This window comes from Cavia porcellus, unplaced genomic scaffold (genome assembly GCF_034190915.1).
Source record: "Cavia porcellus strain 051 isolate PalLab524CR breed Dunkin Hartley unplaced genomic scaffold, mCavPor4.1 scaffold_23, whole genome shotgun sequence".
Classification (NCBI taxonomy): Eukaryota; Metazoa; Chordata; class Mammalia; order Rodentia; family Caviidae; genus Cavia; species Cavia porcellus.
Genome location: NW_026947506.1, coordinates 39,759,793 through 39,864,139, shown reverse-complemented (window position 1 = coordinate 39,864,139; position 104,347 = coordinate 39,759,793). Strand labels below are relative to the sequence as shown.

Here is a 104,347-nt window from a genome sequence, read left to right as displayed (position 1 = left end):
CTGAGGGAGCCAGACTGCTGGTTCTCTGTCCAGTTCAGGGAGAGCCAGTCCCTGAAATCCTCATGGGTGAAGAGTGGGCTTGTGTTGTAGAAAAATTCCCCATAGAAGTGGTACCGTCTCCAGGACAGTTTCACTTGGGGATTCCTGGCCAAGGTCCAGGGGTGGTAGAAGGAGAAGGGGATTTCAAGGGAGCCACCGATGGCAGCAGAGAGGTTTTTTGGCTGAGTAACCCCATAGGAGAGTTCTCTGCTGGATCTGGCTGAGTTAGCTGGAAGAGGCGGGAGGAGAGAGGTCGAAGGCACTGAGGACGCAGAGGGCACCTCAGGCCCTCAGCACCTGCATCCACAGGCAGTCATGCAGCAGATGGCAGGACTGTCCCTCTGGCCTGACGTCCTTCTCCAGGCTCGGGGAGGACAGCAGGCATGGGGGGGAGTACAGCGCCCTGTGCAGCAGCCCTGTGGGGAGGGGAGGGACCTGGCTCCCCCCACAGACCCTCTGCCAGTGCCCACTGGGCCACTCCTCTTCCCGTTGGCCCCTCCTGGGTGTGCTCAGAGCCCCTGGCAGGGCTGTCTCTTCACTCACCAGCTTGCAGGGACACTGCAGGCAGCCAGAGCAGCAGCAGGACCCAGCCCATGGCCTGCTCTCCTCCAGGGTGTGAGCCAGCAGAGCCACCAAGGCAGACAGCAGGGCTCTGGGGACTCAGGAGAGGGGAGAGCTGGGTAGGGAAGTCTGGAGAGCCAGGGCCAGCTCCTGCTGAGGACTGAGGGAGGGCGTGGTCAGCCCATCTCCACCCTGTGGCCAGCACTTCCCCTGTCCATCAGACTTCTTCTTTCCCTGCATTGCTGAAGGCGTCCCCTGTGCACAGTGTCAAGGTAGCCTGCCCTCTGTCCCCAGGCTCCTCTTCCACTGAGAGACATGGAGCAGAGCTGGGCCTCCTGGGCCTCCTCACTCACCTGACTCCCCCGGGCCACTTGTTGGGTGGGTGCTGCGCAGCTGCCTCTCTGGGTCTCTTAACTCTTTCGTGTGGCTCTGTTTCCTTTCTTCATGCCCTCCCACCTCATCCTGGGTCCCTCTGTCTCTTTTCCCTTAGGTTCTCTGAGTGTCTCCCAGTCTGCCTGTCTGTAGAGGCAGGAAAGGGGCTGCCACCCACCTGGGCCCTGTCGGGGGCAGGAGAGATGCTGTGAGTATTTTCCTGGCTGTGTGCAGGACTCAGCTTCACAGAGGATGAGGACAGTGATGGTGGGGCTCACCCGTCCTCAGTCCCCAACCTTGCACCAGGCCCCAGGGCTGTTCTTTATCCCCTCCGGGCCTAACAGGGGCTCTGCACTCCACAGGCAGTACCAAGCCGTGGTGACCCTCCTTGCCCCCAGATGTTTTCTTAGCTGTAAATCCCTATCATCTCTGATGTTCTGATGTGACTGATCTAGTCACCCAGGGAGTGACTCTCAAAAAATATATACCTCCCTGCATGAGGTCCCCTCTGTCCCTGGAGAGATGGAAACCAAGTCTCACAGCAGCTTTGGTCCAGGAAACATAACTGTTGTCATGTGTGGTTTCTAGGTCTGCACCTCCTTTCCTGCTGAATCCTCAATTGTGTCACAGCCCTGGTGGTGGTGGGTCCTCCAAAGCTGGATTTTTGTAAATCTCCTTAGACGGACCTCTGAAAGCTGTGAGTCCTCTGACCAATCCAAAGCCTTCTTGGTCGGGCAGGTGACACGGGCTCAGAGAAACCATGAGTCCCCGTTACTCAGGCCCTGGGTCCTCTCCAAAAGGGGTCACTTCCGGCCTGTGAGCAGTGCAGGATGGTGACTGATTGGAGACAGAGGCGTTGGGGGCCCTCGGGGCTGTTCTTTGGAGAGCTCTGCCCGTCCCTCCTCAGGAGGCTTTAGGCGCCTGTTGCTGAGGGACCGTGGGGGCAGGGAGGGAGGCAGGACTGCACCAGAAGAATCTGCATCAGCCTCCTCGAGGTGGCGCTAGTGGGACCGTTTCCGTTTCTTCAGCTTGTGTCTCACTGTCATGGAAGCAGCCTCTTCCTCACTTCCCCCAGACCTTCGGGGCAGCACCTGGCCCCTCTGCCTCTACCTCCTCACTTATGTGTTCATGGGTCCTGTGACCTGAGCCTGGCTCCAAACGTCCATTGGTTCATTCTCAGCTTCACACTATTTTCTGTGCACCCTGGCAGCTCCATCCTACCCTCGGGGACACTGAGACAGGGAGTCTTGGGGTTGCTTTGTCCCACATGTCGAGGTGGAATGGTGTGACCATGTGAGGTCCGTGGGCTGCTCCTGCTGTTTCCCCAGCAGAGTTAAAGGGCACGGACATCAGCCTGGCCCCTCCCGGGGAGGAGGAAGAACTGCAGTCTTGCCGGGACCGCAGAAGTGCACCATCGCACCCCACTTGTTTTACTTCTGCGTTCTTATTTCCTGCATCCTTGAAGTCCTGTATCTGTGAACACTTTTAACTTTGCAAAAGCACATCCCTCCCAAGGCAAGACAGTTTACAAAGTTTTAAGTCACTGGGCAGCTTCCACTGGGACATCCCTGGCGTTGGGTGAAGGGTGCCATGAGCCTGGGGGCTCCCCTTTCCAGCCTGTGAGCCTGAGATCGGCCCCCTCACAGGGAGCCTGGCTCTGTGAGTCTCCGAGATGCCTCATTTGATTTCCAGCTTTGCCTTCTTTCTGGAGCATCTCCCGTGGAGGTGCTGTGTTTCCCTTCTGACACTCTCTGGGCCCTCCATGGGAGGCTCAGGCTTCTCAGTGGAAACTCTGATTGGCACCTTGTCACCCATTCCCTGGGATATGCTCCTGCCCCAGTCTTCCAGCTCAGGGAATGGCACCTGCCCCACCTTAGACTGGAAAATGGGGGGAAACCTTGAGTGCTCACCCTGTCTCCCTTCAGCCAGGGAGAGCTCTGCTTCTAAAACATATTTTGGATCCATCCACTTCTTTCCCTCCGTATTCCACCATCCTCTGCATACTCCCCCTTAGCTGTAAATCCATCCAGGACACCCTGGAGTCTTGCAGGACTCCCTGCTTTTATCCACACTCCCACCCCAACTCACATAGCCTACTTTGCCCCACAGCCAGTATGGTCTTTTAACAAAGTAGATCTGTTCACTTTACTGCTCTGCATAAAACCTGCAAAGGGTGACACTGTGCCTGTAATGAAATCCTCACCTGTCCATGGCCCTTCCATCCCTCTCACCCACTGCATCCCCCTGCTTTGCTCACCTTCCTTCACACACACTGACTTTTCTGAGACCATGGCAATGCATACTCTTTCAAGCCCCAGGGCCTTTGCACAGCCCTTTCCCTGCCTGCAATTCTCTCCTCACTGTATTTGCCTGGAGTCCTCTCTCTCATCCCAAGGCCTGTGTGGAGCTCCATCAGCTCAGCATCACTCCTTCCCAATACATCCAGGTTTTTCCCCAGGAACATTTCTCAAACTGTTCATCTTTTTATTCACCTTCTCCGTCTAACGCAGAAGGTAAAGGTCCTGATTTGTTCACCTTTGTAGTTCCAGGAAGCCAGAGATTCTTTCTGAAGGAATGAAATGAGGAAATGAAAGAATGGAGGCTGGGTTTGGAGATGCACGCCTGTAATCCCACCACTTGGGAGGCTCAGGGAGGAGGATCTCTGTGAGTTCAAGGCCAGCCTGGGCTACAAAGTGAGTTGAAGGCCAGCCTGCCCTGCACTGTGAAATCCTGTCAGAAAAAAAGAGAAAAAGAAAAAGAAAAGGGAAGGGGGGAGGAGAGGAGAAAGTGTGGGAACGAGGAAGTGGTGGGAAGGAGGCGACAGGTCCCAAAGGCCAGGGTGGCGGGCGCTTACTCCTTTCCCTTTGGTGCCTGTGTGCAGAGTACCCTTCCTGCCGATTGTCTAAGGATATGGGACAGGTTGGTGGCTTCTTTCTGTCCTCACCCCATGCTTCTTCCTCCCTGGCCTGACACACCCTGGCTGTAGCTCTCTCCAGTCCCATCAGTTTCATGTCAGAGACAGAGAGCACCTCGCACTGGACCTCACGGTCAGGAGCAGTTCTGCCTGCTGGGACCCCGGGGCGCAGGGAGGGAGGCCACGGAGGGCGGAGGAGCAAGGCCGAGGTCTCCAGGCCCTGGATCTCCTGCCGCCCAGCCTGTCCTCAGTGGGACTGCTTCATCGGAGGCTCAGGCCTGTGGCTCCGTCCTTCCGGATGGAGGTGGAGCTCAGGCCTTCCGGATGGAGGTGGAGCCTTCAGAGTTCCCACAGGTCCCCACCACTTCTCCAGTCAGCCCCTCTTTCTGGGCGAGGTGGTCCATTTCTGCGACTGAAGTCATGCTCTTTCTACAGGAATGCCTCATGTCGCTGCGCCCCATTCTGCAGAGCTTGGCTGGAGCCTGAGGTTTGGCAGCCTCCCATCCCAGGCCTAGGCTAAGTAACTTAATTCCAAATGGGTTTGTCTGTGTTCTGGGGACAGGGCCACATCCCATGGTTTCTTTCTGGGAGAGTGAGGCAGAGGCTCCCATCTCCACTGGCCCTCCTTGCCCCGCCCGCCTGGTCATGGCCTCCCTGGTCCTGCTGGCTGAGCACATGCCCTGGGTGGATTTGGGTTTTGCATGTCCCAGCCTGTCACACCCTGTCAGCACTGTGACATCTCCTGGCCACCTTGTGAGTTGGGGGTAGGGCACAGGGCTGAAGTTGAGGCCTGGAGGACAGTGCACTGGGCAATGGTGGGGACCCCCAGAGTGACTGTCTATCCACCAGCCTCTGAATCCAAGAGTGTGTTCCTGCCACTGGCCTCCTGGAGACACCTGTGGTTGGAGGCAGGAAGTTGAGGGGACTGGCACAGGCTATCGGCAGCTGAGGGGCTATAGCTGTGCATGTGATAGGGATTGACCATTGTGACTCAGAGGGTAGGATGGGGCTGGGCTGTGGCCCATCCTCTCAGAATGGGTGGGAAAGGAGGGTGGGTGACTGAGCCAGAGGTCACCCGGGCTGGGTGCCAGTGGCTGGGGACAGGGAGCAGACAGTGATTGGGGAGCAGGCCTGAGTAGTATGGGGACTGGGGACATCTCTGGAGCAGGGTCAGGGGAGTGAGGAAGAAGAGCTGGGGCTGCTAGGGGCAGCAGGCAGGCGAGCCAGTTCTCCATCGTGCCTTGGAGAAGAGCAGCTGGCTGTCAAGGAACAGTCCTTGGTGATGGCCAGGGGAGATCTAGGGGCCAACTTGGTCCTGGTCTCCAGAAAGGCCCTAGGCCAGCCCAGTGGCGAGGGTAGGCAGGCGCTTTGCAGCCCAGGTTGCAGATGCAGGGGGTCACTCTGTCTATTCCCACTCTCAGCATCTCCACCTCCAGAGCTGTCCCTGCCACAGCCAGCTCCTTGGGCTCACACACTCTGGCCCTCCAGGGACAGTCTGGGGCCTCTTCACTGGTGTCAGCTACCACAGCTGACTAGAGCCTCTGCCCACTGTAAGACCCTGTCTCAAAAAAAAAAAAAAATCACTAAGTTGCCCAACTGGGCTCAAACTTGAGATCCTCCTGCCTCAAGCTTTCCAGACTGCTGAGTTTACAGGCCTGAGCCACCACTCCTGGCTTAAGCCTCACTGTGAGCCTTGTCTGGTCTTGAGTTCAGTCTCCTGCCCTTCCCCTAAGGCCCTTTTGTTTCCCTGCTCTGTGACCCTCTGTGGGTTCCCCTCTCCTTCCCAGGCAGGGGCTGCTCCTAAATAAGCCAGTCCAAGCAGCGGTGCCCAGTACCCTTCCAGGGAGCCTTCCTGCTCCTGAGACCTGTCACCTGTGTGTACCCAGGGGGTGAAGAAAGCCTCTGAGGTTAGCCAGGTCACACAACTACGATTGACCCAGGGGGCTAGGCCTAGGTCTTGTCATCTGAAACCTTCTGGATATCGTGGGTCCACCCTGGATGCTGGGCAGCTAGAGGGAGAGGAAACAGATCTGAGGGATCAGTTCTGTCTTCTTGGTAAGCTCTTTGTCTCAGGCCTCAAATTTCCGCACATGCTGAACAGACAGTCCTAAAAAAGAGGCTTGTAGCTAGGAGTGGTGGTACAGGCCTATAAACTCAGCACTCTGGAAAGCTGAGGCAGGAGGATCTCAAGTTGGATCCCAGTCTGGGCAACTTAGTGACTTTTTTTTTTTTGAGTTGGGATCTCACTATGTAGTGCAGGCTGGCCTTGAACTCAGTCTGTAGTCCAGGCTGGCCTTGAGCTCATGGTGCTCTTCCTGCGTCAGCCTCCCAAGTGCTGGGACTACAAGTGTGTACCACTATACCCAGTTAGTGACTTAGCAATTTGACAAGGCCCTGCCTCAAAAGAAAAAATGAAAAAGGAGCTGGAGATGTAGCTCAGTGCAAACTCCCTGGGTTCATTCCTCAGTACTGAAACAAACAAACAAAAAACCTTAGAGGGTTGCAGAATCAGGCCTGTGGCCCAGCTGCACCTCAGAGCACTGGGCAGCCCAGCTCTGCTCTGGGCACCCTTCTGTCTGCTGCTGGTTCTGGCACTCAGGCTGGGCAGTAGGGAGCCAATGGCTAAAGGAGACTTTCTGGGTCCCTGTGTTAGATTTGCTGTATCACAGGCAGCGGCTGGCTGTGTCCTCCTAAATGAGTGGGAGCATGATCAGGAGATGGGATGTTTCTCTATTCTATGATGGCCCAGGGACATACAGAGAAGCAAAGGTTTCTGGGGGTCTCTCAGCCTTCACCAGAGACACTGCAAGTTCATTGCCCCACACTCCTGTGCTGGGTTCAGACGAGACCCTGAAGAGCTGAGTCCCAGTCTGCTCTCTCCTGCCCTGGCCTGCTTCCCTGGACTTCCTCAGGGGGCTTGTAGCATCCTCCTCTTCCCTCCCTTGAGCCTCTATCCCTGGAGGGAGGGCTGACCAGGCTTGGGCTGAGGGCATCTCGAAGGTGGAGGTGAGTACTGGCTAAGCCAGGCAGCCCCAAGCATCCCTGAAGACCCCTCTGCTTGGGTGCAGTGTGGAGCCAGAAGCTGTGTGGGCTGGTCCTGGGAAGGCCCCCTGAGAGCAGGTCTGAGTGGGAGGAGAGTGCTGGGTAGTTCCGTGTTGGACTCAGCCTCTAGCTAGGTTCTCCTGAGCCGGGCAGAGGAGGCTAGCAGTGCCACTGTCCAGAGGCTCCCTGCAGTCTCACAAAGCCCAAGGGACACTCTGCTAGTGTCACTCACTCCATGAACCTATTATTTTCCCAAAGAGTCTCAAACTCACAGGGCCCTCACTATTGTCCCCTGTGGCAAAGTCTGAGGAACCTGAGGGTGCCTGACTCAAGCACAGAGCAGTCTGGCACTTGGATGGGATAGCTGGCAGTCGACACCTGCAAGGACCTCTCTGTCTGCCCCTGGTAGCCCACAGGGAGCAGCGCCTAGTGCCTTAGTAGTGGAGAGGAGCCAAGGGGAGCAGCTGTGAGATTTGAGGAGGGTCTCATTGTCACTCTGAATCCCAAGTCTGTGGGAGAGGACAGTAGAGCCCCATTTCAGGCCATCCTGCCCAGCCCACAGGGACCTCTCTTTTCGGGGGAGCCCCAGCTGCCCCTGCTGCTGTCCCAGGAGAGCAGCCATGCAGCGCAACTTGAGTAGAACCATCAAACCTCCAACCCCATCTTCTCACCTCCGGCATCTCTCAGCAAGGCCTGCAGGGCTGGGAAATCCCCTGGCCAGTGCTGCCTCTCCAGTCCCAAAGGCCCAGGAACCCCCCAGGAGGTGCAGAGGGAGACCGGAGACTGGGTTCTTGACCCAGGGCCAAGCTGAGGGCCTCAGGTTCTAAGCAGCCTTCTGCCCCCCAGGGGTTGGATCTGTCTCTCAATGCTTAATCTCTCAAAGTAGAAAATTCCCAGCCCAGACCCAAGACCAAGACCAAGGAACTGATTTATTGACTTAGTTATTGGCATCGCCTGGCAGGTTGGGGATGCGTGCAAAACAACTAGTCACACAGGATGAGGCTTCGTTCGTCACTGTGTGCGCTCACACCGGTGTCCACACTGACCACATCCCCACGTGCTTGGGCACACTTACTGGCGGCCTTGGGCCAAAACAAGACAGAGGGTGCCAGCACAGGAAGTCTCAGAGACCTGAGATGGGAAACAGCCGAGTGGACGTCCGTCCGGTAGTCTGCACTGTCAGACTTCCAAGTACACATCTGTGGCCTCAGAGAGCGGAGAAGGGGTGAGGCTGGCATCTGTGTGGGGAGGCTCTGCTCCTGCCCCAGCATAGAGTCCGTTCTCAACATACACAAAGCTGCTGAGTTCAGGGAGCAGTGAGGAGGCCTGGGGGGCATGCACTTGGGATTGGCGTGCAGGAAGGTCAGGGACTGGTGCCCACTGGGATAGTCGCTGGTGGAGATGGGCCGAGTCCAGAGCTGCTGGGCAGAAGGTGGGGGTGGGGTAGGAGAGGTGGAGAGCAGCCTTTGGAGGAAGGGAGGAGGGAGAAAAAGAGGCCACATGAGACTTCTCTGCTGGCCCGGTTCCACCCACACCCCTACCCTGCCACCTATCCTTATCACCTGGGCCTGGTTGCTGGCAAGGGAGTGGCGCTGAAGCTTAGAAATGGACCTGAGAGAGACAGAAGCAGTCAGAGGCAGCGCACAGGTACCCCTGGCCTGGGCACTTTGACGGGGTCCAGTCTTACCAATGCCTCCTCCGGCGCAGGTGGTGCAGGACAAAGATGAAACCAAACAGAAGGACCCCTGTGGGCCCCAAGATCCCAGCCAGGTCTGCCTGCAGAATGCGGGCTGGGGTTGGGGCAGGAAGCCCTGGAGACAGACGGAGGTGTCAGACCCAAGTAGCCAGGCTCAAGACCCTCCCTGATCCCTTCCCCTCTCTCCAGCCCCACCTTGGTCTGAGCTGGCTGGAGGGTCCCCGCAGGTCTCATGGGAGCCTTCGGGGAAGGAAACAAACTGGCAGCAGAAGGTGGTGTTGGCCTGGGGGCTTTGCCCCTCAGCCCCCTCCAGGATGAGGGAGACACTGCTTTTGTTTAACCAGCGGGCCTGGCTGGCGGGAGCCCACTGACGAACCCCAAGTTCTGGGTGCAGCACAGCCAGCGTGGTTCTTCTGGTAACATTTGACCCCCACCAGCTCACGGTCACCAGGGAGATGAAGCCAGACCCTTGGAAGCCACAGTGGACAGTGAAGGACAGGAGCTTGGTGGCCACCATCTGCACTTGCACCCACACGGCGGGGGTTCCTGAGGAACAGGGCAGGAAGGCTGAGGGGCAGCGTCTGTCCCCACACTCCCTGCCCCACAGCCTCTGCCTCTCTCTGCCTCCTCACTCACCTGCACAGATGCAGAGGGTCAGCAGCGACCAGAGCAGGGCTGGGGCCATCACTCCAGCAAGGCCCAGGCGCTGGTGGCCGCAGGCAAGATCCTCTGTGTGCCGTTGTTGTCCCCGCAGGAAGTGTTGGTGTTAGCAGCAGGCTCCCCACAGCCCACCTCTACTTCCTTCTCTCTGACCTACAGGTAGAAACACAGGCGGACAGAGCTCCCCCTTAAAGTGGCAGTGATAGGTCTCGCTTTGTTCCCAAGGGCTGTGCTTCTTGGGGTGACGGCTCCACCAGAGCACCGGGTGCCAGCTGAAAAACAGCTCCTTTCTGGGGAGGGAGGACACCTGGCTGCTCAGGAGGAAGGAGCCCTGACCCTTCCGCCCACCCCTGCCTGCTCAGGAGGAGGGAACATGAGTGGACTCAGGAACAGGAAGACCCTGTAAGCAACAAAGCCAGCAGGAGGCCGTGGAGAGCAGGCCCAGCGTGATCCAGCACACATCTGAGGTGGCCTCTGACACTATTCCAGTCAGCCGTTCCACGTTTAAATCTGTCACTTGGCCCGTATCTGTGGCGTGTGGCACGGGCATAGCTCCTGAATGCCCACACTAAGCTCCCCGCCCTTGTCCTCTAGGCCCATTGTACCCACTGCCAGCTGCTCAGGCCGAAAGCAGACGCCTGTGGTCTTTTGTCACCTCTACCCATCAGGATGTTCTGCTGGCTTCCTGTGCCGACCAACTGACATCTATTATACTCCCATCGCCACCACCATCTTCTTCACATCATTTGTCTGGAAGCAGCAGATACTAAAGAACTCGCCTCACATTCCCCACACGCCTTGGTTTAGTGCAGCTGTCACCTCTGGGAAGCTCAGTCACACGGGCATTGCCCCCTCCCCACCCACAGCCCCAGGGCCCTCACATCAAGGCCCTCCTCGGCCTGGCCCCGCCTCCCTGCCTGGCGTCCCTCCTCTTCTTGCCTCTTTGCTGAGTTTGGAGGTGACACGGAGGAACAGGCTGATCTTGGCCTGGAAAGATGTGGAAAGAGACCCCTTGAGGCCGTTAAGGCCTCTACCACAAGTTCTGCCTTTTCTTCCCACAGAGGTTGGCTCCAAGTCATGTCCTGTGGATGTCCCTCCACAGAGCGCCACTGCTACCCATGTAGTGACGGGTATCAGAGCCCTGCCATCACCCTAAGGACTATTTGCATGCAGGGGTGGTGGGAACTGAAGAGCTGGCCCAGTCCTGGGTTGTCTGTTAAGTTCTGACTTGCTGTGTCAAAAATGAGCGTTGGAGGACAGAGGATGTGGCTTAGCGCCCCGCACTTGCCTAGCATGCGTGAGGCTCTGGGTTCCTTCCTCAGTCCTGAAAGGAAAAAAAAAAAATGAAATTAAAGAAGCATTCATCGCGTCCAAATCTGCGGTGTTCACTAAGTCAATTTGGCTCTCAGGCAACTGTCACCTCATGCGTTCCCAGGCCTGCTGAGCCAGCCTTCATAGCACCTAACCAACAGGGCCTCTGAGCATCTGCCCCACGGGGCCTTGTCTGTCTGTCCCTCTGTCCTTCTCAGGGCCCACAGCCTCTGCCTGCACATGTGTCACCTTGTGCGCTCCTGTGTCCACTGGGCAGGTGTGAGACCTGAGCAGAGCTGACTCACTTCAGAGTGGCCCAGCCTGGCCAAGTGGGCACCGGTCTCCTAGAGCACTTGGGGCTGCTGGCCATAGCCTGTCCAGTCGGGAAGACTCTGCCTCTCACCTATGCAGCTCCTACTTCCTCCGCAACCCCACCACCTCCAGCAAGCTGTCTCAGCATGAGCACTTCCTTCCCGGACAACCTAGTGCCCCAGGAGGGCAGGGCTGCCACAGCCAGACTCTCCGCAAATGTGGGCAGGGGCCGGGCCTGGGCGCCTGCACAGGGTGATGCTAAGCCCGGCAGGAAGAGTCTCCATTTTTGATTAATAGCTGCACAAAGTACAGACAGGGAGCTTAGAATTTATTCATGAAATTAAAAGTCATGGCACAAAGGTCTCGCCAAGATTCTCAGTGTTTCTTCAATTTTGTAAACCACCATTGTTCCCTTAGTAAGCTTCCATTAGTAAAATCCAAACAGTGTAGACTGAGAAAGAATCACCATTTTAGTTTTTAGATACAAGCCGTCAATTTTGCACTTTACCATTTTGGATTTTGTATGTCTAGGAAAGCTAAGATTATAAGGATATTTTTAGTGCTTTGTATTTATGGTTAACTCTATGGAGAATTTATTCTTAGCAAATGAATATTTTTTGTGGTGCTGGGGTATAAACCTAGGGGCACTTTGCCACCGGGCTACATCTTAATTTCCTTTTTTTTTGGTTATTTATTTTGAGACAAGGTCTTAGTTCCTCAGGCTGGCCTCAAACTTGCAATCCTCCTGCCTCAACTTCCTGAGCATCTGGGATTACAAGATTATGGCCTTTTAAGTGAAATAAATCAGACACACATGTGTAAATACCACATTGTTTCTGTGGTGTGAGAAACTGAAAGTATAAAATAAGGACCAAAAGATGTAATAGATATTGTGAAATAGGAAGAAACTGTTCAAATGGGGAGGGAAAAAAGGGAAGAGGAAGCGAGAAAAGAAAAAAGGGGAAAGTTAAAAAAAATTCCACAGGACTGTAATCCCAATATTCGGGAGGCTGAGGCAGGAGAACTGCTGTGAGTTTGAGACCAGCCTGGGAGACAAGGTGAGTGCAAGGCCAACCTGAACTGCACAGTGAAACTTTGTCTCAAAAAGATAAAAAGCAAATAAATAACTCACAAGAAAAGAAGAAAAATGGAAACAAACTTTTGTAAATAGGGAAGGGCTGAAGGGAGAATAGAGAAATGGGAAGAAAAAGAAATCAAGTTTTACATGTACAGGTTAGAGTCAGGTACACATTCTCTGTGGTGGATGTGACCATTATGTATATCTAAAATGTCCCAATAAAATCTGATTGAAAAACGAGTATGGCACCATACCCAAATCAATAAACACTCTTCATCTAGAAGCGGTGTAAAACATCTGTGTTCCACTTTAAGTGGAGAGCCAGATGGCTGCAGGCTATTTATTGATCAGGCTGTTTCTTTAACTATTTCAAAATGATCAGGAAATGGTGTCATACAATTCTTATAAATAAGTCTACTCCTTGCTTCTGTTTTTTGATGTCTCCACTGGTTTATGTTATTTTTCTTTCAACACCACATGGTCTTCCATAGATCGTTTGCTGTTTTGGTGTTTGTGAGGCCCATGTCGTTTCTTAGAACTTGTTGTCTATTCCTGAATTTTAGCTCCAGATACCCAAGAGGCCAGTCAGCCTAGCGAATAGAAGCCCTGTGTCAGGAGGCCCGCATTGCTGCTCACTGGCCGGAGGGTAGAGGCAGGATGATGCATGTCTGGTCACTTCTTTTTTTTTTTTTGTCTTTTTCCTTATCGGTACTGGGGATCGAACTCACGACTGCCTGCTTGCAAGGCAGGCGCTTATGCCGCTGAGCTAAATCCCCAGCCCCAGTGGTCACTTCTTACTGGGCAGTTCTTGGTGAAGTCCCTGCTGCCTATGAGCTCAGAAACAGCTGCAATTGCAGCGCTTGGCAAACTTACATGGAACAACTTCACCTCCCACACAGATAAACCCCAGCAGCGATGATGCTGTCTGCTTCCCAGGGTGACTGGAAGGATGCAGTCTGGCACTGCAGGTGGATGTTCTGCCCGGCCTGGCTCAGGCCCCAGTGAAGGCTGGGAACCATCCTTTTGTATGAGTGTCTTGTGTGTTTAGCCCATTCTCTGCAGGACACTGCGATCAGTTTTCTTCGGAGCTTGTGTGGAAGATCTGACAACACACAACGTCACGACCTTCACTGGTACCTTCCCGGTGGGCTGAGTGACTGTCCACCTCCCCACCTGTGGTACAGCAGACTCAGTTCAGGAGCTGTTTCTGCCAGAGGCCTCAGTCAGGGAAGCAACCACCTCCACCTTGGACAGCCCTGTTCCTCCCCCTGGGTCAGATACAGACAGAAATCCTCATAGACAATTTGACAAACCTCAGGGTCCTGGAGGGCCTCATCTCAGAGCAAATTGCATGGCTATAAATATTCAGGAATTTTTTGAGGTCATAAATCCCAGCATTTCTTCTCTGCCTTCCTTTCCAGCAGAGCTGTCTCTGAGAAAAACATGTGACCTTGGCAGGGTCGTGCCTGGGGCTGGGAGAAAAGCAGACAGCATTGGCGCCTCTCTGGATTTTAGGTTCAAACACCAGCCTCCTTATGGAATCCGAGGGAACTCGTGGTTCAGATAAAATGTTTGCAAGAAGCCAGGGAAGAGAGGAGAGCTTATCCCATGAGCCAGAAGAGGCCCCATCCTGTGGGGAACGGGGCAGAGTCTGGGAAGTGTGAGGGGGGCGGCGCTGGTGGTGAGGCAGGGCAGATTCCTATGGCCACATCTGGCACAGCAGCCGTGGGGCTCATGCTGCGTGGGCAGAGGACCAGAGGCTGCCTCCCGCCCTCATGTGCCCGGCACTTGACACCTGAGACAACCTCAGGGAAAATGGAGGAAGCTGCAAGAGTCAGGAGTTAAATTTTCCACCAGCAGGCCTGGAGAATAGCTTGAAATTATAGAGGAAAATGAAGCGTGGTCCTGGCCGTCTGAGCTTCATCATTGCTGCATTTATTTTTACACATTTGAGATGTTGTGGAAAAGGCTTGTAATCACACTTATCTTTTATCACAGTAATGTAACTAGAGGGGACAGTGTATATACTATATGCTAAATTCAAGTGATTCACATAGTAGCTCTACATTTAACAAACACTTTATGAAGGAAATAACATGCCAGGGTAAAAAAAAAAAAAAAAAAAAAAAAAAAAGCCACTATAGTGAAGTTGGATTTAAGCCCTGACAAATTTTAGCATCAGAAGCCACAATATTATCCAGATTGCTGAGCTGCTTCTCCCACACAGTTAAAAAATAAGAATTGAATTACAAGGTGGTATCAACAAACAGCAGTCCTCTGCCCCAGCCATGGAAGGGCTGGGCGTGGACTGGGTCTCTCCGTCTCCAGGCCAGGCCGCCTCCCTTGTTCGCAGGACTCAGAGGGGTTACTGCAACAGTGCAGGACAGTGTTTTGGTGTCAACCTGTTCCATCTGATCGCTATCAAGTTAAATGCTTGCCTCCCAGTTTCCGCGGAGCATGGGCTTCCGTGCACACTGATATCTACTGTAGTTTCCCTGCTTTTATCTCGGGGGAGATTTCTACTCTTGTTTCTCTGTTCCTTCCTGACCACAGATCTTCGGTTCTGTTTCTCCATGTTGTCCAGATGCAGCATACACTCAGGGATTCAGTAAATCTGCAGTAAATCGAGTGACCTGTACCATGAATTGTTCAGAGATTGTGATACAGATATTCCCTATTTCATGACCTACATGTTTAGCGACTGTTCAGACCTATGACCAAAGTGTGTTGTTCCTTTCTTTTTTTTAATGAGGGGCTTGTTTGTAAAGCCTGTTTTGTTTTGTTTTTATGTAGTGCACCTTGTTTATACAGTAATTTTTGTTGACTGTATGGTACAATACTAGTTTTATGTTCATTACAGTAATGTGTGCAAGAGTTGTGCAAATAAATGCAAGGTTATCAAGCTGGAGATTTCTTTGGCCATTTCTTTTTTCTGAATGTTGTATATATCATATACAATTCCTCATGTAGGGACAAATTCATTTAAAGGCCTAGTCCCTGGGACTGCACTCTGTCACTGAATAAGGAAAGTCTGTATTTCATCTTGGTCTAGGGAAGGGTCTGGAGCTCAAGGAAGACTTCCGAATGCTTACCTGTGCAAAGGAACTTTCCCCCTCCTGCCACTGTCTCCTGTCACATCGAAGTGCGTGTTCTTCTTTCCTGCTGTGACCTCTGGGTTAAGAATCCAGGGGTTCAAAGATAGGGTGCTAAAGATTTTCTTAAAAATATGGCAAGAAATTTTTCCACCTTGTTAATTTAACAGATGACATCAACTACTACCTCTGGAAGAACTCAGGACAACTATAGGCACAGTTGTAGTCAGGATTGAGAGGGCATGATTAGAATCAGGACTCAGAATGTATAATATTATTTTATGATGATCACCCAGAGTAAAACACAAGAAAATGCAGGAAATCTGTCCACAATACTAAAGACTCAGAATATTCAGCCAAGGGCCTGAAACCCACAGCAGTGTCCTGCATGAGTCCAGATGAAAACCTAGAGCCCATGACAATGCCTCCCATGAGTCCAACTGGAGGTCTAGAGTTCACAAGAAGGGTTCACACCAGTCTGTTTTACGGATCCGTGCTGGGAAGGCCCAAAGGTCAGCGGTGAAAGCTAGAAAGTCTATGCCAGCGGGGTGAAGGAGCTGTGCTGGTAGGTTGAGGGTTCTACACTGAAGCCAAAAGTCACACTCATAATAAAGATCAGTGCTGAAAAACATCACAGCCATCTTCAGCGACATGGAGGTCCCAAGCTCCACTGACAATAACAACAGTCAAGTACATGCCAGAAAGCCAGAATGACAAGTTTATCCTGATTAAGGACATTAATTAAGGAGATTAAACAGCACATATCTTCCCCTTCAGAGCCAGGAAGCTATGCTCGATATAAGGACCAGAACTCCCCCAAAGTGAACCACGGCCACTCTCACCAACAAGGTCCCGAGCTCTTCCAATGACAATGGTTGAACTCACACTGGGGAGCTAGTCATGACGAGCTCCTCCAGGAGAACCAGTGACTCTAACAGCAACATGTAGGAGAAGCCACACCTTGCTTCTCCTTCTCCATGTCTCTATTCATGCTGGCAACTTTCCTCAGGTGGAACATCTATGCTCAGCACCATGCTGATTTAAATCAGCTGGTGTTAAGTTGACCACCCGTTCTTAACCCATAACAGGTGTTAAAGAACATAAAGCCTTATTGAAAAGTATTGTAAACAAAATAATTATTGAGTGGAGCTAACAGTACTGGCACAGAAGTACCAGCCTCTTGAAAGGCATTGATTGTCAATATTACGTTGGCCAGAGGTCTTCGTGGATTCACCTGAACTGAGCTGGGCTGCAGTCCATCCTGGCCTGCTCCTGTGTCAGCCAACAGAGGCAGAGCTGAGCTCACAGTGTGGCAGGAGACCTTGGGTGATAACACATCTACGGCCATGTGAAAGAATGGTCATTTCCAACTTTTTTTTTCTTGTCTTTTTCCTTTTTATCGGTACCGGGGAGCCAACTCACGACTGCCTGCTTGCAAGGCAGGAGCTTATGCCGCTGAGCTAAATCCCCAGCCCCATTTCCAACTTTTAAAGACAAAAATAAAGCTAGGTTTTGTTAAGTGTCACTGGTAGGTATTTGTTTTGTGTCCCAAGTGTCATGGTTCCTTTAATATGATCGGTAGCTTGGGGGCACAGAGGCAAACACATAGGTCATGAATGCAACTGAAGCTTACATACTTAGGATGTGCTGGCTTTGGGGGCCCGGTGCATGTCCCTTATCAGAATGCTGCCATCTGTCCCTGGAAATAATTCTCTGACCCACTTCCAAGTTTTCTGAATGAAGAAGTCCAGTGGATTCTGAATGCAAAGTACTAAATGCCAAGTACTTTACGGATTCCCATGTTCTGCAAGTTACCTAAATTGGTAAAAGTATGTATCAAAACAACTGTCACCTAGAACTTCAGAAAGTGCTAACACATGATTTAAATATGTTTCTGGCTTTAAAACCTTGTAGAGCAAAAAAGTATTTTGGACTATCATTAATTAGTAAATATTTTAAAGCTTACTAACTCACCATTACATTTCAGAGGAGCTACTTAAATAATTTAACAGATAAAGATGTATAAACTTTGGAGTCACATTAATCTTACATTCTGTTTCAGTTATCATGGCAAGACAACAATCCCCTCTAGACTTGGTGGTGTAAACCACCACCATCTTGTACTCATGGATTCTGTGGTTAGAATTTGCAAAGAACACAGAAAAGATGGTTCTGCTTCCCTGTACCTGGGTCTTAGCTGGTGAAACTTAAGCGCTGGGGGCTGGAGTCACCAGCTCCACGACTGGAAGACATTTAGCAGTTGGCACTGGGTGTTGGCTGGAATCTTAGTGAGGGCTGTTGGCTGAAGTACCTGCTCATGGCCTTGCCAAGTGGCTGCTCAGGCCTTTTCATGGCATGCTGGCTAGGCTCCAAGCCTTACCAACTTGTGACATAGAAGTGGAAACTGCAGGCACCATTAAAATCTGAATCTGAAAACTGGCACAGCATCATTTCCACCACTTTCTATTAGTTAAGCAATCACAACCCATATTCAAGGGAGAGGGCCTAGACCCAACCCCTCTTGAAGGGTATTAAAAATTTGGAGAACATGCTATAAAATTCTGCATTCTGAAGCTGGGGCTCAACCTACCATACTGGGATGTTTGGCTACATGAGTGTTCATATTTACAAAGCCTCCACATCTCACTTCCCAACTTTAAAGTACCTTAGTGCCAGGCAAGGTGGTACATGCCTGAAATCTCAGCACTTGGGAGGCAGAGGCAGGAGAATCCCTGAGTTCAAGGCCCACCTGGACTACATAGTGAGTTCAAGGCCTGTCTGAGGGCCAGGGATTTAGCTCAGTGGTGTAAGAATCTCCCTGGCAAGCACAAGGTTGAGAGTTCAATCCCAGTACAAAAAAAAAAAAAAAAAAAAAAAAAGGCCAGTCTGAACTACACAGTGAGAGCTTGTCTCAAAAACCCAAAAAAGTAGCTTGGCTGGTATTTAAATGCCTCAAGAATCTTTCCCTTCCTGGATTGTTAATGACTTTCCCATCTACAGATCAGTTTTTCCACTGATTCCAGCTCATGGAACTATTCTATTAAACACAGCCTAGTCTCTGAGTGGGTTAGCTACCCTGAGGGCACCATCAGGCTTCCCTTCAAACAGGAAACTCACACTTCAACTACTAGCTTTTACCTGGGAGTAGGATTGGGGAAAAGGATAGAAACACTATTGGAGAAGATAGGAGCAGTGGGAGGTAGGAAGAAAAGGTTCTGGTAGAGCAAGTGGTCTGATCACTAAAGTCGTTGTTCTTTTTGCACAACCAGGCTGGACAGCTGTTTTGGCCTGGAAGACCACAGTGAGAACCTGTAACTAAAGGGGTACCCAGGATGGGGACAAATTGGAAATCGTATCCAAAAAGAGAAGCTGAAGGGCTCCCTAGAGCTAAAGCAAGCAGGCTGCTTGTCAGAGGAAAAGGGCAGAGAGGTCCTTTACTGCTGCAAAAGGCAAAACAAGAACTGCATGGCAGGTCCCAGTTACAAGGCGACAAGTCTCCTGAGGCAATTCTGTGGCAATCTAAGCGAGGGAGAGCAATGGCAATGGAACATCCAGAGATATGCTCTGAAGAACGGGTTAGGCAAGGCAAGGCCGAAGGCAGGGGCTAGGACTGGGTCTGGCTTTGACATGTAGCGTCACCTCTGTTTCATCTTAGTTCTCAGCTATTGTGAATCCAGAGTGCTCTAAAATTATGACAAATGTCTTTGGGGTAAGACGGTAAAACTGGCCAGGGAACAAATAGCTGAAGCCTGCCAACACATGTGGGCTGGTGTGGCCTCAGCAGGTGTGACAGGCAGTTTTACAAGGTTTCTGCTCCACCTGCCAGCTTATCAGTACCACTTAATTCACCCCAATTCAAACCACCATCACTCCTTTGACTGACGAGAGGCTAAACTCTCCTTTACACCTCTGCCCCACCCATTTCTTACTTAGCAGCATATCCTTGAGAATCAACAGGCAAAGCCCACGAGGGAAGTTGAACACTGCATACTGTACGCAGGGCTACGGCTAGGTGTCAGGCAGCCAAAGAGCCTGACCTTCATCAGCATGACAATCTCACACCACCCAGGTGAAAAGGCTGATTCAAACATGTTTATTGAGCTACCACTTGGACTTGGGAGACTGAGGAAGAAGTCTCAAACAGGAAACCAGGGGTTCATTTAACCCAAGAAGCCAGTGCCCTTCTCCAGTGTGGAGGCAAATCCCTGGCACACTCCAAACAGTGGAAACAGAGGGTCAGCACCATGGTGCAGCAGGGAGACAGGGACTCTTGGCTTCACAACACCACTGGAGAGGAAGGCAGGTTAGAAAGGCAAAGCCACCTCTTCCCCTCCAAGGTGAGAGCTGAGGCCTCATGAAACTCTTCATTTTGCTTCTTCCTTTCTTTATTTTTTCCAAGTGGTCACATTCTTGAAGTGAGAAATGGAGAAGGGAGCGGCACAAAGTCCTGTCAGAAATCCTGCAATGAGAAGGATGAAAAGATGACAGTCATTGCAACAGACCACAGAGCAAACAGAACACTGCGTGCCCTCAGATGACTCTAACTTCCCTGCTAAAGCTCCAGAGACCACCAGACGCTGTCCAAGGGTTTTGGCCTTCCTGTCCACTTGACAGGCTGCCCAGCAGCATCTCTAAGACATATAACCTGCTTCCACACTCACCTCAATATTCAGTTCTGTAGTATCCAACAGGTCCAGGCCATTTTCACCGAGGGAAGAGTGGCTACCAGACTGCTAGAAGAAATGGGGTCAAATCAACAAGGTCTCCCTTTACTCCCGTGCCAGCAAATCTGCAGCACTGCTCCCAGAGTAGTTACACAGGAACAAGCTCCAGGGGTTTCCCATCAGCCATTGCCTAAGTATCTCCTCTCAGCCTGCCAACTACACTCAAATACACTCAGTTTTAGAGCCAGAGAATGGGATTCTCCAAGGACTGTAGGATAGACTCAGTAGAGGTCTTGTTTGCTGGTCTATGCTATGAGGATGTCATTGTTTGAATTTTCCTCTAAGCACAAGGCCTCCATTATCCTATTCCGATCTTTCGCCTCCCCACAGCAGAGAAGACAGCAGGACAGCAGAAACATACATAGCTTGATTTGGACTGAAATATGTACTCCCCCTTGAAGCCAGATGTTGAAATCCTGACCATCAAAATGAAGACAGTATTGGGACATGGAACCTTTGGGAAGTAATTATATCAGACAGTGGATCCCTCATGAATGTGATCATCCCCAAGAAGCCAGAGAGCTAGCATCATCTTTTCTCTGTGAGCACAGGGAAGATATCAGATTGTGCAACTCATAGAGGGCTCTCACCAGAACTTGACCATGCTTACTCTGCCCTTTACTTTGGGGCTCCCTGAATTTCCTTAGACTTCCAGCAAGTATCTGTTGCTTATAAGACACCAACTTATGGTGCTATGTTACGGCAGCAGTTTATAAGGTGTTTGTAGTTGTGTAAAAGCGCCGTTGTAAAGATGAGTGATTATACAATGAGGAGTAATGAATTAATGTGATGTGGACCTGAGGATTCACACTCAGAACATCTCATTCAAAGCTCTGTACCCTTGCTCTACTACACTGGAACATTCCTAGGGGGGTGGAGAAAACAAGAAGCCAATGAGTAGAGGGGCAGGGACAGACAGCCCTCTTAGGAGAGAGAAGGGAAGGAGAGAAGGGAAGGAAGGGGTGTTGGGGGAACTGTATGAATGCCCTGAGAAGGGGGGACTCAGGACATTCCATGCCTGGCTCCAGGGCTCCTTCCAATTTAAATGAGGCTCAGAGACACCAACACTTACTTGATTGGAAAGGGTATTTTTTTTCGGGTATTTTTAATTTGTTTATTTTTCTAATAAATGTAAAGTCCAAGTAAAGTCCACAGCAACTTATGACTTTTCCTCTTTTATTCCGTGATTCTTTCAAAAGACCTTCAGTAATGTTGAAAGCCAAAGGCAGCATCAGAGCTAAGAGAATTTTGTCCTCCTCCCACCTACCAGCTGCCAGCTCCAGAGTGAAAAAAGGTATCTTGGATCCACACACCTTCTTTGTGTCCTGCCATTCTTCACCTGATTCATTCAGACTTTCTAGCTCTTCTTCATCCTCTTCCATAAGGCTGAGTCTACAGATAATGGCAAAGAGTAGATATTTTCAAACTGCTCCTTAAGAATTCCTGAAAGTTTCCCAGAGACACCCAGAAAGAGGGGGGTAGAAAGTAGTTCTAGGCTTCCACGCCTTCCTCTGTAGGAGCACCTCTCTGCATTGCACGGCTTATACACTGGAAGGAAGGGTTCTAGGGCTCAGAACAATCCAAAAAGCAGGCTAGCAGTGAAGCACTGGGTGAGGTGAAAATCATTTCAGGATGAGTGACAGACAGGAAGTGAAGACAGAAGAAGATTAGAAAAGGCTCACCGGGTCAGCTTGTTGTCCAGATCAGGCCCTGAAGAACTGTACGGAGTCTGGAAATGCTGTGCACTTGACAACCTTGGTCTCTGGGTACCTGAGAACAGCTGGCTGTTGAGAAAGAAGCAGGATCAGTGACAGGGAATAAAAAAAAACACAGGATAAAAAGAAGCATTAAGAAAAGCTCAGAGCATGAAGAGAAAGAAACATCACAAAGCCAAAAAAAAAAAAAAAAAGAAAAAGAAAAAGGATAAGCATTAAAGAAGAAAACAGACAAGCATTAAAGCAGCAGCACTAGAGAAAGGGAGTGTGCTCCAGGAAGACTGAAGAGAACTACCAAACCTAGGACCAGTCTCCCCCAGCCTTACCTGTGGGTGAACTCTGACTCTAAGCCATTTTCTTCTTCGGCCTCTCCCAGCACACCCAGAGGCTGTTTATTCTTCACAGCAGTGGAGGTGAGGGTGGGTGTGGGTGGGACACTGCTGAGCTGCAAGCTTTCTTCCTGGTCCCCTCCCTGATGCTTGCTGGGGCCTAAAAGGAAGTAGATATATATGGCAGACCAACCAGGGACCTGCCAACTTTATTATATTTTTAAGACCTGGCCAGGATTTAGTAAGGGAAAGTTAAGCAAAAGAATGGAAAATCTGTACACCCTCATTCTGTTCTTCAAAAATGAACAGAGTTCTACTGAATGCACAGCCCCATCCACTACAGTGCAAGGATCTTCTCTGGACCTTGTCCAAGAACAACACTATGTGGCTTAGAAAAGCAGAGATACTGAAGCATCCATTTCACAGAAAAACAGTAACAATTAAAGAATGTGGACAGAGTTGCATTCACTAAGATGTAAAAGTCTGAATCAAGCAAAGAGGACATCTAAAATCCTATCAATTCTAGAGTTCTGTGGTTAGAAAAAAGCTTTAGAATATCAACAGTTTGGGAACTAGAGGTTACAGTGGATCCATGGGGGTTAGAGAGACAGAAAAATGGAAGGCAGAATTTTCTAAAAGCCAAAAAAAAAAAAAAAAAAAAAAAAAAGACTTGCAATGTCATTGTAGTTCTGGTGGGAAGGCTGAGCAGAGGACCTGCTGCAATTCCAAAGGTTATTACCTGAAGTTCTGTTCCCCTGAGAAAGTCCGTATCACGCTATTTTAATGTAAAGTCAAATGGGTTAATACTTATCAATGTTAAATATGCATGCCCCCATCACTTTCCTTTTCCCAGGTATGTTTATGAAATAAGTAAATAATCCAAAAGTAAGTCACCACTGATCCATGCAAAGGGCTACAGTAAATGGGGGAGCTGCACTCACGAGCTTATGCATAGAAAGGTCAGTTTTGGCCCTCTCCTGGATCCCCTTAATCTCCTGCATTTGTTAGTGATGTAAGAGACCTGTCCTCCACCTTTGTTGGCTTCTTGACCTTCAGGTTCATGCCTGTACATATGACCAGTGTTCTGCCAACTCCTAGCTTTCAGCTTTTCTCTGAAGTCTGGCTTCTGATTCTCAGTTGTCAGCCCAATGTTTGCATCTGGAAAAATGTGGGTAATAGCAGAGCCCTGGCCTTACCCCATGACCTACTCCACTCACAGCCTCCCAAGTCCAGGCAATATCAATTTCATTCACCCAAATTCAAATTCTTGGAGTCAGCCTCCTCTACCTTATACCCAGTCTCCAATTTGTCAAGGAATTCTATTAGAGACACCTGAGAAATGTCTAAAACCCAGCTAGCTACTCCCTCACCACCTCACCATCATCCCTGGATGTACACTCTCATCTTGTGTCAGGGCTCTCCCACCAGCATCCTCACTAGCCTCCTGGTTCCTGTCCTTGCCTTTCTGTCAGCTCTTGGCATAGCAGTCAGCAGGGTCCTTGTGGACATAGGTAGATCCTGTGACTTCTCTGCTCAAGATCTTCTGATAGTTTTCTGCTGCACTAAGAAAAGCCTGGATATTTACACTGCCTGAAATCTTCTGGACTCTTGTAACCTCTGGTCTTACATCCTATATACTCTATATGCTAGCCATAATGATTTCCTCTTATGGCCTTTTGAATGGCTGCTCCCTTCTATTCCAATCTGCACCAGGCACCCTCCATCAGAACTGTGTTTTACAATGAGTTGGGAGGCTTTTAGACTCAGGAACTTTGGGTTCCTTGTTAAGTAAACCAGTATACCCGATTAAGTAAACCCCATTCAGAGTGAATGTGCCTAGTTTACAAGAAAGTTAAGCTTAACCACTCAGAAACCACTAACTGACCTCTGAATAGACTTTCCATTTAACCAATCAAATATCCTCTTTGGCTTACTTCTGCAAACACCTTATAAAGTTTTCCCCTCAAGCCCCTTGGTGAAGACCCTAAACTGTATTCTTTCTGGTGCTACCTAATGGAGAAGTCACTGACTGCTCAAATAAACAAATCTTAATGTGCCTAAATTCACCTTTTGACACCTCCTTCAGATTTTAACATTCAGGCTCTCTGTAAGGCCTTTGATATCCCCTATCACACTTCATAAGACTGCAACCCTCTCCCCTGGAATTCTTTTTCTCCTCCCTGCTTTTCTGCTATAGTATTTATCACTATCTGACACTCTAAGGAAGATGTTTTGTCCTTCTCAGTATCTGCTGAATGAACAATAGAACCACTGTTTTCAGTTTAATTTCACTTCTATAAATCCTCTGCCTTAGGCAAACCAATCCACACAGCTATGGTTTGGCCAAACACATACCTTTTTATTTTGCATGTGCTAATTCTGTTGGTTCTTGATACTCATTCTTTCTCCATCCATCTTACATAAATAAATCCCACTCATTTTTAAAGCTCCAGTTTAAATTCCTTCTTTAGCTTCTTGGTAAAGCCTTCACAAATAAACTGAACTTAAAAGTGACACTTTCCTCCTCTGAATTCTACAGCATTCATTTGTACAAATCTTTGGGTAATAATTTACTGACCAATATTCACAATTTAAATTTTCTCTAAATGTATTTTCCCTCTATTAGATGGAAAGCTGCTTAACATGTTCCTGCAGTCTGAACCACTGAGGCACATGCATGACTGTCCCATTAGGCTGCTTACTCCACTGGTGGTGCAAATGGATCAAATCATTTTTACTGTTTTTTTTTCCTAACAAATTAATTAGAAGTTTCCCAATACAGTCATGCATATACCACTGATGATTCGATCGCTTAGCAGGGAGACACAAACTATGGTCTGTCATGGTCTGTCATGAATGTGTTAAGAAGCCTCCATGACCCCTCACACACTAATTACAACAACTTATACTTGTTGTAGTCTAAGAAAATAGCTTCGTTATATGTGTATTATAGCAAACCTGCAACGTGGCTTACTAAATGTGTTTTTTTTATCCTTTTTCCCTAACTGATATGTTAAGTGACCTAATTGAGCAATACTCTCCTCTGTAAAGAATTGCAAGTATCTCACCTAATTGATATGTTAACCACTGTTGCCCTGTACAAACTACAGAAGTTGTGCTAAAAGAAGCTAACAAGGGTTGTTAATCACTATTACGTGCCTCTATTCTTCGCCAAAGAGCTAAAGAAAACTAGAATGGCCCACTAATTTACACTTATTTGAAGTAACTTGCTTGTGTGCAGAGATATTTGCGTATGAGTTTAACCCTTTACCTGACCTTGACACATAACCACCGTTCTCTGTTCTGTATGGCGCCTTATTGCCTCCCTCTCCCCTCACCTATCTATCTAGGCCATAAAGAATTTGGGTTTCTGGTGACCTCTTCCCGACCCGGTGATGATCTGTCATAAAATGAGCCTGCCCCAATTTTAAGAACTGTTTAGCTTCAAAGAAATTACTGGGAAATACTATGGCCCAAACCCCAATCGGTGCTTTCCTTTTGTTCTGTATGCATCAAATGAGTTAGATATCAGATCTTTGTAAAACTTAAGTTTCAGCTTCTTGTAACTCTTGACCCCTTCGCACCCACTAGCGAAAACGAGCTGTCCTGGGATAATTAACTGTCCACTTTCTTCTCCAAATATTGCTGCAGATGTGCCACTCTGAGATAATGTCAGTCTGTAGGATGGGAGTAATTTGAGAAACACCAGGAACTCTCGAGATTGTCAGAGCTAAGTGGACAGCAATATAGTTTCCAGACTTGGGTCAACAAGTTTGATGGCTCTGCAGGTTTCTTTGTTTCTCCCCCCATCCTTTTCCTCCAGCCTCTTTTTAAAGTCCTCCCTTCAGTCTCTGGGACACAGTCTCCAAATTGGCTCCTGGAGACTTGTCACCAGACCTGGAAATAAAGCCTTTGCTACCTAAATTTTTGGTCTCTTGTTTCCTTGGATTTTATACCGGGGCACGAGTTATAACATACTTAGTAGCTTCTTAATAAGTATTTATCTGTTACTTCACTAATGCAGTTTCCTTGTGATAGTAGATATAATTGCAGATGGTATATTCAAGACATTTAAAATAAATCACACCCTATACCAAAATTAACTGAACTGATTCACAGTCTTCCATTTAAGACCCAAAACTATAAAGAAGACCTTTAAGAAGAAAACAAAGGATGAGCTCTTTGGATAGGGCAAAGTCTCCTTAAGGAAGGACAATAAAAGCACAAGCAACAAAGAAAAAGTAGGTTAGTTGGGTTGCATCAAAATTAAGATCTTTGTGCTTCAAAAGATACCATCAACATGAAAATCCACAAAATACAAGAAAAATTTTACATATGCTTCAACATGAAAAGAATACCATTAGATGTGAGAAAAATGAAAATTTAAACTACAATGATGTAACACTTTTGGTCACTAGAAGATGGATAAAATTTTAAAAGGCAGACAGTAACAAGTATTGCTAAGGAAGTTCTGGCCTGAAGTAGAGAATCTGGAACCCACCAAACAATCCTACTGAGACACCTAAGTGGTACAAGCACATTGGAAAAGTTTGGCAGTTCATCAAAAAGCTAAAGAGTTGCTACCATAAGACCCATCAATTTCTCTCCTATGTATTTATCAGAAGAACTAAAATAGATGTTCACCGTAAAACTCGTGTGTGAACCTTAACATCACCATGTTTAACTGTCAAGAAATGGAAGTAATTTGAATGTCAATCAGTTGATAAATGGATAAAGGTACAGTACAGCCTTACAATGGAATACATTCTGCTATAAAAATGAGGCACTGTTACTAAAACATGGATAAACCCTGAAAACATGCGAAGTAAAAGAAATCAGATACACAAAGCCACAATTACGTGGTTCCATTTAGATAATGTGTCTAAAACAGGCAAATTCAAAGATAGGAAGATTAGTAGTACCCACCAAGGCTGGGAGGATGAGAGAATGAGGAATGACTGCTAACAGGTAGTACATCGTTTTTGCAGTGATAAAACATATTCTAAAAGTAGATGGAAGTAATGGCTGTGCAACTTAGTGAATATACTAAAAACCATCGAGGTATATACTTCAAAAGAATGACTTTTATGGTATGTGAATTACATCTCAACTTGTAGCATTAAAAAAGTTACATTTTAAAATATATACTAGAAAACAATATATCAAACTTATTTCTAGGATATTATCACTTAACACAGCACTACATTTAAAAATTCAAAGAAAAACTATGCTAATTAAAAGGGAGGTGGTGATCAGAAGGTTAAAAAAAGATCACAAGGGGCTGGGGTTTAGCTAAGCGGCATAAGTGCCTGCTTTGCAAGTGCACAGTTGTGAGTTCGATTCCTGGTAGCGATAAAAAAATTACAAAAGTTGTGCAAACAAATCTTGAAAACAATGAAATATAAGGTGTGGGGAGAATCCCACTAAGTAATCCCAGATTATTTAGTTCAATTTTTTTATTATATAATCTATTTCATTTTTCATATAGGTTTGCTATTTTTATTAGCTAAACCTTGAAGCAAAATATCAATTCTAGTAAATGATTAGTGAACTATAAGAAGTTGGATGCAGGTCAAAGACCATTTCCTGCTTATCTAAGCAGTTGCAGCCAGGCCTACCATGCCAAGCATGCTGAGGCCCGCCCCTAGCCATCTACCTTCGATGCGCCTCTTCTTGGAGCGGGAGTGGCCCTGAGGACTAGTCTCTGCTGTGGTCTCCACAGGGCTGAGGGAGCGGCAGTAGGTAGTGACTGGACCCCAGGGATGGCCAGGTGTTCGGGGGATACGCTGTATACACTTTTCCAGGTAGGACAGTCTAAGGGAGGCATGGAGAAGAGAGGTGACCACCAGATCCCTCCCCAGGCCCTTTTGTAATTCACACTACTAATGGTCCACAAACTTACAGCAGCTGCTTGTCTTGATGGAAAAGGCGGGGAGAGAACTCTGAAAGGAGCTCCAAGAATGCCAGATTTGGGGGCGCATCAGAGGAGCCAGCTGGAGAAAGCTCGGACAAGGAGAACTTGATGCCTTCCCTTAGTTGGGCAGAATCATTTTAGGAAGCCAGTTCCTTCTCCCTTTCCCCTTCCCTTCCAGGACTGGAATATCCTGTCCATGCATATCCTCCTGTCTCGTCCTCCTAACAGCATACCCTCTCCACCAACTTAACTGTCGCTTCTTTCCATATCACCCTCCCTTCATGAGCCCATACCCAGCCCTCCCTGAACCCAGTCACCAAACACTCTTCCTCACTTGTGCAGCTTGACCACAATGTCACGGTTCTGTAGTTGCTGGGGTCCAAAACTCAGGGCAAACCTCCGGGCCAGGTCCCTCATCTCCATGAAGGCTGGCAATTCACTTAGACCCTGGGGTCCCTGCTCCTGAAGCAGTTCTGTGTATAGCTGTGTCCAGAATATGTGGCAAGTTTGGGGAAGAGAGGATCAGGCAGCAGTAGTGAAGCACACCATCCCCTTTCTCTATTCAGAAATTCCAGAGGCCTTGGAATGCTATCTATTTTGTATGCTTCTTCCCAGGACACTGCCCTAATTCCTGACCACTTGCAGCACAGGCAGCCTTTAGTTCTGCTCTATAAAAATAAACATATCTGTAGTAACGAAACAGCCTGAGAGGCAATTCACTGTCACTTCCTTTTCTTAACCCAGAGCTGATTTCTATAGGATAAGGCAAAAACCTTCCCTTTTAGATACAAGACAAAAGGGGTTTTCTAGATATGAAGAAGTCTGTCATACAAAGTAAGAGTCAAAATAGTTTCTGCTGTTAAGGATTTCATATCCTAAGAGCTGAGGGCAAAAATGTGGGGATAATCAGGAAGTTCCTGAGAGACTCAAGGCCCTCTGGGCAAAACTGAGTACCTGCTTGAGACTCAGCAGCAGGATTCCGGAACAATGCCTTCGGTCAATCTGCCTTGCTCTAGTCAATGTTTCTTTGATAATGTCACCATAGTCATTATAGAACTGAGGGAGGGAAATGGAGAAAGTACTGGTTAACTATAGGAAAATATTTTGGTTTTTCTCTTATATCCCTAATCATGCCTCCTTCCCAATGAGGCATAGGCAGAAAAATATAATCTAAGCATTAAATAACTCAGACCAGACCTCATCTTTAACCAACAGGTACAGAACCCCAAATAAATCAGTTTAGGTTAAAAATACATAAAAGAAACACTTCCTGACTCTAATTCTTGGAGAAGAGAAGTGCTAGTGCCTACTGTTAGCCAGCACAGAAATTTGTGCAGCTTTCTTCACCAGAAGGAAGTTCCATGGAGCAGGGCTTGTGTTCTGTTCACTATGTCCACTGTGCCTGGAATTCTGGGTCACAGGAGGAGCTCAGTAATAGAAGTGAGTCCAGTGATGAGTTAAGACTGAGCTACCCTCTATGCATCTTGTGAAGACTGGGCCCTCCTTCTACTCTTTTTTTCTTCCTCTTACATTATTCCAATCTGTTGACTGGGTTTGAAGAAAAACTAGTTTTCAGGCAGAAAGAATAATCTACTTTCTCTCCAATGAATGCCAATTTCTTAGTAGCTTTTTCTTTCTATATTTACTATAAAGTCCCTTTATTTTAAATGTCTACAGCCATTCTCTCTTCTTTCTCCTTTAAGCCTGATATTGTAAGACCAACTCCCTCCCACACCTGTTTCTATTCTAAGATGCTGTGTTTGAGTTCAAGGCTTTGCTCTTCTTGGCACCCTCTCCTTTCTGTCTGCAGGGTCTCACAGTACCTTGTTATAGTGTTTGAAAACATCTGAGGCTGCATCAAGCTCCAGTACCCCATAGAGCAATAACTTGCAGAACCCAGCCAGAAGGCGGCGCCGCTGGTGCAGCTGCTCTATCTGTATGTGATCATCTAGGGTCTGACCTGGGCCATAAATGCAAAACACAAACACAGCCTTAGGCCTCTGCCCCCAATTCTTGAGCCAGGCCCAGTCCCAAGCCCTTCCTATGCCATTGGCTTAAGAGTCTCAATACCACTTCCCAGGTCTCCAGACTGAAGGAAGACGTGGTCCATGAGGAAGCTGGCTAACTCAGACTGGAGGGTAGCTTCCGGAAAAAAGATGAGGGGTCTAAGAAACTCTCGTCCGCCTGCTATCATCTGAGGGCTGAAGATGAGAAGCAGATCACTCAATAAAACAAAAGCCTGTTGGGGTTAGGGAGGGAAACAAGATGATTAAAACAAAATAGAGTATTTGCTGAGACTAGAATTGCACAGCTAATTTCTCTGTGGAACAGGGTCTCCTCAGATCAAGAGGGACCTTCCCCTTCTTGATCCTGCTGGTCACAGTGCTCACCTGCTCCTGGATCTCGAGATCCACATCAGAGAGACAGTTCTGACAAAGTTCACAGACGGCCACCATCCTGCCCTTCAGACTCAACAACTGCTTCTGCGGAAACAGCATCTTGCAGGCGGAATGAAAACACTGACTCCTTCATTCCCCTCCTCAGACCCATACTCACCTGGGAACCACCTGACCCTGAAACGTGGTTTAGTGTCCAGAGAATGGAAAAATAGATAAGAGTCAAGGCTGGCAGGATCACCTGTAAGCATAAAATGTCAGAAAAAAACAAGATTTGAGTCAGTAGAATGAGGGGCAAGCAGTGAGAGTGAAAGAGCAAGGCACAGAGGAGTGAAGAGAAAGAAAAAAGCTGACACACACATCCACAGCTGCATCTGTCCCTACCACAGTGAAGAAAAGAGAAAATGACACTTGGGGAACCAATTCCTTTTCTGGCCAAAAAGAGCTGACATTTTGGACAATCTTCAGAGGCTTCTATCGCACAGAAAAATATCCCTAATGCACTCAGTCTCCTAGAATCGCTCAATATCTTTTTGGTCTCCAAGGAAACCCAAGAATGATGCTTTTAAGCACTGAAACACGGTCTGCCTCCCAAGAGAGGAGTGGAAGGAGTGACCCCACCTAATTGTCATTGGTACATCTTCACACCCAGAGGCCTGGGCCTGCCTAGGAGATGGGCATCTAGGATTCTGGCCCTTAAGAACACGTCTGCCTCCACATTGCCATCCAGCCTGTCTACCTGCCTGGTGAGGAACCTGTCCTGTGTCCACGGCCTTCCGGAGGAGACGGTAGCATGGGTCATAGAGCTCCCAACGAGTCAGATCATGGGCACTATGAAAGGAAAGGGAAAATTTATATTGGAACAGAACAGAGGAAATCAATTCGACAGACAGTAGAGGAAAAAGGCAAACAAGCAGGAGGGAGATGCTCACTTGTAAAGGGCAGACAGACGCTTCAGAGTAGCTGCCAGACTGTATGCTTCATCCTCATCTATGAAGGATGACTGAGGAAGAAAGAAGGCCCACAGCAGGATTGCCGGAGAATGTACTAACTCATGCTTCCCATAGCCCTCTCTCACTCTTGTTTGTGGTGCCCGACCACGTGCCCCTGCACCTACCTGCAGCAGTTCCTCAAGCTCCTGCTGGAAGCGGTCAGTCAGCAGGTCCACTAGTTGGCTGCGGGCAAAGTCCACCCGGCTGAAGAAAGTGAACTCAGGCTTACAGAGCAGATAGAGGGCTTGTGCACCAGCCTCAAGCACCGGGGGCTCTGTGTGCTTCACTACCACTTCTTGGAGTTGCTGCAATAGCAACTCCAGGTGCTGAGAGGGAAAGAGGTGACAGAACAGTGGGTAGGTGAGAAACAAGAGTTGAAAGCAGTAAACTTCAAGGATAAGATGCCTATGAGAGGGAGAGCTTTTCAATTCTTCTGGAACTAGCTTCTAGTAAAGAAGATGATACTGGAAGAACCCTTGGCCTTCACGGGGAAGCAGTGAGATATAAAGAATAGATCTTCCTTCCTCACCTTCTCCAAGCGCCTAGTGCAGTAGATGCTGAGGTCAAAGTATTTGAGGAGCTGGAGCAGGGGAGCAACCTTCTCTGGATCAGCTGAGAACTGTGGTGATTAAGAGGAAGCCCTACTTATTAGAGAACAGGCAAATTCTCATCATTAGGGGCCATTTCCTTTTACCTACTCATGCTCTAGAACCCACTCTTGCTCTACCTTGGCCACGAGTTGGGGCAGCAGAGGGATGAGGTGATCAGTTAGCTTCACCTTGTCATCAGCTTGGACCTTGCGTTCTTTAGCAGACAGACTCTGAAATTAGTCACTTGGGAGTCAGGGTAGTGTGGAGAAACACTGGGCCCAACAGTTATAAAGTGTATCCCTCCTCCCCATGATCTGTGCCATGGAAGGAAATAGAATTCAGCAGTTCCTTTCATGTTTCTTTCTTCTAGAGAAGGAATTCTCTAAGAAGCAGACAGTCTGCCCTAATCCCAGACGTAAGGATAAGAATGGACATTATGTGGCTTCAGTACTGCTACCCTACAGAACCTTCCCTTCATGCCATACCTTCCTCCCACTGACTCGCCCCACAGGCGGGTGACCCTCCACAGCTTGCCGGGCACTGGACACAAGGATTTCTATCAGCGTGTTCTCCTGCATGTCACTCAAGTCTAGATTAGCAAGAGGAATAAAGACAGAGTCACAAGTCACTCTCCAAGTCCCTTTCTGCCTCAGGCCACCTCTACTGCTTTTCACAAGTCTCCTAGTTTCACACTAGGAGGTGCAAGAACACCATCCCTGGCTACCACGTGGCACGCACTCTGGTTCTTCTCCAGAAGCAGGCTTGTGAGACTCTCCCAGTCTTTTAGATGACGTCCTGCACAGTCCCACAGGCTGTCTACTAAGTAAGCAGCATGGTCATGGAGCTGTGGAGAAGGCACTGGGTGAGTTAATGATGCCACATAAAACTTCCAGAACTGGAAAGCTGATGCAGGAGGATCAGAAGTTTGAGCCCAGCCTGGACAACTCAGCAAATTAAGGAGACCCTTTCTCAGAAAAAGGACTGGGAATGTAGCTCAGTGCAAAGGCCCTGGGTTCAACCCCAGTACCACCAAAAGGAAACCCCCACAAAGTAAAACCTCTTCTAGGAGGAAGCCATTGCTGATAAATATCACTTTCTTTCCACAGTGCCCACCCATCCTTCTCTACACAAAGGTTTTATGCACAACAATTAGATATCCCCTGCACATGTCACCTCACTCTCCAAAAAGAAGTCCAGCAGAAGGTGGAAGAAAGTCCTCTGGGCATGTAGACTCCGGTGTCGCTCTCTGCTACCCATTGCTCTCATCTCAAACTCAGGGTAGAAGAGCCTGATAGGATTGACACAAGGAAAAGGCACAGCACAGGAGGCAGTGGGAAAGGCCAAATACCATGCAGGGAAGCAAGAGTTCAAGGAGCACAGAAAGGAAAAAAATTGCAGAACAGAGGAAAGTCCAATGGGCTGAAAGGAAAGAGGATACCAAGAGGGACTTTAAAGGGTTTTGGGAGTCCTAGGCAGAGGAGCAGTGAATCAGACAGAAAAAAAACAAGAAAAGAGGATATAAAAGAGATGCACAAGAAGCCCCACTCACTTCCAATACAGAAACTCTCCTGCAGCAGCAGCCAAGGCACGATTAGAAGCATACACAACAGGGTAGATGCTCTCACAGTCTGTACTGGTCAACACACCTTCCATGTTCCTGCCAAGAAAAAAGGAGAGAGACCAAGTGAGTGTGCATGCTGTCCTCCAGAACAACTGGGGTTTGAAGCAAAAGCAAGGATATGACTCACAGAGAACTTTTAATTGAAGAGTGGAAGACAGAGAAGTGTGGAGAGTTAGAGAAGACAAGAAAGCTTCCCCCTTGAGTTCCCGTAACTTGGGTGCAAACTCTTTCAACCTGCACATGAGAAAGAGTCAATCCATGATAGCTGGGGATAGGACTCTGAAAAATCCTACCTATTGTTGCTAAGTCTGAGGTGCTTCCTCCCCACTTGCCAGAACTTACTTCAAGATCAGGATCAGCAACTTGACAGCCTCCACTGCTACATCGTACTCTCTGTCCATTACCATGGAAACCATTCGGTCCTGTTAGGAGGACAGTATTATTCCATATCTCACTGAAACCATTACAAAACATCACATTCTCTTATTATTTGAGAGTCTAAAGAGAGACGCAGGAACAAAGCAATAAAAAATGATATGTAGTAGGGAAAAGGGAACCATAAAGCAAGGAGTCAAGTGCAGGAGCGCTGTCCCCATACCTTGAAGCGGCTGGTGAACAGCTCTAGGCGAGCAGTCAGTTCCTTGTTGCTGTACAGTCCTTGCAGCGCTTTCAGGCATGTCAGACGGACATCCCGGTTCTGTCAAGGAGGGACAAACACGAGAAGGGAACGTGACCCACCACTCACTTCACTGAGTCTCTCTATATCTCTTACAGATTCCTCATTGTAGGCCCAGATGCTTGAAACACAGAAGACTTTTGAGATGAAGAGACCATAAACAGCTGCTCTCTTACTCAAAACGCAAATGAAATCACAGAAGTCTTGAGCAAGCATGAGAAAAAGTATCTCTAGCTATCAGTCTAGAATTTGTTATCACCAATTTGGCAATGATGTTCTTGTGTTTTCACAGGCTAAGTTTCCTCTCTGTTACTCAACTTGGAAGGCATTTCATTTTCTGGACATGTCTTTGTCTCTTCTACCTTATCCTAGTGGTATAGATTAAAAACTGGAGGTCAATTTAATACCAAAGGAATTAAATAACCATGGTGCTGTGTATAGTTATTCCACTGAGGAAAGTTGCCAGCATAAAAAGAGATGTGGAGAAGAGAGGTGTTGAGGCATTGTGATTTCTCTTATGTGTTGCTGCTTGAGCTGTTGGTTCTCCTGGAGAAGCTCTGGTCCTTACATCGAGCACTGCTTCCTGGCTCTGGAGGAAAAGATGTGCGTCGCTTAATCTCCAGGATGAACTCTTCATGCTAGCTTTTTGGCATGTACTTGACTGTGCTTATTGTTGGAGGTGCTCAGGGCCTCTGTGTCACTGAGGATGGCTGTGGTGCTTTTTTGGGCAGCCCTGGTCTTTGTTGTGTGACTTCTCAGCTCCAGCGTAGAGCCCTCAACTTACCAGCATAGCTCCTTCACCCTGGTGGCATAGACTTTCTAGCTTCCACTGCTGACCTTTGGGCCTTCCTAACATGGATCCATAAAAGAGACTGGCATAAGTCTTTCTTGTGGGCTCTAGACCTCCAGTTGAACTCGTGGGAGGCACTGTTATGAGCTCTGGGTCTTCATTTGGATTCGTGCAGGACATTGCTGTGGGATTCAGGCCCTTGGTTGAATATTCTGTGTCTTTGGTGTTGTAGATAGATTTCCTGCAGTTTCTTGTGTTAACTCTCAGTGACCATCATAAAATAGTATTATAAATTCCATGTCCTGATTCTAATTGTTCTCCTCGCAACCCCTTACTACAACACCTACCATCCCCAGTTTGGGAGTTTCAAGGTTCATGCCTTGATGACTTGACCACTGCTATGTGAAATGTCTAAGTGGCAGGGCAGAAAAAGCTGAAGTAACCTGGAGCAGAGACCATGAGGGAACTGGGAACGGGAGACTGACTTGGTTCTCACCTTATCATGCAGGGTCCAGCCAATATACTTCAAATAGCTGTCAGTGAGGAAAGAGGAACTGTAGCTTTGCATCCAACATCCAATCTCCCCAATGCAGATAGCACGGATTTCAGGAAGGATGTCCCTAAATAGAGACATAAACTATCAGTTTCTCTCCAAATTCATTTCCATCTTACTAAGCAGTCCTCTTTCCCTAAAGAATTTTTTCTGTGTACCTTTTTGTTAACATATTAAATGTACACAATAATGGAATTCAGGGTGAAAATGCATATAATGTGCACTGAAGAACTTTTTAATGTGATTTTGTGTATTAAACGCAGGACCTCCACTAAACCACAACTTCCAGTACTTTTTTATTTTTCATTTCAAGACAGGATTTCACTAAGTTGCTAAGCCTGTTTATATACCACCACTCTGCCTTAGAACTTCTTTTTTTGTGTGTGCCAGGAATCAAACTCACAATCTCACGTTTACCAGGCAGACACTGTGCTGCTGAGCTGTATCCCCAGCTCCTAGAACTGATTTCTTAATGGACACCAGCTGTCATGACTTTCATTTCCTCTTTCAAGTGCAAACATTGTATACATACATACATATATATATACTTTGAGTTGAACCAGTCCTGTATAATCTTGTCTTTCATACCCCTTATAAAAACTGATTTTGAAAGTTCATTTAACTGTTGACTATAGTATGTATTTTAATTTCACTTCAAGAAAAGATTAAATCAGTCACAAGATTCCAAAAGGTGTAAATTGAAATCTAGATAAAAGTGAAAAACTACTACAAATTCATTCTGTTAAGTGAATTCTACTTTTTTTTTTGAGACAGAATCTCACTATATAGCCCTGGCTGACCTTGAAATCACAGTGATCTTCCTACAGGCCTTCAGAGGGCTGAGATTATAGATGTGCACCACCCTGCCAAACCTAATTCTATTAGTTTTTTAAACAGTATAAAACTCTTTTGCCCGTAGCACAGTGAACTAAGGAATCTGGGTTAGGAAAAGATTTTCTGAGGCACACAAACATCTAAGAAAAGCTACCCTGTTCTTGTCCTTTTAACTCTCCAACCCTAGAAAAATGAGGGGACAGAGTCAGCTAGCTCCTGGGCAAAATTGGAGCAGAGTAATACTAACAATGCCTTAAACTCTTGTTTTCTCTCCCAGAAGAGCTTATAAGATCCTTTCAAGTGGGGATAAATTAAACCTTAATGTGCATCATTCATAGTTTTTACTCTAACTGTATTAGTTCTAGGCCTAACCAAATAAATAAGGATTACAGGAGGGGCCCATCACGTCTACAGATCCCACAACCAAGGAGAAGCTGCTTCAGTGAGACAAGCCTATTAACTTACCTGTACCGATGGACAAAGACACCCCTGAAGATGGCATTCATCATCCCCTCAATCTCCTCTTGATGCTCCTGGAGCTGAAGGACGGGAAGAACATATCAATCTCTTTTGTACCATCAGCCTGAAGTCACAAAATATATAAAATAGTACTACTTTCATTTTTATTTTGTTACAGGATATAGTGTGCACCCCCAAATCCTATGTCCCCTTTTAAATTTTATTCTGGAAGTGGTACAGTCAACTAATGTCTCATATTTATTTTAGTCTGGTAAAAATAATATTCTCTTGTGTGTATAATTATTTTCATCATTCAGAAGCCCTAAATGATACTATAAATGTTTTTGACTAATAGTAATAGAAGAACTGAATTTTTTAAAAATGTGGTTTGATACAAGTGGAAGAACTAGCCAAAAAAAAAAAAAAAAAAGCAGCAATAGCAGCAGCAACAGCAGCAAGAGTTTATATATATGTAGTTTTCATCTGGGTCATCCCCAGAGCATATTTTGCAATACCTGAAAATATTTCTGACTGTCACAATTGGAGTTGGTAGCAGGGTACCCTGACTCCTACAGAGACAACAAATGCTGCCAAACACTCTATAAGAGCAGCTATGTCAACAGTGCCACTGCTAGGAAACCCTGGATTAGATGAATGATACCAAGGACAAAAAGAACTTCAAGACAACAGGCCCAATATCTTCAATAAATAATCATTATAAAGCATTTAATGTTTTATAGACAAGCATTAAAGATAAGCAATGAAATACCAGTTGTTAAAAATAAGACATTTATATGGTGATCAGTATACCAATTGTCTTTGCTTTTCTAAATGTCTGAAAGTTTCACAATAAAGAAAAAGGAAGGAAAGGAGGAAGCTAGATAACCAGTACCAAATTCTACAGAAGTCTAAAAAAGGGAGACAGCAGGAAAGAAAGTACTTAGAAAGTTACTGGCTTGAAAAGAAAAGCCTTAAAGAAACAAGGATAGAAGCTAGGTAACAAAAGGATTCATCTAGCCTCTAAGGAAATATTACCCTAAAAGATTTAGGAGTAGAACACAGAAAAGCAGAATGAAAGAAGATTCAAGACCTTGTATATATATCTATTAGTGGAAAGGGAAAAAATAGTGTGTGGGGGAAAGTAGTTATGAAAGATAAAAGGGAGAATGATTATTAAGCATTCAAAAGCCCAGAGAAGACAACAAAGAACTATATTCGTGTACACTAGTCCCTCTTGATCCAAAGAAGATAATATTCCAACATATTCCCACACCTTTAGACGCACAGTGGATGACTAAAACTGCACATAATACCAAAGCTTATACACACACACACACACACACAAGATCGGCATTCCTCATCTAAAATGTTTAGGAGCGGAAACACTTCAGAATTTTTCCAATTTTGGAACATACTTTACTGATTGATCAGACAAAATCTGGAAGTCCAAAATCTGAATAACTTCAAAATGCAAAAAATTTTGAATGTCATATTGGTGCTCAAAAAGTTGGATTTCAGAGCACTTCTGAACTCTTGAGTTTTGGATTAGCAACCTGTCCTATGCTATAAATTAGGTGCAATAAAGCTTAACAATACAGAACAATTATAACAAAATACTTATGTTAATATTTTCTCTCAAAACATCTTACTAACTGTACATATTTTTGGACCCTTGCTGACCACAATTAACTGAAACTACAGAAAGCAAGCTCAAAGATAACAGTGAATTAATACAAAAAACTTTGAATTAATATACACAAGTCTCTTTTAAGATCAACCTGAGAGTGAAAAATACTAAAAGAAAAGGAAAGAATACAAAGTTTCCTTCTGTAATGGTGTAGGATAAAAAGATCTTTCATGAAGGCTGGAAAACAGCCCATTAGCATAGTTAAACATTGTGCACCCTGGAAACTTCATGGCAAATGAGTCTCAGATACTAACAGAGGAAAGAGAACTTCAGAGTTCCATTCATAATAGACACAGCTGTTTAATCAGTATATTTAACAATAAATATTTATTTAAAAAACTAAAGTTTAGTAAGTATAAAAGGTTATCTTAAGGACTATGTCTTCCAGGATCTTTAAAGAGAACAAACTGGGGATTTAGCTCAGTGGCATACATGTCTGCCTCGAAAGTGCAAGGTACCAGGTTTGATACCTGGTACTAACAACAGAGAGAGAGACAGACAGAGAGACAGACAGAGAGAGAGAGAGAGAGAGAGAGAGAGAGAGAGAGAGAGAAAATACCTACTATGTGCTAGACTAAGCAATTCCTTAACATCTCATTTAAACTCATAAAAGGTAGAATTATGCTTTTTAAAGAAAACTGAAGCTTTGAGATGTTGCTTTAAGGTCATGGAGCTAGCTGGTGGCTAACTGGAATAGAACTCATACCAAGGAGTAAAAGTTAGGCCTATGTTTTTCCCATTCTTTGACACCTGGCTTCCCTGGTCTGCAGTGCCAGGCTTTCACTATTCCTGTGGTAACCTGTGCACTGTACACTTCACATGAAGGTAAAAACTCCTTGCATGACACACAAGTACAGTACTTCAGCACTTTTGAAAAGGAATGCAGACAACTGAAACTGAATAAGAGTAGAAATACACAGAACCCTAAATTCACTCTAAACTAGGTGAGCACAAAATAACCCAACAGGATGGGTCTGGCAAGTCATGTAAGTCCCTTTATTACTCCTGACATGAAAAGCTACTGGGGCCCAGGCTTATGGAGAGAAGGGTCACAGCCTGATGAGGTGGTCTGCAGGCAACTGGGCATTGGAAGCTGAGAGAGAGGAAAGCTGCAGGGAGCACTCCTGACCTCTTTCCGTTTCTCCAGGAGGCTCTCCAGCCGCTCTGGTGCTCTCTGTTCTGGTCCTTTGTTTCTTTCAGATTCATACTGACGCTGATTGTTGTCTTTGTGCAGACTCAACTGGAGGGCAACTCTTACCAGGGAAGTCATCAGCTTCATGGCTTTGCGTCAGAAAAACCACAAGGAAATCATTACTTAAATCAGGGAAGGGTCCAGAAGTTCAAAAGAGAAGAAAAAAAGGGCAGAGAAAATGAAAAGTTAAGGGTGACCATAAAGTCCTAAGACTTTATGTCCTGGAGTGGATTTTCCACCCCCTCCCTTTTTTGGCCTTCTTTTAACCCTCAGTGTGTTCCCAGGGGTAAGTTATGAAAAAGATATTAAGGCTGAAAATTGTTGTTGCAATCCATTCCCTTTAACCCTAGTGGAAAACTAGATAAAAAACAGTAAGGCACTGAAATAAAGAGCCAAAATGCAGGTGGAAATGGAGATGCAGAACCAGAGAAGACAGGACAGTCCTCTCTTCCAATCCCCAAGAAAGCCTGCAAAGCAAAAAATATTTACCAGCAAGGGTGCTAGTGTGACGGAAGGCACGGACTTGGGAATCCGAAAGGCCAGTAAGCAGAGAGATGAGGTTATCCATAGGAAAGCCATCATAAAGGAGGCTGTACTGGCATTGATAGACCAACGTCCTCACAAACTCACAAAAGCTGCCCTGGAATTTCTTCCATGATGGACCTGATGCTGTAAGGGGATAGTCCCCTGAGTCCTGTGAAAAGGATGAAAAGTTATTATCCAATCCAAAAAGCCACAGTGATTTGTATATAACATGTATTTCAGATATACTTCATTTCCTACGTCGAGAGACATAATATCTCTGGCTCCTTTCAGTTACAAGAAATTGAACTCTTTCTTCTAAAAGCTACAGTATTACTCAGACTCATAGAAAAGAGTGTAATGGGCCTTGAGTTTTTTTTTTTTTTTTTTTTTTTTTGTCTTTTTTGTTTTTATCGGTACCAGGGATCGAACTCATGACTGCCTGCTTACAAGGCAGGCGCTTATGCCGCTGAGCTAAATCCCCAGCCCCGGGCCTTGAGTTTTGAAATGAAAGGAGTAAGAATATTCTGGTCATCTTTATCCACCTCATTAAACTGTTCTGTCAGGTGCCGGATGATCTTTGAGTTGGACATCTTCTTAAACATCTCAGGGGTCACAGTGCCTAAAGAATGAAAAAGATTAAGTACTTAAAAAGAAAGTAACAGGGCATTGTGTTCATTCACAGATACATCTGAAAGACAAACAGGGAACACACTGAAAAGCACTTGAGGAATCAAAAGACCTGATCCAGTCATAAGATTTCTACCAACCAAACGTGTATCTGATATACACTAACTTCTCTGGAAAACTCAAAAGAAGAAAGTGGTGAAAACCTATGGCTTTAAAAAGACTCCCAACTACCAATAAATAAAGAAAATAAACTAAGCCAGCTGCTGGATTCTTATAATACAACCTGAATGACACTAATGATCCATGTCCTAAGCCATGGTATGTGGAGACCTACGAGCTCCTTAGCTTCAGAGCAAAAGTATATATGAAGAAGATAGTAATAAATAAAATTAGGGGTACCTCATTTACAAAATACTAATGGGCATTTGACAGCTCATTTTCAAGTTTGTGAATATTATATCATTACATAAAGTATGATTATTTTTCCCCAAGATTCTTGCCTCAATATCAACATAGTCTACTAGATCATTTTCCTTATTTATTAATCAAAGCGTATTTAAGGGTCAGGGATATAACTCAGTGGCACAAGCGCCTGTCTCACAAGCCCAATGTCCTGAGTTCAATTCTTGGTACAAAAAAATGTAGTTAAGTGAGATTCTTATGCTTCACCTTTCTACTTTATTTGGAAAATGTCTATAATCCTACTAGTCTAAATAACATTTCATAACATAGGAATAAAAAGTTAGGGAAGAGAAAGGGGTAGTGTTTCTTTACCTTTACATCCACAAGATCGAATAAAAAAGTTAACAAGCTCAAGGAATCCTGTATCCTCATCTTGCTTGTAGCTTTCTAGCCACTCATCCACCAAAGTCTAGAGGAAAATGTGGCTAATTAAAAATTATTCTGGAGGGTCCCCAGACAACTATTTGAAGCAAATGCAGATTTTTCTCTTAAAGGCCCACTTCTGACTCCCCAAATTACAACACATACAGCTCCAGGAAAAATGAGTGGCTCACAGTAAAAGCTAGAGTAACATATAATTAAACAAGGCAATGAAAGAATTAGAGAAATAGCAGAATTACATTCAAAAATACTTCAGATGCTAAAATTATCATAGATTATAGTTAATTTAGCATGATTAAGGAAATAAGAAAAGCCCTAAAGTAGAAACAAAAAAGCAATGAAATTTGAAAATGGCCCAAATGTTGTACTTACACAAAAAAATGAAATCTAAAACCTCAACGGATGAAGTAAAAGCAGACTAGATAAAGTGGAGCAGATGAATTCACTGAAAACTGAGTAAAAGTAAGTATCCAAAACACAGATCAGAAAGACTAACAAGTAGAACTAATGAAACATGTTAAGAGACATGCTGATGAGACAGAGAAGTTCTAATGATGTCTCACTGAATTCCAGAAGATAACAGAATGAAAGGTCAGTATTTGAAAAAAATTTACTACACATATCGAAAGGCAGCCATCGTTGTAGCTATAAGGTATAACTTGTTGGGGAAGGAAAATGGACAGAAGACACACATCTGCATATAAAATTAGAAAGGATAACTGGAGTTAAAATGTACTCAGATCCTTTTAAAGACAAGCAAAGTAAAAAAAAAACACTATAAAGGTAAGATAAAGTGGAAACACAATAGTATAAATTTAGTAGTTATAAATGTAAATGGATTAAATTCTCTAGTTAAAGTACAAATAACCAAAACAGAGAATGTAATCTAGATATATATTATACGGACAAGACATACCCAAATATAAATTAAAATTAAAAAAAGAGTGAAAAGATAGAAAAATATACTAGGCCAGTGGTGATGAACCTATGACACGTATGCTGTTTTTCTCTTAACACAAAAGATATTAACGTATGAGGTGTTCTTTATAAAACAGTTTATTTGTAGTTTAAGCACTTTGTGATAAATAAATGGGGGTTTTGTTGTTGTTATTGTTTGTTTGTTGATACCAGGGATCAAATTCTTGACCTTGTGCTTGCCAGGCAGGCACTTATCCCCGGCCCAAATAAGTGGGTTTGGGTGCAGTTTGGCACTCATCTTTAAAAGGTTCATCATCACCATACCAGGCAAATGCTAACAAAAAATAAAGCTAGTGTTAAGATATATTAGCATCAAAACATTTTTTGGAAGTGTCAGTATATCATTTACTGGATAACTGTAACAATTTTGAACCTAAATGTAAACTTTAGAATCCCAAAATACCTAAGGTAAAGACGGGCATGAATAAAAAATGCGTAACTGAAAAATGAATGTACAAGATTTTAACACATTTTTCCTTGTAACTTGATTCATCACACAGACCAAAACGAAACAGTAAAATATAAAAGTAACATCAAACTTACTCAGTCTCACTCAAAAGAACACTATATCCAACAACTAGAGAACACATATCTTCTGCCAAGTACCTGAACAATGGTTTTAGTAACTGACTACTGGATCATAAACCTAAATCTCCGTAAGTTTTATAGTGCACATTCTCTGACTATAATGCAATAAAGTTAAAAATCACAAAAATCTAGGTAGCAAAGTTCCATGCTTAGAAATTTAAAGTATTTCCCTAAAACAATAAAAATCTATATACTCTATATATTTCACATCAATATGGATGAATCTCTCATAATGCTAACTGAAACAAGCCACAGATAACCAAAGAAAAGTTTCATTTAATAAATTAAGGACAGTCACTGGTGGTTAACACTATAATGAAATACAACAGAACAATTAACAATTTCAGTCTAAAGGTTATTGCTGGGCAGCCAGGTGACTAGGGCGGAAAGAAGATACACAAGGAGACTCAATGGCTCTATTACTGTTTCATTTCTTCAGCTAGGGGCTAGAGATATAGATGATTTTTTTTTATTTTTTAAACTATGCACAAGTTTTAAATCATTTTAGATAATAAACATACAATTAAAAACAAAAAAACAAGAGGGAAAAATAACTAGATGTAACTGTCACAGAAAAGTTAAAAAGTGAAGGAATGAACAAGCTGCCACCCGTCATTAATATCACTACTTGCCTCCTCGACCAACCAATAAAGGAATCACTCCCCGTGAGTGATTTGAACATTTTTGTCTATGATCTCCCTTATACATTCTCCAAAGATTCAATCTATGATGTCATCTTTCTTGACATTATGCTCACTCCATTTACAAGCGATTTTTATAAACTCTTGTTCTTATCTCCCTACCTTACAAAAAGATAGCATCAAGAAACAGAGGTGAAACACTATGCTTTACCTGCATATCACTTTTGGCAGCTTTTACAGCATCAAAGAGATCACAAGCTGGTATATCTGGCTTTTTCTGGCCATTATGACATACAATTTGGGACCGCTTCTTTGGATGTTTTGCCACCTAGCAAGTGGAAAAAGATCAGGCATATTAAAAAAGGAAAGTGATGTTATACTTATTTTCCTCATTATCACTTATGTAGGTTCAAGCTGCTAATTCCACAGAAGAGTTTACCTATCTCATATCTGATTTTGTATAAATTACTTTTACACTGTAGAAACTTTTCTCTTCTAAAAAGCTCAGACAACATTCCCTTTACTTCTATATCTCAATGTTCTATTATTTTCTCTTCAAAATTTACCTTCCTAATTTTGACCCTTGAAACTTTTTAAGTCTTATTTTTGATTAATCATGTAACCTGAGCCTCTTACGAGTTTCCTTTTGCTGCTTCCCATACCAGGTTCAGAAATAAAAAAAAACTTTGACTCACTGGGGCTGTTCTGTGTGGTCGTTTTGCTCTTCTCTTCTTCACACTGCGTCTCAGGCTGTTTTCAAAGTCACTGCCTTCATCAGCAGACAAAGAGGGACTACCCCTATGAGGGAGTATGGTTCTACTTAAATATAACCACCCTATTTCCTCTATATAAAGATTAACCAATTATAATCCTGTTTTTCTCTAATTGTACCCTACCTCCACGAAAAACATCTAGATTTTAAGAGAGATGAATCTGTAGCAGTAGTTACAGGAAATTAGGGGCAAGTATTAAAGCAAAACTTTCACTTTCTTGAAAGCTATAGAGATGAGTGAAGAACAACACTGTCCTAATAGTCTCCCCAAATAACAGATTCGAATCAATATTCACCAACGGAGAGACTGTTTTCTGTGTGGAGAAAAGTCAGCATCATTCATTCATATGTCACTCATACATAAACAGATCAATATGTACGTGGAATTATAATTCATTCCTTTAAAAACAACCACATTTTAATGATTAAGGTTTATAACACGGATATAATCTGATCCTAAATAGCATTGACAGCAGCAGAAATGATAAGGGAAGCCCAATTAAAAATAAAGAGGTAAAATAAATCTTATAGGAGATTTGGGTGTTTTTTCTGGAAAAAATGAAAACAAAGATATACTACTTTATCTAAAGGATATAACTGCATGTATGTTTAAGTGTGTAGGATTGATAACTATATTACTAAGTTTTTGTTGGATAGTTGAAAAGAACCGTTTGGAGTCTCGCGGTTTGAATGTTCACTTTGTATGCTTTCCTTTTTTTTTTTTTTTTTGTCTTTTTCGTTTTTATCGGTACCAGGGATCGAACTCATGACCACACACTTGCAAGGAAGGCGCTTATGCTGCTGAGCTAAATCCCCAGCCCCTGTATGCTTTACCTTTATAACTTGAACAATTATTTCTAAAAATAAGGCAATATGTAATTTATCAACTAGTGATTTCTGTTTATTTTTTGAAATTATGTATTTTTCTACCCTTTTTGTTTTTTAAGTAAAATTTTAAAAGATACATTATTTTAACTTTCACATAATAAAGTCATAAACCCTAATAGAGACGGATAGATGGACTGTTTTACAAAATTCCAAAAAGCAGAACTACAGGACACCAACTAAAGCGAATATACAATTTGTCAGGTTACACATAAAACATTCTAATTTATTTGTAAATCTTCCACTCTCCAATCACCAACAGCATTTATATATGCTGAACACAGAAACGTGTTCAAGATAGGTTTAGACTTCAAGTTGGATAATGAAAATCACAATGTGCTATTCTTGATATCCACAAGGTGGAGGGAAGTTAAGAAACACTTAGCAGAGCTGGAGCACATTACTATTTTGAACCTTCATAGCCTTTCTGATGTTTTCATACAGTCCAACACATATTGCAACCAGTTAAGTAAAGTGATATAGTGGAAAGCTACTGAAGATACATAAAGCAGCAGCAAAATACAACTTCTCACCAACTTCACTTACCCCTCGGAAGCCAGGTCTGAGTCCTTATCTTCACAAGACATATTGATAGAAGAACTAGAAGACGCTGATAAGGCCCTCTGGGTACCTCCTACAGTTCTTTGTTGTGAAGAGGACACATTACTTGGGGAGGAGGAGCTATGCAGCTGGGAGGAAGACCTTAAAGTAGGCATGCTGATCCAGCTGTGGGAAGAAAATGAGGAGAAGACGCCTGCCCCACTCCTCCCCTCTATCCTTGGTTCCAACCAATCCCTTTATCTTTAAAGGAACTGCTATAGAACTGTTGGGAAGAGAGTAACCAAAAATAAGACAGTTGCCCTAACCTAACCACATCAAAGGATTAAAGACACCATGATTCCCAAGCTTAAGCACAGCCTGTGCAACTCAAGTCTCTTAGAAAGATCCATTCCCAAAACAAACAAAAAAAATTTCCAAGGGGTGAGGATGCAGCTCAGGTGAGAGGCCCTAGGTTCAACCCCAGGAACTGCAAAATAGAACAAATAAAAAAGAAGACGCCACCATCTCAAGGGCTGGAGATACAACTAAATGACAGAGCCGCTTGCCTGGCATGTGTGACGCCCTGGTTTCTACCCCCCTTACCGCTATAATTAAATAAACAAACAGGAAAACACAACATCCCCACCCTCCTCGCAAAGTGGCTAGAAGGTATAGGGCTGCTCCCCAAGCACCCTAAGTAGAGACAGACACAACCCTCTTACAGATTTCAGAAACTGAAGAGAAGCAAGGAGAAAAACACTCGGATGGGAAGCACTTAAGATTTGGGGATGGAGACACCATGTGGCGCGCCCTCGGTATTTCCTGAAGGTAACATATACAGGGAACACTAACTTATTCAATTGTTTACCCATCAGTGTTTCGGGAATACGGTTCTTAGCCTATGTGGCGCAGGCCTCTGAATTACAGACATGGCTGCGGCGGCGGAAGTGGGCGACGGAGGTGGGGGAATGGAGAGGGCGCCTCTACCCCTCTGGGGCCCGAGGGTGAGGGAGAATACAATTCTTCAGTCAAAGGGGAATCTCACTGAGCCCTGAACAGTCTGTTCTAGCTAAGCAACGTTGAGCAAAAGTCACTGCCTGAGGTCTCTCGGGTCCCTGTAATCACCCACCTCCTGCACAGGTGCCTACAGCTTCCGTTTCTGCGGCGGAACAGTCTGGAAAAAGACGGGAAGGCACGAGGTACATTGTGCGCAAGCGCGAGACTATCAGTCGCTCAATTTACATATTCTCGCGAGGCTTGGAAGTGTGCGAGCTCGTGCTCACCACGTTCTTGTCATGAGTCTCCAGATGCCTAGGGCAGCAGCCGCCTAGAGCTGCAGCCAGTCCTCAGGCATGTGGTCTTGTCACTTGAGTGTAGATGCTGGAGCTCCCTGCTTTAATCCTGTGCTACCCTGTCCCTGCTTCTTGTCCCCTAAATTTCCCACTCCTGTGGCCTGGCTTCGACTAGACTAGTAAAAACTTTTAACCTAACTTCTCAACTGCAATAGGCTGGTTTCACCCAGGCCACGCCCTTTGAGCAGAATCGCCACGCCCCTAAGAAAGACCACGCCTCCACTTGGCCACGTCCCGCCCCCCTGCGGAACTTCCCCGCAGCATTGGCTTAATTTTTCCTGTGGTCCCGCCCGTGAGGCCGCTTCTTATTATCATTGGCGGGGCTCCGCCTCAGGCCCAGCCCCCTGTCCTGCTCCGAGCTCCCATTGTTTCCGCAGATGCCGCCTGGTCCAGCAATCGTGCTTGGTGCGGTTTTCTGAGGTCGAGCTCTTTCTTTGGCCGGTACAAGGATCCCGCGGCCAAGAATCAGATACTGGAGTTTGGTCGCCTCTTTTTACTTTTTCGGACCCACTTTGCTGCCCCAGAGAGATTGCAGCTATGTCTGCGCTGCGACCTCTTCTGCTTCTGCTGCTGCCTCTGTATCCCGGTCTTGGACTGGGACCTGGGAGCGAGGCAAAGGTCACCAGGAGTTGTGCAGAGACCCGGCAGGTGCTGGGGGCCCGGGGATATAGTTTAAACCTAATCCCTCCCGCCCTGATCTCAGGTGAGAAGAAAGGAAGACTAGAGAATCTGGGCGGGTGGGGGGGGGCGGTCCTCTGTATCTCACAATAACTCTCTTCCCTTTTACAGTGACCGTTATAATTTTTCATCCCGTAGTATTTCCTCCTGTAACTTCCTTACTGGGATCACAATAAGCCTACTGCTCTCATAATAGCTTTTACTCCACTCCTACTCCAGGAATCCCTTTCTAGTAATTAGCACCCCTACTAAGTGTCTTTCTTCGCAGCCAGATTCTCAGTGCTCTTTGGGGCCCCTGCCATAATAATACTTTCTTGCTAACCAAGTAACCCCATCCTTTCAAACCCCATTCTTCGTTTCACTGGAAGCTGTCCTGCAAATCTCTAGGAGGTATTGGGTGTATGATGTTGGTGAGGGTCACCTGAGGACACCCTGATCACTAATTTGCCCCCGGGGGCAGCCCTCAAATAAGTGATCCCATGACTAATGAGAGTGGACTTGGGATGGGTTGAGGAAACAATAAGGAGGGGGCAGGTGACTATAAGGGTTGCAGACAATAGAGAAAGAGACTAGACAGGTGGGAGAAACAGGCCAGTCCCTAGAAATAGGTGGGAGATGGACAATATTTCTCAATACCCCTTGCCACCATTTCTCCCTGTCTCCCTGTCCAGGCGAGCACCTCCAGATCTGTCCCCAGGAGTACACCTGCTGTTCCAGTGAGACGGAGCAGAAGCTGATCAGGGAGACTGAGGCCACCTTCCGAGGCCTGGTGGAGGACAGTGGCTCCTTCCTGGTTCACACACTGGCTGCCCGGCACAGAAAGTTTAATGGTGAGGACTCAGAGTCGCCAAAGACACTTCACACTTCCTTTCTGTGCTGAAAACCCTAGCAATCTTCTTGTCTCTTTTTCTTCCTCCAATCCTAAGACATTCCACTCCTGCCTAGCCCTGCTTCTCTCCAATCCCCTACCCAGACTCTTTCCAGAATCCTGTACCCCTAATTGCCTATCTGTTAGGTCTCTGAGAGTTGCCCAGTTTCTAATTCACTTGTTTCTTCTCTTCTCATCCCCAACCTCTCCTGCCTCTGCCCTTTCACTGTTGTTCCTTTCTCTGACCTCACCACCTACCCCCACTCCCTGCTTTTGCTAGAATTTTTTCGGGAGATGCTTTCTGTATCCCAGCAATCCTTGGCCCAGCTCTTCTCGCACTCCTATGGTCGCCTGTATTCCCAGCACGCCCTCATCTTCAATGGCCTGTTCTCTCGACTGCGGGACTACTATGAGAAGTCTGGTGAGGGGCTAGATGACACCTTGTCGGATTTCTGGGCACAGCTCCTGGAGAGAGCTTTCCCTCTGCTCCACCCACAGTACAGCTTCCCCCCTGACTTCCTGCTCTGCCTCACGCGCCTCACTTCAACCACTGATGGCTCTCTGCAACCCTTTGGGGACTCACCCCGTCGTCTCCGCCTACAGGTGAGGAGGGCTCACAAGGCCTGAGCTTCAGCCAGTCTGAACTAGTGACCTCTGAACTATGCACCACTCACTTCTAAACCGATGACTATCTTTTGTGCCCCGGTCACCGGCCTACACCTCAGCCATCTCTAACCTGTCTCAAGCATTGGTCACCTGTATGTGACCTAGTGTTCCTTGATGTCCTTTGGCTGGATAACCCCCTTTTCTTTGCCCTAGTTTTATACAAACACGTATCTGCCCTCCCTAGCTGAGCCACTTTTCTATCAACTCCTACCTAATTCTAACATCTTGACATCCTCTGAACAAATAAACATGAATTAGCCATGATAGCTGAAAAACATTTTCACTTGTAGCATCTCATTTGTCTTTAAGATACATGACAGTATTCTTTTATACAGATGAGAAAACTGGGTCTTCCAAAGGTTCAGCTCTTACTGCCAGTACGTGGTAGAGCTGTGCCTCACTCCAGCTCTTCTGGCTTCAAGTTCAGGGTTCTGACCCACAATCTCTCTGTCGCCATGCCCTGTGCAATACAATCCCTACATCAATTCCCAAATCCCAGTCCCCTTGATCCTTCTAGACTATAATTCCTTTGAACCCCTGAACCTGCCTCTTAATCCCACGTGACACTCTGTCCACCCCAAGGTAACCCCACAGCCCTAACCCCCACTATTCATCCCTTAGGTGCAGTCCCTTGGCGCCAGTCTTGACTGACCTATGATAACTTGTGTTTTCTTTTTTCTTTCTTTTTTTCCCCTTCCCCCAGATAACCCGGGCTCTGGTGGCTGCCAAGGCTTTTGTCCAGGGCCTGGAGACTGGAAGAAGTGTGGTCAGTGAAACGCTTAAGGTTAGAAGGGGTCCAGGTGTGGGCAGAGTCCAGGGAGGGAGAGGCAGAAGTGGGAGAAACTTCTTGAGGAAAGACAGGCATCAGCTGGCAGGAGAGACCTGGAGTCTCCCCCATCAGCCTCCAGGCTCAGGCCCCCCAGGGTAAATCAGACAGGAAGGAGGCTGGTGTGAGGTCTCCACTGACCAAGATTTTCCATGATCTCCTGTAACCCCTGACCCTGTCCTGCCCTCTGACTCATACCTCCTCCAGCCTCTGATGGCCTGTTCATCTCCATAGCAGTCTGAGGGAGTGCTGACCTCACTGGGTCCCCTAGGACCTCTCAATGACTCCCACCTTGCTGCTGAAGGCCTGTCTCCACCACTGAACCTTTCCCTGACCTCCCAGCTTTACCTCCTGCCTCCTTACCATCCCTTCCTTCCCTTCCCAACCAGGATGGGCTTTCTTGTCCGTAACCTCTCTTCAGACACCTCCCCCAGTAATACCCCTCCTGTGAAGCAATGTCTGTGACCAGACCCCTAGGAATTTTGCCTATCCACTTCTGGCAGTCAGCAATCCTCCATGCTCACATGGGCCTGGGTACTGTATCTGGTTCTCTTTGTGCCTACCAGCAGGCTTGACCAAGAACAGCCAAGGTGTTTGTGGATGAAACAAACAGCCCAGTTCTCTGCCCCCAGGTGCCTGTGTCTCAAGGCTGCCGGCAGGCTCTGATGCGTCTGACTGGCTGCCCCCTTTGCCGGGGAGTTCCCTCACTTATGCCCTGCCGGGGCTTCTGCCTCAATGTGGCCCATGGCTGTCTCAGCAACAAGGGACTGGAGCCTGACTGGGGCAGCTATCTGGGTGAGGGGGTTCAAGAAAACCTGGGATGAAGGAGGGCCCTCAGCAAGGCTGACGGCTGTGTGGGGAGGGGCCCTGGAGACGGGTCTAGAGCCCAATGGAGAGGTGCATACAGTGTGGGAGGGGGCGTTCCCCCCAACACTGCTGCTTCCTTCTAAATCCCTGGTGAGGATTTGTGGGGACATCCTAGTTCAGTGTAGAACCTCAATCCCTGTTTCTTCTTCCTCCTCCTTCAAGATGGTCTCTTGCTCCTCGCGGAGAAACTCCAGGGGCCCTTTTCCTTTGAGCTGGCTGCCGAGTCCATTGGGGTGAAGATCTCAGAGGGTTTGATGTATTTACAGGAAAACAGTGTAAAGGTGTCAGCCAAGGTATGGGAGAGAAGGGATGTCAGCCTAGCAGAGGGGAGGGAAGGGTGATGAGGCCTGGGCTGGAGGACACTGTGCCGTGTGAGCCCAGGTGTAGGGAGGAACCATAAAGGTGAGGCCCCGGGTGGGGGACAGTTTGGGCATCTGAGGAGAATGTAGGGTGGGAGTGGGTACATTGTGGGTGGCCTGAGCATGACTCTCATGCACTGCTCTCTGCACAGGCGTTTCAGGAATGTGGGACTCCCCACCCGGTGCCAGCCCGCCACCGCCGAGCACCGGCGCCCCGGGAAGAGGCAGCCCGGCCTTGGAGGGCGGCGGCCGAGGAGGAGCGGCCCACGACAGCGGCAGGCACCAACCTGCACCGGCTAGTGTGTAGTGGGCGGGGCGAGGAATGCAGGAGGGTCTGGGTCTGGAGGTCCAGTTGTAGCTCAGCCTGCTGTCTGGCTGTCTGCCGCACAGGTTTGGGAGCTTCGTGAGCGGCTGGGCCGGGTGCGAGGCTTCTGGGCCGGGCTGCCCCTGACTGTGTGTGGGGACTCCCGTATGGCAGCGGACATCTCGCAGGAGGCGGCACCCTGCTGGACTGGCGTTGGGCGAGGCCGGTGAGTGGGTTGGCAGCGGCTGCGGGCAGGGGAGACCTGGCAGGTGGCCGGAGGCTTTGGAATGTTGTGCTCGCAGGTATTTGTCACCAGTTGTCGGGGCCTCCCCGACTGAGCAGCTCCACAACCCCGAGCTGGATGTGGATGCCTCGGGCCCCGACGTCCTCACGCGCCGCCGTCGGCTGCAGCTCCGCGCTGCCACTGCCAGGATGAGGGCTGCTGCGCTGGGCCAGGACCTGGACATGCGGGATGCAGGTGAGCCCCGCCCACTGCAGCGTGAGCCCCGCCCATCCCCATCCCCAGAGAGCTCCGCCCACTGCCGCGAGAGTCCCGCCCACTACTCCCCCTTCCTTTGAGGGCTCCGCCCACTGCCCAATAAGCGCCACCTACTGCCCCACGAGGTTTCCCCTGTATCCATGAGCCCCACCTTCTGTTCTGTGAGCCCCACCTCCCACTACGTGGTCCCACCTTCCCGCTCCCCTCCCAGGTTTCTTAGATTTATTCATTCTCCTCCATTTAAGCCTTTGCTCTGCCCCTGACTCAAAGGTAGAAGTAAATGACCAACAAATGAGTGGATCTGTATCCTAGTGTGCGTGGTGCAGCGGGAAACAGACACAGAAAAGTGGAGAACCTTCTTATAAAGAGCAAAGTGTGGCAGAAGTGGGGGGGGGAGTTGGGAAAGCTGGTGGGGTGACAATGGGGTGGAATTCTCTACGCCTTTGTCTCTTCTCCCCTCCCTTCCTGTCTGCTCTGGCTTCTGTGTACTTGTTTTCTTTCGTGTTTATCCTCTCTCCCCATCTGTCTCTTCTTACTTCTAATTGTCTCTTTTCCTGTCTCCCAAGCCTTTTCTCATCCCATCTGCTGTCTGATTTTGCTTTCTCTCTCCCTGCCTATCTCTTCTTCTTTTACCTGTGTCTCCCTGCCCCTTCTTTCTGTTTCTAACACTCTCTCCTTCTCTCTGTTTCTCCCCACTCCCCACTTTTTCACCCTGTCTCTATTCTTCCTTGCAGATGAGGATGGCAGTGGTTCTGGAGCGGGACAGCAGTACGCAGACGACTGGAAGGCCGGGACTGCACCGGTGGCCCCCCCAGTCCGCCCTGCAAGGCCCCCTCGCCCTCCACGCAGGGAAGGTTCTGGCGGCAAAGGAGGAGGTGGCAGTGCTCGCTACAACCAGGGCAGGAGCAGGAGTGGGGTGACATCTGTTGCCCTTCACACCCCGCCTATCTTCATTCTCTTCTCTTCAGCCCTCTCTGTGCTTGGACCTCGATAACATGGGAAGGGAGCCCTAGCATCAGAAGGAGTGACAGCCCTTCACTGCCTCCCGCTCCAGCTGGGCCTGGGGCCGGAGGAGTTGAAGGGGCTGGAGAGCAGGTGGAAAAGGGACTTTGCAGGTGAATGGCTGGGGCCCCAAATCCAGGAGATTCCCATCCGTGGGTTGGTGGGGGGTGTTCACAATATTTATTTTTTCATTTGGTAACGGGGTTGGGAGGTACTGGGGTATTTATTTTAGGAAGGAAGGAAGTGTGGTTTTAGTCCTCCAGGGTTGAGCACTGTTCATCAGCTCCAATAAGGGGAAAGTGGGGGGGGGGGACTTTAGAGTTGCCATCTAGAAATGGGCTGAAGTAAGTTGGAATTGGGGAGGGGTAGAACTCTAATGGGGTGGGGCACCCCGTCTCAGAAATGGACAGAGCTAGGTGCTAATGGGGTACAGGGCAGGGGCTGGGAGTGTGTGAGTAGGCTGTGTGACCCAATGGGCCTGGGTTCTGTTGAGTTTTTTCATAATCAATTTTTAAAAAGGGGGCTTAGCTTATGACCTCTGCCATCCACATCCTTCACAAGCTGCCATCCATGTGTCAGTGTTTGAGTCAGTGTTTATTCATAAATAAATGTTAATTTATTGGACCCTGTGTATGGTTTTCTGTGTCTTCATCATCCCTCCTAAGTCCTGGCCCTTAGTAGAGGCCCCAGGGCATCTGTGATTGGCTCAGTTTCTGCCTGCTTCTTCCCTTTTCTGGACCTTTTCTCCCTGGAAACAGGCCAGAAGGAGTGACCTCTGGTCTCCAGGTTACCCACAAGGGCTGAACAAGTTCCTCCATAAAATACAGAGCATTGTGGAAATGGAACAGGAACTGCATGAAGAAGCACCTTGTCACCTGCAAAATTCTCTTTAAACACAAGGCAGGCGTTTTCCATGTCATCAGGGCACTGTGCCTGCCTTCAGGGTGGCAGTTCTTGTCCTCTGGGTGTCGACCCCTGGCTACCCTGACAATGTTTGCTTTCAGCCTCTCTCTCTCCCCTTTTCCTTTTCCTTTGCTTTCTTCCTTGCTCTGAATGACTCTTTTGTTCTGTAGAAAGCTGAGAGGAAAAGGTATAATTCATTCCTAAGTGAAAGGAGAGTGGAAATGGGGTCCTCCAAGGGCAGGCCAGACACCCCAATGAGAATGAAAGATGCAGGAGGGAGAGACCCAGAGATGCGATCAAAGCCGAAGCAGCTGCTTGGACTGGAGGGACAAAGGGAGGGGAGGGGAGGAGCCTGGGTGCTGAGAAAGTTTGTGGAGAAAGTTGAGCTGAGCTGAGCTGAGCTGAGCTGAGGGTGGTGGCTGAGAAAGGCGGAGGGCCTGACCTGATTTTCCTGCTGTGCTCCCCTTGTGGCCTGGTGAGTGGGTAAGGACAGATGAAACTGGGCTGGTGGAGGGACCCTTGAATTTATGGGAGGAGCCTTGAGGGATTCACAGGACCCCAGAGGAGGTCAACAAAGGGCTGGCGACAGACTGAGCAGTCTCCAAAGCTGAAGTGAACAGAGGGGTTATAGAAAGAGATAAAGATGAATGAGAGGAGATGAAGAATTCAGGAGAGTTGCAGCTGGATCCTGGGGGCTGTGCTGTGGGAAGAAATTGGGGGCGATGCCAGCGGGGTGAGTCCCTGGGTAGCCAGTGTGACTTCTGGCTGCCTGGGGTCAGCCCTGACTCATTCAAGAAGAGGGCTGTCCAGGCTTGTTGGAGGGGCAGCAGTCCTTGATTGCTGGTTGTATTCTGAAGAGGTGGAGCCAGACTCCAAGCTCATTAAGGGTATCAGGCCTAGGAAAGAACGCCAAATCTTGGTGTCCATGGGTTTTTCCATATCTGTTCCCTGGGACTCAGTCCCTGCTCTCCCTGGGCTGTGTCACCCTCCCTCTCCTTGCCCCCCTGCAGCGCCACCCTCTGAATCCCCTCCACTGCACTGATGGTCTTGGGAAGTGGGACGGGGCTGTGTCCAGGGAACTGGCTCCATCTCCCTCATCTCCTCCAGCCCCTCTCACACTGAGGTTTAGACATGCAGCCGCTTGTGCTCATTACAAAGTCACTCCTATAAGTTCCGATCTCCCTTCCTCCTGCCTGCTTCCCCAACCTCTTCCTGTCTGACCCTCATTCCATGCTTGTAGCTTCCCCCTGGTCACAGAAGGGGATTCTTGAACTCCATTTGTGGCAGACAGTGGGGCTCAGGAGGAAGCCAGTGAGCTGGCAGTGTCCTGACCTGATTGTCATCAGCCCACGGGTCTGGTCTCTCTCGGTGGCTGTTTCATTCACAGTAGGGTGGGGACTGAACATCAGAGAGAATTGAAGGGAGCTGGAGATCAGCCCGATACTGATAGCAGGAGGAGTAGTCGTGGGGCCACCTACAAGGGCCGGGTGTGGAGAGCACCCTTTAGGGCTCCCCCTTCCCGAATTAGGTCTCAGCTATAACAGGAGAAAAGGTTCTACCTCTCTCCTTAGACTCCCCTCCTTCCCCCTCATTTCCCTTCTAGACGCTGACAGAGGCAAAAATCTGCTAACTCAGGGGCAGACTCAACCAGGGCTCCGAAGAGGCCTGGGGAATGACCCCCCATCTCCAAACGCGCCTTCCACGGCTGTGCGGCTGTCTCAAGCTGTCTCTGCCTCTGTTCTTGGCCCTGGCTCTGTCTCTGTCTAGTGTCCCCCTTCCCTGTGCCACATGGGCCCTCTGTCTCCTGCCAGAACCAAGCGGCTGTGGGGGCCTCGGAGCCTAGGGGTGGCTCTGGGAGTCTTCATGACCATCGGATTTGGCCTCCAGCTCTGGGGGGGGCCCTTCCAGAGGAGGTGAGTTCCATCTTGTCCCATCTCCTGATAGATGCTTCTCCAGTGGCTTCTCCTTATCCCTCCCGGGGCTGTTACTCTTGGGGACTCAGAGGAGCTGGTATGCCCGTTGTCCTTTCTTCATTAAGAAGCCACTTGCTCCCCTTGCTGCTGAGGGACAGGCCTCCTCCCCTCTGTCTCTTCCTAGGCTCCAGAGGCTGCAGCTCCGACAACCCTGGGTTTCATCCCTGGGACCAGCGGCTTCGTCTTGCCTACCCCAGCAGCGACTCGTGTTCCTGAAGACGCATAAATCTGGGAGCAGCTCTGTGCTGAACCTGCTTCATCGCTACGGGGACCGGCACGGGCTGCGCTTTGCTCTCCCTGCCCGCTACCAGTTTGGCTACCCAAGGCTTTTCCAGGCTTCTCGAGTCAAAGGCTACCGTCCCCAGGGTGGGGGCACCCAGCCCCCCTTCCACATCCTCTGTCACCATATGAGATTCAACCTGAAAGAGGTGAGACACTGGCATAGGGTGGGGCTGGAAAGAGATGGGCTCAGGCTTGTGGCTCAGACCACCGAAGGAGTGTTCCCCCACACCACGTCACCCACGAATTGCTCATGGAGGCCACAAAGGTGGGGTATTTTTATTGCTGTCTCTATAGGTGTCCCTTCCCCCAGGGTTGCCTGGGAGCCTCCTAACTGAGGTTTCTGGGGACCTCTTTTCTGTTTAGGGTTTCTGGGGCTCCTCCTTCTTCCATCTAGGGTTTACCCTAAACTACATTTTTTTTCAATACTAGGGAATGAATCTAGGGTTCTCTACTGAGCTACATCCATGACCCTTTTCTATTTTGAGGCAAGGACTCCCTAAGTTTTTAAATTGCCTAGCTGGCTTGAACTTGTGCGCCTACTCTGTCACCCCTCAGATTTCTAGGGTTACAGGTGTTCACCTCCACACCTGGCAGATGCCACATCCTGAGACTTCCTGTCAGCTCTGTGTCAAGCCTAGGCAGAGTACAGTGGAGCAGTCAGTTGAAGGCCCACTTCTGGCCCTCAGGAGCCTCGGTAATTAAGAGAGAGACAAGCACACATGCTCAAGTGTTCAAATGGATACACCAGGCACCTGAGAGTTCGTGTAGGAAGGCAATCAATGAGCAAATAAAAATTTACAGGACAACACAACTTTTTTGCATAATTACCATCCCTTTGCCAGGAAAGCAGTGTCAATGTGTCCATTATACAGATGTGGAGATGAAGTCTCAGGGAAGCTAGATGACTGGCTTCTTCAGTTTGGTGTAATGGTACACAATCTATAATCTCAGCACTCTGGGAGGCTGAGGCAGGAGGATCACAGGTTCAAGCCAGGGCAAGTTAGCAATTTAGAGAGACAGTCTCAAAATGAAAAATAAAAATTAAAATAAATAAAAATTAAAAAGGGGCTGAGAATATTCCTCAGTGTGAAAGCCCTGGGTCCAATCCCAAGTACTGTCAAAACAAAAGCAGAAAATTGGCAAGGCTAGGCTATGAACTCAGGTCCATTTACTCCAAACTCAGGACTTCTTCTGTGCACATGTATATGTTTTTGCATTTGGAACTGTGGAGAAAGTAGTCATCTACTCTCTCTACTGGGGAGAAAGTAGGGCTTTGCAGTAAGTGCAGAATCCGGTATTTTTAAAGGGAACAAAGCATCAGCAAAGACCAGTGGTGCGTGTTCGTGCATGCACACATCTGTGTGTCAGAAGGGGAGTGTGCAGCATAGGTAGCTGACAGAGCTTCAGCGGGGGTGGCAAAGACACTTGTTGGAGCTGGAGCTGGAGCTGATGAGGCTTCTGAGGGTGATCTATGGCAGCAGGGTCACTGTTAGGAGAGAGGTGATGACAGGGGTCTTGAGGTCAGCTTCTTCTGCGGGCTTGGATGATGACTTTCCTGCTTGCCACCATTGGCTGAACTCCTGTCATGTTCCAGGCTCTTCCACATTCGTTCAGATAAGGGTTTAACCAGATTTACGGGTGGGTAAATTAAGATTCTGAGAGCTTCAATAATCTGCCCAGTCACATAACAAAATGTTTACATTTTAAGAAATTATTACAGTAAAACATACATTGCCATGAATCTTGCTCAGAATCCTTCCCCTCCCTTCAAACACACTGGTGCTTTCCTTCTTGCCACCCTGTGAAATACTAGAAGTCCTCTTTTTGTGTCCTTATGAGGTATAATAAAAAATGTGGTTTCCAGCACTTGGGAGGCTGAAGAAGGAGGAATGCTGTGAGTTTGAGACCAGCCTGGGCTACAACGTGAGCCCAAAGGCAGCCTGAACTGTGTAGCAAGATCTTGTCTCAAAAAGGCAATTAATTAAATAATTAATTAAAAATGTGGTGAACTCTGTGGCCAAGCGCCATCCAATGGAAAGGCAGGCTCATAAAAATGTTAAGGTGTGGCTTCATCTACCTGATTTGCCGGAGCTGGCACCACGCAATCCTAGCTCTTTCCCAAAGTCGAAATGACCATAAAAAGGTAGATGTTTTGAATCAATTCAGCACCTTGAGTAGCCATGACAGCACAGCTAAAACATTCACAAAAGAAGACTTCCAGAGCTGCTTCAGCAAGAATGATGGGATAAGTGTGTCCAAAGCAACAGGGTGTATTTGGGAGAGGAGGATACACGGCAATATACATCTTACTGTAATAAATTTTCTTGAATTTGAAGAGTCACTGTATTTTTAATCATATCTCATAAATAGGATTAGGCTTTTATTCCAGGTCCATCTGATGCCAAAAGCTATTCTCTTCACAGTTTCCTTTGAAAGAGAATTCAAAGGCTCTGCCCTTCAAGCATGTCCATATTAGTGGAGCAGATTGGAGAATGTAGTGAGGGGAGAGAGGTCAGACTCAGTAATGGAAGCTAATTTCCCAGGCAGAAACCCTCAGCGCGTCTAGGAGCTATAGTTTCTTGTGGATAGGCCTGCAAGGGTGTGTTAGGGAATGGCTCAGCCTGATTCTCACCATTGTGGTTGATGGTTAGCTCCTGGCCCTAAGGGCAGCACTCTGTCAAGTGCCCAGTGATCCCTGACGCCCTAATCCGGGGGTATCTTTTGCTCCCCAAAGCTTCAGGAAAGCCTTACCCCGTGGCCATCCTTGGCTGGCCTTGGATAGCACTATTGTTGCCCCTTCTCTCTCTCTCTCTCTCTCTCTCTCTCTCTCTCTCTCTCTCTCTCTCTCTCCTACCAAAGACCACGCCCTTCTCCTACCCTGGAGAGGCCCACGGCCAATTCCTTTTTTGGAGCTGTGACTAAGACTTCCAGAGTATGTATTCAAAGGTTTTTGTTGGAGACATTTGTGTAAGATTTGGTTCTTAGCTGTTTTACTGACCAGGAGGGACAGAAAGGTACAAGGAAATTAAGTTCACCACAAGCTTCACCACGAGTTATCCTGGTTTTTTTTTTACATCATCTATTGTATCCTTCATAAACACCTCAGAACTTTCTCATTCTCCAAATGAGAAAAATGAGTCTAGAAGATGTGGCCCCAGCCAACTGGTGTAGGAGGCTGGGTCCCCAGCAGAGCTTCGAGGAGGCTGGCTGGGGTCAGCAGATACCTGGCTTGTGCTCACTTGCTCCCTTCTTCCCTGTGGTCCACTTCTTTATCCCTGTGTCTGTCTTTTCTCTTCTCAGGTACTTCAGGTTATGCCTTCTGACAGCTTCTTCTTTTCTATTGTCCGAGACCCTGCAGCTCTGGCCCGCTCTGCTTTCTCCTACTATAAATCCACATCGTCAGCCTTCCGCAAGGCACCGTCCTTGGCTGCCTTCCTGGCCAATCCTCGAGCCTTCTATCGACCCAGGGCCCGTGGGGACCACTATGCCCGAAACTTACTGTGGTTTGACTTTGGCCTACCCTTCCCTCCAGAGATGAGGACTAACAGAGGGGATCCTCATCTCCCCAAAGACCCCAGCCCCCTCCAGCCGCATGTCTTGCCTTCTGGGGCTGACTCTCAAGCCCAAATCCTGGATCCCAAGGCCCTCTTCCAGCCCGTTTTCACCGTCGCTGATGGCCACAGGCAGACAGCCAGCCCTGGATCGTTAGATTTGGGGTCCTCGCCCTTCATCAAGTGGGCTCTGGCATGGCTGGACTCCGTCTTTGACCTGGTCATGGTGGCTGAGTACTTTGATGAGTCACTGATTCTGCTGGCAGATGCCCTGTGCTGGGGTCTGGATGACGTGGTGGGCTTCATGCACAACGCCCAGGCTGGAGGTGAGCGGGGCCTCAACGCAGATAGCAACAGTAGACTGAGTGCTGAAGATCGGCAGCTGACCGAAAGGGCCCGAGCCTGGAACAATCTGGATTGGGCTCTCTATGTGCACTTCAACCACAGTCTGTGGGCACGGATAGAGCAATACGGCCAGAGACGGCTGGAGCGTGCTGTGGCGGAGCTCCGGGCTCGCAGAGAGGCTTTGGCTAATCATTGCCTAGTCGGGGGTGAGGCTCTGGACCCCAAATATATCACCAACCGGAAGCTCCGCCCCTTCCAGTTTGGGACAGCCAAGGTTTTGGGTTACGTACTTCAGAGCGGACTGAGCCCCCAAGACCAGGAAGAGTGTGAACGCCTGGCTACCCCTGAGCTACAGTACAAGGACAAGCTGGATGCCAAGCAGTTTCCCCCTACAGTTTCGCTGCCCCTTAAGACTTCAAGACTGCTCTCCCCATAGGCATCAGACTACAGATTGGGACGCAAGTGGGGGGCTGCCAGAAGCAATTTCTGCTTCCCTCCCAAGGGATGGACGTTTACCCTGATTCAGACCCCAAGTGTTTCTGGCCTTTGCCCGGGAATTCCAGCTGGTCTCCCTTCCTTACCTACGTTGCCCTCTTCTGCCCTTTTCTTGTCCCGAGGCAGGTCTGTGTGTGGCTCTCTCTAAACTCCGCTGGAGGGACAAAAGATGAAGTAAGACGAGAAAGTTTGGGGCACGGTGAACTGGAATGATAAGTACATTTTCTATGAAATAGTTGTTATTGGGCTATCATTGGTTCACCATAACGTGTTTGTTGAATGAATAAATGACAGAAAATTTCACTTGATCTACGCAAGGCAGAAAGGGGAGGGATGGAGAGGCTTCCAGGCAGAAGCGGGGAAGATGGGGTTCTTTTAATAATTCTTCCCTGCGAAGCCTCTCAATCTGTCATCTCCAGCCTGACAGCAGCCTACACGCTCGGGCCCCGCCCTCTCCGGCTCAGTTCCACCATACAGATTCCGGGGTCCCCGCAGCCACGCCCCTTCCGCTTCCGGTTTCTGGCCAGTCAATCGTCCCGCACCGCGATTCCAGAGCCGCCGGGTCTGGGTTCCGGGTTCGTTGCCTCGGTTTCCGGACCCGGCTGGTCTTCTGGGCCGCCCGGCCGCGCGCAGCACCTGTCCTGCGCCGGGGCTCACCGGGCCAGCCCCGCGGGCTCCGTCGCTCCCCGCCGGGGCTGGTCTCCGGTCCCGGTCCCGGTCCCGGCCCGCTCGCCCCAGACCCGACCCGAACCGCCGGGTTCCTCGCCATCCCATGGAGTCCCAGTGCGACTACTCGATGTACTTCCCGGCGGTGCCGCTGCCGCCGCGCGCGGAGCTGGCGGGGGACCCGGGCCGGTACCGGGCGCTTCCCCGGCGCAATCATCTGTACTTGGGGGAGACGGTCCGCTTTCTGCTCGTGCTGCGCTGCCGGGGCGGCGCGGGGTCCGGCGCGGGGGGCGGCCAGGGCTTGGGCTCCCGAGGGGCCTGGGCGGAGCTGGCCACCGCCTTGGCCGCGCTGGCCTCTGTCAGCGCCGGAGGTGGGCTGCCGGCGGGCGGTGGCGCGAGCGACCAGGACCCCGAGCCCCCGGGCGGAGTGGACCCGGGGGGCGGGGGCTTGTTCCGCGGCTGCAGCCCTCTTCTTACCCACGGCCCTGGCCCTGCTACCTCAGGGGGAGCGACCACGGTGAGGAGTTGGGGGTCAGCGGCACAGAACTCAGGGGCGGCTTGCTGGGCGCCGGGCGGGGGCACTTTCTGGAGATGAACGCTGGGGGGCCGGGAAGGCAGGAGGCTGATGATGAGAGTTCAGGGCACGAAGGACTATGTATTGCAGACCTTAAAGAGAAGCATGCAAGAGCCGCTCTGTGACACTTTCCTGACCTCTTCACCCTTTCCATAACCTCAGCTGCCTGTGGAAGAACCGATCGTGTCCACAGATGAGGTCATCTTCCCACTCACCGTTTCACTGGACAGACTGCCCCCAGGGACGCCCAAGGCCAAGGTAAGATAGCAAGGGGTGGAGCTCCTGACCTAGTTCAGACACCCTCTGGAGGCCCTGCGGTCTATCTCTACTCTTGATTGTGGTTCCGTGTCTCTTGTACTCAGATTGTAGTGACCGTGTGGAAGCGGGAGGTTGAGGCACCAGAGGTCAGAGATCAAGGCTATCTGCGCTTGCTGCAGACCCGATCTCCTGGGGAAACCTTCCGGGGCGAGCAGAGCGCCTTCAAGGCCCAAGGTGGGGAGGTGCTGCAGAGGGGAAAGGCTAGGGTCGGATTTGGAGGGGCAGAGTGGAGGGGTGATCCTGGGAGAAGAGGACAGTCGGAACCGTGGGCTGGAGGTGAGGTCTGGACCTGCCCAGCCATCCTGCTTCACCCTCCTGCAGTGAGTACCCTGCTGACGCTGCTGCCTCCTCCTGTTCTGAAATGCCGGCAGTTCACTGTGGCTGGAAAACACTTGACTGTTCTTAAGGGTGAGCAGACCTGCGGACGCAGGGCTTGGGTAGCAGCTGGGGAACTGACTGGATGGCAGTGGTTCTGGGCAAGCTGGTGGGGATGGGCAGGACAGAGGTCCGGCTACCCTGAGCTGGGCTGGTTGCCTTCCCCAGTGCTGAACAGCTCCTCCCAGGAGGAGATCTCCATCTGGGATATCCGAATCCTCCCCAACTTCAATGCCAGTTATCTACCTGTCATGCCCGATGGTTCTGTGCTGCTGGTGGACAATGTCTGGTGAGGGCCTGGGGAATGGCAGGGCTGTGAAGTTGTGGACAAGGACAAGGGCGGGGGCAAGGGCTGACTTCTGGCATGGGGTAATCATGCCCTGTCTTGCTCTCTTCTGAACTAGTCACCAGTCGGGTGAAGTCTCCATGGGCTCCTTCTGTCGGCTCCCTAGTACCTCTGGCTGCTTCCCCTGCCCACTTAATGCCCTGGAGGAACACAACTTCTTGTTTCAGCTGAGAGGGGGGGAGCAGCCCCCCCCAGGGGCCAAAGAGGTAAGCACAAAGGGTTGGTGTATTCCAGAATAAGGGGATGAAAAGGAAGTGGGTGGGCTAGGCCAAGAGCCTGACTGAGGATGGCAGGGGAGCTCCAATGCATGTCAAATCTCCCTTTGTCTCACTTGCAGGGCCTCGAAGTTCCCCTGATTGCTGTGGTTCAGTGGTCCACCCCAAAACTGCCCTTCACCCAGAGCATCTACACCCACTACCGGTGAGTGTGTGGGCGCGCCTGCCAGGATCATCCTGCTCACCTCTGTGACCTGAAACACACATTGAGCTTCCTTCTCTCACTGTTCCTAGTCTGCCCAGTGTCCGCCTGGACCGCCCCTGCTTTGTGATGACTGCTTCTTGTGAGTCCCCTGTCCGGACCTATGAGCGGTTCACTGTCACCTACACGCTGCTCAACAATCTCCAAGACTTCCTTGCTGTGAGGCTTGTGTGGACCCCGGAGCATGCACAGGCTGGTGGGTCAGCTGCTAGGCTGAGACCCTGTCCCCCGGGAGGGGTGGGGAACGGGATAAGTAACAAGGTGGGACAGTGATAGCAGTTCAGATCTGGTACCAGCCCCACCACAGTGGGTGACATGTGGCATCTGGCTCTGGCTTTATACCTGGGTGATACCCCCAGAGACACATCCAGAGTTTTGTGATACAGTGGGGCTGAGTGACTTGAAGGGCATAGATACCAGAGCTGCTTCTCATTTATGAGCTCTGAGACCTTGGGTAAGCTAGTTAACCTCTCTGGGCCTTGATCTCTGTCTTAAAAATAATAATACTTCATGAGTTCGCAGATGAATGAGTTAAGACAGGCAATGTGGTTAGAAGAGACCTCAGCACACAGAATAGTTTCCCATAACCCTCCACAAATCATCACGTTTACTCAGTTTACTCTGTGGCATGGCTTTGTGACCCAAATGTGCCCATGCTGGTTATAGCTCTGAGGACTGAGGAAGGCTGTCCACGGCTCATCGGTGCCTGTTTCTGCCCCCAGGAAAGCAGCTGTGTGAGGAGGAGCGCCGGGCCATGCAGGCAGCCCTGGACTCCATCGTCTGCCACACGCCCCTCAACAATCTTGGCTTTTCACGGAAGGGCAGTGCACTTACCTTCAGCGTGGCCTTCCAGGCTCTGAGGTCGGGGCTTTTTGAGGTGGGCCAGTGCTGCAGGACATGGGGTGAAGTGTTAGGGCTTCCCATGGAGGGAAGATGTGTAATGGGTGGTGCCGGAAAGCTGGGCAGAGGAAAGATAATGCTCTTGAAGGTCTGGCCGGAATTGCTGATGCGCGTCTCCTGCTGCAGCTGAGCCAGCACATGAAGCTGAAGCTGCAGTTCACTGCCAGTGTGTCCCACCCTCCGCCCGAGGCCCGGCCCCTCTCTCGAAAGAGCAGCCCTAGCAGCCCTGCTGTCCGGGACCTGGTGGAGAGGCATCAGGCCAGCCTGGGCCGCTCTCAGTCCTTCTCCCACCAACAGCCTTCCCGCAGCCACCTCATGAGGTAGGAGCCTGGGCAGGCATCCCCCTGGCCGGGCAGAAGCTGGAGCCAGGAGTGGGGAGAGGGGCCGTGTCTGAGTGGAGCCCACAGCCTCTGCCCTCCCCCAGGTCTGGCAGTGTGATGGAGCGCAGGGCCATCACGCCCCCCGTAGCCTCTCCTGTCGGCCGGCCCCTCTATCTGCCTCCAGACAAGGCTGTGCTGTCTCTGGACAAGATTGCCAAGCGCGAGTGCAAAGTCCTGGTGGTGGAGCCCGTCAAGTAGCACTGTGCTGCTCTGCTCCCCATTCGCTCCAGGAACCCGAAGCCCCTGGTGGGCTTCTTGCTCCCAGGCTGTGCCTCTCCCGCGACACCCCCTGCTGTGGGTGAAGAGGCCCAGTAGGGCCGCCTGTCTGTGTTTGCTGATGAGGGACAAGGGTACAAACTGTGAAATGGGTGGTACGGCTGCAGTGCTAGGCCAACAGTATTTCCGAGTTCCTTTGGGGGGGCTGGCCCCACCCCAGGCAAGGCAAGGGCTCCAAGAGCTCCCTCGCCCCCACCCTGTCCCTTGTAAGTTTACAGAGTATTTTCCTCTTTCTTGTTATGTTCTGTCTGCCTCTGATATTCCCTCCCACCTGCCCGCAGTGCTGAGATTAGAGGGTGGGGATGTAAAGGGACCTTGACAATGACACTCCTGTCTCAGGGGTTGGGAGATAGCTAAGTGGCCTCCTTCTGCCCCTCATGTTTACGTTGGTGGCCTGAAGCACTTTAAGTTGTGTCTTTTTTTGGGGGGGGGGTGCCTCTGTTCCTGTAACTTATTCTTCAACTACAGCTTCCAACTGAAATAAGACTATTAAATGCCTATTCAGGAGGGAGACGGATGGCTGTTGTTTGTGTTGATGGAAGGACCTAACCACAGCAGCTCAGAAGTTCACCTCTGCATGCACACGAACAGCTCCCTTCCTGGCCCTGTTTTTCCCCTTTCCCTGTTTTATAATTGTGGTGGCCCTGCACCACACATCCTGTGTTAAAGTATACACTTTCCATAGAGATTGGAACAGGAAATGTGCTCCCTCCCAGCACAGCCCTTCCTCTGTACAAAAATCCCTGAGCCTGGGTCACATGAGATTTTTGTTTATTGAGGGGAGGAGGAAGAAAAGAAGGGAACTGCCTTGTTCACGTTTCTCTTAATATAGCGCAAAATCCCCGAGTCTCTACCCTTCAGGTATAGGTGGACAATGGGAAGGCCCTGGTTCCAGCAGCTGGCCAAGCAAAGGTGGGGGACACGTGCTCTTCCTCATCACAGAGACCCAGGGACTGCTCCAGCCTGGCCTTCTGGCATGCTCAGACGTCAATGGGTTCCCGGCCTCGGTTCTGCCTCTTCACCACAAACACCCTCTGTCCTGACACAGTCACCAGCAGCGTGTGTTCTCCAAAGACCACTGGAAGGGAGACGCACCTTCCCCCACCAAGGAAAGGGAAGGGAGCACACAGTTAGGGGGTTTGAGAGCCTCTACAGGGTCGAGCAAATTGGCTGGATCAACAGCCAAAACTGTCCAAGGCTGAGAGAGCAGAAGAGGCCACTGTGAAATCCCCTTACTCAGTTCTGACACAAATGGAGGACAGTGGCTGAAGCGAGATACTTGGTGAAGAAGGCAGGTATTTGTTTCTTCCCTAAAAAGAGAAGCCTCTGGAAGCACCCCCACCACCATGGGCACGGACGGGGGCTCACCAGACAGGCGCTTGAAGGGGACATTCATGCCATGGTGCAGCCGGAAGCCACACGCTGTGCTGACCAGCTCAGAGATGGCACTGGCTGCCTGCTCATCATTCTCGAGATCCCCAGAGGACTGTGGGCACATGGAGGAGGGAAGGTGCAGAAATAAGGGCACAGAACTGGGAAGGAACTCCAGGCATAGGCCCTCTGGTTCACACTTGTAACATGTCCCTCTCCATTTTTCTACTCCTGGGGCACCCAGTTTTGGAAAAACATCTAAAACTTCTCTGTGATGTTTTCACCCTTTCTGCTATCCTGATTCTCATCCTTAAATGTGGGGCTTACCTTACCGAGTTATCTGACTCTGCTGGCTTTTTTTTAATGCCTTGAAACTGGATTTCTTGCCTTGTCCCCTATTAGAAACAAGCAAACGTTCTCCCAAGACCAATGCCTGCCCACCACTGACTCACTAAAGGCTCTGTCCTGTTCTGTCTTCCCACTTGTGCTCCCATTTGTAGAATCTGAACATCTCTGTCCTCAAACCCCTCCCTCTACCTGTCCCTTGGGTAATGATAAGCCAGAGGTCTGCACTTCCTCTTTTCTGGTGACTGTCTCAATTTCCTCTCTCTGATCTCTTCAATGTGGGCCTCTGTACTATGTTAACATTGGTTCCTTTTGCTCTTGGATATTCTGTACTTCAATTTCTTCATTTTGGGTACATCGGTACCTATTCTATGGGCTTGTTGTGATGGTTATTTGAGACAACTGTGGGAAGATACTGAAAACAACGCCTAGCAATTAACTACTGTTTTTCTACTTTAGAGTCATTGTCAAGAGGTGCACTGTCCCACATTCAGATCCCCCTTACCCACCTCCTCTGCAGTCCCTTTTTAAGTTTCCTATTTGTTTATCATTCTTCTAGGCTTCTCAGTTAAAAGTCCTACTGAGGGGAAAATATCCCTATAGAACAGTGGTGACAAACCTATGGCACACATTGTGTTTTTCTTTTAAGATAAAACATATTAACATCAGTTGTTCTTTCTTAAAGACCTCAGTATTCAGTTTTCATTGCAATGTTAGGACTTTCCGATACGTAAGTGGGTTCTGGGTTACAGTGTGGCAGTTTGTATCTAAAAGGTTTACCATTATTGCTATAAAAGATATAAGTACTTATCTCTAGCTATTATCAGGATGTGTATCCTTAAGATCTCTCTCCTTGCTACCAACCCATTCTCATACCTGGAATCCCCTTTCCAGTCTATTTACATCTCAACCATTTCATTGGGTCATGTATGTGTTGACAAACACCTTCAAAGTTCCTGCAACCCTCAAAATGAAATCCACATGTGTCAGCCTGGCCTAGGAAGTGCCCTACAATCAGATCCATTCTTTACCATACCCTCATTCCCAGACTTTTTCAATTTTTTCTATGTGAACTCACCATCAATTCAGACAGGCTCTGTCACTCTCCTGCAAATATATCCACCTCCCAGCCACTCATTTAAACCGGTCATATTTTAAGCTTAGAACTCTGGCCTCCAAGAAAGCTCTCTTGCCAAAAAATAAGTTACAACACTAAGGTTTGAGACTTTCATTTCCTTGACTCCTTTCCCACTTGCACTGCTTTATTTTAAAACAAAATTCTAATTTATTTGTATGTTTATTTATTGAGACAGGTTCACTTTGTAATGCAGACTTGTCTCGTGGCAGTCCCCCTGCCTCAGCCTTCCGAATGGTAGGATTCCTGGCATGCACCCCCAGGTGGCGCACTTGCACTGCTTTAAATCTGCAACCTTAAAGTCCTTCCAGCTGGAGCAAAAACTTATAGAAAGCTACACTGTATAGTACTATGGAACAAAACAAAATCGCTTCGAGAAATATCAAATTCAGACATACTAGAGAAAAACGTGGATATAGGTTATTAACAAAGTCATAACTGATTTTTGTAAAGGTGGTAAATCTCTCATCATATAAGACTAAGATCCCAGAGATTACTGAAAGCTTACTATATGCCTGAAGGATATCAGGTAGAAAGGACAGAGAGATAAGTTGGATAAAACTGACCATATATACACTAAGGGGACCCCTGCCCTTTCCCAGAACGCACCGCCAGGACTGCACCTTCACTCAGCACCAGGTAGCCCAGCTGGTCTGGGATTCGCTCCAGCCCCTGGGTCAGTGCAGAAGTCTAGTGGATAAAGACGCAAGCAGTGAGAAGCAAACTAGAGACAGTCCGCGATATCCTTCACCGGCCAACCCAAGTCTCATGACAGCGGTCCCTTCCAGATCCTCTTCCCCCTACACGACCTTTAATATTGATACTCCAAGGTCTCCTTCTGCCCTAATGTTCGGCTCCCAGCCTCCCGATTCTGCTACCCGGGACACCCTGTTCTCCGATCTCTCGTCCCACCCTAGCCCCCAACACCTCCCAGATTCCTCCTCAGTCCGCTAGGTTGCCGTCCCTCCCATCTCCATTCCTATGCCATCCCGGGGTGGACTGGAACTGAGGCTGGAGCGCAGGCCCAGGAGGTGCCAACCAAAGATCACCGAACAGGGGACTCTGAACCCCCGGAGCGTCCTCCCGCGCATGCGTTCTCACTTACCATCACGGCTTTAGAATCCAGGGGAGCGCCGCACCAAACAGCTAGTTTCCGGCGCCGTGCTCCAGGCTTCCGCGAGCTATCGGCTCCGTTTAACCACGCCCCTAGCATGGCGTTGTGTGATTGGTTACTGTCTTAGTCATTTAATTTAATCAACCAGTGGGAAGCACCACTTCCTGGAGACACGCGCGGATTGGCAGTGTATTCTGTGCCTTAGCGTCAGAGCGGGAGTGGGCGGAGAGGGAGGTCCTGGGTGTGCGGGACTGTGGATGTGTGCCTTCGCCAGCAGGCAGCCTGAGAGTTCCGTGGGAGCTGCCTTGTCCATAGTGAGATCTAAAGCGAGTTCGTTCTTGCATTTTGGATATTCTGAAATGAAACGCCAAGTTTCCATTGCTACTGTTATGTCTACCCAAGGCAGAGCTCTAGTAAGACAAAGATTTGTTTCCAAGTAGTTTTTGTCCTTGGATTTTTGTGATGAACTGTTAAACGACGGTGAATCCGAGCTCCTGGACAGGCTACTTAGCAGCAATACTAATATTCCCTACCAAGAAAAATTAGAAATAATACCTTGGTGTATGTACAATGTCTATACACACACACACACACACACACACACACACACACACACACATATATATAGTTTTAATTTATACAGTCTCTAGACCTATTGCAATATGAATAATTTATGAAGCTGCAGCGGCATTGCTGAAGTAAAGTGAAAAATGATGCTAGAAATTGTTGGTGAAGATGTGGAAAAATGATCCTCATGGGCTGCCAAACAGTGTAGCATTCCTCAATAAATTCAACTTAGTGTTGTCATAGGACTAAGCAGTTTCACTCCTAGGCATAAATTGAAACATGTTCACAGAAAAACATGTATGTGAATGTTTACAGCAGCATTGTTTACAATTGTCAAAAAAGTGAAGCAACTCACACATTAATCAATTGAATGAATAGATAGTATGGTATAGCCACACGGTATAATATTTTTTAGCCTAGGAAAGAATGAAGTACTGACTAAAGCTGCAACAGAGATAAATCCTGAAAACATGGTACTGACTGAATAAGGTCGAATGCATGTGGTCACACACTGTAATTTCATTTAAACAAAATGTCTAGGCAAATTCATAAACAAACTAAACGAGTTAGTGGTTGACAGGGGATTAGGGAGTAAGACATGGGGAGTGACTGTTACACGGGGTTCTTCTGGGGATGTGATGAAACTGTGGGGTTAGTTGGTGATGATTTCACAACCTTGTAAATGTAGCGAAGCCAATGAATTATACAATTTAAAATGGAGAATTTTAAGGTTTGTGAATTATATTTTAATTTAAAAACACGAAGTCCTGTTGCTTGAGGAGAAACAATTAGAAAGTTGGTGCCTTTTAAAACAGAGGTTAGGGTAGGGGATGTACTTACAAAGTGCCTTGTGTTCAGTGCACCGCACCATATGTTTATAATGGAAAATTTAGAGGATATGGAGACAGAAGAGATTGTATAGAGATAATAATGAATGTTTCTGGAATAGAGGGAAGATGGGATCAGAAAGAAAATCAAAGAGCTTAAAATATTTGGTAAACTATTTCTTAAATTCTAAATCTTCCTCTTTTTCTGCATGTGTGTGTCTGTGTGTGTATGCAGGCATGTGCACACATGTGCATACATACAATGTTTTTTTTGTGTGTGGTACTGGGGCTTGAACCCAGGGCCTTCCCACTGATCTACATTCCTAACCCTTTCTTATTTTTTTTTATTTTGAGACAGCATCTCATTAAGTCACTAAATAGCCCAGGCTGAGTTCAGACTTGCCATCCTCCTGCCTCAATCTCCTAGAGTGCTGGAATTATCAATATACACCACTATACCTGACATTAGGCACTGTTTTTAAAACAATAAAGACTTGACCACTTTTAAATCTTAAAAAAGTAGGTGCTATAACCAATCAATTTCACGCCAGCAGAAATATGTACATATATTTGTCTAAAGATATGTCCTGGAATATTCATAGAAGCTTTACTCCTACTAATACAAAGTTAGAAACTACCCAAATTTCCCACCAATGCTTTAATAAATAAATTGTATCATATTCACATCCTGGGACTCTTAGGTCAATGAGAATAAGTGAGATAAGACTACAAAATAGAATGAATGAATCTCGCAAACTTGATGTTGAGGGAAAGAGGTCAGTCACAAGAATACATATTCCAGTCATATAAACTATAAAAGCAGGCAAAATGAATCAAGGAGGTTGGACGTCAGGGTAGTGGTATCCATGGGTAAAGGGTGGGCTGGATAAGAGAGCACTGCTGCGGGTAGGAGCTGATAATACTCCATTTCTTGATTTGGAAGCTGGAGTTATGCTTGTATTTAGATGTGAAAATTTAGTGAGCAGCACACTTACACGAATTCATTATATATATTTGAGTAAAGTTTTTTAAAAAACAAATTGAGGAGAATGTAGATGAGCTGGACGTGGTAGCACGTGCTTGGAAGGTTGAGGCAGGAGGATCACCTCAAGTTTGAGGCCTGCCTGGGCTACCTAGTAATCTCAAGGCCATCCTGAATTACATAATGAGACTATCAAAAAAACAAAAGAGGAAGAGCAGGACGGGAGGAGGAAGAGGACGACGATGACGAATATGAATGATCAAAGGTGTGGTGAGAGGTGTGCTCTTTGATATCAGGTGAGCAGACTCAGCTTTTCTGAGGAGTTGACAGCTAAGCAGAGACAGCAAGTGAGCCAGCCAGATTATTTCAGCGAGCAAGAGGTCTTTGTGGGTGTTCCTTTGTCTTAGACTATGAGTTCCCTAAGGATAAAGGCCTGCTCTACCTCTGGAACTCCATGTCCACCTAGCATATTGCTCACCTACAAGTGGAATAATTATTTTTCTCTTTTTCATACTCCCGTGATTCCCAGGAATTTTTTCAGGTTTTTGGAGAATGTTTCTTTAGCATTTTGTTCTTTAATTTTCCTATTACCCTCTCATCATACTTTCTCATTTTGAAAAGAAGTAAAATATCAGGGAAAATTATAATACCCTGAAAAAGAAATAGAAGAGGATCTCAGAAAATGGAAATACATCCCTTGTTCATAGATAGGAAGGACAAACATTGTGAAAATGGCCATTCTCCCAAAACTGTTATACAGATTCAATGCAATCCCAATCAAAATACCATCAACATACCTCATAGACCTAGAGAAATCACTCCTAAAATTCATCTGGAACCAGAAGAGACCTAGAATAGCAAAGGCAATTCTAAGCAGCAAAGACAAAGCAGGAGGCATCACAATCCCTGACTTGAAGTTATACTACAAAGCTACTATAATAAAATCAACATGGTACTGGAATAAAAACAGATCTGAAGATCAGTGGAATAGGTTAGAAGATACAACCACAACTACAAACACACTCACTCACCTTATCTTTGATAAAGGGGCCAAACATGTTCACTGGAAGAACAACAGTTTCTTTAATAAATGGTGCTGGAAAACTAGCAAAATTTGCTGGCTCTCCATATGCCAAAAACTAAAACTAGATGTTGGGAGCCGCAGCCCCGAGCCCGGTCGCCTCACTTGGCGGACGTGAGGCCTGTGGTAAAGAGTAAAGCCTGAGGTAGATTACCCCTCCCATCGAGCACGTTAGTTTCCTGCTTACCGCGTAAGCAACCCGCTCAACAATATAGTCTGCCTGGCAACTGATGATGTTAGCCAATCAGCTTGCCTTGCTTACTTTAACATGATTGGACACTGTATCCGTATATATACTGGTGCCACCCCTGGGGGGGAAGAAGAAGCCCAGAAGTAAAAGCCCAAAAGGAGCCGCGGAGAGCGGACCGGTAGAGGCTTCGGAGCGAAGCCCGAAAGGAGCCGCGGAGAGCGGACCAGAGGAGGCTTCGGCTGGGAGCGATCCCAGGGCAGGCTGTACGGAGAAGGAAAATAAAAGAAAAGGTTGTCCACTGCCAGACTTTGTCGTGTGTCCTTCCTGCCGGCCGGGAGCGGACATCGACATTTGGTGGCCCGTACGGGGACTGATCACCCCCGAGACGTGACAGCGGACAACGCTCCAGTACAGAGCTGCGAGGCAGGTGAGTAGGGGATAAGCCTGGGCTCTGGGTGGCGCGCACCTACAGGGCTTTTAGACTCCCCTCAGGCTCACGCGTAAGTGGCGGATTCCTTGGGCCTCACGCGGTGAGTAACATATTAAAAGATGGGAAACATGCTAGGTAGCAACACTAAGAGCGAGGGTGGTTGTGGAGAAAGCTCTCAAGAGCTTACAAAGGTACGCAGGGTATTTGAGCAGGCCCAGTCAGGGAGCTCCCGAGAGGGGCCCGTTATATGTAGAGAGATAGGGGGGCCGCTCTCCAACTCGGGAGTGGCTGCTCTCCTGGCCGCGGCTGTACAGCAGAGGGGACCTCGCGGGTTAGAAGGGGAATGTAAGGCTAAAGGGTGTTTTGCCTGCGGGGAGCCAGGACACATTAAACGTCATTGCCCAAACAATGCAGATGCTAGGCCTCGCCCTAGGAATGAAGAACCATATGTTTGTGGGCGATGCAAGAGGGGATCACACAAAGCTGAGGAGTGTAGGTCGGTCTTTGATGCTCAGGGCAACCGTATTTGTGGACGAGATGCTAGAGGGCCAAAAAACGGCCAGAGGGGGCCCCCTTCACAGGCGGGCCCCCGCCCCAGAGACAGGACAGCTCAGGATGGCAGCCTTCAACAAGGGCCACCCCTGGGTCAGCAGGTGTGGACCTCAGTGTCGCCTCCAGACTTATATTAGTGCCTGATATGGGTGTTCAAGTGGTTGAAACCACCTTTAAGGGACCGTTACCCGAAAATTCCGTGGGTCTGGTGATCGGGAGATCCTCCACGGCCCTTCGGGGTCTCATAGTAGTCCCGGGGGTCATAGACTCAGACTACACAGGACACATTAAAATTATGGTTCAATCTCTTGTGGGTACTATGGTAATCAATAAAGGAGACAAGATAGCGCAGCTCTTGCTGCTCCCCAGTCTCCACAAGAGATTCCCCTCAAAGCAGAAAATTAAAAAAAGTCAAGGTTTCGGTTCCTCAGGGGAAGTCTTCGAGGGACTCCATATGACACTTGATAAAAGGCCCATGCTCTCACTTAAGGTCAATGGCAAGAATATAACAGGGCTCCTAGACACAGGAGCTGACCGTTCCATTATCTCTAGAAAGGATTGGCCTTCCAACTGGCCCATCAACACTGCAGATAACACACTGCAGGGCCTGGGGATGGTGTCAGCTCCTCAGGTTAGTGCTTCAACCCTGCTCTGGTGTGATGAGGAGGGTCATCAGGGCCATTTCCAACCATTTGTGTTGCAGTTGCCAGTGTCTCTATGGGGAAGGGACATCCTCACTCAGATGGATGTCACGCTTACGTCAAACTGCTCCCCCCAGGCTAAGGATATACTCAGGAACCAGGGATATACCCCCGGCAAAGGCTTGGGCAATGCCCTACAGGGTCGGACATCCCCAATACCAGTAGAGAACAAAAAAGGTAGGCAAGGGCTGGGTTTTTCTTAGGGGCCGCTAAAGAAGCTCTCCTACCCACTTCGATCAAAATCACCTGGAGGTCAAATGATCCGGTTTGGGTACCTCAGTGGCCCCTGCCTAAGGAGAAGCTATTAGCCTTGTCAGAAATAGTCAGTGCACAACTTAGATTAGGACACATTAAGCCGTCAACCTCCCCATGGAACACCCCCATTTTTATAATTAAGAAAAAGTCTGGCAAGTGGAGGCTGCTCCATGATCTAAGGGCGGTCAACGCACAGATGCAGTCCCTGGGGGCGGTCCAGAGGGGGCTGCCAGCTCTCTCAGCCATCCCTCAGTCCTGGCCAGTTTATGTTATAGATCTTAGAGACTGTTTCTTCTCAATTCCCCTGCACCCAGAGGACACTCATAGGTTCGCCTTTACTTTACCCACCATTAACCAAGAAAGCCCTGATCTCAGATACGAGTGGGTAACGTTGCCCCAAGGTATGGCCAACAGTCCCACTATGTGTCAGATTTACCTTGATTCCCTACTGGCCCCCCTACGAAAATCCTTTCCCAAGATAAGATGTGTACATTACATGGACGACCTTTTGCTCAGCGGCAGGGACCCAGACATGCTAAATAATATGCTCGGCCAGTTGGTCGAGGCCCTGAGACAAGCTAATCTGCATGTTGCCCCCGACAAGATTCAGGGAGGAGAAATGGTGACCTACTTAGGCGCGAGAATCTCCCCTATGCTAGTCTCTCCGCAGAAGGTCACCATTAGGATGGATGGCGTTAGGACCCTAAATGACATACAAAAGCTATTGGGAGACATTAATTGGATTAGGCCATATTTACATATACCAAATTCAGATCTCAAACCCCTGTTCGACCTTCTAAAGGGAGACCCAGATATAGCCTCCCACAGGAGGCTCACTCCTGAGGCAAGAGCTGCCTTACAGAGAGTGGAAAAAGCCTTAGGTGGGGCTACCTTACACAGAATTAAACCAGGGCGACCCTTTGATGTCTGTTTGCTACAGACTAGTCTACAGCCCACAGCGGTGATTTGGCAGAAAGGACCATTACTGTGGATACACCCTAAGGTCTCACCTGCAAAAGTCATAGAGCATTACCCGGAGGCAGTCGCTTCATTGGCCCTTGAAGCGCATGATAGAGCTGTCCAACATTTTGGCTCAGGACCACAAGCCATCCGAGTACCCTATACCGCCAGCCAGATCAAGACCCTGGCTGCCTGCATAGATACGTGGGCCATTTTGAGATGTGTTTTCCATGGGGATATAAACAATCAATACCCTAAAGACCCTATCTTGTCATTTGTCACTCAGCACCCTATAATTTTTCCAAAGGTTACTGCCTCTGAGCCATTAGTCCCAGCAACTACAATATACACAGATGGCTCCAAGACGGGGATAGGCGCCTATGTGATCCTAGGCAAGCCCCCGGTTACCATACAATTTAAACCTGATCAGCCTCAGGTGGTGGAACTGCAGATCGTTAAAATGATTCTTGAACGGTTCTCAGAAGCCATTAATATTGTCTCCGATTCTAGGTATGTGGTCAATGCTATGCAAGTGCTTGAGACTGCCGGTTTAATTAGATCCACTTCCACAGTGGCTGGGCTGTTCCTGTCTATCCAGACATTGCTTCAAAACAGACACCATAAGGTCTTCACCACCCACATAAGAGCACATACATCCCTGCCAGGGCCTATGGCACAGGGGAATGCGGCTGCTGATATTGCCACTCGCCCGTTATGGATTTTTACCTTACTAACACCAATCGAGCGAGCCCGTGCCTTCCATGATAAGTTTCATGTCAATGCCAGGACACTAGCAAACCATTTCCATGTTTCCAGAGCAGATGCACGAGATATCGTGCGACTATGTGACTCCTGTGCCACATACAAACCTGCCATACCGATGGGAGTAAACCCTCGAGGTTTGATCCCTGGTGATGTTTGGCAGATGGACATCACACATATACAGGAGTTTGGGAGTCTTAAATATGTTCATGTTTCCACAGACACCTGTTCTCATGTCATATTCGCAACAGCAGAAACAGGTAAAAAAGTGTCTAATGTGATCAATCATTGCCTGGCGGCTTGGGCCGCATGGGGCAAACCAAAAATATTAAAAACTGATAATGGACCAGCCTATATAGGCAAAGCCTTCAATGAGTTCTGCAAAATGATGGAGGCCCTATCCCATACAATCCCCAAAGTCAAGAAATCATTAAAAGGGCTCATAGAAGCCTCAAAAAAATTTTACAAAAACAAAAAGGGGGAGTAGGCCAAGGCCTGGCCCCAAAGGCACGATTATCCATGGCACTATTCACACACAATTTTTTAAATTTAAATAATGATAATTGCTCCCCAGCCGTGGAGCACTGCAACCCTTCCCCCAACCATAAAGGGTGGGTGAAGTGGAAAGATGTCCTGACAGGACAATGGATGGGCCCGGATCCAGTGGTCAGCTGGAACCGAGGCGCGGTTTGTGTTTTCCCACAGGAACCGGGACGAGAACCACTGTGGATACCGGAGAGACTGACACGGGCAACAAAGCCCTCGACTGAAGATCAGACCTGCCCTACCGGAGATCCATCACAGACCAACCAACAAGATGAATAGAAATAGCGATAGCCCAAAATGGACAAGAAGATCCTCAGGCATATGCATGGCTCGCTCGCCTAGCCTATGACCGAGTCTAGGGGTGGTGAGCTTCCCACACTCCTCCTCTAAAAAAATTATGACATAGCTGGGTAGATGAGTCAATGACGGGTAAGAGCGTACTCCCCCGGTGCGACTCAACCTAAGCCAGGCCCTACCCCATCCTGCACGTAAGCCGCTGGACTGTTAGATGCTGCCCAGGTCTAAATTTCTCTCCGAGGGGATTTCTTTACGGAGAGGAAATGAGTGCAAGCTTGTGTGCATCCAGGTTCCGTCCAGTTTGTGCCTGGCCCTAGAAAAAGGACGAGGGCCTCAGGGCCTTGGCGGACCATGGGACGGCCGACCAGGGTCTAAGCCAAGGACCTACGGTGGGCCTACGCATAGGGCATAAGCCTCTGCACCCAGTCCAGGAAGGGCTACGATGCGCACATTCATAAAAAATAAAAAAGGGGGAGATGTTGGGAGCCGCAGCCCCGAGCCCGGTCGCCTCACTTGGCGGACGTGAGGCCTGTGGTAAAGAGTAAAGCCTGAGGTAGATTACCCCTCCCATCGAGCACGTTAGTTTCCTGCTTACCGCGTAAGCAACCCGCTCAACAATATAGTCTGCCTGGCAACTGATGATGTTAGCCAATCAGCTTGCCTTGCTTACTTTAACATGATTGGACACTGTATCCGTATATATACTGGTGCCACCCCTGGGGGGGAAGAAGAAGCCCGGAAGTAAAAGCCCAAAAGGAGCCGCGGAGAGCGGACCGGTAGAGGCTTCGGAGCGAAGCCCGAAAGGAGCCGCGGAGAGCGGACCAGAGGAGGCTTCGGCTGGGAGCGATCCCAGGGCAGGCTGTACGGAGAAGGAAAATAAAAGAAAAGGTTGTCCACTGCCAGACTTTGTCGTGTGTCCTTCCTGCCGGCCGGGAGCGGACATCGACAACTAGACCCATGCCTCTCACCATGTACTAAACTAAAATTTAAATGGATCAAAGATCTGAATATTAAAACAGAAACACTAAATCTGTTGGAAGACAAATTGGGTAAAAATCTTGAAGACATAGGGGTAGGTAGAGAATTCATGAACAGGAATCAAACCACATGGGAAACACTTCCCAGAATCAATAACTGGGATCATGTCTTATTAAAAAGTTTCTGCATGTCAAAAGAAATCTCCAGCATAGTGAAAAGAAAACCCACAAACTGTCAAAAAATTTTAGTGAACTGTCCCTCAGACAAAGGAGTTCTGTCTAAAACATATAAAGAATTTTAAAAATCAGACCCCGAAAATTCAAAGACCCTATTCAAAAATGGGCATTTGAGATGAATATACAGTTCTTAGATCAAGAAATACAAATAGCAAATAAATATATGAAAAAATGTTCATCATCATTACTCATTAGGGAAATGCAAATTAAAACCACAATGAGATTCCATCCTCCTCCAGAAAGAATAGCCAGAATCAAGAAAACTACCAACAGCAAATGCTGGAGAGGCTGTGGGGGAAAAAGGAACTCTCCTGCACTGTTGCTGGGAGTGTAGACCGGTGCAACCACTGTGGAGGTCAGTCTGGTGATTTCTCAAAAAGCTGGGATTGGAAATCCCATTTGACCTAGCTGTTCCACTTCTGGGCATATTACTAGAAGAACTGAAAACATCATACCACAGTGATATATGTGCACCCATGTTTATAGCGGCATAATTTGTAATCGCCAGATCTTGGAAACAACCTAAGTGTCCATCAACTGAGGAATGGATAAAAAAGATGTATTTTTATACAATGGAGTACTACTTAGCTTAAAGAATGATCACATTGAGATATTTATAAATAAATGGACGCAACTTGAGACTGTACTCATAAGTGAAATAAATCAAACTCACATGTAGAAATACCATATAGTTTCCCTAGTGTAAGCAATGGTAAGAGTACATAAGATTTTATGGTAATCATGATTCCTCATTACATTGCTTTGAAGCCTTATATTGTTTTCATTCATTAGTTGGAATGGTTTTATTCTGTTTTGTCTGATTTTATTATCAGTGATGGTATGAACAGCTATTTTGAAGAAAACAAAACATTGTGACAGCCATTGCTGATTTAATATCATCTTGCTTTGAAGTCCTACCATGCTTTTGTCCTTCGGTTTCCATTGGTTCTATCATGTTGTATTTTATTGGATTTTAATGTGTAATAGTATAAACAAATTTTTGACAGAAAATGAGACAATATAGTAGCCATTGTTCATTTTTGGTTATTTGGTTCTGAATGCCCTGTAATACTTTCATTCTCTTGAATGGTTTTATACTATTTTGTTATGTTTGACACTATTACATATGAAAGTATGCTCAACTATTTCAAATAAAGAGACATTATGGTAGCTACTGTTAATATTGGGTTGTCTTGTGGTGAAGTACTGTGTTGCTTACATTGTTCTGTTCTGATCTGCTTTGTTCTGTCCTCTTTTGTCTTAATCTCTTTAAAATAAAAAATAATGAAATTAGTTTTATAAATGAGAACAGAAAAGGAGAGACTAACTAGTAAGATGTGAGACTTGCTAGTATCTATTCAAGCAGCAGTGGTGATTTCCTCTTTCCTGTCCAACCTGTTTCCTCTCGTATTTCAATACCTCATATTTCATTCACACTGGGAACTGCACATTCATTTATTTTTCACTCTCTCTCAGCGCAAATAATCTTTGCCCCACAAATGGGCTTGTATATCTAGTGTAGCGCTCACTCTACCTCATTGTAAAATGTCGGTTGGCTGCCTGTCTCACTTAAAAGTCAAGCAGCAAAACACAGCAAAGTGCTTTAGCTAACAGTACTATACTATACTATACTATACTATACTATACTATACTATACTATAGAGTACTTAAAATTTGCTAAGAGGGTAGGTCGTATATCAAATGTAATTGCCAAAGAAATAATAAGAGAGATAATGGGAAACTTTGGCAGGTGATGGATATCTTTACAGACTTGATGGTGGTGATAATTCAGAGGTATATAAATATATATGTTCATTCCCAAATCCACTGGGTTGGGTATACTGAATATGTATAGAAGTTTTTGTTTTTGGTACTGGGAATTGAACTCAGGACCTTGCACTGGCCAGACAGGTGCTTGTACTCCTGAGCATCTCAACATATGTATAGTTTTTTTAAAAGAGCAATCATAACTCAACAAAGTGGTTTAAAATTTTTATCATGCTATTAAATTGTTCCTCTATTTCTAGTTTTCTAGAACTTTTTTGTTAAAATAAAGATTGAATATTTTGAGCTGGCCATGGTGACACAGCCTGGTAATCCCAGCACTTGGGAGGCTGAGGCAGGAGAATCACTGTGAGTTTGAGGCCAGCAGAGTTACATAGTGAGTTCAAGGCCAGTCTGAATGATATAGCAAGACCCAGTCTCAAAAAATGAACAAACAAAAAGATTGACTATTTTGTTTCACAAAATACTGCTTTTGTATCTATTTGAACTATTTGAATAGTTTTCGTCATTCAAAGAACTACTTATTAAAAATAAAGTACAGCAGTAACTTTCCTAATATTTTACTAGTTACACTTAATTAAAATTGATCACAAGGTAATTATGACCCCTTTAAAATGTGCAATTGTATTAGCTTATATTTTATTTATGATCATTATGTTTATATTTCTACATGAGATTAGTATAAAATTTTTTCTGTTCTGTTTATCTTTTTAAAATTTTATTTTAGAGAAAATAAAACCAAGCAAAATAAAACAGAATAAAGCCAATCAAAACAAGTTAGTGACACCGGATTTCAAAACAAAATATGTGGATTAGATATGTGGACAATATGTGGACTAGAAATCAACAATGAGTATCATAATGCTTCTCGTTGTCTTCAAAATAGCTGTCAATACCTTCAGATACAGTAAAATCAAACAAACAGAAACATAATAGAACCAGTAAAAACAAAACAATGATGTAATACAGGACTTCAAAACAAGATAATAGTGAATCCAAAATGGCTACCATAATATATCTTATTATCTTAAAAATAACTGCCCATGCCATCAAGATACAACAAAATCTAACAAGATAAAACAGAATAAAATCCAACCAAATAAAACAATGAGAATACTACAGGATTTCAAAACAAGATAATAGGGAATTAAGAATGGCCACCACCTTCAGAAGGAGATCCCCATGGATGCTACATTGCGTATTGTTATCTTCTGAATAGATGATCAGACTACCAGCTTTAGGCCTGCAAAGTCAGTGAAACAGTAAACACTCCAAGGCTTAAGTTGTATTTTACCTCATTAGCTATCATCAGAGCCTGTGTTTCTCTAGATCAGCTGGTCACTTGTGGCGTAGGGTCGGGATGTGGGCTCTTCTAATCTCTCTGCCCACATGCTGGAAGGGGCTGGCATCTGGCTCTCCCCCAGTCAGCCCGAGCATGGTGCTGACTCACACGAGGTCTTAGCTTCTTGCTGACTTCTTGTTCTCCTCCCTTGTGTACTGTTTTTCTTGACCAAGGATTAGTGTTCAGTTTTTGCTAGCCTCATAAAATGGCTTGTGAAGTAATTCCACTTTTTCCAATGTTCTGAAGCAATGCATTCAGTTGGGAGATGATTTAAACATTGCAAAAAATTTATTCTCAAAATCAGTTAGGCTTGACATCTTTCTTACTAGTGTAACTTTAATAACTTTAAAAATATATATCATTTTCAGAATATCAGTTTAGATTTTTAACTTTATAAATTAGTTTTGAAATTTCCTAGAGGATGACCCATGTGTCCATAATTTTCAAATATTTCAATCTATGCTATATACATATCAGGTCTGCTATAACAACACATCTGCAATTTTTAAAATCACCATCATTTAGAGAGCTTCAGGGAGAATTTCATATAATATTTAAAGCTGCTTTGAAAAGCTGCTAATAACAGCACATTTTACATGTCCTACATGCTAATAAAATACAAAAATACTACAATAAACATGGCACTTCACATGGAAAAAGACCTGAATTTTGCCCTTGGAGATGGGCACTGAAAAATTGGGGCTTATTGTTACAAGGTGAAAGGAAGGTTATTTGAACTGAGGAGAGAGTTCTAACATCATATTTAATTGCTATTCTTACAAAGAGTACTATTCCTATAGACAATGACATCTAGAATATTTCTTAATATCTAATTCCTATTTGCTCCAATATCCTGCTATTGTTATCAATTATTAATATTAGATATTTCTGTTCAATTTATGTGGAGTTTATATGTCTTGATTGGACCCACACTAACATTAGCTAAAAAACAGAAAAACAGTTAATGGTAAGATAAGTAAGAGACATAAACAAGAAACTTGTAAAGGAGAAAGGCTTCATCATGTGAGAAAACACAAAGAATCTCCTTAAGAATCAAAGAAAGGCAAATAGAAACTACAGTGGAATTCATTGAGTTGGAAAGACAGCAAGTTTGATAATGTTGGTAAAGTTGTGGGACACAAGAACTAACCATAATTAGTAAGTATAAAAATAGTACAATTAAACAAGATTAAAGGAGCACCAAAGATATATGGGCCTTATGAAACTCAGCAATTTTCTCCCTTGTATAAATTGTACATATTTTTTTTTTGTTTCTTTGCAGTGCTGGAGATTAAACCCAAGACTTTACACACGGTAGGTTAGCTCTGTTATATTACCACAGCAGAGTGTGGATGGTAGGGGGAAAGGTAATCCATTTCACTTTAACTAGGTAGAATATGTGGACTAGATTATTTTTTGCACTTTTAAACTTTATTGGTACATCTTATATTTACATAATGATAACATTTATAGTGGAAAATTTGTACCAGTACATCATATATCTTGCTGTTATTTTCTCATTCCTCTCGCTTTCATCCCTCCACCCCTCTTACAATTATATTCTCTTTTTTCTTGTCCTTGGTTTTCTTTATGCTCTCTCCCATCACTTGTTTCCCATCACATTTGAACATTTTCTTCCCAATTCCCAATATCTATTATATATTTCAGTCCTTATTTATACTTTTGGTTTCTCATAACAGAAAAACAATGCAGTATTTAAATATGTGTGTCCAAATTATTTCACTTACGTGTATAGTCTTAAAGTGCATTCATTTAGCTACAAAAGGCTCAAGCTTATCCTTCTTTATGGCAGAGTAGTGCTCCACAATATAAAAAACACATCTTCTTTATCCACTCATCAGTGGATGGGCATTTAGGCTGTTCCCTAGATTTAGTTACTACAAATTGTGCTGCTATAAACATGAGTATGTATATATTGCTATATCATGATGCTTTTAATTCTTTCAAAAAAAAAGAAAGAGCTGAGTTGAATGGAACTCTATTTATTTGAAGAATGATTACACTGATTTCCACAATGTTTACACCAGTCAACACTCCCACCAATAGTGGATAAGTAATCCTTTTCTTTCACAACATGCCCAGAATTTGTTATTGGTTGACTTCTTGATGATAGCCATTCTTTCTAGCGTGAGATGAAATCTCAGTGTTGTTTTCATTTGCATCTCTTAAATGATGCTGAACATTTTTTCATGTATTTATTTGTTGTATCTGCTTGTTCATCTGATAAGTGTCTATTCATTTCATATGCCCATTTTTGGATTGAGGTCTTTAAATTAGAGATTCTGATTATTTTTGAGTTCCTTGTATAGTCTAGATATTGGTTCTTTGAGGAACAACTGGAAAAAAATTTTTCCCACACTTTGAGTTATCTGCTCACTGTGTTGGAGTTTCTTTTGATCTGCAAAAGCTTTTTAAGAAAATGAGATCTCAGCTTTTGCGTCTTTGTGACACTTCTTATGTGACTGGGGTTTTGTACATAAAGTCATTGCCTACCCCGATGCCTTCAAGTGGCATGGCCAGCCCAGCTCTCAAATTTCCCAGAGTAAGGACCATGAAGAGCAATGAGAAGGTGAGGAAATGAAAACAAGATACAGAAAGCTGGGATCAGCTGGAGCCCTCTCTCTGGATGAGAGGAAAGGATCTTCTCAACCACAGCATGTGTTTATTTATTCATTGAGGAAATTGATGTCATGTGGCACCACTTTGCCTAGCAACCTGTCTGCATGGTAATCTAAGGGCTTGGTGTTCTCTGAGCTGGAGCAGCTTGTTTATGTGGCTCACTTTGAGTGCTTAGGATTGGCCTTGTTCCAGCCCTGCATGTGTGATTGATCTCCAAAGTTAGCGTATCTCCCTCTCTTTCTGTTTTATAGTTGCAAGTGATGGGGTCGTCAGTTGAAATCAGAGGTTCTGTGTTTGGAGGAATCTCTATGTACAATTTATACAAGGGAGAAAATTGCTGAATTTCATAAGGCCCATATATCTTTGGTGCTCCTTTAATCTTGTTTAATTGTACTATTTTTATACTTACTAATTATGGTTAGTTCTTGTGTCCCACAACTTTACCAACATTATCAAACTTGCTGTTTTTCCAACTCAGTGAATTCCACTGTCTTTTTCCTTTTTTATCGGTACTGGGGATCGAACTCATGACTGCCTGCTTGCAAGGCACACGCTTATGCCGCTGAGCTAAATCCCTAGTCATCGAACTTTATATTTTTGAACCCACTGTATTTTGAGTGAACTTACTTGTTAAAGCTAAAGATTTTCAGTCCAAAGATTTTTAAGTTCTTGAATTTAGCAATTTATATATATATAAACTATATATATATAAACTATAGTTTATATATATATATAAACTATATATATATATATATATATATATATGAACTATATATCCATTAGTTCATAACAGTAGTCAGTTACCAGTGTAGCTAGAGATTGTCAGGAGGTGTGTCTAGTTTGAGTTTTTTATAGCTACTGTATTGCTATGACATTGTTTTTTTTTTTTTTATTTAAGAGGAAAAAGAGAAAAACACAAAACAGAACAAAGCAGTGTAAGGTTACACATAATACATAACTACAAAAAAAAACATAACAGTAAGAAATCACCTGTTAATAGATTACATAATATCATCTTGGAAATAGTTGCTCAAATCACAGTATCAAAGAATACAAAGTAGACATTCAAACGGAGAGACTGCAAACAGCTGTGTTCAATGATCCAAAAACATTAATATAGTCAGCTATTTAACATCCCTAAACACACTTGTTGTTATATCCGTTAGAGCTCTTTTTTTTCCCCTCCCTCTCTTTTTTATAACAAAATTTATACATTTTGGATTTTATTACTCCTCAGTTCTCATTACTCTCTTGGGGGGGAGAGAATAAAGTCAAATATGGCAAAACAAAGCTGTAAGTCCAAACCAAGGATAGACATAGCACATGATGTAGAACAGAGTACAAGGTCATCAACAATGGTTATCAACATTGTCTCTTGTTTCCTTAAAAGGAATTGTCCATCTCATTAGATATTATAAAGCCGGACAAAACAGTGGAGAACAAGACCAATAAAACTTAGGCATTGTGAACATTACAGGACTTCCAAAGGAGACAATAGTCAAACCAGAATGGGCATCTTTGTGAATCTTATTGCCTTCAAATTAGTTGCCTATACCTTCAAACTTGCTACTATCGCACAGAATGGAACAGAGTCTAATCAGTCAAAACAAGATCTTGGGAGTATTACAGGACTTCAAAACAAGTTAATAGGAGATCAAAAAGAGTTACTACTATATATCCTAATTTTTTAAGTTTTTCCCTTAATTAAAATAAACATAAGAAATAGCTAAATAATTTTTTTTAAAGAATAGTAGTTACCATAGTGTCTGTCTTTTTCCTTAAAATATTTGGATAAAACTTCATATACTATAGCTTCAAATATTTCCATATCAAAAAGCCCAGAGTAAAGCCTTTCTAATTAATAAGTGAAACTTTTATAAGGCTTCAAGGCCACATAATGGGGAATCATGATTATCACATATTTTTATATATTTGAATCATTACTTACATTAGGGAAACTATTCGGTATTCATACATGCGAGATTGATTTATTTCACTTATGAGTATGGTCTCAAGCTGCGCCCATTTATTGATAAATATCTCAATGCGATCCTTCTTTATAGCTGAATAATACTCCATTGTATAGAAATACCACAACTTTTTTATCCATTCCTCAGTTGATGGACACTTGGGTTGTTTCCAAGATCTGGCGATTACAAATTGTGCTGCTATAAACATAGGTGCACATATATCCCTGTGGTATGATGCTTTCAGTTCTTCTGGGAATATGCCTAGAAGTGGAATAGCTGGAATAAATGGGATTTCCAATCCCAACTTTTTGAGAAACCTCCAGACAGATCTCCACAAAGGCTGTACCAGTCTACACTCCCACCAACAGTGCAGGAGAGTTCCTTTTTCCCCACAGCCTCTCCAGCATTTGTTGTTGTTGGTTTTCTTGATCCTGGCCATTCTTTCAGGAGTGAGATGGTATCTCAGTGTGGTTTTAATTTGCATTTCTCTAATGACCAATGATGATGAGCATTTTTTCATGTATTTATTTGCCATTTGCATTTCTTCATCTGAGAATTGCGTATTCATCTCAGATGCCCATTTTTGGATTGGATCTTTGAATTTTGAAGGTCTGAGTTTTTTTAATTCTTTATATGTTTTAGACAAGAGTCCCTTGTCTGAGAGAGAGTTCACTAAAATCTTTTCCCAGTTTGTGGGTTTTCTTTTCACTATGCTGGAGATTTCTTTTGACATGCAAAAACTTTTTAATAAGTGGTCCCAGTTATTGATTCTGGGAAGTATTTCCCGTGCAGTTTGAGTCCTATTCATGAATTCTCTACCTACTCCTATGTCTCCAAGGTTTCTACCCAATTTGTCTTCCAATAGATTTAGCGTTTCTGTTTTAATATTCAGATCTTTGACCCATTTAGATTTTAATTTAGTACATGGTGATAGACATGGGTCTAGCTTTAGTTTTTGGCAAATGGAGAGCCAGTTTTTCCAGCACCATTTATTAAAGAGACTGTCGTTCTTCCAGTGAACCTGCTTGGCTCCTTTATCGAAGATAAGGTGGTTGAGTGTGTTTGTAGTTGTGGTTGTATCTTCTAATCTATTCCATTGATCTTCAGCTCTGTTTTGATTCCAATACCATGTTGATTTTACTACTGTTGCTTTGTAGTATAATTTCAAGTCAGGGATTGTGATGCCTCCTGCTTTGTCTTTGCTGCTTAGAATTGCTTTTGCGATTCTAGGTCTCTTCTGGTTCCAGATGAAATTTAGGAGTGATTTCTCTAGATCTATAAGGTATGTTGATGGTATTTCTATTGGGATTGCATTGAATCTGTATAAGAGTTTTGGGAGAATGGCCATCTTCACAATGTTTGTTCTTCCTATCCATGAGCAAGGGATGTCTTTCCATTTTCTGAGATCATCTTCAATTTCCTTTTTCAGTGTAATATAGTTTTCACTGTATAAGTCTTTCACTTCTTTCGTAAGAGTAATTCCTAAATATTTCATTTTTTTGCTTGCTAATGTGAATAGTCCAGTTTCCCTTATTTCCCTCTCTGTGGTTTTGTTGTTTGTGTATAGGAATGCTATTGATTTCTGAGTATTGATTTTGTATCCAGCCACATTACTGAATTTATTTATTGTATCTAAGAGTCTTTCAATGGAGCTTAGGGGGTCTTCTATGTAGAGTATCATGTCATCTGCAAACAATGACAACTTAACTTCTTCTTTTCCTATCTTTACCCCTTTTATTTCTCTTTCTTGCCTAATTGCTCTGGCTAGTACTTCCAGTACTATATTAAATAGGAGTGGTGATAAAGGACATCCTTGTCTTGTGCCTGATTTTAAAGTAAAGGCTTTCAATTTTTGGCCATTTAGTATGATGCTGGCTGTTGGTTTGTCATAAATGGCCTTTATTATATTGAGGTAAAGACCATCTATTCCAATTTTCTGTAGAGTTTTTATCATGAATAAATGTTGGACCTTATCGAAGGCTTTTTCTGCATCTATAGAAATGATCATGTGATTCTTATTTTTGGCTTTATTGATATGGTGAATTACATTTATTGATTTGCGTATATTGAACCATCCTTGCATTCCTGGGATGAATCCCACTTGGTCATGGTGTATAATCTTCTTGATGATTTGCTGGATCCTATTTGCCAATATTTTATTGAGGATTTTTGCATCTGTGTTCATTAGGGAGATCGGTCTATAGTTCTCTTTTTTAGTTGGGTCTTTCTCAGGTTTTGGTACTAGAGTGATATTTGCTTCCAGGAATGACTTAGGCAGGATTGCTTCCCTTTCAATTTCATTGAATAGTTTGAGGAGTGTCGGCATTAGGTCTTCTTTGTATTTCTTGTAGAATTCTGCAGTGAATCCATCTGGGCCTGGGCTCTTCTTGGTGGGTAAGGACTTAATTACATTTTCAATTTCAGTAACCGAGATTGGGTTATTCAACAGTTTTACATCCTCTTGATCTAGCTTTGGCACTTCATATGCTTCTAAGAAACTGTCTATTTCTTCTGTGTTATCAAACTTTTGAGAGTAGAGGTTTTCAAAATAGGTGTTGATGATCTTCTGTATTTCTATTGGGTCTGTAGTGACTTCTCCTTTTTCATTTCTTATTGCATGAATTTGAGCTTTTTCTTCCCTTTTTTAAATAAGGTTGGCTAGGGGCTTATCGATTTTATTTATTCTTTCAAAGAACCAACTCTTTGATTTGTTGATCCTTTGGATTGTTTTCTTAGTCTCTATTGCATTGATTTCTGCTCTGATTTTTATAATTTCCTCTCTTCTTTTGGCTTTGGGCTTGACTTGCTCTTCCTTTTCTAGCTGTTTGAGGTGTAGCATCAAGTTATTTATTTGTATTCGTTCTGTTTTCCTGATGTGGGAACTCAGTGCAATAAATTTTCCTCTCAGAACGGCTTTCATTGTATCCCACAGATTCCGGTAAGTTGTATCTGCATTTTCATTTTCTTTTAGGTATTGTTTGATTTCTTCTTTAATTTCTTCTGTGACCCACTGATTACTCAAGAGTGTGTTATTCAGTTTCCATGTGTTTGTGGGATTTTTGCAGTATCTTTTATCATTAATTTCTAATTTCAGAGCGCTGTGATCCGATAACATGCAAGGGATGATTTCAGCTCTTTTGCACTTGTTTAAATATGTTCTATGAGCTAATATATGGTCTATTTTAGAAAATGATCCATGTACTGCTGAGAAGAATGTGTATTCTGATGTTGTTGGGTGGAACATTCTGTATATGTCTATCAAACCCATTTGTTCACAGGTATGATTCAGTTCTGTTATTTCTTTACTCATTTTCTGTCTGGTCGATCTGTCCCTTGGTGTCAATGGCGTATTAAGGTCTCCCATTACAATTGTGTTACTGATAATTTGAGTTTTCATTTCTGTTAATAATTGTTTTATATAACTGGGCGCTCTGGAGTTTGGTGCGTATATATTTAAGATAGTTATCTCTTCCTCTTGGAGTTTTCCCCTTACGAGTATGTAGTGACCTTCTTTGTCCTTTATGGTCATTGTTGGTTTAAAGTTCACGTTGTCTGCAAACAGAATGGCTACTCCTGCCTTTTTTTGGATTCCTGCTGCATGAAGAATTGTTTTCCATCCTTTGACTTTTAGTCTGTGAGTATCCTTCTGGGTTAGATGGGTTTCCTGTAAACAGCATATGGTTGGATTTTGTTTCTTGATCCATTCTGCTAGTCTGTTTCTTTTGATTGGTGCATTGAGACCATTTACATTAATGGTTATTACTGTTAAATGTTGTTTAATTGTAGGATTCTTATCTCTCTGCTGTTGCATCTTTATCTTTCTGTTCTGTTTAATTATTTGCTTTGCTTAGTGGTTTTTTCCTTTGTGTATCTAAACTGTCTTTCAATATTTTTTGCAGGGTTGGTTTGGTGTTCATGAAGTTTTTCAGCTGTTCTTTGTCATGGAAGTATCGTATTTCACCATCTATTTTAAATGATAGTTTTGCAGGATATATCAGTCTAGGTTGGAAATCATTTTGCTTTAGGATCTGGAATACTTCACTCCATGCTCTTCTTGACTTTATTGTTTGTGATGAGAAGTCTGCTGTGATTCTGATAGGTTTTCCTTTATAAGTGATCTGTCTTTTCTCTCTGACAGCTTTTAATAATCTATTCTTGTGTTGGATTTCTGGGATGGTGATTATTATATGTCTGGGTGTAGTTTTATTTTGGTTATGACTATTTGGAGTTCTATATGCTTCACTGATCCTGATGTCAGTTTCTGATCTCATGCTTGGGAAGTTTTCAGCTATTGCTTCTCTAAATATCCTCTTGATATCCTTTATGTTGTCTCCTTCTTTTTCATTAATCCCTATCATTCTTATGTTATTCTTCTTTGCATCATCTTGCAGTTGTTGAATTGTTGTTTCCTGATTCCTTGTTATTTTTAAAAGATCTTTCCTTTCCTGTTCACTTGCTGCAATCCTGTCTTCAAGGTCTGAAATTCTATCTTCACTTTCATTAAGGCGGTTTTTACAACTTTCAGTGGAGTTTTTTATTTCCTGTATATCTCTGTGCATCTGCATTATGTATTCTGTTTGTTTCTTATATTGCTCGTCTAGGGATTCTATCTTTTTGTTTAATTCCTCCAATTTTTTATCTGTGTTTTCTTTAGATATATTTAGAATCTCTTTCATTTCTTTTATCATTTCTTCTTTTATCTGGGAAATTATTTCGAGTTTGAATTTCTTTAAAGCTTCCTGGAGTTGCTTGTCAACTTCAGTAGCTATTGTGTCTAATATATGAGGAGGATGGGATATATTTTCTTCTAAATACACTTCTCCTAGGGTTTCCTGAGATGGGCTGGAGGTTTGAGGTTGTAATTTGGTCTTTCGTTTTGTCATTTTCCTATATTTCTGTGTTTCAAGTGTTATTTGAAAGCCTCCTCAGGATCTGTTGAAAATCCCCTTCTATGTTTGCAGCTACTGAGACTCTGGCACCACTCTACCCCAGGCCATTGGGCCTGCAGAACCAATGGCCCTTCTCTGCTTGTTCAGAACTCCGTGGTTCCAGACCAGCTGGGCCTCAGGGACACTGTGCGCCCACCTGCCCCTTGGTAGATCCACAGCTCTTGGATCGCAGCCGGGTTAGGGTACTCACCACAGACCGCAGTGCCTCAGGAGCCTGTGATCCCTCCCTGCTTGCAGAGATATCCACAAACCTCCAGACAAAGGAAGGGCCTCCTGCGGGCACTCCGGATCTACCCCGCTCCTCCTCTGCACGCAGATGGCTATGCGTGGCTGGGCTCAGGCCGAGGTGCCTCAGGAACCCGGGACCCCTCCTCCTCCAGACAAAGGAAGGGGCCTCTGCAGGCGGCTCGGGATCCGCGCAGCTCCTCCTCCGCACACCGATGGCCAGGCGCGGCTGGGCACAGGCCGAGGTTCCTCAGGAACCCGGGACCCCTCCTCCTCCAGACAAAGGAAGGGGCCTCTGCAGGTGGCTCCGGATCCGCGCAGCTCCTCCTCCGCACACCGACGGGCCAGGCGCGGCTGGGTACGGGCCGAGGTGCCCCCGGAACCCGGGACCCCTCCTCCTCCAGACAAAGGAAGGGGCCTCTGCAGGCGGCTCCGGATCCGCGCAGCTCCTCCTCCGCACACCGACGGCCAGGCGCGGCTGGGTACGGGCCGAGGTGCCTCGGGAACCCGGGACCCCTCCTCCTCCAGACAAAGGAAGGGGCCTCTGCAGGCGGCTCCGGATCCGCGCAGCTCCTCCTCCGCACACCGACGGCCAGGCGCGGCTGGGTACGGGCCGAGGTGCCTCGGGAACCCGGGATCCCTCCTCCTCCAGACAAAGGAAGGGGCCTCTGCAGGCGGCTCCGGATCCGCGCAGCTCCTCCTCCGCACACCGACGGCCAGGCGCGGCTGGGTACAGGCCGAGGTGCCTCGGGAACCCGGGACCCCTCCTCCTCCAGACAAAGGAAGGGGCCTCTGCAGGCTCTCCGGATCCGCGCAGCTCCTCCTCCGCACACCGACGGCCAGGCGCGGCGGCTCGCACCTCAGCCGCCTCGCGCCGCCTCTCCTCTCCCACCTCCTCCTCCGTTGGCGCCGCCGCCGCCGCCGCCGCCGCCGCCGCCGCCGCCGCCAGTCTGCCTCAGCCGCAGGCGCCGACGAGCAGCCCCATCTACAAACTCGGGGCTCCTAGTTAAGAATTAGAAACGCGCCTCTCGCCGCCCCGCGCCTTGCACTCCCTCCGCCTCTTTCTTCGCTCCCCACACTCCTCCCGGGCTCGGGTCGCTGCCGCTGCCTCCGTCGCTGCCGCTGGCTGCCACCGCCGCCAGCACGCGCCTGTGACATTGTTTTATAGCTCTTATACTAACACTTCTTTGCAGGATGTTTAAGAGCAAGTTAAAATAATACCTGAATTAATTCCAATTAATCTCTTGCTATCTATCAAGGTCAGTTATGCTTTTTCAGGAATTACCTTGGAACCATGTATAGCACATCTTAGTTCTTTGTCAGTGGCAGCTATCAGGATGAGTCACAGCCATTGTTTGACCAAGTTGCATTCTGTGAAAGCTTGGAAGACTTTTTAAAACATGACTCTCATTAGGCACACGATACACCATTGATCATGTTCTTTGGTGGTCCCACAATCTCCTTGGTCAGAAGATTGGGGACTCACTGAGTTATAGGACATTGCAGCAGAGATTTTCTGATGTCCTGGGTCCTCACTGACCTCAGAGAGCTGGAGCCAGACTCTTGGCTGTCCTCCTAGCCTACATGTCTTTTTAGTTTTTCGGTCCCTAACTCTCAGTTGTTGAACATCCAGAAGAAAAGTTTAATGACATTATATTGTAGTGAGAGCAGTGAGCTTAATATTATAGAATCAACATTTCTTACTAACCATGGATGTTTTAACATCTGAATCCATGTAGAATGTTAACAGACAACAGTTACATAGCTTACACAGGAAATTAGAAATCAAAACCATATATAATATTATAACATGACAATCATGATGACATTTTTTGTAACACACCTAAATTTCTATTTTGACATAAAATAGCCTTTTTAGTTAATCATCCCTATCTAGTATGTAAGAAGCTTTTTGCCTAGATTGTTGACCTTTAATGTTGACCTTGTAATGGTCAATACATTGTGTCAACTTGAGAAGTTTAGAGGTTTAAGTGACTCAGCAGGGAGCCAGGGTCCTTACTTTGTAACCACTTTTAGTCTGTGCAAGAGGAGGGCATAGAGGTGGTTTGAGTGGTACGCTTGCCCTGAGGGAGGTAACTGGCTTATAGTATAAGGGAGGAAAAGAGGCTTGTTACTCCCTTTTTTGCTCTTGCTGTTTTTGCTGTCTTCTGCTGTCTTGAACTACTGCCCTGTTCCATGCCACCCGGTCTTGCAGTAAGCTGATTATGGTCTGAAACCTCCACAAACTGTGAACTAAATAAACTCTTCTTCCTTATTTTTGGGTGTCAGGTATTTTGTCACAGTAATGAGAGAAAAGTAACCAAGACAAGGATGTACATTTCATAAGTTTTTGTTAAAGGCATATATCTGAATCTGAAAGAAAAGTCTATCACCATAAATAATCCATTTTACATTTTGGAAGACCTGTTTATCTGGAGACATGAATACATTTAATACACCACAAGGTTAATAACAATTGTCGTAGCCATACGCAAACCTTTATATCAGAGCATCTTTAAATCAAACCGTTATTGTTTGGAAAACTTAGTCTTTTGACAATGACCAATGTAAATGTCACAATAGTATATTTTACTAACATTTATTGGGGTGTCTCCTATGAGGCTATGGAGATCACTGGGCTTCCTATTAATGAAAAAGGGCTGGGATAACTTCAAGCAGCTGCTCCTTTATTCTCCAAAGGGAGCCTTCACCAATAATTTTCCAAGACTGAACAATTGTCTTAGTTATCCTAACAAATTTTTGAAGACTTCTGAGAATATTTTGATATTATTTTGGTCAGCTGTCAACCCAAGTGGAAGCATGTTTTTTTAAAATCTATAAGCCAAATTAAAATTTGAACAAATGATACAAAAGTGCAAAAGAAAAAAGGAAAAGAGAAAAATTATTGAGTTCAAATAAAAAACAGCTGCTCATTGATATGACAAGCAGAGAAAGAAACAAATAGACAACTTAACACATCAGACAAACATCTTATAAAATCAAAGGGTACTGAAATGTTTTTGACCAGATTGAATTTTGATACCTTTTTATAATTTTAGAAGTTTATAATTATAAGTAGACAATCAGAATTATTTGTAGGTTGATTAGTAGAGGTCTTGGAAGAATTTGAAAGGAATAAATCTTTTATCTACAATTAATATATAATTTTTGTATTTTATTGTGTCCTAAGAACACTGGTAACTTTTGTGTCTCTTTCTTTTATGTAACTTTTAACTTGGTTATCTCCATACACTCTATCTCCTACTCTGACTTGTGATTTCCATTTTTGGTTACCATCTCCTGGGCACCTTAGGTGAATGCCTTTAATTGGCCCAGGTTGGGTCTGGTCTCATCTTTGTCTATTGGCAATGGTGAGATATCCAAGGTACCAGTGTCATAAGACTGAACATCAGGTCTTTGAGAGACGCAGTCAACTTCTTTTCTGGGTGTGGGTCCATGATACAGCCAGATAGCATGCTATGGCACCCAGATAGACCACTCAAAGTTCTCTGGAAAAACATAAGCATACTCTGTAACCCAAAACAGTACTGGCTGGGACCCTTACACTGTCCAGTACAAAGGGTCCTTCCTAGCTTTTTATCTTTTACCTGATTGAATTATCTTTGTGTAGTCGTAGTTTCATCCCTAGTAGGATTTACAAAGGTGTAAGTGAAAACTATTATGAGGTGTAAATTTTGTAGGGAAAGATTCCCCCTTTTGTTTTTGTAATTGTATTTTGAGCATATGGTTAGCATGTTTAACAATTTTTAGAACTTGAGGATTATAAGGAATTTTTGTGGTAAAGGAGAAGTTTTACAAAACATTTGGAAGGCAGTTCTCATGTAGGTTGGGCCTCCATCAGTCTTAAGAGCAGAAGAAAAACCTGTATATTGTGTTTAGAAATCTGTGGCCCCTGTTTTCTGCTTTTGCCTTCTGTTCACTAGTTGTTTACTAGCTGCAATCTTGTCTTTGAGGTCTGAAATTCTATCTTCACTTTCATTGAGGTGGCTTTGCAAATTTTCAATGGAATTTTTGATTTCCTGTATGTCTCTTTGAATCTGCTTCATGCATTCTGTTTGTTTCTTATATTGTTCATTCAGGGTTTCCAACTTTTTGCACTGTTCCTCTAATTTTTAAACTATGTCTTCTTTATATGTGTTCAGCATTTCTTTCATTACATTTATCATTTCTTCTTTTACTTAGGAGGTTATTTCTGATCTGAGTTCTTTTATAGCTTCCCAGAGTTGTTTCTTTACTTCAGTTGTTATCATTTCAGGAATTTTAGGTGTATAGTTTACATTTTCTTCTGTGTCCATGTCCTCTAGGCTTGCTTGGGATGGGCTTGAGGTTTGAGATTGCATTTTGCTCTTTCATTTTGCCACTTTCCTATATTTCCAGGTTTTGAGTGATGTTCCAAAGCATCCTCATGGGCTGGGAACCACTTCTTGCTCTTTTGGCTCTTGGAGTAGAATGCAGGCAACTGCTGGGCACTTGGAGGTCACTGTATGTGGCCCAGTTAGGCCTACAGGGACCTCTTGTGCATCCTCCGGTGATTTGGGATGCTGGGTGGGGTCCTACTGGCTGGGAGCAGTGGTCTAAAGCTTCCCCTGTGTGCTGGGAATCACCTCCTGTGCATCCTCTGGTTGTTTAGGATGCTAGACAGGGTCTTACTGGCTGAGAGCAATGTTCCAAAGCTTCCCCCATGTGTTAGGAATCTCCTTGTGTGCCTTTGGCTCCTGGGGCATGGCCCTGGTAGGCCTGTGGGGACCTCCCATGCATCCTCTAGTGATTTAGGATGCTGGACAGGGCTTTGCCAACTGGAAGTGATGTTCCAAAGCTTCCTCCCTGCCCTGGGAATTACTTTGTGTGTCTTTGGCTCCTGGACTGAATGAAGGTCACTTGGCATGGCCCAGGTAGGCCTGTGGGAACCTCCCGTGCATCTTCTGGTGATTTAGGATGCTGGGCGGGGTCTTACCCGCTGGGAATGATGTTCCAAAGCTCCTCTCCTCTCCCCCCATGCACTGGAAATCACCACACACGGTTTTGGCTCCCAGGGCAGTATGGAGATCCATGCATCAAATTTTAATCTTCAGCATGTGAAAAGTCAGTTTTTCCACCAGAATTTATTAAAGAGGCTATCTTTCTTCCAGTGAAAGTGTTTGGCTCCTTTATTAAATATAAGGCAGCTAAGTATATTGGGAGTTGTTTCTGCATCTTCTAATCTGTTCCAGTGATCTTTGGGTTTGTTTTGTTTTTGTTTTTGCTAGTATCATGCTGGTTTTCTTTTTTTTCCACAATAACTTTGTAACATAATTTCAAGTCAGGGATTGTAATGCCACCTTGTCCTTTGTTGCTCAGAAACTCTTTTGCTATTGTAGATCTTTTCTGGTTCCAAATGAATTTTAGAATTGCTTTCTCTAATTCTAGGAGACATGCTGCTGGTATTTCAATTGGGATTGCATTAAATCTGCATAACAATTTTAGAAGTATGGCCATTTTACTACATTGATTCTTCTCAAGAATAAATCATATCTCTCTATATTCTGATATCATAATTGATCTCCCTTTTCAGAGTACTGTAGTTTTTGATGTAAAGGTGTTTTATTTTCTCATCAGATTGATTCTTGGTATTTCTTTTTTTTAAAATGTTACTGTGACAGGTGTTGTTTTCCTAACTCCTCTCTCAGTGAGTCTGTTATGTACAGGAAGGCTTTCCAGTTTTGAGTGCTGACTTTGTAGTCAGCTACATGACTGAATTTGGTTATTAAATCTAGATGTCTTTAGGTGGAGTTTTAGAGGTTTTTGTATGTAAGTATTATGTCATCTGCAAATAATGATAATACAACTTCCTTTTTTCCTCTCTTTCTTTTTCTTGTGTAATCTCTCTGTTTAATATTTCCAGAACCATATTGAATAGGAGTGGTTATAGTGGGCATCTTTGTCTTGTTCCTGATTTTAGAGTGAAAGACTTACTATATAGTATGATGCTGGGTATTGATTTATCATAGATGGCTTTTATCATATTGAGATAAAGATCAGCTATTCCAACTTTCTGTAGGATTTATCATGAATGGGTGTTGGACTTTATCAAAAGCTTTTGTTGCATCTCTTGAGATAATCATATGATTTTTGCTCTGTTAATTTGCATTTATTGATTTGTGTATGGTGAACCATCTCCGTATCCTTGGGATGAATCCCACTTGATCATGGTGTACAATCTTCTTGATGATTTGCTGCATTCCATTTGCAAGTATCTTATTGAGGATTTTGGCATCTATGTTCATTGGAGAGATTGTCCTATAGTTCTTTTTCTTGGTTGGGTTCTGCTCTGGTTTTGGTATCAGGATAATGCTTGATTCCAAAAATGAATTTGAATGTAAGCCTTCTCTTTCAATTTCATGAAAGAGCCTGAGAAGTGGTATTAGGTTTCCTATAAATTTCTTGTAAAATTCAGCAATGAGTCTGAGTTTTCTTTATTGGTAGACTTTTAATTTCATCTTCAGTTTCATTAACAGATATTATCTTATTTAGTATTTTTATATCTTCTTGATTCATCTTTGATAAGTCATATGTATCTAGGAATCTGTTAATTTCTTCCACATTTTCCTTCTGATTTGAATACAAGATCTCAAAGTAGGTATAGATGATCTTTTGAATGTTTGGAAGATCTGTTGTAATTTCACTCTTTTCATTCCTAACTACATGGATTTGAGTTTTTACCTTTTTAAAATAACATTGGTTAAGGGTTTCTCAATTTTATTTAATCATTCAAAGAACTTACTCTTGAATTCATTGATGCTTTGTATTATTTTCTTAATCTCAATTGCACTAATCTCTGCTCTAGTCTATAGCTTCCTCTTATGTACAAGCTTTGGCTTGATTTGCTCTTCTTTTTCTAGATACTTATGAGCAACATTAAGTTCTTTTTAGAGCTTGATCTGTTTTCTGATATGAGAATTCACTGCTATAAATTTTTCTCATAGGACTGCTTTCATTGCATTCCATAAGTTATGGTATGCTGTTTTGGCATTATTGTTTCACTGTAGAAACTATAAATTTTTCTTTCATCTGTGACCCATTGATTATTCAGGTTGGTAGTATTTAATTTCCATGTGGTTTCTTTTTCTGTTGATTTCCAATTTCATTGCACTATGGCCTGATAATATACATGAGATAATTTAAATTCCTTTGCATTTACTTAAGCATGTTCTATGAGGTAGTATGTGACCTATTTTGGAGAGCAACTCAAGTGAGGCTGAGAGGAATGTGTATTCTGGTGTTGTAGGGTGGAATACTCGGTAGAAATGTACTAAGCCCATTTGTTCAAAACTTTGGTTCAGGGGCCAGGAATTTAGCTCAGCTGCATAAGAGCCTACCTGGAAAGTGCAAGGTCATGAATTCAATCCCTGGTACCAAAAAATACAAAAGTTTGGTTCAATTCTAATACTATATTGTTGATTTCCTGTCTAGTTGATCTGTCTATTTGTGAGAGTGGAATATTGACATTCCCATTTTCAACCATATTAGTGCTTATTTGCTTTTCCATGTCCATTAAAACTTATTTTATATAGTGCTGTATTTGGTACATATATACTTATGCTTGTTATTATTCCCTCTTGCATTGTTACCTTTACAAGAATGCAGTGAATTTTTTTTTGTCCTTTCGAGACAGGGTCTTGCTCTGCAGTTCAGGCTGGTCTTGGGCTCACTTCGTAGCTAGGCTGGTCTTGAACTCGCAACGATCCTCCTGCCTCAGTCTCCCGAGTGCTGGGATTACAGGCATGAGCCACCATGCCCGGCTTTTTTTTTAAAATTGGTATTGGGGATTGAACTCATGACCGCCTCTTGCAAAGCAGGTGCTTATACCACTCAGCTAAATCCCCAGCAGCCTTGCAGTGAACTTTTTTGTCTCTCCTAGTCAGTCTCAGCTTGAAATTCAATGTATCTGCAAGTAGAATAGCTACTTTTAAAAAAAATTTATTTAAAAGGAAAAAGAGAAAAAACAAAACAAAATAAAGTGGTGTAAGGGTACAAGCAATACAGAACTATGAAAAAAAAACTAGTGAGAAATCACCAGTTAATAGATTACACATTATCATCTTAGAGATAATAGCTACTTTTCTATTTGCAGAATCAACACATGCAGAGTTGTTTTCCAGTCTTTGACTTTCAACTATGAATTTCTTTTTGAATTAAATATATTTCTTGTGTGTGGAATATTGATGGATCTTGTTTCTTGATCCATCCTGCTGGATCCATTCACCATTTTGATTGGTGAATTGAGAGCATTAAATATTGGTGGATATAACTAAGGATGTATTGACATCCTTGTCATACTATTTCCCCATTTTCAATTAGAAATAAGACTGAAAAACAAAGGAGGATCATGAAAAGTTTGGGAAACTGATGCAGTAGATTGGAGGGAAAGATAAAAACATAAAAGCAAGAACAGAACAACAAAAGAACTAGAAACCATGTTCACACTCATATGAAAACAAGAATAAGATATAAAAGCAAAGCAAAACAAAAAAACACAGTTAAAAAAAACAAAAGAGAAAGTAAAACATTAAAAAAAAGCCCACTTCAAGGTGTATGCGTTGGCACTCGCAGACAATGTGAGCAGAGTCTAGATCTACATTGATTAATCCCAGCAAGCCAGCTACTGCTCTATGGTAGGGCTGTGGACAATCCCAGGGAGCCTGAATCCCTGTTTCCACTGAAGTTCAGGCGGGCCTCTAGACCTGCAAGGCTGCAACCAGACCTTCCCAGCCCACAGCAGTCTCTGGAATCTCTCTAGTGTTGAACTCAGCTGGGAGCCACTAGGTGGAGCCAGAAGCCACTCTGAGTGCTGAGCTCAGTTGGCCTCTCTCCAGCCAATAGTTCTCTCTTGAAGTTCCCAGGGGAACAACTCACCAGCCACTGCAGTCCACTACAGCTCCCTGTTCCAGTCCAGTTGTGTGTTTCTCTGTGGAAGTCCCTGGGGTTACCAGCACTCACCAGCTATCTGCAGGTTGAAGCAGCCCCTCCCTCACAATGAGTACAGGCTTAGGGAGAAAGCACCACCTGCCTTTTCCTTTGTTGAAGTTCCTGTCTTTATTCTCCTCGTTGGCTTCAGTTCTCACTTCAGATCCTTTCTGGGTGCCAGGGGCCCGCTTCCCTCTTCCTTTTCTTCCTCGTGTTGCTGTATTCCAGGCTGTGGACATCAAATCTTGTAGAGGCTCCTTCTCTGCTGCTTACCCCTCTGCTGTCTTGTGGGAAATCCTGTGAGCAGCATTTCTATCAGCCTTCTAGTCTTCTGAGTTCTGACCAGAATCTTCTATCAAATACAGCCTAAGGCATTCCAGCTCTATTTTTTCAGCCAGCATCTCTGAACCTTTCCAAACTCTTCCCACAAGCCTCTCCCAAAGGCTCCTGAACCACATGGTCAGGTTTAGTCACAGCAATAACTGCACTTCTTTAGTACCAAGTTCTGTCTTAGTTACTTTTTTCATTGCTGAAACAAAATACCAGGCACCCAAAATTAAAGGGGGGGGGGTTTATTTATCTCACAGTTTATAGGGGGTTCAGTTCTGTGTTGGTTCCATGGCAGAGTGGCTTGGTAGAGAGCCACCACAGAGGAGAAACAGTTCATGGTGCCCACAAGATAGCAAAGCAACCAAAGGATCTTAACGGTGTCTTTATGTCTGTTTCATCTTCTCTGGACTACTTAGGATAGGTAGCACTCACGTTCTTAACCATGGTGCCCTTGAGCCTACCATTGCTCCATGAATCAGTTCCACCATTACACATTCTAGATCCAGACACCTCTGAAAAATCCCCACCTATGCATGAGGCATTAGGGGGACATCTAAATAAAAATCACAACATGGTAAAATTACAAACATTTATTCTTAAAAGAAAAGTAGTACTTCCCTGGTGGTCTAGTGGTTGAATAATTAGATCTTCACATTCCTGAAGACTAAATAAATGTATAATCTTAAAAAAATAAAAAGGAATACTATCTATAAAAGTAGAGGGTTGGGTTTCAGTTATATTTATGGAAAACATCAAACATACATAAGAAAAAACCTAATTTTAGTGTTGCCACCACCCAGCTCTACCAAATTGTAATAGTTTGCTATACACACCTCAAGTCTATGTGAAGATATCGACTTCCTCAATTGTCCTTGGATAAGTGGAAATAAAACTTTTGTAAATATGAAGAAGAAAAGGGGTTGAAGAGAGGAAAGGGGGTTGGAGAAAAAAGAATTAAGATATATTATGTACAGGTACAAAGTCCTATGAAGAATGATGATCACTATATGTATATAAAATGTACAATAAAATTAACTTAAAATATTGTTTTCCTGATTTTCTTTATATTAGAGATAACAAACATAAACATGCAGGATACTTTCCTGTCCTTTCATCTGGCCTCATAGTATACACCTTACACAAAATGTAAACTTTGATCGTGCCTGTTGACAACATAATCCTTCAGCGCTTTATACATTTCAGAATTAGATGTGCTTCTTAACAGCAAAGCTGGGTACAGTGTCTTCCTTCTATCACAATTATGTTCAGACTGCACAAATAAGCAGAAAAATTTTCTTTGTGAGCGGTATCTTTGTGTTTTTCAAGTTGTAAAGAAAAATATTCTATAAGCTTCTTTCAGTGGTATTAACTAACTCTTGAATATGTTACTCTATATGACATCGTTGGAAAGTGATTATATTATTTATTACAAATTTATCCAATGTTTCTGAGCAAATATCTTTAATGTAGTCTTGTCTTAGAGTCTCAACTACTGCCCATACTTGTTTACTCTGGAGTTTGCTTTGCTTTTGTTTTATAGTCTTTACAGTATTATTTTACAAGGGGCCCCAAAAGCACTAATGTTTTTATGTAAAATATTAAAGTCTTTTCTGCTTTTTATTTAAAAAATTATTTTAGATTTTAAATTAGAGTAATTTCAAATTATTGCTTAATTTCACTATTTTGAATGTTTATATTAGTTTAGATAAAGCAAAACATTTTTAAATCTAAAATTAAAAATTTAATAAGAAAAACAAAATAAAACTCAGACAATTGCTGGGACATTACTGAAAGACTGTGTCAAAGATCTTTACATTCTGTTCGAGTCTTTACAACTGCATAAAATATGCTGCAGTCTTAGTGGTACCACTCACTATGTTTGCAAAATGAAACCCAATATAGAGCTTTTGGACTTTAAATTTTAGTTTGATCTGTTTGACCTTTATTCTTTGGCAAACAATTCCATGATCATCTCTTTCCTTACCGCCAACTTAGCATTTAGTGAAAGTTGTTTTGTCTTTTTCTGCCTTTTCCTTTTAGATTTTTATTACCAACATTTTCAAAATACAAGAATAGAGATACTAATACAATGAATAGATGGTACCTATCAAAAATTTCAACACTTATCATTATGTGGCCAATTTTATTTGATCTCTCACATTCTCCTTACGTTCTTCTTTTCAATTATTCTGTAGTAAGTATTAGATATCATAAATTGTTGTTTGTTTTGACATAGGAGCTCTCTCCTATGTCAAAGGAGGTGTAAGTCCAAGCCAGTCTAGAACTTATTAGGTAACTCTGGGGTTTTCAAATTGTCTTTTGAGCAATCAAAAACCTACTAGATGACTCTAGAGCACATATACCTAAAAGAATAGAAGAGCTTAGGAAAATGATGTAAACTGGTGAACATTCAACATAGGAAAAAAATTGAACCCATGATACAGATTCCAATAGATATTTGGGGTATTAAATATTCCATTTACAGCAGAAAGAGCCAATGTGAGGATAGAATCTCAGATATAAAGACAGTATTGTAGTTAGTGATCATGAATAGAAAGATTTTTTAAAAATACTAAGGGACCATAAAAAATCAGTACAACAGCTACTAGATGATGTAATGAAGAACATTATAAGATTGATCAGAGTAAATTAAAAAGCAGGAAACCAGCCAAATGACATAAACATGCTCATATATGTCATGGCAGAAAACTTCCCAAGCATGAGAAAAGAATTTGAGGTACATAGAAGTGAGGCATATGAAACTCCAATTAGCTATGACCAAAAAAATCTACAACAAGATCTATGATAGTTAAGTTCCAGAAGTTCAACACAGAGATTAATATTAAAAGCTCTTCTAGAAAGAAATAAATTACCTACAAAGGGAAGCCCATCAGAATCAGTTTCAAAATTGCACAAGAAAAAGACATTGTTTTGAGAAGAGAGCTCCAGAGCACTATGTTCCAGAATGCATGTGGCCCAGGGAAATTGTTTTTAGAATTTTGTTCATAGGCACTTGACTCCTACAGTCAAGGGAGAAGGAAGCCTGGCTATTGTAAACCAAATATTGCATATTGTAATCCAAATATTATAATCCCTTTTCTCTTCTTCTTCACAGCTCAAGGAATTGTATACTTGTAATTTTATTGAGATGTTATTGGAATTCTGGCAGGTTAATACCAATCTACCATCTCCAGTGCAACCCATGGTGAGAATAGACTTTAAGACATATATCTGTCAGTTAAGGGCAGTCAAAAGGTCCTGAGTTCAGTCCAGGTGAGGATACATGGAACAAAGGCCTTGATCCAAGGCCTCACCCAAGACTTATTTTCTCATCAAGAAAGAGAGTGGCTCAAGAATGAGTGACAGTGAGACTCAGGAATTATGTGAGAAATGTGAGCTGAACTGGCCAGGTGGGTAGCAAGTGCCTCTGCAGTACATAGGGAAAAGTATGCAGAAAGACTGATCTGCAGGACTCGATTGAGGTAGCATTTGGATGTTTTAGGAGACTGTTGCTTCAGTTTCTGATATGTAAGCTTTTGTGGCCTGGGAAGTCCTATCTTCTTATCTTGTGGTTTCAAAGCAG

The 104,347-nt window shown here is 45.4% G+C and overlaps 7 protein-coding genes across 14 annotated transcripts in view; 3 read left to right on the top strand and 4 right to left on the bottom strand.

The window, feature by feature from the left end:
- The window catches only part of LOC100715981 (paired immunoglobulin-like type 2 receptor alpha), a 4,987-nt gene extending 4,210 nt beyond the window's left edge, over positions 1-777 (bottom strand). Inside the window, exons 1-2 of the mRNA XM_063234212.1 lie at positions 583-777; positions 1-268 (exon numbers count right to left, since the gene is read on the bottom strand). The exon at positions 1-268 is cut by the window's left edge and continues 122 nt beyond it. Coding sequence (XP_063090282.1) covers positions 1-268; positions 583-634 — 320 coding nt within the window. The 5' untranslated portion in view covers positions 635-777. The remainder of the gene's footprint in view (positions 269-582) is intronic.
- A 7,060-nt stretch (positions 778-7,837) lies between these two features.
- Positions 7,838-10,599, bottom strand: Pvrig (PVR related immunoglobulin domain containing). The gene is made up of 5 exons (XM_013152518.3): positions 9,261-10,599; positions 8,820-9,170; positions 8,616-8,739; positions 8,491-8,539; positions 7,838-8,392 (listed from the first exon to the last, which is right to left on the bottom strand). The coding sequence occupies exons 1-5, from the start codon at positions 9,307-9,309 to the stop codon at positions 8,108-8,110; spliced, it is 858 nt and encodes a 285-aa protein (XP_013007972.2). The 5' UTR covers positions 9,310-10,599; the 3' UTR covers positions 7,838-8,107.
- Positions 10,600-19,154: 8,555 nt separating this feature from the next.
- Stag3 (STAG3 cohesin complex component) lies at positions 19,155-47,348 on the bottom strand. Of its 5 annotated transcripts, none has more exons than XR_010042345.1 (34): positions 47,078-47,348; positions 45,955-46,134; positions 44,447-44,549; positions 43,963-44,079; positions 41,476-41,572; positions 40,617-40,693; positions 40,039-40,243; positions 39,487-39,638; positions 36,677-36,750; positions 35,321-35,444; positions 33,957-34,055; positions 33,701-33,780; positions 33,287-33,394; positions 32,911-33,025; positions 32,476-32,581; positions 32,223-32,326; positions 31,875-31,967; positions 31,677-31,766; positions 31,273-31,473; positions 31,088-31,158; positions 30,899-30,986; positions 30,316-30,396; positions 30,150-30,242; positions 29,830-29,998; positions 29,583-29,719; positions 28,714-28,815; positions 28,094-28,242; positions 27,748-27,876; positions 27,502-27,659; positions 21,843-22,005; positions 21,484-21,585; positions 21,069-21,193; positions 19,739-19,810; positions 19,155-19,536 (listed from the first exon to the last, which is right to left on the bottom strand). XR_010042345.1 is itself a non-coding variant. In XM_063234209.1 (34 exons), the coding sequence occupies exons 2-34, from the start codon at positions 46,122-46,124 to the stop codon at positions 19,528-19,530; spliced, it is 3,717 nt and encodes a 1,238-aa protein (XP_063090279.1). In that variant the 5' UTR covers positions 46,125-46,134; positions 47,078-47,348; the 3' UTR covers positions 19,155-19,527. The 5 variants fall into 5 exon arrangements, 3 of the variants coding, with proteins under 3 accessions (XP_063090279.1, XP_063090280.1, XP_063090281.1); XR_010042346.1 differs by having other exon boundaries at positions 19,739-19,807; XM_063234209.1 differs by having other exon boundaries at positions 21,115-21,193.
- Positions 47,349-47,660: 312 nt separating this feature from the next.
- Gpc2 (glypican 2) lies at positions 47,661-53,993 on the top strand. The gene is made up of 10 exons (XM_063234208.1): positions 47,661-48,003; positions 48,650-48,808; positions 49,127-49,449; positions 50,216-50,296; positions 50,971-51,133; positions 51,368-51,498; positions 51,717-51,863; positions 51,955-52,094; positions 52,171-52,346; positions 53,102-53,993. Exons 1-10 carry the CDS (start codon positions 47,838-47,840, stop codon positions 53,359-53,361), a joined length of 1,746 nt encoding a protein of 581 aa, XP_063090278.1. The 5' UTR covers positions 47,661-47,837; the 3' UTR covers positions 53,362-53,993.
- Positions 53,994-54,602: 609 nt separating this feature from the next.
- On the top strand, positions 54,603-61,221 carry Gal3st4 (galactose-3-O-sulfotransferase 4). 2 transcript variants are annotated; one of them, XM_003470002.5, is made up of 4 exons: positions 54,603-54,747; positions 55,876-56,185; positions 56,370-56,673; positions 59,828-61,221. In XM_003470002.5, exons 2-4 carry the CDS (start codon positions 56,061-56,063, stop codon positions 60,857-60,859), a joined length of 1,461 nt encoding a protein of 486 aa, XP_003470050.3. In that variant the 5' UTR covers positions 54,603-54,747; positions 55,876-56,060; the 3' UTR covers positions 60,860-61,221. The 2 variants fall into 2 exon arrangements, with proteins under 2 accessions (XP_003470050.3, XP_063090276.1); XM_063234206.1 differs by having other exon boundaries at positions 54,632-54,755.
- A 202-nt stretch (positions 61,222-61,423) lies between these two features.
- Trappc14 (trafficking protein particle complex subunit 14) lies at positions 61,424-65,741 on the top strand. The gene is made up of 11 exons (XM_003470003.5): positions 61,424-62,101; positions 62,321-62,416; positions 62,521-62,650; positions 62,798-62,884; positions 63,020-63,140; positions 63,256-63,403; positions 63,535-63,617; positions 63,707-63,870; positions 64,397-64,551; positions 64,701-64,894; positions 64,999-65,741. Exons 1-11 carry the CDS (start codon positions 61,691-61,693, stop codon positions 65,150-65,152), a joined length of 1,743 nt encoding a protein of 580 aa, XP_003470051.2. The 5' UTR covers positions 61,424-61,690; the 3' UTR covers positions 65,153-65,741.
- Positions 65,742-65,984: 243 nt separating this feature from the next.
- Lamtor4 (late endosomal/lysosomal adaptor, MAPK and MTOR activator 4) lies at positions 65,985-69,333 on the bottom strand. Of its 3 annotated transcripts, none has more exons than XM_063234207.1 (4): positions 69,187-69,333; positions 68,691-68,771; positions 66,599-66,716; positions 65,985-66,325 (listed from the first exon to the last, which is right to left on the bottom strand). In XM_063234207.1, exons 1-4 carry the CDS (start codon positions 69,292-69,294, stop codon positions 66,279-66,281), a joined length of 354 nt encoding a protein of 117 aa, XP_063090277.1. In that variant the 5' UTR covers positions 69,295-69,333; the 3' UTR covers positions 65,985-66,278. The 3 variants fall into 3 exon arrangements, with proteins under 3 accessions (XP_063090277.1, XP_003470210.3, XP_013008256.2); XM_003470162.5 differs by having other exon boundaries at positions 65,985-66,308; positions 69,187-69,330; XM_013152802.3 differs by lacking the exon at positions 69,187-69,333 and adding an exon at positions 69,131-69,186 and having other exon boundaries at positions 65,985-66,308.
- Positions 69,334-104,347: the final 35,014 nt, after the last annotated feature.

What these genes read in the sequence shown, in the direction of transcription:
- Stag3 (XM_063234209.1), bottom strand. Translation starts at nt 46,124, where the DNA reads ATGCCTACTTTAAGGTCTTCCTCCCAGCTGCATAGCTCCTCCTCCCCA. An exon ending in TGTTCACCAGCCGCTTCAAG is followed by an intron (nt 33,781 to 33,956) that starts GTATGGGGACAG and finishes TCCTCCTAACAG; the next exon opens with GACCGAATGGTTTCCATGGT. An exon ending in ACTTCTTTTTGGAGAGTGAG is followed by an intron (nt 32,582 to 32,910) that starts GTGACATGTGCA and finishes CCTTCTCCACAG; the next exon opens with CTCCATGACCATGCTGCTTA.
- Trappc14 (XM_003470003.5), top strand. Translation starts at nt 61,691, where the DNA reads ATGGAGTCCCAGTGCGACTACTCGATGTACTTCCCGGCGGTGCCGCTG. An exon ending in CCTCAGGGGGAGCGACCACG is followed by an intron (nt 62,102 to 62,320) that starts GTGAGGAGTTGG and finishes CCATAACCTCAG; the next exon opens with CTGCCTGTGGAAGAACCGAT. An exon ending in TCCCGCAGCCACCTCATGAG is followed by an intron (nt 64,895 to 64,998) that starts GTAGGAGCCTGG and finishes GCCCTCCCCCAG; the next exon opens with GTCTGGCAGTGTGATGGAGC.
- Lamtor4 (XM_003470162.5), bottom strand. Translation starts at nt 69,294, where the DNA reads ATGCTAGGGGCGTGGTTAAACGGAGCCGATAGCTCGCGGAAGCCTGGA. An exon ending in TGGATTCTAAAGCCGTGATG is followed by an intron (nt 68,772 to 69,186) that starts GTAAGTGAGAAC and finishes TTTATCCACTAG; the next exon opens with ACTTCTGCACTGACCCAGGG. An exon ending in GTGAAGGTGCAGTCCTGGCG is followed by an intron (nt 66,717 to 68,690) that starts GTGCGTTCTGGG and finishes ATGTGCCCACAG; the next exon opens with TCCTCTGGGGATCTCGAGAA.
- Pvrig (XM_013152518.3), bottom strand. Translation starts at nt 9,309, where the DNA reads ATGGCCCCAGCCCTGCTCTGGTCGCTGCTGACCCTCTGCATCTGTGCA. An exon ending in GACCCTCTGCATCTGTGCAG is followed by an intron (nt 9,171 to 9,260) that starts GTGAGTGAGGAG and finishes CCTGTTCCTCAG; the next exon opens with GAACCCCCGCCGTGTGGGTG. An exon ending in TCCAGCCAGCTCAGACCAAG is followed by an intron (nt 8,740 to 8,819) that starts GTGGGGCTGGAG and finishes GTCTGTCTCCAG; the next exon opens with GGCTTCCTGCCCCAACCCCA.
- Gal3st4 (XM_003470002.5), top strand. Translation starts at nt 56,061, where the DNA reads ATGGGCCCTCTGTCTCCTGCCAGAACCAAGCGGCTGTGGGGGCCTCGG. An exon ending in GGGGGGCCCTTCCAGAGGAG is followed by an intron (nt 56,186 to 56,369) that starts GTGAGTTCCATC and finishes GTCTCTTCCTAG; the next exon opens with GCTCCAGAGGCTGCAGCTCC. An exon ending in TGAGATTCAACCTGAAAGAG is followed by an intron (nt 56,674 to 59,827) that starts GTGAGACACTGG and finishes TTCTCTTCTCAG; the next exon opens with GTACTTCAGGTTATGCCTTC.
- Gpc2 (XM_063234208.1), top strand. Translation starts at nt 47,838, where the DNA reads ATGTCTGCGCTGCGACCTCTTCTGCTTCTGCTGCTGCCTCTGTATCCC. An exon ending in GTGTAAAGGTGTCAGCCAAG is followed by an intron (nt 51,499 to 51,716) that starts GTATGGGAGAGA and finishes CTCTCTGCACAG; the next exon opens with GCGTTTCAGGAATGTGGGAC. An exon ending in CCTGGACATGCGGGATGCAG is followed by an intron (nt 52,347 to 53,101) that starts GTGAGCCCCGCC and finishes TCTTCCTTGCAG; the next exon opens with ATGAGGATGGCAGTGGTTCT.